The sequence below is a fragment of the Thermobia domestica genome, chromosome 5, assembly GCF_964235325.1.
Source record: "Thermobia domestica chromosome 5, izTheDome1.hap1.1, whole genome shotgun sequence".
NCBI classification, from domain to species: Eukaryota; Metazoa; Arthropoda; class Insecta; order Zygentoma; family Lepismatidae; genus Thermobia; species Thermobia domestica.
Genome location: NC_137458.1, coordinates 19,111,117 through 19,250,869, shown reverse-complemented (window position 1 = coordinate 19,250,869; position 139,753 = coordinate 19,111,117). Strand labels below are relative to the sequence as shown.

Sequence of the window (139,753 nt, the reverse complement as noted above, 5' to 3'; positions counted from 1 at the left end):
TAAAAGGTATTTTCAAATTAAACAAAGGCTATAAGTATTTACTAACGATTATTGATGTGTTCTCGAAATATGCGTTTGCTGTTCCTGTTAAAGATAAGAGCGGTAAGAATGTTACAGAAGCCTTTAAATCAGTATTAAAAACTAGAAAACCTAGTAACTTACAAACTGATGAGAGAAAATAATTTTATAACAAAGACTTTAAAGAGTTGATAAAGGAATATAATATTAATCATTACTCAACTTATAATGGTAAAAAGTCTTCCATCGTAGAACGCTTCAACAGAACTCTTAAACAAAACATGTGGAAGAAGTTTACTATGCAAGGAAATTATAAATGGATAAAGATATTACCAACGTTAGTTAGCGAGTATAATAATAAAGTACATAGAGCAATTGATATAAAGCCTGTAGAAGTTAATAAAAAGAATGAGCAAATACTATAAGAGAAAGTATATAGGAAAGAATATAAGCGTGTTAAACCCAAATATAAAATTAATGATTACGTTCGTATAAGTAAATCTAAAGGGTTGTTTGAGAAAGGATATACTCCTAACTGGTCAACAAAAGTATTTGCTATAAAGAGGTTATTCCATTCAATCCACCAACATACAGAATAAAAGATTTAGATAACGGGGATTACAAGAAAGGTTCTATGAGCAGGAATTATTAAGAACTAAATATAAAGATGAGTACCTTGTTGAAAAAGCATTGCGTAAGAAAGGTAATAAAATATATGTCAAATGACTAGGGTTTGATGATTCCCATAATAGTTGTTAGAGATAATGTTGTAGTTTAAGTTTAGTATCGAACATAAGAATCTATAAATGGAGGAAATGTTATCGGACATAAGAATCTATGAATGGAGTAAAGACTCTGAAATGGTTAAGAATGTGTCGAGAATTATCCGCCTCAATTCATTGACAACAGTAAAGGGTGACAGAATTAAGAGCCTTACTCAAATTGATCGCTGAATTATGAAACGGAATATTTATGTTTCATTAAATATCAGTATTTATAGCGCGGATAGTTGTATCAGAAACCAATTTCAACATAGAGTAGTATTCTCACGATGAATTTCGAGAATGTTATCCAACGGATGAATATAAACAAAAACGCCTGCAATTAGCTCATGTACTATTGAGATAATATGGAGAAAAGAAGTTTTTTACAACATATCGTCACCAGAGATGGCCATTTTGCATTTGCTTGCTAATCTCAATGAGACCCCCATGCATCCGGCTTGGGTTCAGTACCCTAAATTGGGTTTGCAGTCTTTGTACAGCAGAAAAGGAAAAATGGCTTCATTCTTTTGACATATCAGTGGAGTTCTACACATTGATTTCCTAACAGATCAACGAGATATAAATGCAGAGCACTGGTCATACTTCTGATGGACTCAATAGAAACCGCCATCGGTCGAATACAAGCGTTTAAAAGAAGACTTCTCTATTTCTTTCAGAATAATATGCGTTCGCGTGTCTTCCTCTCGTATCACAATTTCAAAAGTAAAAAAAAGAGCTGTACACTATAGGATAAATCCCAGGAAATATCTTACAATTTTTCCTAGAGTCAAAATCTCAACGTGTATGGCATCAGATCGCATGTCATTTCCTATGTTCTAAACGATCCTATGAGATTTCTCTTGTTTAGAGCACGCTCTACTTCGGAAAGAAAATTCGTAAGATTTCGATTTAAACCACATCAGGTGAGAGAAATTGGAAACAAATTTGTTTTTCCCAGCCAGCAAAGATTCTATTTGCGCACATATTAGTGCATACGAGAAACATGTGTTTTTATATAATACAAGTTAACACTCTATCACAACGGATATGTAAGGCAGAATGCACTGGAAAACATTGCTGGCCAAGTATGCTTTGTGAAACCTGGCACCTCTTCAGAGGATATGAAACAGAAAAAATCTTCACCTGTATGGCACAAAGAGGTAGGATTTCCTACGAGATACGTGGTAACTTTGTCCTAAGATATTCCCTAGAATTCATCTTATAGTGTATAGCGGGCCTCACTTGCTGTGACATATATTTAATTTAATGGCGATTCGTGACTAGCATGACTCGCTGATGCTAAGTAAAGTGGGAATTTTCTTGAAGACTTTAGGTGTTTCTGTGATAGACTGTATAATTAATAGTATATTTTTATGTATTGGGTTGCTGCAAAATCAATACAAGCTTTCGCTTTGACATATGGTTTTGGCTATATAACATAATGTATGTATAGCCTGTTGTGTATTATTGGAGACCGTATTATGAAAGGCACACATTGCCAGGTTCTTTGTATATCTATATTTAAATTAGTATTTATATTAATTGATTTGCATATAAATGGATTACTGGTATACTGTAGTGTATTTGTCTTTCATTTAATAGTTATTTGTTTTCATGCTTTACCGCCATTATCATATTCATTTACATAATTACATATCAGCTAACTTTAATTATTGATATTCAGATAATCTGTCCCCCTAATTAGTCCCTTTTTAATGTTTAGGACAATTCTCTCCCTGTCCTACATAGTATGAATAAATAGTAAATTAAAAGTTACATTTGAACGCTCCTTTTTTGTATTGTTACCTCTCGTATGAACTTTCTTGAATAGTTTTCGTCACACCAAACAATGTAGGTCACTTGCGACTCAATAGACAGTGATAAACTGTTCGTATTATTAGTCAGCTGTACAGATGATATGAAGACATCTCTGGCACTTAGATATTTACTCATTTGTGCTATCGCTGGAATTTGGGTCCAACCTGAAAAAGGAAAGAAAAAATAATTGATGACCACCTCAAAGATAAATTTCGTCACTAGACATCTTATTTTTATGCACTTAAAATTCATGAAATATGCATGCAAGTATGCTGTTAAATGTGTTAAAATATGCACTTAATATGTACTAACAATGCAGTAAAAGAGAGCGTTATCAAACATGAAGCAAAGTTGTGACAAAGTTTTGTAGTTGAAATATAACTTCGAAAGTGTACTTTAGCTTTCAGGGACTTCTCTTCAGAATTTATGACAATTACAGTTTATGTACTTGTAACCTTTTAAAACTCTCACAAATTATGAGATTAAAATAAACATACTGATATGAAAACATGGTCAAGTGCACTGAGAAAAATCGGTTCTCCGGACAGCGGTATATCGTACAAATATGCGGAATCCTCTTGCTTACTACAGAAATCAGTATGGAGCATACGTTATCCGTATACTACGTAGGCACTGCCCTTAGATGTTAGATCATACCGTTGCAGGATGTCTGAAATCTAACAGTCTTCCTTATTTATATACATATACGTATGTATGTTACCTTCGTCAGCTATGTGTTATATACGTCCATTTGTATGTATAGGCGTCCTGACCGCCTGTATTGTTTCATACGAAAAGTACGTATAGATGGAACACATACGGAAAGTATTATAAAACATGCGTTTTCAGTTATACGTTTGCTGTACGTTAAGTCGAAAAACTACAGGATTTAGAAATGTAACATATGCTTTTACGTACGCCTTATACATTTTTTTCTCAGTATGCTTCTTTTTTCTATCACATTTGAATTTTAGAGTACTTTTTGTTTACACTAAATAATACGAGACTGACTTTTCTACACGATTACACTATAAATTTTAAAAAAAAATAAAAAATAAAAAATGAAGGATTTACTCCTTCCTGTAAATAGTCTTACATATATCACAAGATGCTTCTCTACATTTTTGGTGTTAGTTTGTGAAATTTGTAGCCAGAAAATAACCTTTTAACATTGATAGATGTTACTAACTATATTTATAAACAGGAGTAAGTTTAGTATCTATATTTTCTGGTAAGTTGAAAGTTAACCCTTGAAGGTATTTCCATTGCTTCAATTGTTTTGTAGTCGGAGTTTCTGGCAATAATATCCATCCATTCCTTTTCCACAGAGCGCCCGAATTTACAAGAACTGGCTGGAGCTCATTCTGAGCTTCATCAATTAAAGCTAAACATATACTGAGCTGCGAATTGACGTACACACAATATTACAATTTTTTTTATCAGTATCTGATTTATCTTAACGCCTTGCCAATTATAAAAGCCTTTGCTCTGCTATTCGATTGCTAACATTATTGGTCTTCCATAAACTACGCATTCTTCAATCTTTCCATTTGAAAAAACCGTTCTGTTGCATAGACATGTAAATGCTATGAAAATACAAACTAAAACTGGAGTTATTTCATACTATAAGCATACATCTGAAATAAGAACTTGCTAATACTGAAATAATAACTGCAAACACTGAAATAATAAATACAATATGCTCAATATACTCTTAAGCATTAATACATGCTTTAACTTTCGAAATATGGATTTATATGCAATATAAAACTTCAAATTAATATTTATTGAGATATGCAGTTTCTTGAATATTTCTCGATGCACTATAGTATTTTATTTGGAACTCTTCAGCTGTTAATATATATTTTACGATGTTTGAAGTTAGCTTATAAAACATCTCTTGAAGTGAAATGAATAAAAAACAAGGAATGAGGAGAGAAGGAAACAGCCTGGGACCTGTATATTAGGTACCATCCCGACATTTGCCTGGTGTGAATGAGGAAAACTCAGAGAAAACTTCACTCAGGAAAGCTGACCTGAAAAAGCTGTTACACCTTTTCGACCGAGTGACCCCTCTGGGAATCGAACCCTTAATGAGATACACTTTTAACTATTAAAGGGACACTGTTGGCAGTATTCAAGTAGATGTCATTTGAAAATCATTTCATGTCTCTGTTAATAATCGAAAATTACTTATATTACTTTTCTATCATGAAACAGTCAATATAATGTTTAAAAGCTATGAAATCCTACACAACATATTCCTTCTTCAAAGAAGTTTCCTTAAAAACAACCTCTTTTATAATTCATTCAACCAGTACTGAAAGATTTAAAACATGGATGTTTAAATAAAACTCATACTTCTTCCTTTGTAATTCCTTCGATCCTTTGTAGTAAGTCCTATAGTTTTCAATCTAAGAAGTATTAACGTGTGACTTTTTTTCCATTTTCAGCATAACAGTAAAACTAAAAAAAGAGGCATTTTTTGGCTCACGTTTATTGTGACATTTTTTTAGGGTACTGCGAACATTTAGAGGATTAGATGGTTAGTAACTGTGATCCCAAATAATTTTACTTTTCCCGATTTGCTGTGGGTATGTGCTCATTTATTTTAATGTCTTGACTTTGTTAATTTAAAAATCACTTTTATTTACATACAACGTGTTCATAGTTGTAGAACTTTTTTACTTTTGGTTTATATGACACGATTTTTTGACGATTGTAAAGGACAAGGTTCCCTTTTGGAAGCTGCATCTTTTATTTTAAAGTTTCATATTTTCCACCAAATGTATCTATCTCTGAACATACATTATTCCACGATTCATCATTCCTTAGTGAACTAAGCTTCTTATTTTATTGCATCAATCGCTGAATAAACTATTCTATAATCAATTGTTGTGTCTTGAAGATAAATCGTCACAGAGTTAAGAACTTTAAATATCTTATTAGATATACATTGGAACAACAATTTCATAATAAGTTGTTTGAGCAAACCTTTACAGGTAGCTAAAGTATCGCCATATGAATCTTTGTCTATACTCAGTTCATAAAGAATTTGTTTGATCACATCAAAACAGGACAAGACAGTTCTTAGAGCATCGTTTCTATTTATCCATCTAGTTGTATCCACTCTTTTTAATCTCGTTCCTCCCTCTGTATGTCTTTTCTTCAGACTTCTCTAAGTTGTCTGTAAGTTTGGATTGTCGGAGATGACTAGAAAAGGAAACGCACAGCTCCTCTATTAAGGAAAACATATTCTTCATTTCAGCACAAATATGTATGCATTTTTTAATAACTAATGCAAACCTGTGACGGTAACACCAAACTTAAGACTTCAACTCATGTACCACTTCTGTCCATGCTTTGAGCAATCATGTCTTGGAGATTGATGGTAAGATGTTTTTAAGAGTTAATTTCATGACTAAATGTTATATTTCCACCAGTTGTGTCTCCACTTGTGGAAACCGATAAAAAATACTCCACCGGTTTTGCTTCTAAATTTGCATCGCAAGAGTGTTGCACGTAGCGAACTAAGACTGCCGTAGCTTTTTTTTTACTCGTGTCATATGTAAAGTCTACAATGATAGAGTAGTATTTTGAGGAAAAAATACATTGTGCAATAGTAGAGACAACAAGCTTGCTCATAACGTCTATGAGGTCAAAAATGTTTCGGTGGCTTGATAGGTTGGAGCCCATCTTCCTAGCTTTTCGTCTAGACTCATGTATCTTTTCGCATTAGACTCGAGTGTCTGGATTATGTTTTGCCAAGAATAGAAATAGTTTCATTAATTTTCTCGTCATACAGTCTTTCTTACAAATACTCCTCGCTTCACTATTTGGAGCAGTCAAGAATAGCCTTCATTACTTCTCGATGATGATTTACAAGTTCAATATTTTGCACCATAAGACTTGAATCAATTCGATTTCCTGCTAACCATTGTATTCTTGCAATTTGACATTTCAAATATAGTTTTGATATTTCGTGGAGCTCTATATCTCTAGAAGCAATTTTTAATCCATCCTTTGCATCCTGTTATAGTCAATAGAGTCTGATTTCTTAGTGATGCAAATCGCATATAACGCACGCAGAAAGCCGCATCTTTAGATTTGCTGTAGGTTAACCATTTTCGCTTTTTGGTATAATAATGTAGTAATTGACTTAGTAACTAGTTTTTTACATTCTTTGTCTTTGCGTAAAATGAGTCAATTTTAAATTTAAAATGACCCCCAAAATTTTTAACGATACTATTGGGGTCATGTTCTCCCCTTGTGGACACCCCTGACTGTAGATATTTTTGTTAATTTCCATTAAATCTTTTGACACAAAGCAGCCAGAAAAGGTATCTACATATTAAAATGCTACAATAGCAATTAAAAGCGCCTGAGCTCCAACCTATAACTTTGGCTTTCAAATCTTTCATTTACGGTTATGTGTGATTTCACGTTTAACAGAGACAAACATTTTGAGTATTTGTACTTTAAATAGTCTAAATTAGATAACTATATCTTTTTCATAAAGTTTATGATATAAAATTATTGTTCAAAGCCTTTGCATGTTAATAAGCCTTCTCTAAAATCAATGCATGTGAATTGTGCTTCTATCTTCCGAGTTCTTTTAAACTATGTTTATGTGTTTGTGGTCAATACTTTCGACAGTGAGATCTCGGAAACTACAGGCTCTAGAAAGATGACGTTTTCACTGATCGATTGCAAATTTTGCTTAGATTGTCCAGTTCTAATTGAATATTTAAAAAAGACATGGACACTATTTCTTTATTACATTTTTACGGGTACATTGGAAGTGTTGAAATTTAAGAAAACTAAAGCACTACATCCTACGCATTATACATTCCACCACCACATTGTTGTATATAGGGGTTGTATATGTCTGAGGCGTTTGTTTCATGGCCAAATAATAAAAGAAAAGGAAGGATAACCATTTCTCCAGTCTAAGATGAACCTTTATTTTTGAAGTGTTTTACCCAATGAACACCATATATAACTGACATCATAATTAATTGTGTATGTAATGTATTTGCTTATTACATACTGAATGCAAGAAGAAAGAAAATACTGGTCATACATGAATTAAAAACTCCAACCGGAATTAGGCTCAAATCTTGCAAACGATGCGAGATATTGAGAAAAAATAATCGAAAAAACTCTCCCCTTTATGATACCCCTTGGCTTTTTTAAATCAATACGTCTTTCACTTGTGTCTGTAAAGGGGCATGTACAGATGTTGTGAGGAATGAGAAGAAGATTTATGCTCATATGCGAATGATGTGCTGTGTAGAGAGCGCAGGTTCAGCTGCTATTTATTTAAAACAGCTTAAATATTTAAAGATTTTGAACAATCATAATAATTTTAACGTATAACTGCGACATTGTATATACCCATCTTTATACTAAGTTTGGTTTAGTTAATAACTAACAGAATACTCGTTCTTCACATGGGGGAATACGTTTCATTTTGGACATAAAGGGCACCAAAATTATCACCAATCAACTTATGACCCCTAAAACGATTAATTTGACACTAATATCGATAATTTTCGATGATTTTTACCATTCACCATCCCCCTTAGGAATAGTAATTGGGGATGAATTTGAATTTAAACGGGCATTGGAATTGTCACTGCTCATCTCAGAGACCTCGAAAACTATGAATTCGTCACTAATATCAATCATTTTTATATATTCCCAAGTTGCACATTCGAAGTAAAATGATAAAAACCATCCCAGGCCCGAACCTCATTTATGTTGAAAATTTGATCGAGATCAGCCGGGTGGTTCAAGACTCATTAAGTTACAAACATAGTCACTTTAATTTTTATATAGATTGCGTAATAGATTAATAATTGCGAAAATTTACGAATTTTTGAAAAGTTCCAATTTCCGCCATTTTGAAATTTATCATACGATCTTGCTGGCTAACAAACATTTTCTAGAGGATGACGAACAGAAAAATTACATAGATTTTTTTACTAAATTTCTGATATGAGGGTTTCTGCATTAAAATAGCATTGTAAAGAAATATTCCTTACATAAAATGCACTTTAAAAAGTCGATTTCTTTTATAGTTAGACGCTATATTTAAGAAATGGCTTTTCTACAGAAGTTCTTTTCTCATGTATTCTCTAAGAAATGAACTGAAAATGTAACTTATCTGTACATTTCTGTACCATTTTTTTTTTCGGGTTCACCCTTTCATCTACTGTACAATTTTTTAGGTGCTGGGAGAAATATTTGTTTATTTTATTAAATTGTTATTTGAAGCAAGATTAAGTTAAAAATTATGAATAATAATAATATTTTTCTGGCTAGTCCACTACAATTAATAGAATTAGTCCCAGAAGCGACAGGAACTGTTATCTGTCCTATGAGCGACCGATTCATTTACATTGAGATGATGGAAGATGATATGATTCCCTCTCGTGAAATATGTTTGCCTCTGGCGTTATTAGCGCCCGAACAACCTTGCTACGAAAAATGTAATACAGTTCATCAAATATATTTTCCCTCTACAGTGAGTGCAAATAAAACTTATTTTAATTTTGAGTTAGATTTGACATAAAACATATCAAATAACTTAGCGAGACAACAGGTACATTTCCATGAAAAGTATATTCCTATGTAATTATTGAAAATCCAGTTGTAATATCCCCTTTCTTCAAAAGCTCTGTTTTCTGTACTTAATTTGATTCAAATCTAATTACTCACTAAGCACAGTAATATATTTTATTTTGAAAAACTTAAACGTGCAACAGTTTCGCCAACTATCTACTTTTTAGACTTCCAAAGACACTGAATAAAATTAAAAAAAAAAAGTTAATGATAAAAGACAGCTTTTGAGATCCTTTACATCTGATTGGCTATTCTCAACCAATCTCACCAATTACAATGCAGTTCACTCTAAACAATCCAAAAGGTTAGCAAACTCTTTAAACTACCTTCCTCCCTATTGTAAACTACTAAAATGTAAACTAATTGCTTAATTTGCCTTCCTTTCTTGTTTTGACTTTAACATAAAAGCTTGTCGTATAGCAATCTGAAATAATCCCTTATAACTAGACGAAGTGTTAAGTCCTGCGAGAGATTTGTAACTTGTGTAATAATTTCTTCGAATACTTTTTTTTTTTTTTTTTACATTTCTTTGATATCCTCAAGTGGTGAACACCCTCTTTCCATGGGCGCCCGATGGGAAGGCAGGAATCACCCCCTGGCTCACGAAAATGTATACGTAATATAGCAAACCACGTATATTAAATACCAGATATACCAGACATGGTACAGCAACCATGAAGATGTTTCTCCCTAGAAAATTTTCTTCGGGCGCCCCTATCTCTTTCTGATTTCTTTCTTATGCCATAAACATATTCAATCTAAACTTATGCTCCGCATCATTTTATCATTAAATTTTTAATTATATTAGAATCATAGACAAAGGCGGAGCTACTCTAAATATTTAGTTAGTTTTCCCCTTGATATAGTCAGTGTATTCATAGAAAGTAATTCAAAAATATAATATTAGGAAAAACGTATAAAATATTGTTAGTGTAATGAGAGTAGTCTCACGTATTAAATTCAGGTAGAGCGAAATTTTTCATAGTACATTTTGTTAGTTCTAAATCACATTAGCATGAAACAAGTTAAAGAAGAGAGAACTTTGTCTTCTTCCATTATCTTAGTATGAACGAATCGGTGACTCACAGAGCAGTTAACAGATTGAATCGGTCGCTCATAGGACAGTTAACAGTTCCTGTCGCTAATAGGAATGTCGCAAGTGGGACGACGCCCAATTAATATTATGGATTAGAAAAAATACATTTCATTCTTCTGAGATTAATTTCGTACCCTTGCAGAACCTTGAAAGCTCAATTCTCGTGACCGCCAATCATAAGAATATTTTTAACAACACAATCTTTTTATCTTATCCAGGAAGTACCGAAATTATATCGAATAATAAACTCAATGTTGGTTCTCTCTCTTCTCTGGCCGTCTTAAATAGTTAATAAGGAATAACAAATAATCAAAAGTTCTTACCTTTAATTTAAAATTTTGTAGGAAATAAAATAAAATATTTTTTACGCTTAGTACTGAATAACTAGTTTTAGGCAAATAGGATTCGGCCAAACAGAAATTCCTGCTTCGCCGAACATGGCCGCGTGCCCACATGTTCGATAATTTAGTAGCCAAAGCATTCGGCGGAATAGGAATCGGGGAAACAGGAAGATACGGTGTGTGGTACTTTATTTCTCTGTAACTACTGGCCGAATCTAAATCAAATTTGATGGGCAAATACCGCATGGCAGGGCCGGCCCTAGGCAATTTGACACCCCGTGCAATGGGATCCTTTCCCGTCCCCTTTTCTCCAGAAAGAACAAATCTTAAAAGCCACGATTTTAAGTATGCTACGCCACCATGAACAACGAAGGAAAGGGAATGTGCACTCGCACTCAGAAAGACCTAAACACTACAAATACAACCTCGTGTCAGTTTTTTTCTTTCTCTAAATAATAATGTTTGTGAAAGGTAAAGCAAACACATCTGCAGAGGAAAGATGGTAATCCTTTTTCTAGAATTTAATATCGAGCTTCTACTTGAATATATTAATTTGAAGTTCTAGAGCAATTAACTCTTTTGTCTTTATTTCTTGATTTTCCTTCTAAAACTGTTAACTTCTTTATATATATATATATATATATATATATATATATATATATATATATATATATATATATATATATATATATATAACTTGTTTCCACCTTCAATGATAAGGATCTTGTTTGTGACAAAGACAAGACTAGTTTTCGTATCAAAACTGTGATAACCAACTAAATGGAAAAGGTGTTCGCTACTGTTCGAGAATTGAGTTCTTGTATTTGACAACATTCAAGCAATTCATGCTGGGATTTGTTTGACCATTGCTTTAGCACTGTCCATGTGACCTTAAACTATTAACCTAATGCGACCTAAACATGATTAACGACAGTGTAATATTCATATAGGTCAGCTTAGTAAATTTAACTACCATCATCATGAAGTGTGTTTCCAATAAGAAATATTTGTTTTAAATAATATAGCTAGTCATAACAGATTTTGCCGTTCCGTGCAAAATGCACGTGTTGTACACATGGTATAGCCGGCCCTGGCTGGGGTCATCTGAATTCGGCTCACCTCAGCTTGTATAAAAATTGGTTGAAACAAGTAACGTACCCTGTTCATCGAACGATGTAGATATGAAAACTGTTCTTCTTAGTGGCCGATCGTGTTGCAGCTCTTCCACAGTTTTTATTATTTTTAAACCAATAGGAACATCTTTAAAAGAGTGCACTACATAGTTCCAGTTCCAAGTAATAATGTAAAAGGTAAAGAAATAATTTATGAAAGACACTAAACCATTCATGTCACTGTTCACTATACAGAATCAACTAGTTGAGAAATTTATAACTGGTATTTTCCACAGCGTTATTGCTATGACTAACCCTTTTCCACTGCCTAGAAGTAATACTGGCTGGCTTTTGTGTTCTAGGAAAGTCATTGTATCATTCATTGATCAATTGAAATATAATCCCTACTTAAACCATTACTTCCTTTGGTATTCTTTTCTGTATGTTTTTGTTCTCTATTCCATTAACTGCAACCATTAAATCACTGAGTAGTCTGTGTATTTTGCTTTTGTTACAGGCGTTATTCATAGGTGCTGCTACATCTAAAGCTAAAAGGTGTTTGTTACAGATTTTTATCAGCAAACACGCTAATGGAAATAGTACATTAAAGGAATGCGATATTTTCAGGAAATTGTTTCAAATGACCTGATTCTTTGACCATGGCCTGCAATAGCTTACACAAATATTGAGTTTAACAAACTACAAGAAAATAATAATAATAAAAATCCTGACACAAAAAATCTATCAACTCCTTCAAACCTTGTAAGAAAGAGGTTGCATAACATAAAGGTGCTCATCCTTCCACGCCCAAAACGTACTTCCCCAAATTTTCTTTGGGGGGACACGGTGGCTTAGTGGTAAAGTGCTTACCTCTGGTGCGTAGCTCTCTGGTTAAATCCCCGGCCAAGTAAGTCTGTGGTGGACGGCATCGTGTCAGTGGGTTTTCTCCGAGTACCCCCGTTTCCTCCCACTTTATCATTCCACCAATTCCTCCATCATCATTCACTTGCCTTAATCATTGTCTCCCTTAGCCTAAAGGGCATAATCTTATGACGTTTCATTTCATTTTTCCCAAATTTTCCTACTAACATAACCTCTCTTTCACCACTCCTCATTGATATAGTGGGCAGTGCTTGCGTATTTGATTCACACGGTTCCGAGTTCGATTCCCGGTGAGAAAGTATTAACCAAATTTGGACGCATTACGGTGGTTCGGAGATCCATGTCTCATATAGCCTCGGAGCTGCAAAGGAACGTTAAATTTCAATAAACCTCCAAAAAATTAATGCTACTTTTAACTTACATACTGGTTCTGAGTTCTGACCTCTCTGAGAGCAGCCTAAAACATACTTTACTCCTTTAAATTATACATAAATTTTCATAACAAGTGCAGTAAACCAATATACCCTAACCTATATCTGAACCAAAATAAAATTAACTATACAACACACTGTTCGTTTTTAGGTCTTACTATAGATCATAACCTGACCTGGGAATTTCATATAGAGTCAGTTATTAATAAATTAAATAGAATATGTTATGCACTAAGGATTATTAGAAAGAAGGTAAATTTAAAATTAGCTAAAACCTTGTACCATTCGTGTTTTAACTCTATCTTGCAATATGGTATCATGTTCTGGGGAAATTCAAGTCAGAGATTTAATGTTTTCAAAATTCAGAAGAAAGCCATAAGAATACTTTGTGATAAGAAGCCGAATTTTTCTTGTAGACATTTGTTTAAGGAGGTCAATATACTATCTCTGGATAGTTTATATTTGTATCGTCTCTTTTTGTATTTGAAAGAACACTCATCGGCATTCGTAACAAATAAGGATGTACATAATCATAATACGCGAAATAAGAATGATTTTCATTTGTGTAATCACCGGTCAGCAATGTATCAAAAAAGTGTAAGTTATGGTGGTGTTAAGTTGTACAACATGTTGCCTATTGATATAAAGTATGAAGCAAATATGAAAAGGTTCAGACAAAAGTTAAAATTATTTCTATTAGAAAATTCTTGTTATACGATTGAGGAGTACGTAAATATCATGACAAGGTAATATTACTTTATTTTACTCATGTAAATTTTTTGTACATATGACGCATGTTACACTTACTTGAGGACATTCCTCGTACTTGTAAGTTCATACAAAAGAAATAAATACAATACAATACAATACATTTCAAAGGAGTTAGGTTTACCAAAACTCCTTTAAGGTATAATATTTATTCTTGTGTATAAATCCGTCCGTCTCTATGGTATATTTACCTTCGTGTATAAGTCCGTCCCTCTCTATGGTATATTTACCATCGTGTATAACTCTGTCCGTATCTATGGTATATTTACCCTCGTGTGTAAGTCCGTCCCTCTCTATGGTATATTTACCATCGTGTATAACTCTGTCCGTATCTATGGTATATTTACCCTCGTGTATAAGTCCGTCCTTCTCTATGGTATATTTACCATCGTGTATAACTCTGTCCGTATCTATGGTATATTTACCCTCGTGTATAAGTCCGTCCCTCTCTATGGTATATTTACCTTCGTGTATAAGTCTGTCCGTCTTTATGATATATTTACCCTAGTGTGTCTGTGTGTCTTTATGGTATATTTACCCTCGCGTGTAAGTCCGTCCGTCTGTCTGGGAACAAAAAAATCTCGAAAACTACTTGCGGGACCATTTGAATTCTGACCAGTGTCGAAGGTAAAAAAGTTAGGAATCTAATTCTTTGATTGTGATACTCAAACCGGAAGTGGTAGAAATAAACAATTTCCGGTTTTAAAGTTGACCACTATAGAGCAAAAAAACGATAACAGATAGCGAGAAATTGGTTTCTTGCAATTGATTAAACTCCCCGAAACGTATTTCATCTCGATCCTTGACTCCTCCCTGCTAAAACCGTAAGTGGTAGTGATCTTCAATATTACTTGAGAAAAGATCCCGTCGCATAAACCAAATTCCTTAACGTGGTGTAACTTCAGTAATTTGAGTTTATAAATTACGTCTATAGTTCGTTGCTTTCCTTCAAAATAAATTTTAGTTTTACTGTATATAAATTTAATAAGTTGATTAATAAGTATTAAAATTTGATAAAACAAAATTTGATTTTTACAAAGGAACATTTAGCTAGATTTGAAGACAAAATTAGGAAAATTAAACTTTAAAATCCCTGCTAATTTCAAGGAAAACAAAAAAAAAATAATAATTCCGCACATACGTTATTCAATGATTTAAAAAACAACAATAAACTAAATGTTCAAATAAAATTGCATTGAAGGTCATTTCGTAAGAACCTGACCTGATCACAAGCCTTTTGTATATCATTTGTTTGGTCTCGGTAACTGTTTCAAATTGAAAAGATTTTCATATTACATTTCTTTTTCCTGTAGGGTTATCAATACTGTAATTTATCAGGATATTGTAGGCAGTGATGTAAAGACAGTGATGTAAATTTTCCGGAAAATTTTGAAACGGAAAATTTTCCAGAAAATTTTCTGGAAAATTTTCCGATTCATAAAAGCATACTCCACTTATTCCTACATCTTTGTTTAGCCGTAAAATTTATTTGTAATAAGTATTGTCTGAAAAAAGTTTCATGAAGTGAAAATCTAACGATTCTTCATTTCTTCAAAACTGTTTCAAAAACTTCAATGTATTCTTCCCTCAAAATTCACATTTGATCTCACATAGTCATAATTCATTAATTTAATGCGCGTAAGACGATGTTTTGTCATAGCTTTAAACACAATAAAATCAAAGCATTTTTTTTTCTTATTTCTGTTACAAAAATAACCTTCATAAGGAACTGGGACTTTTATGTAGTTATTTCATTACAAGGCAGGCGTATATGTGAAGAAATAGTGGAATTTTCTGTCTTTGAAATAATTGATAAATTCACAAAGGTTTCTTTTCGCTTTCTCGTTACATTTTAAGCAATGGGATGGGATATTTGTACTCTACGAACTTGATTTATGTTCCCTGCACTTTACAAACACACACAGAGAGAGGGATACACTATGTAAATTTTAATTTGCCAACTAGAAATATTAGAAAATTTTCCGATTCCGGAAAGCTAATTGGAATATTATAATTTGTTGGTGTCTAACTTTCCTCTAAAGGAATCCAATTTTGTAGCTCAATGTGCAATTAAATATTGTGGAAAATTTTTCATCTAACATTCACTATAGATAATATTCAAAATTGTCCGGTTTATGAAAAGATTTCCAGTTGTTTCTACATCATTATGAAAATTTTCCGATCCATGAAAATTCCCTTCACTTGTTTCTATAGAGGAAAAAAACTATCAAATTCAGAAAAAGTTTTACTTTTTTTGCTTCAAAATGAAAATTTTCCTAGTTATAAAAAGTTTTTCAATTTTTCTATACACGAGAGAAAATTTTGTGATTCTTAAAAAATTGTTTCATTTGTTCCTACACAGTACCGGAAATATTCTGAGCCATGAAAATTTTCAGATTCTTTAAACGATCTTCCACTTTTTAACATTTCTATACATGAAGTCAATCAATTTCATGATTAATGAGGAATTGGTACTTGATCACTGATATTTATTTAGAACGGAAAATTTTCCGGAAAATTTTCTGAAATGAAAAATTTCCCACCTCACATCACTAATTGTAGGTTACCCCTTGAACACCCTGCATATGATAGATTCCTTACTAGTGGTGATACGTTCATTGATTAGCACTGCATGTGTAGAATAGGGGTATTGAGTAATGTTGATGTCGTATGACACGCAACCCATGTAAGTGGATATTACAAAAAAGAATGTTTATCTGAGAGTTCTGACCGAACATGTCTACGAATTTTTCACAGTTTTGAAACTAAAACAGTTTCCCGAACTGCTTCAGTGTTCTTAATGACAAACAATTTGTAAAATTTTGCTTATGCAGGTATAGATAGACATACGTAGAGCAGGAGCGGGTCCAGGGCGGACTTCTGGGAGACGGTGGGTTGTAATACTGCTATTTGGGGCTACTCCTGAGAGTTCCAAACTCCGGATGGGTTTTATTTATATATAAAATAAGAAAGTTTCCTGTTCAGCGGGGACCATCACCGCTGGATCCACCCCTGACGTAGTGCAAATTATAATTTGGAACTGTTTTTTATTACTAAGTTTTATTACAATTTTTAAATATAAACAGTATAATTACTATGATGTAATTTATTTAATACTTGGGTAAAATATGGTGTTTCAAGGCCCCAACAGAGATTTGAGCAAACTAGGTGGAGTAGATTCAGGATCCCCAATGCCTCATGCAAGCAGAATGCCACAAAGCTTTACTCAAATATTACAATATCCAATTTACCAATCTAATCAGAAGTGTCTCTCCTTGTGTAAAATATAAATAGTACTTTTGCATTGGTACTTTAAGCCACTTGCTACGCGAACTAGTCTTTCACTTGTTTAGCTCCCTCCCTCGCTCCCTCTCCCCCCTCCCCTCTCTCTCTCTCTCTCACACACACACACGCACACACACAACATTGAACCTCAATAAATTCCAATACCATAATCAAAGTTTTTTCATGCTACTTCATTTCACATCCCCGTTTGATCATAATCATCTTCCCAGTGACCTCCCGTATCTTCCTATTTATAATAAGCTTCTCAAAATGAAATGAAATAAAATATTTTAGTTTAACGTCCCACGATTATACCTTTTAGGCAAAAGAAGGAAGATGATTTTGGCAAGTGAATGATGATGGAAGAACTAATGGAATGATAATGCGGGAGGAAATTGCAGTACCCCTGAGAAACCCCACGGACACAATGTTGTTCATCACAAATTTGCTCAGTTGGGGATTGAACCAGGAATTTCATACACCAGAGGTAAACGCTCTATCACTGAGCTACCGTTCCCCCTACGCTTTTCAAATACTGTTGCTTATTGCCTGTGGAACACAGTGAAATCACACCAAACTCAGCTTTGACACTAGCCTTCAGTTTGAATATTGTATTTTAATATACAATTTGTTGTATTTCTATTTTTCACGTATTTCAATCTGCATTTTTTTTAATCGTTTTCATTCCTCTTTAATTCCAATTGCTTTTCTCTAACAAATCATTATCTGTTCCAAATTTTGTTTAATATTTTTCCTCTGTTTCCTGTATGGAAATAAAAATAAGTCTATCACAATAAGAAATTTAAAATAATATTTTAAAAAAAAACTTCCCCCTAGTATTTCACAATTAGATTTATCTTTCTCACTTATCTTTGCGATCCTGCTGGGGGGTCCAGACTGAGAAATTCCGTCATAATCGAAACTCATGTTTAATAATGTCTTTCTCCATCATACACATAGGTACCTTAATAGCAGAAAAACTTAGGGTTTGTGCAAGAGCGCCTATCCTGGGAGCTGGGATTCCCGGGCAACCCAAAGCTCATGTGGTCCCTCTCATTATATTTATGAATATACAATCTTTGGCATAATTTGAATGCAATTTGTTTTAAATCCTCATATACTGTATATGCCTTCTGCAACTGAATGTCCCCCAAATTTACAGAGAAATCCAGACCAAACACGAAATTTGCACACGCACTCCGAGTTTCGGTATAAAAAGTTTTACTTTGCACCATAAATTAGCTTTTAAATGAAACAACGTTACATAGGTTTTCAACCACATTAAAATAAATAATGTAGACCACAGAAACATGTTACATTCGTCATGGGCTTCGAAAGTTTTAAGAATAATTTCGTGAATATGAATTAGTTAAAAAAATAAGAAAGAAATATAAAATAAAATAGAAAATGTTTGCAATAGTTTGCAATTATCATTTAAAAAAACTTTAGTAGTAACCACACCCACACGATCTCATTACAATATATTCTATGAGTCGCCCTCTTGTACATAATGTTTGTATAGTCATTATACGTATTTGTATTTGTATTCTACGGGAAAGAAGCCTGCAAGGATATCCTCGTGGAATGACTATCCTATAGACAAGGAAAAACGTAGTATATATATATATATATATATATATATATATATATATATATATATATATATATATATATATAATATTATATTATATTATTAACGTTCGCCAGATTTACATTAAATTAATTATTCATTATCTGCTTTAAATAATGAATTTGAATGAAAACTGTACCAGTATTATATATATATATATATATATATATATATATATATATATATATATATATATTACTCTATTAGGCGCCCCTTCAACTAAGGCACGTGCCTCGCTCGCTCATCCTTACTTGTGGCCCTGACTGTTAATACTTTAGGTATAAATTGACAGAGTTCTAGAACACTTGCCAGCATCCCAATTCAGCTGCGGTCCCGGGTACAAACCCTGCTCCCGCCAAGTGAACTTTGTGGTGGACAAACACCGTGTGCGTGGGTTTTCTCCGGGTTCTTCCGTTTCCTCCCACTTTCTTCATTCCACCATTTCATTCATTTCTCACAATCACCGTCTCTTTTAGCCTAACCGGCATAACCGTGGGACGTAAAACTCAAAGATTTCCTTTCATTTCCAGTTGAGCCCCAACGAAAGCAATCAACCTGGCTACTAACTGGCCTTCGCTCGCTCGGCATTAATATGTGAACTGAGAATTTGGCCTTGATAAATTAAGGAAACAGCCTAGCTAGGCAACTACCTGTACAGTATAAGCACACCAGCATTCCTGAAACTTCCCGTGTAAACTAGATTGAAAAATGTCATAAAGAATATTACAGTTGAGTGCAGTAAAATTATGAAATTTTCTGTTAGCCATTCTATAAATTCTGTGAACTTATGCCGCCTTATGCAGAGTCGTTTGGACATATCATTTGCATCATACTGAAAACCTGACTACTACAGAAACATATATGAGTCGATTTCTTTAGTATTTTACTAATCAAGCATGAGAACGACACTGCATAAGGCCCATTTAGTTTAAATGTTTTTAGCAAGATTCTGTGTCATTTAGTTATTTTCTGAAGCCACCTGTTGGCAACACTGACTGAGACCAGTCGTCCAAAATGTCGACAAGTATATGACTGTTTCCGGTACGTGATGAAAAAATGTAAACATTAAGTATTCTGCCTAAATGGATAAAGATAGGAAGTTGATTATTATTTAATCAATAAAGGTATGTATAAAATATCTAAATTTGGAATACAGCACTTTACTTCTTTAAATTCTTCATGTTCTTATTAGTTGTAGTAGGGTTCCTGTAGGTTTACGTAAGTTATTGTAATTATGTACGTGTAGATTTTTTCGTGAAGTGTAATTGCAGTAATTACTAAACTTGCAAGAACCACATAAAATTATATAGCAACATTTTAAGGTGTACGTTTAAGTATATTAGTAAGTCCATCCTATATTTTAGTACTTCATAACGTACGAGAGCTTTAAAGTACAAGGATTGAACGGGTCAGAAATCTTAATGAAGGAATTGATTTCTCTCTTGTATTCGTATTTTAAACATACAAATTTGAAGCACCCTTCCTGTGCAGATTAAAAATATGGGACCCACTTTATAAAATTCTGTAGAATTTTTACCATAATACATTTCAGTGTTATCGCATACTCAAGTAATTGCCTACAAATTAATAATACGTTTGTAAGCTGGTATGCGATAAAAATGATTAGGTGATGCCCCTATTTGGGTTAAATTCCAAAGTTGGGCGTCCGTTTCCAGCAAAATTTTTAAAATTTACAGAAAAGATATGGATACTTTGATCATTTGTGTGCTTGATAATATGGCATATATTCCGAAGTTGGGCGTCCGCTTTCGCCACGTTTTTTCGCTGTTATCTCCTTTCCACACTTTCTGCAATTTGTTATTAGGTTCATTAATCCAACTTCGGAATATATGCCCCTATTTTAGTCATGCGTAGATTTGTAAATTTTACAGAAAAAATATTGTCCGATGTGTGGTTGGGGGGAATTTTTTATTATTATTATTATTAAACTTTTGCTAATTTTTAATATTAGGTAAGATGTGGCCCCCTTCTAAACATTAACGGAGATATTTTACTTCATTTCATAATACGGATGTATAAGTAATGCAACTAGGCCTATGTCAGGATCTTACCTCTAACGTGTATAATAAGGTAGAAATACCAATGCGTAATGCAAAGTTTATGCTCTGTACCATGTAATACTCCGTAAGGAACCCATAAACAACACAGGAAATTATGCGAATTGGTTCACTCGAGCAGACAATTCTACCAAAAAGAAACTTAATAGGTAAAATACGATGTGAAACATTTTTAGTGAAGGAATGAGTGAGTGTGTGAATGTAAGTAATTATCTGATACCTACAAGGAGAAACTGGAGCGCGTATTATAAAGTTTATCCCCCGGGGTTAAAGTTTATAAAACCCGCTTCAGCTCTGAGCCAATGCTCTAGATAACATCCTTTTATAAAGTTTGTCCCCCAGGGCTAAAGTTTTCAAAACACACTCCAGCTATAACCCAGTTAATAAATGGGGGCAAAGCCTCCCAAACCCCCCAAATAATTTACATAAAAAACGCTGTTACACATTCATGTAAGGCAACACCTCTCTTGCCCCAAAATTGGGTAATTGTTTAGAAATGGGGGGCCAAAATTAGTTTAAAATAAATAAAAGCAGAATGATTTACAGAAGAAATAAGTTGATAGTGTTGAGAAAATGTACACATTTTTTTAAAGGCAGTAGGTAAAGGTAAGTGGAAGTGTTGTAATACACTAAAATAAGACTACTTACCATAGTATTAAAATGAAGAATCAGGGAAAGTGAAGAAGGAAGAAAGTGGCTTCGGATCTTTATGTTAGGTACCGTCCTGACATTTGCCCGATGAGAAACCCCACCCAGGATAGCTTGCCTGAGAAGGCTTCTACCTCTTTTCGACCCAGTGTTTCCTGTGGTTTGCTCCTAAGTTTCCTGTGCATTGCTCCTAAGTTTCTTGTGGATTGCTCCTAAGTTTCCTGTGGATTGCTCCTAAGTTTCTTGTGGATTGCTCCTAAGTTTCCTGTGGATTGCTTATAAGTTTCCTGTGGATTGCTTCTAAGTTTCTTGTGGATTGCTCCTAAGTTTCCTGTGGATTGCTCCTAAGTTTCCTGTGGATTGCTTATAAGTTTCCTGTGGATTGCTCCTAAGTTTCTTGTGGATTGCTCCTAAGTTTCCTGTGGATTGCTCCTAAGTTTCCTGTGGATTGCTTCCAAGTTTCTTGTGGATTGCTTCTAAGTTTCCTGTGGATTGCTCCTAAGTTTCCTGTGGATTGCTTCCAAGTTTCTTGTGGATTGCTTCTAAGTTTCCTGGGGATTGCTTCCAAGTTTCCTGTGGATTGTTCACACCGAAATCGAACCTGGGACTGCTCGCACTGGATGTTAGCAACTACGCTACGTGAGGCACTGGATGATTAATCAAAGTAAATAATTGTAAAATTAAAATGTTCGTGTTCGCTGGGAATCGAACCCGGAACCCAGGTGCACGATAGACACGCGCTAGCCGCTAGATCAACAGGGAGGCTTCTAGATGAAGAAAATGTAAGTTTAAAAATGGCATCAATGAAATAAATTCAATTTTGCGAACTTACTCTTGCAACCTGTCACTGACATTCTGCACACTGGAATGGGCCGTATGGTGAGAACATAAGCGAGGTAGTCATGGCATGTTACCTCATTGAAAAGTGAGATGTCCAGGTAACGTTTGTTTGAAAAGATACCTTTGATGTTTGAGCAGTCTGGGAAGTCCTGACAAGAGAAAATCTCTCCATAATTAAAAAAAATATTCACTAAATGCCCATCTTCTTCAAACACACTACGCCGAAATTGACTTTACCACACCATATGATGATGTTTATAAGTCTTTTTTTTTTTGTTTGTTTGTTTTGTTTTGTAGATTCAAAAACAGCAGATTTTCGTCGGACCCTGTATTACTCTACGCGTCACCCGAATTAGCGTATGCCATCAGCCAATAAGCTCGTAGTGTGCTGTTACTAAACCTTCAGGGAAAAATCTAATCGTTCAAAATTGATTTTGTTCGTATTTGTGGAGAGTTATGAATGATTAGATTCCTCCCTGAAGGTTTAGTAACAGCACACTGCGAGCTTATTGCCTAATGCCATACGCCAATTCGGGTGACGCGGAGTATAACAACATTTACGTGATCTTTTCATGATAGACGTCAGTAGTAAAGGGACGAAATTGAACTTATTACTCTTGAGTAAAAGTTGCGAGTATCTTTAAGATAATGCATAATTTTTAAGAAATGAGTCCGTTTACAAATCCTAAAAGATCGTCGGTTTCGTCATAGTACACATGTGAACAAATTGATTGCGTTTGTAGGCTGCACTTACTGGCACAGGAAAAGAAAATTTAACCTTGTCATTATTTCTTTTAGGCATAATTAGCTTGACATTGGGCTACTACCCGGAGTCCAAAACCAAAAAGAAAGGAAAAGAAAATGTCTTGGATCACAGGTCTTGCGGGAAAAGCAGAAGATTTACTGAATCGACTTGACCAAAATGCAGCCCTTGCACTTCAGAAGGAAAAGAAAGATGCATATCCAAATGATAGCTTTCTGACAGAAGTAACTTGGGATAGCCAAGCTAAACAAAGGTAATAGTATTGTGTAATTAAAGCGGCAGATTACTAAATATTTTTGAAAAAGTAATATTTTTTCTTTCGCCCGTTTTTCGTAAGTGGAAGGAGGTAATAAAATGTAACTTACCACAGTAATAGATAATGTTATTCTAAACCCGAAAATATGAATCGGAAGAATTTTCAGTGTTGCAATCCATAGAAATTACAGTGTGACCAGAATTTGAATTACTCAAAAATCTAGGAATTTGAATTACTCAAAAATTTATTTTATAAACCTTACATAAATTATTACAAAATAAATAGAAACATTTTTTAAAAAGTAGTAAACAAGGAACATAGACAGCATGATAAGTCATCAATTACCGTTGAGTTCATTTTTCTAGTCGCTGCCTTTACCTAGATTTTTGAGTAATTCAAATTCTGGGCACACTGTAATTTCTATGGATGGCAACATTGAAAAATTCTTTCGATTCATATTTTCGGGTGTAGAATAACATTGTCTATTACTGTGGTAAGTTACATTTTATTACGTTTTCCCACTTACGAAAAACGGGCAAAAGAAAAATTATTAGTTTTTCAAAAATATTTAGTAGTCTGCCCCCTTACTGTTATGGTTATTACTAATCAACTGTTAAGAGATTAAGGTTTTTATGTTTACGCAAATTATGTATCTACGTGCCTTCGTCTTGTATTTGATTCCCAATATTTCACTCACTCACTTGCGCAATGTAGTCTTCATAAGGCTGTTTCTTCCGACGATGCTCGCAGATGTGAGTGAGTGAAATATTTTAAGAATGAAAAACAAGTACAGAACGCAAGGTATGCGAAAACATTTATTTTCTTTTAGTTCTTGGGTTTGTAATCGTTGTTCTACGTCGTGGTTCGGAACAGCTTTTATTTCTCATATACCCCCTTTTCTTAATTGTGATTCCCAGTTACACCATGACGTACACGATCACTTGCCCATGCTTACGGTTTTCAACTCACGATGACTGGGAACATCGCGGATGAAAGCATAAGCAACGTAAATAAGACATTGGTTAAGTTACACATATGATATTACAACAAATGACAAAATAATCTTTTGGTAAAACGAGTGTAATGTTACTATATAAACACAGATATTACAAGCATATATGTTTTAAATGCATCTATTGTTAACAACTCAGTATCAGTAACACAACGGTGTGGTGGCTTGAATAGCAGATAATATGGTGGCTTAATATGAAAGATAACTCACGTGTTTCTTCGGCTAGCCTGTTGGCGTCGCACCTCCTCTGTCCTGTACTCAAATATATGCGTAGTTGTTGAAGTTGAAGTCCAACGTTGAAATGTTAACTGCTACTTCCTCGGTGAGAATTCCGAGTTGTCGCCGTATGATTAGACGAGTACACTTACGTAAAATTTTTTTATGTGAAGAACAACGAACTATCACTTCCACATATAGATAAAGAAACTTTATCACTTTAAGTTTTAATATAGAATGTTTACGTGCACATCGTTGACTACTAGTAAGAGCGAGTATAGGCAGCCTAAATGCTGCTTTCGGAAGCGCGTTGGAATGAACGTCGACGACTGTCTCGTCGATCAGGTGCAGAGCAACTGCCCCTTTGTTCAGTCAGCTATTGTGTACAAGTTCTTGGTGCTAGAGCACCCAGATGATGACGTATACTACCAAGTTCGCACTCTTTGGCTGAAGAAGTGCGGGCATTTTAACTAGTCAAATCAGTGTTAAGCAATGACAAGAGGTATAGTGTTTTTGCAACTTTCCCGTTTCTTTCGGGACTGAGAGCGTTCACAAAGGAAACCACTGTCTCTGCAACGCATGTCCATATAAGGTTACGAAATCTAACGGAAGTCTACTAACACAGATGAAAAGGCACACCAAAGCGATGACAAAGAGTTTCTAGAACATTTGGGTTTATACGAGGGTTAGTTAATAAAGTTCATAATAAATCTATTTTCTCAATGTCTCTTTTAAATCGCAAAAATGAACTGTAGGACGGTGACATCCTATTGGGGCCCGAGCAGTGTCCGAGCAAATTGCTTCAATTTGTGAAGAGAACCCTGGCCATTGAAGGGTTAATAGTCCATACTGGAATGTCACTTGAGGGTCACTGTATTTTGGAACATCCTGTATATGAATCAACTGTCACTGGAAATTCTCCATAAAAATTCAGTATATCGGGACTACACTGTATATAAGTCACTCCACTAGTGTACTAAAGTGTTATTAAAAGATCACTATATTATGGGACACACTGTGTAAGAATTGAAAATCATTGGGGTCTCACTATGATAATTCGAAGTATTGGGACTGCACTGTATTGCACTTCACTAAGTAACTGTGTGGTTATTCATCCTGTATGACAACAAGCCACCTTTGCTAAAGCCACCTTTGATTCATATGAAGCCACCTGTAAGTCCGAATTAAGCCACTTTTAAGTTCTAATTAAGCCACCTTTTGTTTGAATAAAGCCACCTTTATGCCACCATTAATAAATTGTTCATTTTTAATTTATTTATATTTTCAGTTTACAGTTCCTGTTATTTGTTTATTCATTTTTTTTTTTTTTTTAAACATTGGTTTCTCACTATAATTCAATGTACTTTAATATACCTTTCAATTATTTTTCACTAAACACATAATATATTCAAATAAACAAAAACCAAATAGATGTACAAGTAAACATTAATATTGAAAATGCTTAACTACTAAACAATAATAAAGTATGTATACCGATTTCGAAAGTGTAGCCTCACAACGTAACGAACGGTAATATCGAAATTCCTAATATGTAGCTTGTGTAGTGTAATGTGTGTATATATGCACCTTTTACAACAAACTTAATCAATACTTAAATTTTCTTATTCATAGTTTTTATACCATCCAATTATCAAACATAAAAATCTAATATAACATCAAAATGGTGATATCAACTAATATATATTCATACATGTAAAATATTAATAATCCCAAAAGAAATTTCAAAACAAGAATTCACAAAATAACTATAATGTAAGTCACATATTAATTATTCAAAATACTACATTTCAACTTATTAAATATCGAAAGCACTAAAAGAATGCAAAATCAATTATACTATCAAGTCTCAGTAATCGTATTGCTCAAACAACAAACAAGAGATTCATTGATTTGTTTCAAATGAATTTAGAATTACATGTCAACTCACTTTTTTTTTTTTTTTTTTTTTTTTTTTTTTTTTTTTTTTAATATCAGCATTGCTCACAGCAAACGTAAACTTTTATTTTATTCCTTCATTTATTTATTAATTGCAAATAGTATGTAGACATCAATACTAGTACACGGAACTTATATAACATTGGCGAACATACAACCTTTTGGCTGATACAATCATTTCCTAATTTTATTTTCAACAAACATCTTATTGGCAAAGGCAAACTACAACTCAATTCTACGGGCATTAATCACAAACGCATATCACATAATAAGAGGGATATACAATCCACCTCTAAACACATTAAACACTTTCCCTACTCATCTAGGAGCAATCTAGGTATTCAGGAAGTAACATCTCTGAACGTGAGTCGCCCTCTTAATGGCCTTTGACATCACGTTAAAATGCACGTACATAGTAACAATAAATTCATATAAGAATGCCGCTCTATACAGCCTTTGGTATCTCAAAATAGCCCTAACTTATTTGTAATGCTCAATTGCCATTCGATTGAAAAACGTATACAGCTCAAAGTACTTTGCACACAATCATTTTGTTCGCTCGATGATCATTATTAACATCAACGTGACTAACAGATTTAAACTTAATTGCCTCAACATACTATAAGCAATGGAATCTATTAATTACTATTAAATTGTACAATGAACCAATTTCTTTCCATTATTTATTTTTTCAAATTCTCCATTCTCAAAATTCTCAAATTCAATCTAAATTTTCATTATAGTTGTGTGAGTTTATTGACAAGTGCTGATTCGAAACGATGTTCTCTCCTTTCGAACTTTTGAACATGAAAATAATCAGATAACCGACAAAGTAATTCGTTAATCATGATCACTATATTCCAATGAACTGTATAGCGAAAGTTCCAACTAATACTTTTCTCATATTGAAATGGATGAAACTCTAATAAAGTGAATTAAATGAAATTTTTCACCTGTATGAATTATTTAAAACAAACGAAACATAATTAGGTATTCTCTCCTTTGTGTGAGTCGTTGAGCAATAGATAAACTTGTAAAAAATTGTGCAAGCAAACTTTTTTTTTTTTAAATATGTTTTCCACATTAAAACTACTTCTTCATTTTTAAATGTCTGTTTTCCAGAATCATGATTCGAACATATGAACGTAATATATGAAAGTAATACAATATGTAAATGAAATTCAAATTCTGATTACATTTTTTCACTAAATATGCAAAATCTATTCATAAACTAATAAAGTTCAAAACTAAACAAGACCTACCTATACGCTAACATTTTTACGGATTATATCATAATATGCAAAATAGTTAAAATATCAATCTATATACTTGCATTACATAACATAACTAATAAACTTTAAAACATTTTAATATATACACAAGTTAAACGGCGGTTAGGCCTTACATAGTGCCACCCTGAGTGTCATTGGTTGACAGCACAGGTTGTAAGTCGTTAATTAAACAAAAATATAGGTTAATGAATTGGTCCCGAAGACCAAAAAGGCACCGACTCACAATTTTTCCCATAACTGGAGTGTGCGGGGTCGTTGAGCTCCCCGACGATTTAAATAAATCGCTCCTGCACGAAAACCTTATTCCACCCAGCTGAATGCTTTGCGCATTACAGCTATGTCATAACCGGGTAAAATTTTCCAACCCCGATTGGACTGTCAGTATCTAGACCTGAAGAAGGTGTTTCAAGAAAATAAATATATGAAAAGGACAATAAGAATACCCTGGGGGGAGGGGAGTTTGATACTACAGCCCCGTATCTTAGTACCATTAATCACTCATTAATTATTAATAATTTTCGGCCCGCTCATACCTACAAAATTAGTAGGTTTACAAAGTATTCTATCAGAGGGCGCCAGCCGGTACAATAGAATTGTGCGGCTTTACTAGCAAATTGCACTTATCAAATCCGGGTTATATAGTCACATTCGAGAGTAACGTCACAATCAAGTAAATCGTCCACCAATCTAACACCACAATTATCTACAACTCAGAATGACAATTTTCCAGCAGACTAATAGAATTATGCGTGCGTAAGGGAACGCTAATCGGCATCCAGCACAAACATGTCATGCTTATCTTTCTTTCATATGAACAATGAAAAATAAATAACAGAGTTGTAATGACCTTAACGAAACAAGATAATAAGGTCAATACTACGAGTCCGACCATGATAATCAGTGGGTTGAAAATTATACAATGTTCACTTAAGAACCGACAAACTCTTTTCATACAAGAGAAGTTAAAAGAACTGAAATTGGAAAATTTTCACATCCTGAATTACTCATTACATCCGACAAATATCATTCTTGATTAATTACTCGCATGTTCTATTTCCAAAATGGATTTATTTCAAAATTTAAAACAATATTTATCAACTTTTATCTAAAATCAGACCAATAATGTTAATGAATTCAAAACTAATGATAAATTTAATTATCAATTTCCATAATATTTGTAACTTGTTGATTGAACATCAGTACAGTTTAGCATCTACTGTTACATAATAAAGTTGATGTATTCTCATAACACAAATTTAATTCTGAAAAAAACATTGCTTGAAATCCCAACTTAACATACAAAACTAATTTCGAAAACATTTCACTAAGCTGAAACAAGTTTCTGATTCAAACTTACACAAATAACGAGAATACTTCAACATTGGATTCTTTACGATGCAAAATATTATTCTTTTTTTTTTTTTTTTTTTTTTTTTCGAAAATAAATTTATTTTCAAAATGAAAACAACACTTATCAAATTTTGTTCGAAATTACCGACGTTAATGAATTTTAAGGTTGATAATACTTTTGATTATTCAGTTTCCATAATGTTTTGCGACCAATCTATATATATATTATATATTTTCTCTTTTTATAAGCCAATTTTATCACAATTTCTATTTTACCATATTTATTGTAGGTAATTGCTACCTAATTAAAAGAAAACATTTTATACTCCGATACCAAATTGTGTCGGTAGTCATTGGTAGTACAATTTTCAAGAAGCATTATTATATCTATACGTAACGCTTCTCGAAAAGCGTACTACAGGAAAAAAGAAGAGAAAAGTTATTTGCCAAAATCCAAATAAACACAATTTATGATCTCTTTTTCGTCAATTAAAAATGAATATCTAATAAAATGTAAAATTTTAAGCGTCAAATTAAATGTCTTATTCTTAAATAAATAGATTTAGAATGTCATAAGCCGAAAAAGGAATTTAGAAGTGTGTGTGTGTCAGCCAAATCACACACTAGCTGAGGCCCAACCGGACGCCACACCGATTTCGTCACTGTAATTTAGAAAGAAAGTGGTGACGCCTCTAGGGTTTTGAATTATAATTTTCAACCTTTTACCTCTTCTTAACTTATAGAACAATTTTGTAATTAAATTCAATTAAGTTCAAAATTTCGTTAGTGTCGTAACAAACACCCACTGACTTTACATAACGAACATTATACGTGGATAAATTCGTAAACAAATTTCTTAAATTCAACATCATTTTCCACTACCTTCAAAATCATACTAAGTATTATTTGATTTTTTAGTGTTTCGACGCCTAACCAGTCTTATGTTACAAAACTCATTATATTTTTGCACATACTTCATGATAAAGTCAGATGAAAAAATTCGTTAACTGAAAACCACACCTTTTTTTTTTTTTTTTAAATCCAAATTTCATAATTAATTGTAACATTCATTAGTATTTCTCTAATTGAATTGTAAGTGTCTCTAATTGCCTAACATTTTTCTAAATGCCTAATAGTATGGGGACAGCTAAATGTTATATAATCATATAAGGTAAATGAACAAAAACTCAAAAGAAAATGGAATAGTAAAACTTTATTAATGGCATTTGGTTCCCAAAAGGCACCTGAAAAGAAATAAGACATACAAAACATAAACATCCTAACAAAAATTTGATACAGAAGTTCTGTATCCAAAACGGGATGACCATAGTTTTCAAAAGTGGTGGGGCCTTGTTAAAATTTTCAAAGTCCGAGATCGCGATCTAAATTGATTACCTATTTAAAATTTCCAATACTGTCCTTCCTCTGGTTTTCCTTTCATCTTTCATCTCCAAAAACTGTAAAGAAAGAATAAAACATGATATTTAAATGAACGTACCTGATTATGAATGGATACTGGTGGTTCCTCTGGCTGGGCGCGTCGGTGACAGTGTGCACACACTTGAGACTGAAAAACAAATTCCTAACTTTCGAAATTCGGTGGGGAATAATTAAAACAAAAGAAATAACAATCTTTATGTTTCCATTGGTGTCTCTAAAAGAAGAATGGCACAACTTCTTACTTTTCCATTTCACCCACAATTTTTTTTTTTTTTTTTTTTTTTTTTTTTTTTTTTTTTTTTTTTTTTTCCAGTGCCATAATTGAAGTCCACTGGAATAATTGGGCATAATCACCTTAAGACATTCACTGGTCCACTCTGGGGAACGCATACAGTAGTCAGTGAGATACAAATCACGTGTTTTGTACAAAAAATGATTTATCTTATGCATATTTTTTAATCGTACAGAACATTGTTTAAGCTGTGTTTCGTTACTGTCTTCACTCATGGGTTCTTGATGGTTATGAATTTCACACTCAGGTTGCAACAGAGGTAACGGATCATCAATTGTCTCAAGTCGATGGGGAAGGTTCTGCAATTTTCCAATTTCATCTTCAGGTAAATGTTTCTTGGCCAACAGTAGCCAAGTATTATACGTTTGTGGTGTAGGCGTCCAGATCTTGACCCTATCCATAGATTGATATCCTATGCTTTCACCACTCAAAGGGTCCCGTAACTCAACTGCCCTGTTGTTACTTGACACACTAGTGCATATATATGGCCCACGGAAAAGTTCAAAAAACTTTGCGATTTGTTTCTTTATAAGGCTGCTCACATTATGCTGTCGCACAAATACAAAGTCTCCCACGCGCACTAGACGTCTGTGCGTTTGGGTTTCATTCCACCTTTTATTCCTCTTTTTGATTTTTTCAGTTCGTTTCATATTGGCCAAAACTAATTTATTACTCCAATTTATCCCATCCTCGTCAGATACCTCTTCCTTAACATTAACACCAAAATGCACAAATATGGGACGTGAAGAATCTATGTTCAGGTGTAAACTAGCTGGAGAAACTCCTAGGTTTTGTGAAATAGAGTAATTATACAAAAGTACAGCCTGTGTCAAATTTTCAGCCCATTCCGTATGTGATTGTGAGCATAAAGTTCTTAATGTTTGAACCAGTTCTTTATTCACTCTCTCTACCAAAGAACTTTGAGCATGATAGACAGTACAATACTTCACGACCACATTGTATTTTTTCATAGCTTGAACGAAACATTTAGAATGGAAAACTGGCGCATTATCTGATAAAATAAAACGAGGCAGTCCGAGCATGGGGAAATAATATTCTTCAAAACATCTAACAATCGCTTTGGCTGTAGAACTCCTTAATGCAAATGCTGTACAATACCGTGTGTACAAATCCATAATAACAAGAGCAAAACGCTTCTGTGATTTTCCAATTGGGTACGCTCCTAACATGTCAATGGAAATGCAATCTCGCGGTCGGCGTGACGGGATGGTACTTAACAACTTAGCTGGTGGGTGTTGATCTGGTTTCATACGAGCACATGTGATACAATCTCTCACGAAATTTTTGACCGAAGTTCTTAGTCCTTTCCAATGAAATGCTTTGGAAATGAATGCAATAGTTCTATCAGTGCCTGGGTGACCTACGTCAGAATGGTACGCGGTGAGTATGTTGTGAACCAAAACTGGTGGTATACAAATTTTCCACTTATTAGGATGGTGAAAATCTCGAATTAGCAAGATATCATTTTCTAACTTGTAGTTTTGTTTCCATGACCTACTGTTTCGAAATTCAATTTCGTCCACCGTTCCTTCTAAAACACGTATGACGTTTCTGTAGTCTGGACATTCTCTTTGAAGGTCTGCTAATCGCTGAGGAGAGATGTTAAGAACTTCGTCTTGTAATACTTGAAAGGAATGTACCTTAAGCAATCTATGTTCATGCGATGGAAATAATCTACTAAGGGCATCACAAAATTTATTAGTCTCTCCCTTTACAAACTCAATGTCATGTTGGAATTCGCTAATTTCCGCACTCCAGCGTGATAGCCTATTGTTCCAAGATTTTACACGTTTAAGAAATAAAAGAGCATGGTGGTCAGTGACAATAATAATTCGTCTTCCTAACAACATGGGTCTCCATTTTCTCAAAGCGTATATAACTGCAAGGCATTCAAGTTCCGAAATCGAGTACCGACGTTCACATGAGGTCAAGGTACGGCTAATACACTGAATGATTCGTGGTTTCCCATCTTGTTCTTGCCATAATTTACATCCCAATCCGACGGTCGAAGCATCCACCTGGACGTAAAAAGGTTTTGTGAAGTCAGGATGTGACAGCAAAATATTTGCGCAAATGTCATCTTTAATTTGATTGAAAGCTTTCTCACATTCTTCAGTCCACTGCCATTTTTTACCCTTCTTTTCCAATGCATACAACGGAACGGCTTTTGTAGCATAGTCCGGTATGAAATTTTGACACCAATTAAATAATCCTAACGCAGATTGCAAACTTTTAATGTTGGTGGGTACTGGTAATTCCCTGACTGCTTTTATGGTCCTTTCATCTTTCTTTATTCCTTCGGGACTGATGATGTACCCCAAAAATGATACTTCTGGTGCACAGAACAAGCACTTGTCAATATTCAATGTTATATTATACTGTTTAAACTTGGCAAAAATCTGATCTAACAACTGTAAATGCTCCTGGAAACTGTCATTTGTGATTAAATTATCATCGATGTACCGAATGATTTTGCTGTGTAACTCTGGGCCTAATACATGAGACATCATAGCATTTAAAGCTTGCCCACCATTCCTATACCCAAAAGGTACTCGCTGATATTGATAACACTGTCCCTCAAAATTGAATGCCGTATACGGTTGAGATTTTGGATGTAAAGGACAATGATGATACGAGGAATTTAAATCCAAGACGCTAGTAAAAGGTTTTCCCTGTAATTTGGCTAACAAATCTTCTATTCGTTCTGGTTTAACTTGCCTTAAAACTGAATGTTCATTAACAGCCCTTAAATCAATGCATAATCTTTGTTTATTGTTCTTTTTCGGGACGACTAGAATGGGGTTACTATGAATAGATTGACTGTTAGTGATTATTCCCAGTTGCAACAACTTTTTAATCTCTCCTCTTACAAACGGTAAATGCTTGTATGCTATAGGATACTGTTTACGAACCAAGGGTTCATTAGTATCAATCTCCATTTCATACTGAAAACCTTTACATCTACCGGGATAATTCGTGAAAATTTCTCTATATCGAAACAATAAATCCAAGAGTTGTTCCTTTTGATGGGGGCCTAATGTACTAGCACGGTCAACAGCAGCTTTCAATTGTTGTGATGTTGCTACCCGTTTAAGAACAGTTTCTTCCTGACCACAATTAACATTATTTATACAAGGTTGTCTTCCGCTGACATCATCTTCGTCAGCTGATCCAACACACGACTCACTGTCATCGTCACGACCTGGTGATTCGATGGGCAAAAGGGAGACAACCACCCTAATGTTATCATATTCTAATGAAATGTTACCTTGACTAAGATTGATGATGCTTTGTAATTGTTCTAATGCATTCAAGCCCATTATAAATTTCTCATTTAAATCTGCCACAACAAAAACTTCCAATGTAAATGTAAGTGAATCTATTTCGACTGGTATGACAGTCCTACCCTTGCACTTTTTCTTAAACTTTCCACTATAATCTACAATGAGAACATCATCAGCTGGTTGTAATTTAGGAAATGAGATCTCTTTTGTAATTTCTTTCCACAGGTCGTAAGAGGCTAATGACGTCTCTGCTCCTGTATCGCACAATGTTTTTATTTCAATTCCATTCACACATGTATTAATATAAGCAGAATATTGCCTACCATACGCTTTGACTATCTTTTCTTCAAACTTATCGTCTTCAGTGTCACTTCTAGCATCTTGATCTAAATCTGAATCAGATTCGAATGTGAAATTTCGAACACGGAATACATTATTGGGGATTTGATTAGTGGCTGTTTCGACGGATGTCCCCCCTTGAAACCCGTCTTCATTCAGTTTTCCGATTCTTCGCGTGACTGGTCTTGGGTTCGATTCTGGTTTGACCTATTATTATTTTGGGCCCTCCAATTATGTCTATAATTTCCCCGTCCTCTATTATTCCCGCGACGTTGTCCTGGTCTTCGATTATTATTACCACGCCAATTATTGTCCCTTTCACTACGAAGTTCTTGGGTTCGATTCTGCTCGTTGTTCATTTGTGCATTTTCAGCATCCTGGCTGTTCGTATCACGCGAATTGTGTCGAGTACCGTCTCCCTGATTATTTCGCCTGTTATTCCTTTGTTGAGCATTAGATGAGTTATTTGTCGTTCGAGCTTGTTGCACGCGAAATGTACGATTATCTTTATAATTATTACTCTTATACGTATTATAATTTCTCTTCATATTACCGTTTTCAGTAAATCGTAATGATTCAATTCTGGCAATGCTTGCTAAGAACTGTTGAAAGGAAGTACACGGATGTAACGTCAGTTCTTCGCGATACCTGCGGGGCAAAGTATCAATAATACTTGCAATGATCTTCGCGGGTGAACTTTCCGGGTTCAAATCTCTCAATTGTTGGTACTGTTTGGTAGCAAAGCTGCGAACATTGTCGTGGGTCTTGGGATCAAATCTTTTGCTTCTGCACGAAGCAATTTGGCTAGCAACAATGGTGTCTGAATCAAATGTATTGATTAATGCTCTTTCGAACTGACTAAAAGTTTCAAATTCTCGAGGGTAATTTGTGACCCATTCTTTAGCAACTTGTTCAACGAGACAGGGGATGAGGTTAACTAAATCATCTTCGTATATCCCTACAACTCGGGCCTTTTCTTTCAAATCCTGAATATATGAGCGTGCAGTTGTGCCATCCGGAAGTCCGGTGTATTTTGGTAAGTACTGTAAATCTCTGACTTGAATGACACGTTTAGGCTTAGAAAATCTACGTGAGTATACTCGTTTCACACTACTATCAGATTCATCGGATTCGAATCCCTCACTTTGATAGTCTGTATCGTGGCACTCATGATCAGATTGACTTTCCTTACGTGGAGACCCGCGTGCATTAGTATGTAGTTGTTGCAGTTTGTTTTCAATGTACTCTTGTCGCGCCAACAATTCACGGTTTACTTTTTCTAACCTATGCATTTCATGCGTGAAGTCGCGATCATGTTCAGATTTTACAATGACAGCGGGTTGTTTTTCAAAATGCTCGATTATCATTTCAACAGTGGCCTTATGATGTTCTCTAAAACTCTCTAAGGTCTGTTCGATTCCATCTGATCGCTCACTATTCAATTTCAAAATTTGCCGGTGCGCATGCACTTCTTCACCTATCTCACTCGTTTTTTCCGCGAGTTCTTTAACATACCCGTTCAATTCATGTATTGTGTTTTCATGCTTGTTTACACGGAAACCCATAACCTCACATTTCCCATTCATAAGTACTTGACATTTTTCGATTTCATCCACCTGATCTTTTACCCCTTGCACTTCCTCTTTAATGACATTAATTTCGCATTGTTGTTTTTCGGCGGCTTGCCTACACTCAACCTGCACCGTTCGAACAACTTCTCGTAACTCATCAATACTTTTCTTATGTTCCGCATTGTCTGTCTCGACGCGTTTGGTTAAGTTAGCTAATGTAACGCGAACCTCTGTAATGGAATTATTGGTAGTTATAATGTCGGTACTTAGCTGATCGAATTTGCAATCAAACTTGCTTTCTAATTCTAACTTATTGTTTGTGCACTCGTTTGCCAATTCCTTTATTCGCTCGTTAGTACTATCAATTTTATGCTCTAATTTCTCAGACTGTTTCTCTAATAATGCTTGAATTTGTTCTAATGTAATACTACTCTCCATGTTTACTTAACTTACAAGTAACTAAATCACAATGTAAAACATGCAGCAACAAACACTTGAAGTAAATAACAATGTAAACAAACACTTTTCTAAAACCAGTATAATTTCAATTACACAACACTTGCTTTAAATTTCCACTAAATGAGATGTTTCACTAGAAAATTACACAAACATAAACAAATATCTTACACGAGATACGTTTTTTCATTCTTTACTCATGAAAGGTGCATATGTGACTACAACTGTGTGTGTATGTGTGTGTGTATGTGTAATCAGCTGTTCTGTGCTTCCGTACTGTGAAAAGTTAGCGGAATAAAAGTTCGCGAATGGACAAAACGTTTTAATCTCGCACAAAACAAATTATGCTACTAATATTTCTGTGGTAATTGAATTTACTTTCTGTTTTCAAACACTACCTTTTATTTTCTTTTCTCTTGCTCTTTTCTTTTCACGAGTTAAAACAATCTACGCATGATTCTGTACTGAGTAACTATCTGTGACTACGTGGTTCAAATGTTTACTATTTTCGTATTTTGGTAAATGAACGCTAAAATAATTAAATGCAGTTCTATCCGAAGATGAAAGTGCGTCTTGTCACGGTTGAGCCATTTCGGGTGTAATCGTTGTTCTACGTCGTGGTTCGGAACAGCTTTTATTTCTCATATACCCCCTTTTCTTAATTGTGATTCCCAGTTACACCATGACGTACACGATCACTTGCCCATGCTTACGGTTTTCAACTCACGATGACTGGGAACATCGCGGATGAAAGCATAAGCAACGTAAATAAGACATTGGTTAAGTTACACATATGATATTACAACAAATGACAAAATAATCTTTTGGTAAAACGAGTGTAATGTTACTATATAAACACAGATATTACAAGCATATATGTTTTAAATGCATCTATTGTTAACAACTCAGTATCAGTAACACAACGGTGTGGTGGCTTGAATAGCAGATAATATGGTGGCTTAATATGAAAGATAACTCACGTGTTTCTTCGGCTAGCCTGTTGGCGTCGCACCTCCTCTGTCCTGTACTCAAATATATGCGTAGTTGTTGAAGTTGAAGTCCAACGTTGAAATGTTAACTGCTACTTCCTCGGTGAGAATTCCGAGTTGTCGCCGTATGATTAGACGAGTACACTTACGTAAAATTTTTTTATGTGAAGAACAACGAACTATCACTTCCACATATAGATAAAGAAACTTTATCACTTTAAGTTTTAATATAGAATGTTTACGTGCACATCGTTGACTACTAGTAAGAGCGAGTATAGGCAGCCTAAATGCTGCTTTCGGAAGCGCGTTGGAATGAACGTCGACGACTGTCTCGTCGATCAGGTGCAGAGCAACTGCCCCTTTGTTCAGTCAGCTATTGTGTACAAGTTCTTGGTGCTAGAGCACCCAGATGATGACGTATACTACCAAGTTCGCACTCTTTGGCTGAAGAAGTGCGGGCATTTTAACTAGTCAAATCAGTGTTAAGCAATGACAAGAGGTATAGTGTTTTTGCAACTTTCCCGTTTCTTTCGGGACTGAGAGCGTTCACAAAGGAAACCACTGTCTCTGCAACGCATGTCCATATAAGGTTACGAAATCTAACGGAAGTCTACTAACACAGATGAAAAGGCACACCAAAGCGATGACAAAGAGTTTCTAGAACATTTGGGTTTATACGAGGGTTAGTTAATAAAGTTCATAATAAATCTATTTTCTCAATGTCTCTTTTAAATCGCAAAAATGAACTGTAGGACGGTGACAGGTTATTAAAATTTCTTAACTCTAAAAATCGTAAAATCATCACCCTATTTGTATCTAACTTGAAACCCAAATATCTTGGCAATTTTATTCAGACTCGATCACAGTTTAGTCCAATATAGAAAAGACATGTAATATATTCTAAGTCGAAAACCCTTTTTCTTAGTTTATCCAAAGTTTCTCAGATATCCATTCTTTTCGCCTAATTCAAATTTGATATCTAGTTTATTATTTATATCTTCCCTAATTGATACTAATTTATATATCTTTAGGAAAAAATGAACGATAAATTAGACTTCATCTTGTAGGAATGGGTAGATTTTTATGTATGTAAAAATCACATGCTGTTGTATGTGATTTTTACAGTACGTTTTCCGTACAGCTTTAAAACTCTGAAAAACTTTGAAAAGAACATCACACAATTGAAGAGTTATTACCCTGACCCCAATTAAAAATCGGCTATTTACGAGATAAAATGGAGCTGCCACGAGGGTTACATAGACAAAACGAAAAGAAATTTGAAAGTCCGAGTAAAGGAACACATTAGAGATTCGAAAGCGGAAAATCCGGTGTCAGTTTTTTTCGAAACATTAAAAGAAACGCAACAGAAAGTAGAAGATTCAAAAATTTTATTTAGAGCTAGAAATGAAGTACGGAGACTAGTTTTCGAAACAGTATTTATTCATAAAATAAATGAAAAAATAAATCTAGATAAAGGATGGTTGAATGACGAACGGGAGACGTTAATTACAAAATTTTCAGAGCATTGGCATGGCAGTAAAAAATAGCAACATGAGCTGGCAACCTTCCAATGAGGAACAAAAAAAGGCGCGCAAACTGACTCTGCCATATTTTTGTTCGCTTCTCCTCATTTTGAGATAAAGCTCCTTCGTCCCTAAACGGTTAGCGTACGCGCCTTTGGCTTGGGAGACCCGGGTTCGATTCCCGGCGGGAGCTCATGTGGTTCGGATTCCACATTAATCAGTAGTTCGCGTCTCATATATCCTCGTTGCTGAAAAGGACGCTAAACTCAGAATCAGTTCAATCAAATTCAAACTCATTTGGATATCATTGACTCGGTGGACGACGTGTTTTATGTACAACACAGCAGTTCCTTTGGTAAGTCCGTTCCTTTTTATTCCTTGATATTTCTTTAAAAAAAAAAAAAAATCCCTGTTTTTAACCTTCGTGACCAAGACTCCAGGCCAGAGTCGAAAGCTTGGAAATTCAGGAATCACGGCATAGAAATCTGTAAGTAGAATAATAGAATTCCTGAGTGTGGCTTTGCAATACATGCGGTTGGTTTAATACCTGCATATATTTGCAATAAATTTATTGGTCAATCTGCTAAAAGTCAAATTAGGGAGCCTCAGTGAACTTCTAAAAATTAAACTCACATACCACATTTTCCAATCGTTTTACGATTCCAGGGCTCCCGAATGTCCTTTTTTCCTATATTTTAGAAATTAGTGTTTATTTGTCCTATATTTTAATCTTGTCCTATATTTCCTATATTTTTCAGTAATTGAATTATTAAAAGTGCATACCAAGAGCTGTTCTAGTGATGATTTAAATTGGTACATATTAGCAATATGCTTAACTGTGTCTTAGCATTATTTGTCTGAGGGACAGTCACTAATCGTCACTTTTTTTTTTTTTTTAATTTGGTTTTTCCTATCCTCCCATGGCCACATTTGTTCCCATCTTTGTTTTCTATGTGCCTATTCTCCCCGGTGAAGCTTAGATGAGGAACCTTGCCATGTTCCAGTTTCTTATAACGCAAGCTGTGTTAATATTTTCTTTCAGCAGTGTGTGCAGAAGTATTGGCTATGCATTGAGGTGTGTTGGTATTCACGAACATATCCCAATGCCTTGTAATATTGCTGTACTTAATACGCGTCCTGAAAAATCTGGGAATAAAAATGGATTTTTTTTTCTTCTGAGGTAGTGCGAATATGTTCTGAATTCTAAAGATATTGGAGCTGTTTTTTGAATAACAAATAGTTGTCCATTGGGGTGAAGGGGATAGCCTTTACATACAATACATTTATTTATTTATTTATTTTCTGTTCTTGAGAGCAGAATATTACATTGTATAAACCAAACTGTCGTATATTTTTTGATGTCCTGCTGGGAGGCCTGCATTGACGTTGTTTTGCATGTAGGGAACGAATGTGACTGTCTCTTGGTGCAGGCAGGAGACCCGTATTCGATTCGAGTCCCAGTGAACTATTTAGCAGATCCTTATTCCATGTTCCTTTGTAAAAGGAGTATTGTCCTATTGTATAAGAAGAGTGTAATGGTGATTGAAAGAATGCTTTATTATGGAAATGTTCATATATATACAAGTATTTTTAATTTCCTGAAACTAATTACATAGAACTATGTGTCTTACGTATCTATTTACTTCATTTCAGAGACATTCCTTCAGCGCCACCTCCTTTAAGATACACTCCTCCAACAACATTAACACGGCCTATTCCAAACCACGCTGCTATACCTCTTGTAAAATCATCTCCAAATTTAGGGACGAACATCTCTTCGTCGAAAACGGTTGAAACTCTTGAAACCCAAAGTGATGATGATCTCATCAAATTCCTCAACAGTCCGGAGCCTGTCGAGAAAAAGAAAGATCTCGAAAAGGTATGTAAATCATATATATATACAGTATTTCACTATTTACTGTGAGATTTATTTGTTACTCACATTAATGACTATTAATTAATACAGGATGGGCCAAAAGTTATAATTGTGAATAACTTCTTTTATTTATCATTAGTTTTTATTGATATTTGCTGCTATATTCTTCGTGGTTTGTTCACATATACTTTATCCTTCAAATATGACGCATACACTTTATGACACCGGTGTAGTAAATATTGATGTTAATTAAAACATGGAATCACATTTCGCTGGATATTTTAAATACAATTGCAAAAACATGGGAGAGAGATAAAACAACACACTTTTATGATATTCATAAAAACTTGAAACCAGTTTTAATTAACATCAATATTTATTACTCTTTTGGGAAAATTCTAAGAAGAGGAAGCATTGGGTTTTAATAGGAATTGGAGTGGCTCAAGAAACATCGTTTCTGCAGTGCGAAAACTGAGTTTTACAAGCAATGTAAATTCCCAAGGCACATGCATTGAAGAAGATGATAATTGGGTACTGAAACGTTTTGCGTCAAATTATCGATTGAAGAAGATGATAATTGGGTACTGAAACGTTTTGCGTCAAATTATCGATTATCATTTGGGTGCTCACGCAAGACAGTTTTATCTCAAGTACTTGATTGCGTTGCAGAAAAAAATTAACTTTGCAATTTTGACCATTCTTGCTGCTGCCTTTTTTATAGAGTATGATCACTCACATTTAAGTCTTTTCACTTCTGAAGCTAGGTTGCCATGCTGCAAGAATCTTATAGGTGTCATTAAAGAAATAAATGAAATGAAATCTTTAAGTTTAACGTACCACGATTATGCCGGTTAGGCTAAAGGAGACGGTGATAATGAGAAGTGAGTGAAAGTGGTGGAATAAAGAAAGTGCGAGGAAACGGGAAAACTCTGAGAAAACCCACGAGCACGGTGTTTGTCCACCACAAAGTCCACACGGCGCGAGTTGGGATCGAACCAGAGACCCCAAGCACCGGAGGTGAACGCTCTACCACTGAGCCACCGCGCCCCCCTGTCATTAAAGAATCTTACAACCCATCTTACTATTTACTGTTTACACAGTACAGCTTTCTGAAAGCAAGAAAGATATCTCCACCCATGCAGCGCTGCACTGTAGTGGACAAATAGTGAACCTCTTCTTAAAAACGTTTATTTTGGTGCGTTTCCCCTCCTCTTCCGAAAGAATCCGTCGTTTCGGAAACGGCTTTTTTTATGTCAGTGGAGAGCGATGGCAGGTAGCAAGCAAGACGACCCAGAAAGTTGTACATGGTTTGACTCCCTGCAAGATGAAAAAAAAAAAATGTATGTCCCTTTCAAGAGTATGGAGAAATATATAGGGTTGCAAGATTTTTCTAATGACAGCTACAAGATTCTTGTAACATGACAACCTAACTTTATGGAGACATGTTGCATTATTAGGTCAAGGCAGGATAAAATTCAATTCAAAAAACTTAGAAATTCGTATTTCTGTTTGCTGCAAAGATATTTTTGTTTATGGAGCATTACAAACGACAGACTTTTATAGTAACGCCTTTGGCGCTAACTTCTTATATGTGATGTATTTCCTGTGGGTTAATGTCACACTTTAGTTACTAAACTATACTCTTAGGTACATAGTTCAAAACTCAGAATCTCACTTTGTTCCTTTATCATTATACTGCATCTTCAGATTAGGGGTTCAATGGGAGATTTTGAGTTTTAATCTCACACTTGTTACCAAGCAAAGAAACTTATATGAAACAATTGAAGCATTTCTGTTATAGAGATAGTGGGGGAAACGCTCAAAAGAAATGAACACGATGTTGCCTGTAAAATTTCCCGTGGCGTGAGATCGAACCAGAGGCCTTTCGCGCCCTACCCTGAGCTACTATTTCTTCCTGAAGACAGATAATAATTGAATGTAAGTAATGATAAGGGATTAACTAACTCTATGGCCTTTGAAACCGGTAAGTTTAATGCCGCGTTCACAAAAGCTCTCCACTTACTTCTATCCTTAGCCAATTGGATCCAGTTTCTACTTTATTCCTATCTCTGCGAGATACATCTTAATGTTGTCCTCCCATGTGCGTCTAGGTCTTCCTAATGGTCGTTTTCCGATTGGTCTTCCAAGTAAAACTTTGAAAATATTCCTACTTTCTTCCATCTTGGCTACATGACCTGTCCACCTGAGCCTCCTAGATTTGATTATGTTTGGTAAACCGTATAAATTATGTAGTTTCCACCATTCTCCATTCCCGTTCCTCTTGGGTCCGAATAATCGTCTCAGGATCTTGTTATCAAATATTTTCAATCTACGTTCTTTCTTCAGAGCAAGCGACCATGTTTCGCAACCATACAGAACAACAGACATGATATATTTTATTTATTTATATATTATATATTTTAAGCTTCAAATTCCTCGGCAGAATTCGTGATGACAAGAAATCTTGAACTGAATAATAACTCGAATTCCTTGCTTTTAGTCGACATATAATTTTTTCATGAATATGTTTTTCGTCTGTTAATACTGATCCTAGATGTTTGAAAGTATCCACCGTATTACGATCCCGACGAACCTTTCGTGTATTTAGTTTCTTCAGTAGACTATTATGATGAGGGACTACTGAAGAAATTAAACTGACACGTGATTTATAACTATTAAACTCAAGAATGTGTCTAAATATTCATTAATATTAAAATTTAATGGACCCCCCTACTACTATCAGTAGTTTATTTATTTATATAAACACATACTGCTATTTAATCGCATTTGTTGCCTATATATATATATAGGGTGGCCCAAAAGTAGGTATACAGTCCCGTACTGATCTTATTGTTATCCATCAGGTAGACTTAGTTTCTTTATTATTTGTTCTTAATGCATTTTTACTTATATCTTAAGCGCGGAACAGGCGAATCAAATAAACCTATAAGTTAGAATGTTATACTTGATCAATGCAGGGGTGTATGCCTACTTTTGGGCCACCCTGTATAAACATTGCAGGTATGGTTAAAACTTGGGTTCCCATTAAAAGTTTCGGCATTACTAAATATTTAGACTTATTCCTGAGTTTAGTAAATAGTAACGTTGAAGGCATTGAATGTAGAAAGGGGAAAACATTTAAGGGGAAAATCCTAAGATAACTTTAGTTAATCATAGATGTCAAGGGTTCGAACTAAAGACTCTTCGCAACAAATGAGTGCTCTAATACTGGGCCGTATCTGTCATCTTTTGCATGTAATAAATTCGCTTAGTTCTACAGATTAATGAAGGTATATATTAAAGGAAAAGACTCAATTGGTAAGGCACTTCTGCTTCCTATATTTGACTATTGTGATGTAGTATATAACGAGCTATCCACTACTCTTTTGGCTAAATTGGATCGAATGTACAGCACATGCATTGGATGTATCTTTAATATCCGTCGCTACGACCATATTACCCCGGCATTGAATAGGCTTGGCTGGCTACCGCTCCACCTTCGGAGGAAACATCATATTTTAGTTAAGAGTGTTCAGCGTCGTTGCAAACAAGTTCTCTCCATATTTAAACAATAATTATCAATTCGTTGCCCGGCACGGCCGCGTCACTAGAGCAGGTAATTCTGTGCTACTTCCTAAACATCGCACAGAGACATAAGGCAAATCATTCGTGCCTACTAGTATCCGCCTCTGGAACAATTTACCCCCCAGTGTTAGGAACTTAAAATCAAAATCAAAATTTGCCCTAGAAACAAAAAACTTGCTAGAGCAGAACCTATCCACTTAACATACCCATTCTCTTGTCATCGGCTTCCTAAGCTCATTTATTGCTTTTAAATTAAAAGGGGAAAAACATTTTTTTTTTCTTAATTGACCAAGCCATGTATATGAAAGGAGGTTCTCAGGTCTGTTCTTTCACAAGTGTGGTATGCTTGCTGTTTATACTTAAAAATGTTTATTACTGCTAATCCAACTGTTATAACTGAACCGTATATGTCTAATCCTATTAGCAACTATATTAGTCTCATTGCATGTACAATAAATACTTGAATTTTATATGAATTATTATATCGCAAACATCAACTTAAACATCCATCATAATTCTGTATCCTATTTGCACAGACTATGTCTTTTTAACTACATATAGGACATACTCATATTTGTAAGCACTTCTATCCCAATCCTAATTCCAACACTTGCTTGTGTGTTTGTGTGCTTGGTCCTTGTTTTAAGACCATATATGGTTGAAAAACAGGGTGGCTGCTCACGTGATGTCTGCATTCTTTGTGACTGTCTCTTGGATTTGGACCCTTCGCGAAACTTTCCTTCCATCCACGCTTTGCTGTATGTAGAAGCTAGTTAAACAAACGAAGTTATTCGCGCTTACACTTTTGGATGCCGGTCCTCTAGCGTCCGTGCTGTTCTAAGTTGCTTTACAAGAGAATATAAAGTGAACTCCCCTGCCTGGTTGAGTATTTAAAGACGAGACATTAATTTGAAAATCGAATATATATATATATATATATATATATTGAATACTGAAGTGGGCCTCTTTGCCTATCAATAGTGTTGTAATTAGTGAAATATCACATGTCATGTGTCGCATATTCTTTTTCATATACCATAATACTCGCCCACGCTCTTATCTACTAACTTGTAATTAACTGTGCGTCATTTGGAACCCTCACAAGTAGAAATCAGGAGTAGTGATTGTGCAACTGCAAACGCATTAGTGCGAACTAGTTTGGATCACCATTTGTGGAGCCTACAGTGGACACCTGCACCTAATTAGGACTTGATACCAGGACCACGATCACTCCGAACTGACTGACCGGTCGAAGATTGTAGTGGGTATGACAACATGTTCCAAATTGCCACCAAGTCACCAAAAGATAAAATCGAACGGCCGTAAATATTAAAAATAGGGATTTGTTTAGTTGTATGTTCGATGTTATTTTACATGTACCATAATTCATATTGAGTGTTACTATATGTGCTATACATTACAGACCGAATTTTCCTTCATTTGTTCATAAGATTGATTTTTAGCTTGTTCACGTTTGATTAAGGAACACATATGTATATATCTATATATCCATTCATTTACATTTTTACGGTACTTATATTTTTATCCGCCGCCTCCCAGCCCCGGTTATGATAGAATATAAGTATTGGATAAATCCAGTTTCGTCGTGGCACGGCTGGAAAAATGAGGGGGAAAAAAGAGACGACAAGAAAAATGAGTAATGCTTTTGTGTTTCTAACCACAACGAAAATCTCGATAACACACTGATAAACATAACACAAAAACTTTTCAATTTTTTTGTTAGTAGTTAAGTATAAGAGAGGCCCTAACCTCGTTGCTGTAGGAAAAAATGGCAATAAATAATAATTATATTTCTTTTCAGAATCAGCAGGTTTTGCCGCAAGAGACTCCGAAAATAAAACCCGGAAGTTTACATATTGAGAATGGTAAAACATCACCAGGAGCAAGGCGTGAAATAGAACCAAGAAGGGAGGAAGTGGAAATCAATAAATCAAACCCTCATTCTGGAAGAAGTACTCCCAGAAAAGAGCCATTGGAAGAGCCATCAAGAGTGCAAATGACCGAAAGCAGTATTCCAATCTCCAGTTCAACAGCAGCTACAATCCAGATACCCGAACCCAGCCCCGTGAATTCAACGTATGAAACGTCTTCTATATCAAGTACCCAACATGAAGATATGTTGAATAATGAAAATAATCTTTTGAAACACGAATTACAAAGTTTAAATCAGGAGATGTCGCTTCTGTTACAAAGAACTAAAGCATCGGAAAAAGGTATTATATAATTTTGGTCTTGTAAAAATATTTTGCAGGATATTTAGATAGAGATGTAGTTTGGAATGTGTGTGTTTCCCGGTTAAAATACCGGAATTTTTCAATACAGTTTTCTCACTTTCTATGATTTTCTTAGCGGCTAAAATGAAACCTCTGAACAACAAATACAGATAAAATACTGTCTTTTTTCGTAAATGTAGGTTATTTTATTCTCCTTTTCATAATAAGCTACCATTAGTTAATTATTGATTAATTAAACATACAAACAATTAAGCACTTGCAATAGAAACCCATGTATAGATAAAAGAAGTGCATGATGATCGCAATTAGCAAAGTGCTAGGTGGAAAATTTTGCGTCAGTTCCAAACAGTAGCTTAAACTCCTTCAGCCCAAGTTCGATTCCCGGCGGGAGCTCATGTGGTTCGGATTCCACGTTAATCAGTAGGTCCACGTCTCATATAGCCTCGCTGCTGAAAGGGACGCTAAACTAAAATCAACTCAACTCAACTCCTTCAGCCCAATATTATACTTAGCTAAGAATTGGAAATACCTGTAGACATCCTAAACCTGACATATAATATGTACACCGATAACACACCATCTCCACGACTGCAATACCATAATTTTGCAGATGCCTTTAAAGAAAGTCTAATTAGAACATCTAAAACCACCAATATCGTGACAGCTCTTTGTGGGTATGAGCAGCTCCAACGTCATCTGTTAGCGACTGTCTGAACTGCATCCAGCCTAGTAGCTCTCACTTTTGTTCACGTGACTCCAGTTTGCCTCACGGCGTTCGATAGACGCCGCAAATTAGGATGCATCGGACAGAAATCGAACCTGGGACTGTGCAGACGCTGTAACCACTAGGCTACTGAGTGCCCAGTTAGAACATCCGATACCAGAATATCTTATAGAAACTAAATTAGAGAAATCATGAAATATATTACGTGGAAATCTCTGTATATTTATTACCTAGTCTAGCCATAAATTCTGTCACACACTTTTTTGTGAATATCTGAAATACGGTTTGAGATTTTTCAATCTGCTTTTAATATGTTATAACCACATATATTCTTTACAATTGGCACCTATCAAACTTCAAAATGTCCACCATTGGCACGCGCACGGGCTTTGAGTCTCTTGGGCTAGTCATCTATTGCAGTACGGAGAGTATCAATCGGAAAATCCGCCACTGCTGCCACCAAGGAACGCTTCAAACTTTTAAGTGAAGGGTCTTTTCTTGCAGACCATGTCTTCTAACACTGCCCACAGTTTGTAGTCCAGAGGGTTTAAATCGGGGCTACCAGAAGGCCACTCAGCACTGAAGATGAAATCTGATACATTGGCCTCCAACCATTGTTGTGTCATCCTTGCCTTATGAGCTGGCGCAGAATCCTGCTGGAAGGTCCAGTGATCATTGTTAAACATGGTGTCACTCAAGTCCTTCACAATAGGCTCCAGAACAGTTTCCAAATATACCCTGGCACTTGTTTTTACACCTTGCTCACAAAAGTGAAGTCTGGTGTGGTCTTCATAGCTCACCCCCCACCAAACCATGACTGAGGAGGGCTGATGACCTCTCTGAACCTTAGGAACTCTCCCACGAGCTTCTCGAGAGCTTGCTGCATATATCCTATCATTTTGGCTGTTAAAGCTCTCTTCAATGGTAAAGATTTTCTCCTCGGCAAAGAGGATTTGCCGATGTCCATTGTTGGCGTACCGCTGTAGGAGCTGTCTTGCTTCAGTTTCCTCTGCTGCTTCAGCTGTGGTGTGAAGAAATGCTCCGTGCTCCGCCGATAAGCTCTGACCTTCAGGTCTTCAGAAAGTAACCTGAACATTGATCTTGGGGCCATGTTGAGCTCCCGTGCCATGACCTTCTGCTTCCGGAGTGGATTTCGCCGCACACGAGCAGCCACTGCTTTAACAGCTGCTACTGTTCTCACACTACGAGGACGACCATCCCTTCGCCGGCCACGTACACTGCCGGTCTCAGTAAACCACTGGATTGTGCGGTAAACAAATCTCTTGCTGATTTTCAGAAGTTTCAGCAGTTTGAAAATCTCACTTGGTGAATTTCCACCCTTATGCAAGGTAAACACTGCATTTCTATTTTTGAACTCACTCTATTCCATGCTTAAGCGAAGCAGATCCACCCTTCTCTTTCCCTGTTCGACACACACTGGCCAGGGCTGACCTTGAGCTAAATTGTACCTTGCCACCTGCACAACAGGTTCTACAGTCAAAGCCAAAAGTTTGTGACAATATTTATGGCTAGACTAGGTATAAAGCAAAAACATATTAATCTGTGTGTAAGTTACATGTACTTCATAACATTTAAAAAGTTACAAGTGTCGCTAACGGGCAGACAATTTGCATGCGAAGATGACTTGGAGGGAACAGCTAGTAATGGTAATTAATATTTAATCTGAGAATTCTATGCGATGGTCCGTACCGTTAACGTATCTTTGCTAGGTGAGGAGGTTGGTAAGCCAGTAGAAGAGCAAGGGGAAGGGGGGACACTCTTTCTTATATTTAAAAAATAAGGTTTTCATATTGCTTATACCCACTTATAATTATATTAATTTATAATAAGATGGAAATTGTAATTGCCTTTTTATGTATTGGACATAATTTTCATTTTTACACTGATATGTCGATATTATAAACTGCTTATACTATCGTCTAGGCGAATTAAATCCAAAGATAAACCCGAGTTGCTGAGTAGAATCACATTTCTGTTTTCTTATTCCTACCTATATTGTGTGTCTGTAACTGTTATAAAATACATTACTCTTTTTCATGGCCTATTACTGTGAAATGAAACATAAACTGTGAAAAATAAACATTAAATATTACGAAATATATCTGGTAAACCACCAAAAACAATCTTCAGAGCTGTCCACAATACTGTTTCAATGTTGCAGATTCTTGAGTCTGCCTATTCCTTTATTGAATGAAAAATTCCGTAGAATAATTGTAGCAGTCGAATTAAAAACCCAAAAATGTAATCTTCAGAGCTGTCCACAATACTGTTTCAATGTTGCAAATTCTTGAGTCTGGCTATTCCTTTATTGAATGAAAAATTCCGTAGAATAATTGTAGCAGTCGAATTAAAAACCCAAAAATGTATATAATCAGTCATGTTTATTCTTTTTCCAAAATTTTATAATACAATCCCATTCTTTTTCCAATGTTTAGCTATCCTGGTTAAATTTTGGTTTCCTTGTAATTCGAAAAGGTGTAATGAAGATCGTAATTACTCAACCTAAGTAAGTACTGAAATCACCAATTAAAATTTAACAGTGTCCTGTGTGTGGCTTCCTTTTTCATTTGAGCTTGCTAGCTAGGAATAGATTAGGGTATTATTCCACTGTAGCAATATTTATTGGTTTTAGTGTTAAGAAGCAAAATTCTTGATTGATGTATTCAACTTGTAACTGGTAGTAATTCTTTGTACAACTAGAGGCAGCCGATATGAAGCAACAGCTCAGTATTCAAGAGGAAAAGTATATAGCTCAGGAGCAGGCCTTTCAGAAGCTTCTGTCCCAAGTGACGTCACTGGAGAACTTGTTACAAGATAAAGATAAGCAGATGAGCCAAATCCAGCATCAGCTGCAAGAAGCTTGGCAGCAAATTGCGGCAGCGCAGGAAAAAGTTCAGAGTCTTCATGCTGAAAACGAGAGGTAAATAGTTCAGTATCTATTTTCCAATAGCTATCCTTAAGTTAGACATTGGAGGGATCGAAGTGTTTTAGCTATGCTCATATCAAGAATTTTTATCATCATTACCATAGCGAATAGGAATATAAAATGCGCGCACACCACTCGTTTAATACGCTGAAGGTAGGCCAAACTTCGTTCCTGCGGCAAACTGGAAAACTGCAGCGCTGCTGTCACACACATTCCAGTCTTATCTACAAAAGCGCTTTAAAGGAACAGATGATTTATTGTACTACTTTGCGGTGACATGGTTAACTTTCATACATTTGTGGTTGGTATAATATTTTGTACCCAGGATAAGATCCTCTTAAATCCCCTACATATTTTCCCTGCAACAGTTATTTGTTTTTCTGAAATTATAAGGGGAATTTAATGTAAGTAACAGCTCGTTCAGAACTCCATTCTGCTTGTGTTAATGTATAATTCAAGAAGATACCTTTTTGTTCTGTTCCATATTCTGTTAAAAGTAACCACTTTTTGAAACAACTGTTTTTTTTTTTTTTTTTTTCCGCAGAATGGGAATAAGCATTTCCTCGAAAAGACAGAAAGCTTTGCGTAAAATTTATGTTCATTTTGGTGGATTTTTTTTTTTAATTTATTTTTTGTAAGTTATAAACGGCAAGAAAGTAGAAATTACAAGAAACAAATTAAATTCCGTAACAGATCCTGTACCCCATTCATTTTTTAATTTATCGTCACATCTCACATTTCTTATAGAAACATAAATTGCCTGTGAAAAGGCCAAATCTTACTGGAACCGAATCTAAAAGAAGACGTGTAGCACAGGTTGAGGTTAATGAATTTACTGCTCCCTTTACTGTAAATTTGGTCAAATAGCAATCATAAGAGAAACTATCAAAATTTCTAGCACGACAAAAAATAAAATATGGTCTTGAAACAAGGTAAATATTACGTGAATTAGGAAATAGATTTCATGAAACGTAGATGCGTGAATTATTGTATGATCGTCAGGTTGACAGATATGCAAGGAAGCACATTAGAGCGTTGGGCTGGATGCAACACCAACGCCACGTTGCGCCAGAACTCGTGAATTAAAAGAACTGCTGGTAGTTTTTGCCTCTATTCGCTATGCTGTTGCAAATCATCAAATTACGAGTGTAATGATGCACCCAGGTCTCATCGCAGATGATTTCTGTGCAAACAAGCTCTCGCTTTCTCTCTAAAATCGTTGCAGATGCTGATACAAGACGTTTTCCCTACACTCAGGGTTCCCACTCGTCCTGGAAATCCTGGAAAACGTGGAAATATCCTTGAATTGATTTTGTCCTGGAAACATCCTGGAAATGTCCTTGAAATTTACAGCAATACTGAATGTCATATTTTTCATAATTATAATGAAGATTTTTAATTGATTGGTATTTTTGTTTGCTATTCCTGTTTTTGTGTTGAATAATAACTTGACATGATCCTACATGTGTGGGTAGTTGGTGGGTTTTCTTTCTCCAAACAGTGTGGTTGACTCCTTTTCTTCTTTCATCCACTAGTCTATTAACCCATTCTTGAATGCTGTCTTCCCTAACAGTATCCTCCAGAAACTGTGCTTTGTACCAGCATCAATCCTCCATAATCAATCTATTTTCTCAACAATACTTACTCTTCAGTAAAATTTCATACGAATGCTATTTGTGACAAGATCATATCTAGGTGAAACTCGATTCCTTGCTATACCTAAGAAACTTCAGATTTTACTGAGTTGTTTACGTTGTTTAAATTACGATTTCATTAGAAGGTAGGGGCCGTGGTGGCTAAGTGGTAGAGCGTTCACCTCTGGTGCTTGGTGTCCCGGGTTCGATCCCAGCCCCCGCCAAGTGAACTTTGTGGTGGACAAACACCGTGTGCGTCGGTTTCCTCCCACTTTCTTCATTTCATCATCACCGTCTCCTTTAGCCTAACCGGCATAACCGTGGGACGTAAAACTCAAAGGTTTTTTTTTTCATTAGAAGGTAATGAGTTTTCTCATATTTATTTGTGTGTTGGACCCTGAGAGGCTGATTTTTTTTTTTTTTTTTTTTTTTTTTTTACACAAAACTGTTTGGATGGTTCGGAAGAATTTAAATTTGTTGTTAACCATAAAAAAGTTTCTGGTTTTGTCTCATGGACAGCATAAATAAAGATCTGCTTGTTGAAAATATGAAGGAGAAATCATTGATCGGTGTGAGATTGGTGTATGAACATTTCCCATAAATACCGTCCTTCAATCACCATCACGAGAGAAATGCTGCAACGTACTTTCCATGCAAGGCAGCGCTATATAGTAGAGCTGGAGAAAATAAGGACTGTTGAAAGAGAAAGTCAAGTGCAGAACAAGAGGAAAGAAATAAGTAAAAATGTACAGCAGCTGCAGAAAAAGAAAAGGAAATTGATGGAAACAAGTGAAGCTTTGGAGACTAAAGCAAACCAGCTTACACATGAAGCAGAGCAGAAATTTTGCTTTACTTTATTGACAAAATCAAATGCTATTCGTAGAGCAGCTTCGCTAAAGAAGAGAGGTTATGTCCATAGATGAGGAAATCAGACAACTCCATACTCAGTTGAAAAACTTGTAATATTATTCCTTTTTTTTTTTTTCCTAATTATATGTCACACTGTCTCGCAATGAAGATACCATGCACGAAAAACATATTTTTGTTGTTTGTAATTTGTTCGTTGCACAATTAAAAGTCATGTAGAAAGAATGAAAATACATGTGCTGGATGTGAGTGGATCGGGTGGCTATAAGGGGAGTTGGGAGGACAGGTCAGAAAAAAAGCACATTACGCTTCGCTTTGTGTATTTAATTATTGTGTATTAAACGGCGTGACAAACATTTGAAGGCGGCGCTCCAAGTTCCCTTTAAATGCTGCTAGCAAATGAGAGGCCAGCGGAATTGCCACGTTTATTTTGTACACATCCACGTCTATCCTCTGCCACCTGATCGCGCTGTAGTTCGTCTGCTTAGCTATAGCCACACCCCTTAGCACTCGGCAACGTCGCGTCAGAGCTTGCGTTTTATTCGTTTAGCTGAAATGCCAAGATGTTTGTCACAGGCTTTAATACTGTACTTGCATTAATATTCACTGCATAAGCTACCGTACTTTTTATTTCACTGTTCTGAGTTTTGAACCTACAGTTGCAATCCTGTTATACTTTCTTATGTGGAAGTCCTGGAAATTTGGTCATTTGTCCTGGAAATTCTTTTGGGAAAGAGAGTGGGAACCCTACTGCTTCTGGTCGAACGTTTTTGAAACCCATCTGGTTGTGATTTTCCGGAAGTATACGTGTTCCTGGATTATCGTTTTCACACTTCCCACGCTAATGTTTGTTTCCGCACTTAAATCTCACATTGATACGTCGCTTACTCAGAATGAGCTGCTCCACCTGACGAATGTTAGTTTTATTGACTGAAGTAGCTAGGCATGGAGTACGGGCCACATTGAGAACGGATTCTCTTCCTACCTTGAATTTTGAACATAACTCATACACTTACGACTGAAAGAGAGATTCTTCGTCATATTACCCACTTAATCTTCTGAAGATTTCGGAAAGTTTCACGCCTTCCTTCAGGAGGAACTTGATGATGCAGCGTTGCTTCACTCTGCTAGGCTTGTTACTATCGTCCATCAACGCTTTCTGAGACGCTATCTCAACTGCCGTTATCGTAGAAAAATATCAGGACTATCCTATCACAAGATGAGATATGGACGCCAAACTGCGCACAGCAATACCTAGAGAAGAAGGAATCCCGGTTATAAATTGAACGCCTTTCGTAATATTTACTTAAACAAACAAACAAACAAAAAAAAAAAAAAAAAAAACGCATTTTTATTAAAACTTGGGAAATGTCAAGTATCGAGAAGTTACCTTGATTTCGACGAGAAGAATTTGTGTCTAAACTGTTTCGACAAATTTATACTATTGCCTTTATCAACAGTATCAACAATATTGAGCCACTTGCAAGCACGTGGTTACACTTCTTGAAATGACGTCGCGGATTTTGCAATTACTTTTTGAAACAAAAGAACCAGTTGGCTAGTTATTTTATAAATTCAATTTTACTGACCATTGCATTACAAAAATGCAAGATGTTGTGTTAAGAAGCGTAATGATGTGCTTGTGAATGGCTGAATGCTGCCGATAAAGATAGTAGCATAAATTTGTCGAAATAGTTCAGATACAATTCCCCTAGATACAATCGTAGTTAAGTTATCTATACCCGCCCTTTTCCAATTTTTATCATTAGAGGAGAACTGAACTTAAATAGTGAATTGTGTAATTTTACTTATTCTGTTAACATTTTACTTTAGTTCTCTCTATTATGATTATTATTTAAGTAGTTACATTTTTAGAAAAAAATGCAGAGGTCTTATTACACGCTTGTAGGGACATGGGTTTAAAACTAAATGCAGAGAAAACTAAATACATGGAAGTTCATCGGGATCATAATAATATGGCAAATTATGAATGTGTTAAAATATCAAATAATATTTTTGATACAGTGAATATTTTCATATATCTAGAATTAATATTAACAGACGAAAACCATCATTTCGAAAAAATTAACAGGGAATTCGTGTTGTTATTCAGTTCAAAATCTCTTGTCGTCGCGAATTCTGTCGCGGAATTTGAAGCTTAAAATACATAAAACTATAATCATGCCTGTTGTTCTGTATGGTTGCGAAACATGATCGCTTACTGTAAGGGAAGAACTTGTGTGTGGGATTGAAAGTGTTTGAGAAGAAGATTCTGAGACAAATATTCGGATCCAAGAGGAGCGGGAATAAGTAATGGCGGAAACTTTATAACGAGGAACTACTTAATTTATACCGTTACCGTTTACCAAACATTGTTAGAGTCATCAAATCTAGGAGACTCAGGTGGGCAGGTCATGTAGCCAGGATGGAAGAAAGTAGGAACGCTTTCAAAATCTTAACTGGAAGACCAATCGGGAAACGACCATTAGAAAGACCTAGGCGCAGATGCGAGGACAATATTAAAGATGAATCTCGCAGAAATAGGAATACAAAGTAGAAACTGGATCCATTTGGCTAAAGATAGAAGTCAGTGGAGAGCTTTTGTGATGGCGACATTGAACCTTCCAAATTCGTTTTCTTTTATCAATGTTTAGAGTACTAAAGGTAATTTATAATGCTTTGTTAAGTTTATCTTTCTTTCGTGTTGTAGGCTGTTACAGGACTCTGCTAATTCGAGCGGATTGCAAAGCCAAGCGTTGCAAGCCCTTCAGGAAAGGCTAACGGAAAAAGAAGGGCAGTTGGAAAGGTTACAAGCGGCCAATCGCGAAGAAGTATCGGATCTTCGAGAGAAGTTGCGAGCAGCAGAGGCCGAGAGAGTTTCTCTGTCGGAGAACCTTGTGGCCATTCAGCAGCAGATAAGTCAGCTGCAGTCTTCCCTGACGGAGCTTCAGCAACAGCTGGAGCGTTCTCGAGCGGAGACGAAGGAAGCCCGTCAAGAGTTGGATCAGTACAGAGTGAGGGCACAGAGGATTCTTCAGGACAAGGAAAAGCTGATCAGTGAGTTAAGGGGAGATTCCAGGAAGGATGAGGAAGATGACACCACGGTGGTTGAACTGGAACAACTCAGGTACGTTTTTTAAGAATGCTCCGTTTTTGAAAATACCTAGGTAATCGTGAAAATAATGGTAAATTAAAAGCAATCAAAATTCGAGGTTCATAACGGTTTAATACTTACAGTGTCTTATAAAACAAAGTGATCTTGGGAGTATTGCTCATTGTTATCTAGTTTGACCACCCGTTTGATCAGCATAGTTCACCCCAAGTGTCAGATTACATAGAAATAAGCAACACTTTATAAAGTCATTGACTAATTTTTCATAGATTAGTGCTAGGAAGTTAATGATTTTTTAGTGATTTCATTTTTTTAAAGCGGACGAATCCATGGTGACTTATTAAGGCTGAGCAATGCCGAAACCATCTTTGATCTTTAATCCATTGATTTTCGAAAGAAAGTTTGGCTTAATGATAGAACGCTTACCTTGGTACGTGCGGTCCCTGGTTCGATCCCCGGCCAGTTCGTTTGTGGTGGACAGCATTCCACCAATTCTTCCCTCATCATTCACTTGTCTTAATCATCCGTCTGCCTTAACCTAAAGAGCATAATCGTAGGACGTTAAACTGAAAGATTTCATTTCATTTCTTTCTTAATTCCCCCTTGAACATCTAGTTTATAACCTTTACTCATCCGTAGGACTTCCTGAATTGTATTACCATAGCGTAGAGACCTGCACGGGCCGAATTTTTCGGCCCGAGCCCAATCCAGCCCGAATGTACCTAGGCCCGGCCCAGCCCGGGCCCGAAAAGTTTTGGAGATTTTCGGCCCGAGTCCGGCCCGGCCCGATAAGATTTTTAAAATTATTGGCCCAAGCCCGGCCCGGGCCCGAAAAATTTTAAAAGTCTCATTTTGTAACATTTTTCACGGGCACACTTCGTTTGCCTTCATTCTAATTATTGTTTAACGAAAGTCAATAATTATTAAAGAATTGCAATTAATCGGTCCTAGCCCGGCCCGACTTGAAGAGAAATCAGTGTCGTCCCGCCCAAGCCCAGCCCGGCCCAAAGAAATAACAGAGTCGGCCCGCAGGCCGGGCCGGACCTCGGGCTGAGCCCAGCCCGTGCAGGTCTCTACCATAGCGTGATGCTTAAAACCGATAACAAAGCTAAATGTACAGTTCGTTAGTAGTACCGTATGCATGCCTTGACTTTTGCATTTCTTGCATGGACAGGCAAGACTCAGAAACTTGGCCTCTGTGGTAAAGTAATGTGTATGTTACCTATATGTCAGCTGTATTTTGGCGTGTATAATGCTCATCTTTTTGCCAGCATATTGAGGGAAAACTTAAGGATACGCATTATACACCCTTAGTGTTAATTCCATTTATATATAAAGTTTGTAATTCTAATATTTATGAATTTATTCGTTAAAATGTTACTCCTGAAAAGAATATAGACATTCTTATATAAATTACTGGTAATATCGTTCAGTACAACAGTTGGATTTCTCAGACTTATTATTGTAACAAAAAAGTAATTTTTTTTTTTTTTTTAACTTATAACTTAGGTGCACATTACACACAGTTAAATACGATGTAGTCATTTCATGCTACGGTAATTATATTTAGCGGAAAATGTAAGGAGTATTAATTACTGACTTCTCACATATATGGAAGTGATTTCCATTATTCGTTGAAACGGAATAGAGGTCTTATTATGATGATTCCGTAACTGGGAATGCTAGAAGAGGTGGCCTTGAGATGCCAAATTCTGGAGTAATTAACCAGGCTATGATAGGAACTGAAAACAAAATTGTATGGTTATACTAATGTCTGCTCATAAATATCTTCCTTTCAAAGTAAAATAATAATAATAATAATAGTAATCATGGGTGGAAATTGGACGATTATTATACAAAGAACATGCATTATACAAATAAAAAATTATACAAGCATTATACAAATACATTACATATTATTATACAAATAAATAAAAAAATAAGTAGAAACACTACTTTGGGTACAAAATTTTTACAATCGTTAGATATTCTTTTCTTCTTTCCTTAGGCAAGAGCGAGATATGTTGCGGGAGGAAGCGCTGCAAGTAACGTCTCAGCTGCAGAAAGCGAGAGAAGAGATTGAAGAAACAGAGAAGCGACTGGAAATGCTGAGAGAACAGGCGACGGAAACTCAGCAGCATTTGCAGGATGCTGTTCAGGAGGAAAGGAAAAGGAGGCAAGCAGCTGAAGAAGATTGTAAACAACAAAAGGAGGTAACGACAAATAATAATCGTTGTTGCTAATACTGGATCGGAACAAGCAGCTGAGTTTGTATCTTTGAGTAGTACAATTATTTCTTTCTTTCGCTGTCTGTCATATCAAAAGCTTGTTTTATCCGCATAGTAATACAGTATATAGTAAAACTTATAAGTTAACCATTCTTGGTAAAAACAATATATAGATGCGATCAATTGATAACAAATATTAACGAGCGTTCTTCAGTAAGTGAGGAGAAGCGGCTTATAAGACAAACTCCATTTTTAACTAATTAAAAAAATCTTAATTCAACTTTTTACGTGTATGTTACAGGTATGTTCACACATAACTTGGACATAGTTGCACCTATTTTTATTGTTATTTGTGTGTGTGTGAAAGAATATACCTTCCCGTGCACCGATTTTGATTATTATTTGTGTGTGCGAAAGAATACCTTCCCGTGCACCGATTTTGATTATTATATGTTTGTGTGCGAAATAATATCTTCCCGTGCACCGATTTTGATTATTATTTGTGTGTGCGAAAGAATACCTTCCCGTGCACCGATTTTGATTATTATATATATGTGTGTGTGAAAGAGCTTACTTTCCCTTGGTTCCATATAAATTTCTTTAGGCAGCTGATAGTAATCTTTGGAGCTAGAGTATAAAACACCGAAACGGACCATATTTTCTTTAGCATGATTATGGTCACATTCCACAGCAGCATAGGGGTTGTATTGCAAAGTTTTGGAACACTTTCATAGTACATTATATTGTCTCCTATTTGTAACATTTTAATCAAATGGATTACGTGTCTGAAGTCGGTTAAGATTTAATACACAGAGAGTGGAAAAGTGAATGACTGGACCGTAACTTGAACCCAGGAGCCTCGGCATACCGTGCCGATGCATAACTAGTACGCTACCCAGTCCACTTCCCAAAACAGCCAAACACTCTCTCACTCCTGTCGGTGCTCTCCACTCAGACCACGTGGCGTGTACCACAGCCTAACTGCTGTGCTTGGACAATTCGGTGCCCATATATTGAGAACATACTTTCTTACAGTTGTAATAGCATATATATAGGGTGGCCCAAAAGTAGTTATACAGTACTGTACTTCATTTTATGTCATTTCTTATTGTTATCCATCAGGAAGACTTGGTTTCTTTATTATTTGTTTTAGTGTGTTTTCACTTACATATTAAGTTCGGAAGAGCCGAAGCAAATAAACTCATAAACTAGAATGTTATATTTGATCAATGCACGGATGTATACCTACTTTTAGGCCACCCGTATTTATGAAAGGAGGTAACAACCGAATTTTACTCTGTAAGTACAAATTCAGTAATACACAAAGAATGAAAAACTGAATGATTGGACCGGAACTCGAACCCGGGGAGCGGACTGGGTAGCGTAGTGGTTACTTGTCGGCCGAAAATGCCGGGTTCGAGTCCCTATCCAGTTTCCTCCGTAAATGACTGTCAAGGGCGGCCATATTGGATTTAAAGTTCATTGATGAAGGTGGTCCATCCACCGAAAGTAGTAGAAATCAGCCATTTCCGGTTTTCACGATCACTGTAGACCATAAACAGTAATAGATTTTTAACTCTAGTAAAACTAGAAGAGGGGGAAATCCAGTACAATTTCGGTTTCAGTATTGATCAACATAGATCAAAAACGATAAGAGAGCGAGAAACGTTTTTTCTTATTTTTTAAAACTGATTTAACGTTCTAGGAATAGGTACTATCTTCTGTCGTAACCCTCTATTCAAAGCGACAGAATTCTTCGGCTTCATCGTTGAACAGATAGCGAGAAGCGATTTTCTGCAATCAATCAAGCATCCGAAGAGTATATTCCATCTCCACTCTAATCCCTCCTAACACAGAAAGTGATAGAAATCTTCTCCACTTTTCGTTTTAAAATTGAGAAAATATCACGGCCACAAACCAAATTTTGGGAGGCACGGTGGCCCAGTGGTCGAGCGCTTTACTTCTGGTACTTGGGACCCCTGGTTCGATCCCCGCCCAAGTAAGAGTGTGGTGGACAACTCGTGTCCGTGAGTTTTCTCGGGATACTCCCGTTTCCTCCCACTCTCATTCCACTTCATCATTCACTTGCCTTAATCATCCGTCTCCCTTAGCCTAAAGGCTAGAAAGCGCGGGACGTTAATCTGAAAGATTTCATTTCATTTCCTTTACAAGCCAAACTTTGCATGTTGTACACCTGGCATTGCTAGTTGTATGCCATTAAAAATTTTCAAGCCAATTTGTCATTGTTAGCGATCAACAGTGCCACAAAAACAGCTTATTATTGTTTTAATATTCCGTGATAAGTGCTAGATTATTATTCTAGCTTAAAACAGCGTTGTGTCTTTGCCAAGTAGGAGTAACTAGTGCCTGCTCCCAAGGTTACTTGCTAAATTTTATACGTTTTATACTGTTACCGAAAATAATAATAATAATTTTTTCCTACGTAAATTTTCATTATTTACAAAATGCCAAAATCGAAAATAATCTAAGGAACCAAGAACTCGAACATTAAAATAATAATAATAATTTACTGTGGAAAACCATGTTTAACCCCTGTTGTGTAGGCTGCTTCATTTTTTCTATATTTTGTCTTAATTTTCGTAGTTTTAATCCTTTTTTCTGTCACTTTGAAAATGCCTACCAAAAACGGACAACATATTAGTGTATATATGAAACTCACGCTCAGCACATTACTTGACCAGAATGTTCCCCAGAATTTTCCTCTTTGTTAACAGTGAGTCAACAAATCTTGTGATGCCATAGTTCACCTATAGAGAGAATATTATTTAAAAAGAACTTATTATTTTAGGTAAAAGCATTTTATAAAGCACTGACATATGAGTAAGAAAAGAATACAACAGTATCGGAATGTGAAAGAAAAGGCCGCATTAGTATGGGCATGCGGAAAGAATGTATGGGCGCCAGCTCATTTAATTAAAAAGATCATAAAGTAACATCCAAAATTAAATGAACCGGAGACCAATAGACCCTCACAACAAATGAGAATTTCACCCGTTACCAGCCAAGGTAGCACACAGCAGAAATGTTTTTCCTTGTAACTTGCCCAGAAACACAAATAAACCACCTACAAGGAAAGCTAACAACTAACGGCATGCGACAATAAACTAAGTGGATGATTCAGAACCACTGATATAAAAGTCACAAGATTTATTTTGATGAGGCTCTATAAGTATTTACACAATACCAGGAATATTACAATATAAGGATTAATTGGATATTCATCCTAAGTACGTTCCAAATACAGATAGTTATATATATCAGTCATTGCAACTCATGATCTTCCTTCTTCACGTTCGTTAAGAGCTCACTACTTGCTCCTTGTAGAGGAGAGCTCACACTGGATGAGTAGCTTCTGCTGATCGTAGGTTACAGCTCTTGGCAGACTCATTGACTGGATGGCAGCGTTGCCAGCCTGTGGTGTAACGTCACTCGGCAGGATGAGTTCTGTGAGAGAGACTATCACAGGTGGAACAAGGAAGGATCCGAAAACAAGTGTTGGAGAAAGAAGGAAAGGTCCAGGATAGGATAGGTAATGGAAAATGTGAAGAGCTGAGATGTGGATAAGGGAAACGTGACACAAGGAAAATTATGATGGAAAATTAAAGAAAACATGGAGAAGCGTGGTCTGCAACCTGACACTCAAGAAAGCGGTGGCTCAGTGGTAGAGCGTTTACCTCTGGTGCATAGGGTCCCGGATTCAAACCCTGCTCCCGCCAAGTGAACTTTGTGGTGGACAAACACCGTGTGTGTGGGTTTCCTCGGTGTTCTCCCACTTTCTTCATTCCACCATTTCATTCATTCGTAATCATCACCGTCTCCTTTAGCCTAGCCGGCATAACTGTGGGACGTAAAACTAAAAAATTTCATTTCATTTCAAGAAAGAAATAAAGAATACAGTAAATACTTTGTAAATACTAATACACCCTCCATTCCAAAAGAAACCGAACTTTTGAAAACAAATAGTACCACTAGTGCCATCTGTTGTAATATTTTACCGGTAGATGGCGTAGTCCCTCATTGACAACTGGTATAAATGTCATGACATTTAGATGCACGGCAACAAAGTTATTGCGTTTCAACTGTCAGTGTGTTGTGTACATCGGTCGGAAAATGAGTTTCAAACAACGAGCTGCAATTGAGTTTTGTGTTAAACTGGGTAAAACTTTTAGTGAAACGCACCAAATGCTACAAAATGCATATGGTGATGAGTGTCTATCCCGTACGCAAGTTTACGAGTGGTTCAGGCGATTCAAATCGGGTAGAGAGACGCTGGATGATGACGAAAGATCAGGCCGTCCCAGAACCGGATTATCGGAAGAAAACATCGAAAAAATGCGTGAATTCATCAAACATAACAAAAAATCGTCGGTGAAAGTTATTGAAATGGAATTAGGCATACCTCAAAGAACCGCTTACCGCATTTTGACCGAAGTTTTGGGCCTTAAGAAGGTTAATTCTCGGTTTGTACCACACAAACTCACCGAAGACCAAAAAGTTGATCAAATTGCGCATTGCAAAGACATCGTTAAAAGTGCTCGGCAGGATCGAAACTTCTTGAAATCGATTGTAACTGGTGACGAGACGTGGTGTTTTGAATATGAGCCCGAAACAAAGCGGCAAAGTGCTGAATGGAGAGCGCCGGATGAAGGAACACCCAAAAAAAAGTCGCTTGGTGAAGTCAAAAGTTAAGGTGATGCTGATTTGTTTTTACGATTCAAAAGGAATTATCCACAAAGAATTTGTTCAGCCCGGCCAGACAGTCACTGGCAGTGGCGGCGGTTGGACGTTAAAAGTGGGGGGGCAAGACATGATCTTAACAATTGTATATCAATGTTAGATTTCCTGGTTGTTTCTAACAATGGTTGATGAAAGGTTGCATAACTAACAGGATACTATCTTTTTCACTTAAAATGCCGTATATCGTATTTCTGTTTTATTAAGTAAATTCGTAAGAGCAAGTAAATTCGTAAGAGCAATACAGGTAGGTACCTAGCCCTTTATACTCTTAAACAACGAAAGTGCAAGAAGAGATTTGATTCCTTGCTCATGAATATCTTACAATTCTGTCTTGAAAATTGTGTGATCAGATTATTTAATAACAAATTTGCAAAACAAATAAATAGAAAGGATAATATTAATCATAGTAATGGATAATGAGGATTGTTTTATAGAAGTTATATTGAAACTGGGGTTAATGAACAACTTATACTTTTATTTCCACACGTGCCATTAAATGAATGTTTTTACTCTTAGAAAATGAAATACAGTAAGTACTGCAAGCATATGCTATGACATTTAAGGAAATATGCAATTGCAATATTAATTGCTTTGAATTGCAACTAAAACGCAATTCCTGTAGCTTTCTTAACTCCACGGAAAGACAAATATCCAATACGTACTCTCCTAACGGCAAATATCATATGGCACCATTTTTTTGTATGAACCAGTAACACATACAAAGCCTTTACCAGGGTGTCCACATTCTTGTAAATAAGTGAAAGTCAGTGAAAGGTCAGGGAAGTAAAATGTGTCAGGTGAAGTCAGGGAAAGTCAGGGAAAAATCGATTTAGGTCCGATGTTCAATTACTGAATTTATGAAATAGGGTTGACTTCTTTACTGTTACTGGATGCAAAATGTAGTGTTCTCTGATATACAGTAGTTGTTGAAACTGATTTTCTGCGAAAAACACATATCTAACTGCATCCTGGCATATTTGCTCAAAAGAGTAGATAGACGCTGTTCTAGAAGAATTGCATGGTGCCAAGAGGAAATCTGAACAAGTGGCTGAGATCGCGAAGAAATATTATCTCCAGCTTACAGTAAAAGCTCAACTGAAGAATTTAAGGAACACTCGAATGAATTCATAGCCAATGATAGAGATGGTATTGGACTTGATGAGTTTTTTACTTAGTCTTAGGAAATGGGAAGAACTTCGTTGACTTATGGTCAGTTATGAGATTGTGTTTTATCTTCTTTCACAGAAACGCATTTTTTGAAAGTGGTTTTACAATAAATAAAATTCTCATTGTTGACAACTTACAAGAAGAATCTCTGGTGGCTCAACGGATCATATACGATTCTGTGATGAGAATAGGTGGATCATCAGGATTAATAATTACAAGAGGTATGATAAATTCAGTGAGAAGTTCAATGAGACAATACCATGTGTATCTGGAAAGGGAAAGAGAAATAAATGCTGGAGACGAGAAGAGGAGAGAGAAACGGAAGATTCAGCAACAACTAAAGAAGCTGGAGGAAAAAGAAAAGAAAATTAAACTGCGGAGACAACAAGAAGGATATTCATATCAATGAAAAGAAAACTATGCGAGAAAGGATGAAAACAAATTTCTAAATGTGTTGCATTTAAAAACTGCCCCCAGCAAAAGTATGTGTGTTTGTGTGTATTTTTTTAATAATCAGTAAAATCATGTATGAACTGTTTATTACTATAGGCAATATTATAATGCTGTGTAATTGGTATTATAATGTGTAAGCATATAATGTATATTTTTTCATATCTTAAGTACTCTGTATACTGCACACTTTCGTTTGTAACTTTACATTTTGTGTAATATGTAGGCCTAATCAATATCGGGCTAATGCATATGTTTGTAAATTTACATTCCTTTGGAAAGAAATTACAAAAAAAAAAAAAAAGAAAAGAAAAAAAAGAAAAGAAAAAAAAAGAAAGAAAGAAAGAAATAGAAGCGGAAGAGAACAAGATCAACTATGGGGAGTGTGGAAGCTGGAGTTTCTATCTTTTTTCAATATTTTTAAGTTATTCAGGGATCAGGGAAATAGGGAACTTTCGTCATGGAAAATCAGGGAAAAGTCAGAGATCTTTTCTCCAAATTGTGTGGACACCCGGTTTACATTTCCAAATGAAATTATATAAATTAGGGCGTCTCTTGAAAAAAGTGGGGGGGCAACTGCCCCCTCTTGCCCCCCCTAATCGCCGCCCATGGTCACTGGAGAGTTTTACTTGGGCGTCATGAAGCGTTTGCTGGCAAGAATTCGTCGTATTCGGCCCGAATATCGCGAAATCGGCAGTTGGACTCTTTTGGACGATAATGCACCATCACATCGTTCGCGACTTGTAACTGAATTTTTGGTCAAAAATCACATTATTCGGTTGCATCATCCGCCCTATTCACCAGATCTCGCTCCGTGCGATTTCTATCTGTTCCCGAAACTGCATTTGGCGATGAAAGGAAAGTGGCACGCATCGATTGATGCCATTGAGAAGGCGACGACCGCCGTCCTAAAGACCATTCCAATAAAGGACATGGAGAAGTCGTTTGACAACTTGTTGGAGCGTGCAGATATGTGTATCGATGCAGAAGGGGAATACATTGATTAATAAAAATGATTTGTTCCAAAATGTACATTGCTTTTTTGTTTTTTTAAAACGTTCGGTTTCTTTTGGAATGGAGGGTGTAAATAACATTGAAAGATATTTTATTATTTTCCCTTATAGTGCATTAGAAAAATGTAAAATTCAACGAACTGCCCTTGAAAAAGAATCAAGATGTGTGCTGTTTCCCCTAATTTTTCTTATGTCTGGTATTTTTCCTTATTAAGCTATATAAGAATAAAGCTGTTGCTTTAAATAATTGTCCTTTTCCTCCTCCTTCGTCTCCCCAAATATCTGAACCAACATCTGTATATGACCATAACTTGATGCTTTATTTAGTTTGTAATGGTTTCTCTTCCAGGAACTAGCATGTGTGAGAGATGAATTAAGTCGCCAGCGAAGCCTTCTGGCAACACGAGTTCGTGAGCGAGAGGCAGAATTAACGAAACTGAGAGCCCAGCTGTCTACACGGCCTGCCTCTCCTTCAGGAGGTGAACTAGAATCCCGTCTTCACGCGCTGACACAGACGTTAGTACAGAAACAAAGCGCTTTAGAGACCTTGACAACAGAGAAGAACGCCCTTCGGTTACAGCTGGAAAAAACAGAGGTAAGCTTTCTCTAAAGGCTTTTTACTATTAGGGAATCGCTGCTTTAGTGATAAAGTATACTTGCAAACACGGTAAGCCGGAGTGCCGTATTCTCGGCCCACTCTCACTACTACAGAAGAATTGGTGTGATAAAAAAATCCAAACCCGAGTTTGCTTTCCTGTTTAGTCGTTTTCTTTCATTCATTCATTCTCTCTCTCTCTCTCTCTCTCTCTCACTCACTCACTCACTCACTCACTCACTCACTCTCTCTCTTTTTTTTCTTTCTTTCTTTCTTTCTTGCTTTCTTTCTTTCTTTCTTTCTTTCTTTCTTTCTTTCTTTCTTGCTTTCTTGCTTGCTTGCTTGCTTTCTTTCTTTCTTGCTTGCTTTCTTTCTTTCTTGCTTGAAATAATTTCAATGTTTAGTTTCTTAAACGTATGGAAGTCTGTGTTCAACTGGCCCTCACAACGTGAGTTGAATGCGAATGGATAAGACCATGGTCAGTTGTTGGTGTAGGTATATGCAACATACTACCTGGTTGTGGCAGCTCAGTTGCACCGTAAACTTGCGTAAGGACAGAGTGAACATGGGACCTCCACAGAGCGTCATAAGGGCGTGTTTGCTGTACAAGTTCAAAGTGGGGTCAAACGCTGCTACAGCGGGGCTGAAGATATGCCAGGCCTTTGGTGAGGGTGTCGTGACTACGCGAACAGTGCAACGGTGGTTTAACAAGTTTAAGGACGGTGACGAAACACTCAAAGACGCACCACATGCCGGAAGAACAACACATGAAAAAAATGAAGATCTTCAGGCAGCGATTGAGGCAAACAGTGGCCAGACATGTGAGGAATTGGGACTACAATTCAGTGTGAGTGGAGAAACCATTTAGCAGTACCTTAATCAACTTGGGAAGCACTACAAATTGGGTCGATGGGTCCCACATGATTTGACTCCGGGCCAGAAGGTGACGCGAGCAAACACCTGTGTTTCTTTGCCGTCTCGTCTGAGGAAGGAGCCATTTCTGGACATGGTGTTGACATGTGATGAGAAGTGGGTTCTGTACGAAGCTCCACGGCGCCGTCATCATTGGTTAGCATCCCATGAACCGGTTCCAAAACAGCCGAAAACCAGCACTGCACCAGAAGAAAGTCCTCCTGTATGTTTGGTAGACTGCTCGCGCCATCGTGCATCGGGAACTGCTACCAGCTGGTCAGAGCATCAGTGCAACTGTGTACTGTCAGCAGATGAGCAGTGTTCAAGAAAAACTCAAAACTCTGGAGCCAGCACTTCCGAATCGCATAAAGCCCCATGTGGCTAGGATGACGCGGGACACCATTCTACGCTATTGCACCTGCCATACTCCCCAGATATTGCACCATCCGATTATCACCTGCACAATTCCTTGAAAAATTACCTTAGAGGACGCCAGTTCAGATCCTAATAGAGGTGCAAAATGCACTTGATACCTTCTTCGCTTCACGACCCACCAAGTTCTATCGGGATGGAATCTATGGCCTTCCAGAACGTTGGCAGAAGATCGTAAATGGTGATGGGCACTATGTTTGATCTTCCAGGTACGTCTTAGGTGGCATATCGATATTCGAAAGTGGTGGGTGAAAAAGCGATAGAACTTCCTTGGTTACCGTTATTTTATGACTATCATTTTTCTCATATCTGCCTAACTTACTGTGTATTAAAATTTCAGATTTTTAAAATACCGTTTAAAGTGAAGAACTGGTGAGCTCCTTGCACAATTAACTTCGATAAATATAACGCACATTTGTGGGAGTTCAAGTTACAAATTATAATTAGAGATCGTTCGCATTACACACATTTAAAACTTACCCCGCCTTGAAAATTGCAACATGGCTGTAAATATTGTGTGTAGTGATTTTTTTTTAAGTCGTGAAATTATAATATTTACACTCTAAGTGTTTTTTTAGATTATTTGCTAATAGGGACTATAAGGTACGTTTCACATAAATAATTGATAAATTCATCTCTGTATTAGGTACAAATTTTTGTACATAATATCAGTTCTTTCTTGAAACTTTTTCAACATCTCGTGTTGCTTCCTTATATAATCAAGTTAAAGGAATTGTTTCCTTGGAAAATTGAAAGGAAACAGGATCATCCTGAATACAGTTGAGTTTAAATATTATTTCATATCTTGACTTTTCTCTTGCCATACCAACTTCAACTGTTTTCATTTCTTCAAAGACTCCTATAAGAATGGTGAAAAATATACTCATCACATTTAACGGTTCTCTGTAAATTTTACTTTCCCCACTAGTTGTTCCTATAGAGGACACCGTAATAGCGTTGGACTCATGTCCATGTGGTCCCGGGTTTGATTCCCAATTTTCGCCGTCCACCCACCGTCGTGAGGCAAACTGAGGAGTTACGTGAATGAAAGACGTGACGGCTACTTGGTCTAGAAGGATCCCAATTCACCTGCTAGAAACAGCTAACCATGTGGTTGCCGTTAATCTGGACGTAGTTTAGCCGATCGCTGACAGATGGCGCTGGAGCAGCTCACGCACTGAAACGGTCTGTTATGCCAAGCGGTTTGATTTTGTTTTGGTTTGATAGTTGTTCCTATAATTGTTATGTGCACATTCCTATAACTTTTTTTATGTTAACTGTTATTCTCTCATTCTTTGTGTGTGTCTTGTGAGAAAAAAAATAATAATATCACTAATTAATTTGTCGAAAATCATTCAGAATTGCAAATCACTAGTGTATTAATTTTTTCTGCTATTTATGTTCGAAATTTAAGACGGTCATATGTTTTTCGGAATTTGTAATGTAAGTTTGGTTTCTTTACAGAGGCAATACAAGGAAACGTTGTCGCTTCTTCATCAGACTCAAAATGGATTAGTTAACCTAAACGACACAGATGATGGTAAGTTCTGTTCTCTGGCTTTTGTGTCCATCGTATCTGTCTTTTAAAAAAGAAAAGAAAAAAAGTTATTGGAAGTTTATTTTGTTGTGTATACTATTCACTTAATATTACTTGAATAATATTAATAAAACAAAACTGGCCAAAGCACCAAAATATATTAATAACACTTGTGTAATAGTTAGGGCCAGCTCTATCATATGTACAACACGTGCATTTGCAGGGGGGCGGCAAAATCTGTCATAACTATATTATTTAAATATATATATTTCTTGTTGAAAACAGACTTCGTGGTGATACTAATTAAATTTACTAAGTTGACCTTTTATTTGAATACTAAATTCTTAAACCATGTTGAGGTCGCATTAATTTAAGATCATATGGACAGTGCTAAAGCAAATGGTCAAACAAATCCCAGCATGATTCTTGTCAAATACAAGAACAACTTAATTCTCGAACACATGTTCCATGTAGTTAGTTATCACAGTTTTGATATGAAAACTAACCTTGTCTTTGTCACAATCAAGTTCCTTATCATTGAATTTGGAAACAAGTTTTATATATATATATATATATTTAACAAATGTAGAAGGAAAATCAAGAAATAAAGATAACAGAACTACTTGCACTGGAATTGTAAACTAATATATTGTGTTTGAAGATCGATATTGAATTCTATAAAAAGGATTACCTTTCCTCTGCAAGTGTTTTTCCTTGATTTTTCACTAGCTTAATAGATTATTATAAAAAAGAAAAAACAGACATGACGAGATTGTATTTGTATGGTTTAGGTCTTTCTGAATGCGAGTGCACTTTTTTTCCTCCCCTTCATTATTCATGACGATGTAGCATACTTAAAATCGTCTCTCCTAAGATTTGTTCTGGTCGGCAGCACATGTTCTTTTCTGTTCTGGAGAAAGGAAGGGGCAGCAGATGATGCCATTGTACGGGGCGGCAAATTGTCTAGGGCCGACCCTGGTAATAGTTTCGGCAATGTAACATTGTCTTCATCAGGCACGGTATGCTGAAGAGAACTGACATAACGTGTCTGATGAAGGCGATGATACATTCCTGAAAGAGTTACACAAGTATTATTAATACATGTTAGTGTTGTTTTGTTAATACTGTGGAATAACGACCAAGGTAGTACTTGGAGAAATTTCGAAAGGCAATTACAGTTAAGCTTAAAACAACGTAGCATATCAAAGTTAAAAGCTTCAATATACGAGGGATGATCAGAAAGTAAGGTTACAAAGCCTGCAGTGGAACATGTATATATTATTTCATACAACCAATACAGCCAACAGATAGTACATACATTAGGTTATTTTTCTACATAGTCTCGACATCGGTTGACCAAAGTAAATCACTTAATAAATACGAGGAGTGATCAGAAAGTAAGGTTACAAAGCCTGCAGTGGAACATGTATATATTATTTCATACAACCAATACAGCCAACAGATAGTACATACATTAGGTTATTTTTCGACGTAGTCTCCATATTGGTTGAGGCACTTGTCATATCGTGGGATAAGTTTGAAGATTTCCTCCTGGTAAAAAATCCTGTCCTTGGGTGTTCAGCCACGTTGTAACGAAGTGTTTCACCTCCTTATCTGAAGAAGTGACGGCCTCCTAGGTACTCCTTCAAGTGCGGGGACAGGTAAAAGTTTATTGGAACAAGGTCCGGACTGTAGAGAGGGTGGTCGATGTTGTCCTAGCGAAACTGCTTCAACAACGTGATGGTCTTCTGAGCTGATGGTATGCGAGCGTGCGTTGTCGTTCTGCAACGAGACATTACAATCTCTCCGTAAACCTCTACAATTGCCGGTGAATTTCAGCTCAGCTTCATGTTCGTCTACAGAAGTCAAGTAACAGAGCAGACTTCTTCGCGAGACCAGTTTTCCAAGCGGGTCGCTATTTGTGTTTACCCACAAATGGCGCCGTAGATGGCAGGTGGCTGAAACTCTGCGTACTTGCCAGATCATGTATTAATATTACCGCACACCCCTCATTCCTCCATAACAGACAAAACTCCAGAAATATCGCCTTTGTAACTTTAGTTTCTGACCTTCCCTCGTAAAATCAGTAAAATCGGATCAAAATAAATAAATATTTTGAGAAAGAGTGCAAAATATTCATACATTTGTATTAGGATTGGAAAGGAATAAAACCTTATATAGCTAAATTGTCCTAGATAAGAAGTTTTGAATCTAACAAGGAGCATGTCTGACATAATATTACTAATTTGATAATAACACTGAGCTCTTTCTGTCTGTACAGAGTATCGGGAAAGGTGGGGCATTTGGTCGAAAAAGTGTAAAAAGCTTTTTCAGGCCAGCCGTCCTGAATGAGGTTTTCCTTGGTTTTCCTCATTCGCACCAGGGAAATGCCGGTGTGGTACCGAACATATAGGTCCCAGGCCACTTCCTTCCTTCCCTTTCCCCAGATAGTGTGTTCGCCGAGGGATGTCATCCGTCAAAACTAGTGGTGGGTACAAAAACCGGTTTTTCGGTTTTCTCCAAAACCAGTTCCGTTTTTTTTTTTTTTTTTTTTTTTTTTTTTTTTTTTTTTTTCAAAAAATTGTTCTATTTCTGACCAGAATAGTGTTTCGTTGTTCTCCGGAAACAGATTCCGTTTTCACAGAAATAGTTTTATGTGTTTGCCAAAAGTTTTCACCGAAACTGGTTTCGGTGAAAACCGAATCGGTTTTGAAGAAACAGTTCAAAAACCGAACCGGTTTTGGAGAAAACCGAAATGTCGGTTTTTCTAGAAACCGGTTTCCAGTTTTTATAAAAAAAAAAAAAAAAATTTTGCCCATCCTTAGTCAAACATGAGGGGCTAATGTGGCCGTAGATACCGAAAGCTCAATTCCTCGCCGCCCCTGTTTCACATCCGCTAGTACATTAATGGAATAGAGGTTCAAAGTAATTACTGTGTTCTTTATCTGATATTTTGCTGTAAGTTACGATCCTTTATTTTATCGTTCCGTCCAATTTTCGGGGGCTGTAGCTTCGAAGTAAGACATTTCTGTACCTGCGTTTCATGTATTTTTTTTTTTTTTTTTTTCATGTTTTCTTGTGAGAGTTCATTTCTCAAAATCCGGTAAAAATGTTTCAGATTTTTTGTACACGCAGATACCGGTCACGATGTACAGAAAAAAAACTAATGGTGAAAACGCACATACCTAAAAGGCAAAATTAAATGCACAGAAATAAGTGATTATACTGTATTGTCTTTTAAAGTTGTAATTTCTGTACATTTAATTTTGCCTCTTAGGTATGTGAATTTTTGTCTCATTCTTTGTACACCGTAACCAATGAAGGGAAACTGAGCAATTGAACATTTTCACAGGTTATATATAAAGGCATAACTAGTTCAGTTTTAATATTAAGCTTTGAAGTTGTTTAAAACTCTCTGTTATTCAAAAGAGTTTTCGTAGGATGCCAAAACGTTTGATGGGTACTTACCTCCTTGGGATACCTATCACTATACAACTGTATTCCGAAATTATCATATGTTCACTTTCAACTTCAGTGACTTCTTTCAGCTTTATATCAATATTACGTTTGAAATTGAAATGGAAAGCAGGTAGTACGAGCCATGAAGGTTTCTTAAATTTTTTACGTATGTTTGTGTTTTTTTGCAAAATCTATTGGCTTCAGTTATCTGTCTTCTATTTATAAGGGTATATATGTTCTATGCAAATTATTGTGTTTATTTATTGTATTAATCTGACATTAATGAGGTTTTTGTTAGTGAAATAGTGAAGTGCAAGTTGTCTCCTCTTGTTTATTTCTCTGTGTGGGAGAGTTGGGTTTGATTTCTGGCGGGAGTACGTGTGATTCAAATACCATTTCCACTGTAGGTTCACCTAGTAATACGTCAGCCCTGAAGAGAAACGTTGAACTTCAAACGAATAATCCCAGCTCGCGCCAAGTAGACTTTCTGGTGGACAAACACCATGTGTGTGAGTTTCTTCGTTCTGTCGTTTCCTTCCACTTTATTAATTCACCATTTCATTAATTTCTCATCATCACCGTCTCCTTTAGCCTAGCCGGCATAACCGTGGGAATTAAAACTTAATTTTTTTTCAAACGAATAAATCTCTGTTGGTACCTGCTTCCCACCACCTCCATTTTTTTATTTTTATTTTTTAAATTTTTTTTATTTATTTTTTTAAGTAGATTGAGAGCATATGGTTACAACGAAAATGTTGCAGATGTCTTGCTGCATCTGTTAACTTAAAGAAAACTAAAACAGACAGACTTATAGTAGGATATGGTTTGGAAAGAACATGTATTTAAGACACTAACGAACTTTCACTTTTCCCTGGATAGATGGTATTCATAGAGGCGCCTGCAGTAGGTCTCGCTCTCCCTCCGATAGACTGCAATAAGGATATGTCCACACGATTTCTAAACACTATTCGTAGTTTTGGTGTGTCACGTAGATTGCGGTTCACATGTGCCACATGCAATCGTCTTGCCATCACACATTGTGTAGGAAGGGGGGGGGGGGGGGTCTGCAGGACCATTCGGCACAACTGCGAGCTAAAGGTGAGTCACCACAGTACACAATCGCTTTGTACTTCCTGAGCGAATGAAGTGTTGGAACGTCGTGGTGTTTATGTCTGTTAATCATGTTCTTGATGGTGGTTGACCCCAATGCACACCCATTGTCCGTGCACTGTATTTGAATCTGTGTCACGGAAAACTTGGCGTGGAAAACTACTACCACGTAGCTTTCCCGAGACAGCTCCCGAAACTGATTTAGCTTGGGAATAATGATGCACGTACCACACACACGTGAACCTGGCGCGGTACTAGAGACCTTTGGCTTTCTTTTGCCGTTCGAATCATTCGGATCGGTCGATGCTGTAAGCAGAAGTGTAGGTTTGAAATCGGACACGTATAGGTTAATCTTTCTATATTATGAAACATGATTTTTCATAATGAGCTACGTAGAAACAAAAACTTGAAATGCATTGAACTATTAGGGCAGTTTAATGTGATTTTAGCAGCTTCAGAAAGCTCTTCCGACAACACTTGAATTTCTGATTTCTGATTATAAGCAGTGTCTAAATTTAACGATGGGGCCTCGGTGGCTCAGTGGGTTATTTTAAATTGGGTTCTCTGTGCCGTCCCACAATTAAACCGCAACTTTTTCTTTCTTACAACAAAATAAGCTATATTACTTTGTTGTGTGGTTATTATTTTGACCATGCATTTATCAAAACAAATATCTGAAAGTTTCAGGAGGTTGAAATTGGTCACAAGGGAGGATGAACCTCCCCTAACTCTTCATCGCTCTCTGTTAGTGCTTTGGTACAAAATGGCTGTTCTATTAAGTATACAGATATGAACAATCTGAAAATACCTTTTAAATTATCAGTGAAAACAACTAAACTTCTGGTGCAACAGCCCATAGGGACGTTAGGAGCTTCTGCCACAAATGATTTTGAGGGTAATGTATGGTCAGCACTCAGATTCCCTCGAAGTTAATGCGGCTTTGTTCACCAGAGTTCACAAGTTCCTTTCAAATAGTTCCCCAGTTGTCCTTAGGACGCAGGATGGACGCGCCAGTGCCAACACCATTTGAGGAGTATATTGTCGCCTATCTTTCCTCGGTTAAACACGACCTGCGTGACTTCGCTGATCTCAAGAAAAACAGTATTCAGTGCGGCTAGGGCATTGACTGGATTAAATTTATATAATTTTCAGTAACATGTACGTGATGTGATCAAAACTACGGTGAATAATTTTATTAGAAACAAAATATCTCACATGAATTTGATTTAATCTCCTTCAAAGTACTGTTCCTTGGCTAGCAATGCGCTGGTCCCAACGTTGAATCCATGACTGGAGGCATTTTTGGATATCTTCTTTTGGAAGGGCGTTCAGCTGCTCTGTTGTGGCCCTCTCCATGTCAGGAATGGTGTCAAAATGTTATCCTTTAAGCACGGTTTTAATGTTTGGGAAGAGCCAGAAGTCGCATGTTGCTATATCTGGAGAGTACGGTGGATGTGGACAGACAGGAATATTTTTTCGGTCAAAAACTGGCGGATCAAAAGCAAGGTGTGGCACAGCGCGATTTCGTGGTAAAGGAGGAAGCCATTTGCCCATTTAATCAGTGGTTAAAATGCTTTCCACTTACCCATACGAGATGTTCAGTTCTTCGGAAAGCTCTCGAATAATCATTCTCGTGTTTGAGCTAATTATTTGTGTCACTTTTTGCACGTTTTCTTCTGTTTGTGAGGTCGAAGGATGTCTCGATCGTTGCTCGTTTTCAACCGACTCCTTGCAGCTTTCGAGTTACTCATACTACTTATAAACAGTCTTCAATGCCATCGCTTCATCGCCATACACTGGTTTTCACATTTCGTGAGTTTCTTTGGCTTTTTTTTTTTTTTTTTTTTTTTTTTTTTTTCAGCTTAGAACAAAACTTAATGTTGGCGCGCGACAGATACTCTTAACACATTCTCACTCTTCTGCCTCTGGAAGCCAACTAACATGTCACAACTTGTTCAAACACTACACTGAATGTACCAAAAGTTTAGGCTACCGGACTTACTAGTTGAAATGGACACAACATCGATAGATGGGCACTGTGCAACCACATTCACCGTACGTTTTGCTCACACCTTGTAAGGGAAATTGTACACATGTTTAGCGTACTCCTTCTCTCGTACCACGAAGGTCACATTAAAATGATAGGTATAGAGTCTGCTATATGTATTTGAAATGGAAGTCAGTTCTTGGTAATGCAGCCTTGCTCTGCCACTGCCTAGCTTTTCCTTTTTACGTAAATTTCTTTCAGCTAAAGCGAGAGTTCCCAGTTTTCTTATCGAAACCCCATTTGACACAGGAGTTGCTCGACGAGTGAAACGTGCCTACACTTCCCTGGACGCTGTCAGCATAAGGATGGGAGTCTTTTTAAGGCGATATCCATTAGCAAGGATTTTTGTGGTCTGTTACATGGTAAGCATTCAATTATAAGCAATATTATAATAGCATTTTACATCATACAATAAGCTAAGAACGAATACAGTGAAATATTGTGTTGATTTAAATTTATTTTAACACAGAAGGAAGGAAGATGCACTTCGTTGAGAGTTTGCGTTGTCCATATTGAAAGTGGCACATTTAGAGTTATATTGTAATTCTAGTTGAATATATCCATGCTTCGCACGGGGGCTGTATTTGGAAGTCAACACCTGTGGGAGTATCACCATTGATCTCAGCAACCGCGAAAACTATGGATTTGATACTAATATCGGTCATTTTCGGCTTTTTTTTTTTTTTTTTTTTTTTTTTTACATGTCTCGGTATCCCCTCCCCCTTGCTGACTCCCCGCCCGCATCATACAATTATAACTGAATTTGCAAGTCATCGCTAATGGAAATGTCACCATTGATTTCAGCGACCACGAAAACTATGGATTTGACACTAATATCGGTCATTTTGGGTTACTTTTATGTCTCGGTATCCCCCCCCCCCCCCGGGTGACCCCCGGCCCGGAGCCGAATAGCTTGAATTTGGAAGTTAATGCGATCGGAGTTTCACCATTGATTTCAGCGACCGCGAAAACTATGAATTCGACACTAATATCAGTCATTTTCTACTTCCCGGTAAACGCCCCCCTGAGACCCCCCTGGTTCGAATTTTGACTAAAACATTTAACTCTGGTCTGGAGCCTGGACCAAGGTATTCGTGACTAAAATTTGGTAACTCTCGGTCAATTTGTCTGGTTCCCAAGCCGGTTCCGGTAAACACCCCCCCCCCCCCCCCGAGATCCTCCTTGTTCGAAATTTAAAAAAAAAAGGGGCTTCGTCTTGATCTGGGAACTGAACCAAGGATCTATTTTGTTTATATTAGATTAGATTAGATTTACTTGCAAGATGTGCCGGGATTATACTGATGATGAAGCTAATGATAGATCAGAAACGAGAACTTAATTTTAACGTCATTAGAAAGAGTTAACTTCTTTTTTGAAGTGAGTTTGCCGGGATATGAACAAAATAGTTGCTTCCCGTAGCACAGCAATTAAGGTAAAATTATGTTTTAAAAGTAATAAATGTTACTTGGTTTAAAAACAGTTACTTGGCTTATCGTGTCTATAAGAGTTTTGCTGAACTGTTTCATTCACTTGTTTTGTAGCGCTTCTTAAGAGATGAGTCACTCTCTTGAATATTGAATCACATAATGAAAAGATCTTGCATTTCTGGTACAAGGGCTCAAATTGTCTACACAACTTTGACGTAGATGTCCGCAGAAATACATTTCTTCCCCCTTTCTTTCGTATTCAGTCTTGTGTGTAGTATTGCGAGGGCACTTCGGTAATTTGGTTCGCATACTAATAGATGCGTTAACGTCGTGTGTCTATCATAATGCTTCTTTTTTTATGAATAAATAATCCGTAGTTTTAAGTTATTCTTATAGTAATTCATTCCTTAACAGTTGCTTAACAGAAACGAGTAACAGTGAGAAATTGATCAAATTTGAGTTCATGGTATGACTTTTTTTTTTTTTTTTTTTTTTTTTTTTTTTTTTTTTTTGTGGAAGCGAAAACAGCGAAAGAAATTCGTAAAAGCGTGTTATCTACATAGGATAACTCATGTCCTTTCTATGAAAGTGTTCGATTTGGGTAATTGCGTTAAGCATGCCAGAAGAAGCATTGAAGACGCACTACGTCCTCAAGCTCAGAAATCAGCTGTGACACCTGAAATCATCGATAAAGTCTAAGATTTGGTTTTAACCGACGGACGAATGAAATTGCTTGAGTCAGCAGAAGCTACAAGCATCTTAACTGAGCGGATTCACTTTATTTTGCAATAATGACTTAAATATGAAAAAAAAAAAAAAAAAAATGCACAAGATAGGTGCCACCAGAGCGGGGAAAAAGCCGTGTTGATGAGCAGAAATTGCCCAAGTTTCAATTTAAATTGCTTCCACATTCTATCTATTCACTAGATCTGGTTCCCTCAAAACTCAAAATTTTCAAGGCAGGACGAAAATTTGAGTCAAATGAAGGCATCATACAGGAAGTAAACGAGTATTTTGACAGCCTCGAAGAAACTCATTTCCGCGAAGGAATCGCGAAGCTGGAAAAACATTGGGACAAATGTGTTGAACATTAAGGGGATAGTGTTTCTTCCAGATATGTTTTTGGGGGGCAGTGTCCCCCCGGAAGAGACCAGAATAATACGCCTCAAATGTAGTAATAAATAAAATAATACCAAAAATGCCCCGCTGACTACTCAATGTGCCCCCCTGGAACATTTTTTTCTGAAAGAAACACTGCAAGGAGAGTATGTCGAAAAATAAAGTACGTTAAAAAAAATCTTTTCTGTATCAAGTAATGAAGAAATAATGCCTAAATAAAACTCACGTAGTTTGACCCTACTGAAGATCTGTTAAATTTCCAGTATTCTCGTTAAGCAATCTCTGCAGGAATTTTTCTTCAGAAATAACCAGTTATCAAGAGGTCAATATTTCAGTATTTAAAGCCCTACGCCAAAAGTGCAAGATGTTTCCTTTGAGTTATTTGATCTTGATGAGTGATCTATCTGTTAGAAACGGCAAAAACGAGTAAAACTGTTTAACAAATAAGTGCTACTACGCCTGTTATTTGTAAAGTACATATGAAAAGGTTTCAGTTACTTTCTTTAAGTGATTAAAGTGAAATTAACTAACATTCTTAAGTGTGGCGGTGAAGATTAATGTAAACAGAAAGTAAATAGAATTGTCACGTACAATGCAGTCTTATATTTTACTATGATTTCTTGTACTACGTCTGCATGTCAGTATAATGGATGTTTAACACAAACAAATTATTGAAATTAAACAGTATTCATTGAAATAAACATACGCAATAAACAATCTTAGCGTCGTCATTTCCATATACAAGGCGTTTCAAAAAACACCGACAACGTTTAGGAGGTGATTCTGACACCAAGATAAGCCAAAAAGTATAGACCAATCTGAGTGCACAAATGCTTCCTTTCGGAGTTACAGGCTCCCGAAAACATGAAAAAATGAACTTTAAGGGTCCATTTTAAAGTTCATTTAAACTGTGACCTATCCAATTATCCAAGTTTCACAATCTTGCGGTATTTCCGCAACAATTTTTATAGAGGTAGTTGGTGAGTACTTCAAATTATATGCCCGTAGCAAAACCCCCTCTATAAAAATTGTTGCGTGAGTACCTTAGGGTTCTGGAACATGGATTTTTGGATAGGACAATATTAGTTTCTAAGTGAAGTCTTGACCCAACTACGGTAGGTCCCATAATTGTGAAGCTATAAACCTTTAAAGTTCATTTTTTCATGTTTACGGGAGCCTATAACGCCGAAAGGAAGCTTTTGTGCACCCAGGTTGGTCTATACTTTTTGTGTTATCTTGGGGTCAGGAATCACCTTCCAAATGTTGTCGATGTTGTTTTGAAGCACCCTGTATTCACAATAGAATAAATACAAGCGCTTTTATTCACTTATTTTCCAGGTGGTCCTCCATTTGTGGGTGATTGTGGTGCTACTGTCGGATACCCCTGAAGTTCATTAATTTCTGATTCTATTCTCTGTGATATCCCTGCAATTGGCCAGACATTGTTTAATCTTCTGTTTTATGTTACCTCTGCGGTCTCCTTGCAGAAGCAAAGAAAGTTTCGTATGCATTTTTTGTAAGTATATCAAAGAAGTGTGTAAGTAAAATGAACAGCTTGTAAATGTTAATATATATATATATATAAATATAATAAATATACATATATATTTTTATGACTGAAATAATGAATTCTTTTTAAAACTGGAGAACATATGTAATAAACACTATTATAATTACATTATTTTTGTCTTTTATTGCACAAAATGATGCGCTAAGAGAAACTCCGTTGATTTGCAGTTTTTCCAGTTTTTAAATTAACTAAAAGACAAAGTATGATACAAAAATTTGAGCTTCATAGCGATCTGATACTGCCTAAGCACTTTTTTTTTTTTCATTTTTTAAGAAATCCCTCAATTTACTGTTTTGAGTGCTGGTTCCTTGAGATCATACTGTAACTTAAGCTGGGTTGCCATATTTCAAGAATCTTGTAACTGTCATTGAAAAAACTTTGCAACCTTACAATATTTCTCCATGTAAACATAGTCTTGAAAGGCATATGTAACTTTTTTTTTTTTTTCCCATCTTGCAAGGAATCAAACCATGTGCAACTTTCTGGGTAGTCTTGCTTCCTGCCAAGGATCTTATAAAATAGAGGATCTGCCCTTACAACAAAATATTGAAGCCATACGTCACAGTTTCGCCACTCCTAGTCTGCCCACTCCGCCCAATAGGATCGCAATGTTTTAAGCCAACAATCATGACGGAAACGAAAGTAGCCAATCAGACGATGGTAGAAACGAGAGTAACCAATCAGACGTGCCGATGCTCTGTTGCTTTTTGGCTTCTTCCTTGCTTCCTACCTATTATTGTCCTCCATTGACGTAAAGAGATAAACAGTTTCGGCGCTTCCGAAACGACGGATTCTTTTGGACGGGGAGAGGAAGCGCGCCAAAATACACGTTTTTAATGAGGAGATTCACTATTTGCCCACTAGAGTGCAGTCCTGCATGGGTGGAGATATCTTTCTTGGTTTCAGAAAATTGTAATGTGTAAATAGTAAATAGAAAGATCGGGTTGCAAGATTTTTTTTAAATGACAGTTAAAAGATTCTTGCAGCATGGCAACCTAGCTTTAGATTCAAAGTTCTTGCTTAGGCACTGTGAAGGTTAATTTTTGATACTTAGTTTACATTTCATTATTTTTTAAATTTGTTATTTCTTTATTAAGTAGTTCGTTTTGCGAAAACTCTTTTCTAAATTTATCCTGTGTACCCAGGAGACAAGAAATCGCAAGCACTATTTGATGGATCATTACCATTTTGGGCTGGATGTAGAAGATCAAAAGGTAGGGATTGAGTCGTTCGTGGTGGTGATATTCAAACTAGGGATGGCCAGAACCGGTTTTCGGGTCTGAACAGAGCCGGTTCCGGAACCGGTTTTTCGGATCCAGGTCTGGAACCGCTTCTTCGGATCTAGGTCTGGAATCGGTTCTCAAGATCCGGTTCTGGAACTGGGTTTTCGAATCCAGGTCTGGAACCGAAACTTTGTGACGATCCCTACGCTAAACCCGAGCTGCTGGAAGGCTGTGAACAGTGTGCTAGATGAAATGGTGGAAGCGATAGGCAGGCGCCCAGGCGGCGGCCGCTTGTCTCATTTGACTAAATAAACTGGGTAACTGGCAAACAATGGTTAAACAGGCAAACTGGCCAACTCATTTGGCTAAACACCCACTGGTGGACCAAAATAAAAAAAAATAAACACTGGTGGCCCAATTTTTTTTTCTGGGGGCAGAAGAGAGTCTGAGCGGAGAGGGTACAAGCGCATGGTCCTCTTTGCAGTGTTTTGAAGGTGAAATTTGTGCCTCCTTTACGGGTCTTTGGGGGCTTTCGGATCTAGGTCTGGAACCGGTTCCTAAGATCCGGTTCTGGAACCAGGTTTTCAGATCCAGATCTGGAACCGGTTCCTAAGATCCGGTCCTGGAACCGGGTTTTCGGATCCAGGTCTGGAACCAGTTCCTAACCGGGACCGGAACTTTGTGGCTATCTCTAATTCAAACCGGATTGGTAAGAAAAAAACTTCATTTCCGGTTTTAATATTGATCACTACATAGCAAAAACTGTAATAGATAGCCAGAAACGGTTTCCTGTAGTCGATTAAGCGTCCCAAGAATACATTTAATCTCCATTCTTTCTTTAGTAAAACCGGAAATGATAGGAATCCACTACAACTTCCGGTTTCAATATTGATCTACATACAGCAAAACCGATAATCGAGATAAGAAATAGCGAAAAGCAGTTTTTCAAGAATCGCTTTAGCGTTCTAAAGAGAGGTATCATCTTATTTCTTAACCTTCTCTTCAAACGGAAGTAGCAAAAATCAACCACTTCCGGTTTTAATATTGATTGCTATAGAGTAAAAATGATAAAAAGATAACGAGATGCGGTTTTCTGCAATCAGTTAAGCTTCCCGAGAATATATTACATCTCTTCTAAAGCCGGAGGTGGTAGAACTCTGCCACTTCTGATTTGAATATAAATTGAGAAAATGTCACAAACCAAACTCATTCATCTGGTATACACGTAACACTTCTACTCTCTCTTTATATATATTTTTTTCTGTCCTCAAACGTATATATATTTTTTTCTGTCCTCAAACGTGATAAATGCACAGGTATAAGCGATATTACTCAAGTGATTGTTTTCAAACGTATGATGCCTGATGATTTCACCGCTAAAGAGGAATTGCTTGGTAGGATTTCTCTGGAGGAAAAAACTACAGGTTCGGACATACTTAACATCTTCAAAAAATTCTCTCATAAGTTTAATGTGTGTTTCTCTTAAGTTTGCTATGTGTATGGAAGATGATTACTTCCAAGACATTTTTGAGTTATCATTCATCAACAGAACTAAGTAGCAAGCATTTAAACACAAAAATGTGATGGACATTACGTTCAAAATTGTCAACTCCATCTCTTAAGAGATGTCTTTTCAAAGTCCAATTAGGTGAAAAGTCAGATATATTGTTACATACGGATGGCTTAGTAGGAGTCATCTAGAAAGATTAAACGGACCATTCGAATGAGATAAAAGGCTCAGTGGTAGAGCGTTCACCTCTGGTGCTTGGGGTCCCGGGCTCGATCTTAGCCCCCGCCAAGTGAACTTTGTGGTGGACAAACACCGTGTGCGTGGGTTTCCTCGGGGTTCTCCCGTTTCCTCCCACTTTCTTCATTCCACCATTTCATTCATTACTCATCATCACCGTCTCCTTTAGGCTAACCGGCATAACCGTGGGACGTAAAACTCAAAGATTTCATTTCATTTTCGAATGAGATAAATACAGGGTGTCCCAGAAGTACTGACTCACTTGTTGTTCCGCACCCTGAATATCCCGAAGTCATCGGTTACCAGAGTTTCCAAGAATCTGAAACTGAACCCGTATCATCCTGACCTGCTGCACGCACTCAATGAGGACGATCCCGATCGCCGTATCTAGTTTGCTGAGTCGTACCTGTGAACAGTGAAGGAAAATCCCGAATTCGAGAACCACATAGCCTGGACGGACAAGGCAAAGTTCCATGTGTCAGGATCAGTGACTATGGGTTCATTTGACGGACAAGGTATATACAAGACCCATAAACAGTGCTGCGGAATTGACGGCGCGAATCACCGAAGAATTCAACAACATTCCGGTTCAGATGTGCCGAGATACGTGCAGAAATGTGCGTCTCCGTATGCATCAATGTTAATACCTTCGAGTAGACCTGCAAATGGAGAATAGGGATTAGCAGAGGCACGAGATTTTCGCAATGCGCGATAAAACGAATGCGTCAGAATTAAGTAATTTTCAGTTTCTTGACGTTTTATGATATTCTATGTGCATTTCCATTTGTTTCCGTTGCGCGATAAAACGCGAAATTTCTAACAATACGCGATATAACGCGAAATTTCTAACAATATCTTTTCATTACTTTAAAAACGCTAGTTTTCCGCTGACAGAACAATAGAACGTGGCATGAACTGTGCATTTTGGGTGATTAGAACACGACTGTAGGGAACATGTTGCCCATTAGCTTTTACCATCGCAGCTGGATGGGGAGTTCCGAAGTGACGATTATTGGAAGTTTGTTGTAAATGCACTTACATATGTGTGGCTTCCAACAAGCAATGTCTATTGTGAGAAACTCTTTTTAAGTATGGACTGATAAGTGACAAACGTACAACAATGAAGGAGGAAAATGTGGGAACATGTAACATGTTTATGTTTAATGCTTAAATGTAACTTGTGCCTATATGTTTCCAGCAAAACTTTCCTATCCATACTAAGTTTAGTTACTGATTTTCCTCAGTTTTATTTGAAAAAATATAATTTTCCATAAATGAAATTGACATTGTCAAGTGAAATATTCAATGTATTTTGGTTTTAGGTAATTAATGGTTTATTTTTATAGTGATCTATGAATAAAAGGAACAATTGTAAAAATGTCAGAGAATTCTTTTCCACAAAAGCTACAAAATGCGAAACTTTATTTGGAAAATGCAACAAAACGCGAAATATGAAAAATGAAACGCAAAATTTTCAAATTCTTAGTGCGAAAAACTCGTGCCCCTAGGGATCAAATACTGTAAAGCACTTTATTTTTACATCATTTCTCTATACCTACAATTTTGTTTTGTGTCATTCTTGTTTATAATAAAAAAGTACTGATCACTCAAAAGGTGAGTCACTGCTTCTGGTACACCCTGTATACTTTTGAAAGAAAACAGTGGCGATTAGCCAGAGTTACACGATGAAGCTTGGCTGACCGATTCGGCATCTCTGACACATTTCACTGACAAACTAAGTTATCTAAATCTACATCTCCAAAAAATAAGTAAGATAGTTTATGACATGATTCGGTTGATTAATACTTACGGAAAACAGCTTCAGTTGATGATTACTAGAGCCTTTCTATTTCAAGTGTGCCCTCGGAAAATATGTGAAACATACTTCGGCCCCACCCCGCCGTCCTCCTATGGAAGAAACCTTACCTTTGCTTTGAGAAAAGAATTCTGTCCGCATCCAACTATTGAAGGATCTCGGTCACAGCAACTTGTCTCTCCTCTTTTTAGGGAGGTACGGGGAAAAATACATCGACAGCAGCACCAGCAGGGACACACTTGAAATAGAAAAGCTCTAACCTTGAACTAACAATTAAAACTAGTTTCCAGCGATCTTATCCAAATTCACAGGCAGAAGTATCCTGATTTTCAGTTTAAAACTGAGAAATATATATATATATATATATATATACACTTGAAATCGAGAAATCTGAACAGAACTCTCAAGCCCGATTCAGTGTCTTCAAACTGTGTAACTGAAGATATTGTTGAACATCTTTCTCTTTAGTTCAGACCAGACTTAGACTTAAAACGCATTAGTAATTTTTCCCACGGATAAGGCTTCTCTTGAGGAAGAGAAAGCCTGCACTGTAACCTATCGTTGAAAGAGTGGTTATTTGAAGACTTTCGGAAGTATGTTTCATCAGGCAAGTATACTTGTTAAAGACAGGGAAATACTTTATACTTCTTTTGCTTCAACATATTTGTGGTAAGTATAATTTTCATACTTGAAATTAACGCAGTCACAACAGCGTTGTGCCTTAATAGATCAACAATTAAACGATAGCTCGCAGCTGGCCCTATCACAGAACATTCTCAGTTCGATGACATGAAACTGCAAACTTCTAGCTAGGAAAAAATGTTTCAAATGTATGATAACACTTTTAGAACATTCTCAAATTATTTGTTTTTAATGTTCCCACGTATTAAGTAAAAATACTAATGATTCTCTCCCTTTTTAGTGTAATATAATCTAAAATTTGAGAAAAGTAAATCATCCTGATTTCAGTATTAAATTAGATACAGATGGTTATCAAAACAATGGAAACATGCAGTTTGCAACACGTAAGATGTCTGAGATGGTAACACTGAGGATGTGTGTGCAGCGGCTGAACGTTTTATAATCCTCACGTTAGCGCGAAATTAATTGAATCGATAATTGTAGAAAGGGCACATATTACAGAATCCAATTTCCAAGAAATAAAAACGTTATTCTTTTATTGTGTCATTTTATTCAAATAACAAGTATCATGACTTGAGACTGATGCTTCCATGTATTTATATTCTCAATAAAAATTCTCTATAGTTGTCGTGTCCTGAACAAAATTTTAAAATATTGCACGTATCCCCTTTCTGCACTGCACGGTGAAGGAACGATATACAAGGTGTTTCAAAACATCACCGGCAACGTTCGGGAGGTGATTCCTGACACCAAAATTAGACGAAAAGTATAGACCAACCTGAGTATAGAAATCCCTCATTTCGGAATTATAGGATGTGGACAACATGAAAAAATTAACTTTAAAGGTTCATAGCTCCAAAACTATGGAACCTACCGTAGTCAAGACTTCACTTAGGAACTAATATGTGCCCTATCCAAATATTCATGTTTCAGAATGCTAAAGCTCTTCACAACAATTTTCATAGAGGTTGCTGGTGGTACTTCAAATTATATGCTCATAGCCAATCTCCTGCTATTAAAAACAAAAATTGTTGCGGAAGTACCGCAGGATTCTGAAACATGTATTTTTGGATAGTGCACATAGTAGTTCCTAAGTGAAGTCTTGACCCGTCTACGGTAGGACCCATAGCTTTAGAGCTATGGACCTTTAAACTTCACTTAAACTTTTTTTTTTTTTTTTTTTTTTTAATGTTTTCGGCAGCCTATAACTCCGAAAGGAAGCATTTGTGCATCCAGGTTGGTCTATACTTTTTGTCTTATCATGGTGTCAGGAATCACCTCTCAAACGTCGTCGTCGTTTTGAAACGCCCTGTATATTACCTCTTAGTTAATATTACCTGAAATGCCCGTTCCTCACACGGAAAGAATAGGTTTATGGAAGTTTACTTCCGTAGGATACTTCCTCCTTCTAGGCAACACAATGAAAGTATAATAAAAATCCGTACTGTCACACCTTTTCCAACTCCACCCCCTTACAACGATGGAGGATAAATTTGGACTTAGACGGCATCGAAAATCACTGTTCATCTTAGCAATGCCGAAAACTATGTAGTTTGTTATATGTGTTTTACTGGTTGCCCCAGTTCAATTTGGCAGGCAAAAAGAAAGAAAAAAAAGTGTTGGTATAAAATTTCTCTTACATCTCGGAAAACACTTTTTTTCTGAGCTTCACATACGAGATGTGATTTTAAAATAAACTGTGAATAATTTTATTAAAAATGAAGTAATAAGCTTAAATGGAATTTGATTTTATCTCTTTCAAAGTAATGTCCTTGGGTAGCAATGCACTTATCCCAACGTTGAATTCATAACTGGAAGCATTTCTGGAAGGCTTCTTTTGGAAGGGCGTTCAGTTGCTCTGCCATGGCCCTCTTAATGTTAGGATTGGTGTCAAAATATTTTCCTTTAAGCATGGTTTTAATTTTGGGGAAGATCCAGGAGTTGTATGGTGCTATATCCGGAGAATACTCTGGATGTGGACAAACGTCAATATTTTTTATCAACCAAAAGCTCTGTTCGTCTGTCAAAAGTCGGGGAACGTATATCGCACCCACTCTTTTCATTTGAAAATCGGCGATTAAAATGCTTTGCATGGACCCATACGAGATGCTAAGTTCTTCGGTAAACTCTGGAATAGTTATTCGTATGTTTGAACGAACAATTTTTGCCTTTTTTTTTTTTTTTTTTTTTTACACGTTTTCTTCTGTTTTTGAGGTTAATGGACGACCCCAAACGTTGTTCGTCTTCTAGCCACTAACTACCACTTGTAAACACACTTCAGAGTAACAGCATTATCGCCATACACCAATTTCAATATAAACACCTGCCCTGCATAGTAATGAAATTCTCATTACCACAAATCACCTTGTTTTAGGTGAAAATAATTAATGTTCCAAGTTTAAATACAGTAAACCATTTTAAAATATTCAATATTTGTGTCTAAATCAAAATTTCCTACATTTTGGTTTTCAACAAGAGAATGTAAATCTGATGATGATCAGTGGCGTCTCCTGACGTAGATATTAGGGCGTTGGTAAGAAAGGAAAAATATATTAACCCTCCCAACCATAGGCGAAATTAGAGGGGGACCCCCTCTTCCCAGGAGCAAAGATGGGCCCACTCACATTTGTTTTACTGATCGAAAATGAGGTGATAAATTTACCTCAATTTACGCATAACTATTTTAGTAGCGCTTGTATTCGACATAAGAGTATTTAATAGTGACTAAACTTTGCAATGAATATAGTCTGTGCCTGGAAGTTCTCGCAATTTTCGAAAGTAAGAAACCATGACCGTCCCTCCATAATGTATTAGTTACGCTAACCTATAAATAACAATTTTATTTTAACAATTTAGTCTGCAAATTATAAAGATGAATCGAGGAGGATGTTATTACGTAAGGAATAATTTAATTATATAAGTATATTTGAAGTTTTTATTTCAATTCCAAGTACCTAAAACATGAGATTATAGGTTTAAAAAAAAAAAAAAAACAGGCTCATTTAAATAACATGGAGAATTTCATCTTTCCTTTAGACCCCTAAAAATTTTAAAAAATATATTCACTTTTGGCTGGTGGTATGGCAATTTTCCTGTGAGTTAGTCCCGGACATCTATAATTATGCCGAATTTCAACTTTCCACGTCAACCGGAAGTACCTCTTTAATTTATGTCAGTTCATGTAGTGTAGTTAGGATATAACCTCAAAATATGAAATTGAAAATCAAAAACAAGCAATTATTTACTTACAATTACTTGAATTCCAGCTCGAGTCGTCTTTCTTTGCGTAGAAACCTCTGGATTACTGTTTTACAAACAGTAATAGGAGGCCTGAAACCGTATGTTTTGAGGATGACACACTAACTACAAAGTAAATGGAAATTAGGGAAAGGAAAAGGCAGAATGGAAAACCGTTCTGTAGTTTAACGTCCAGGCTTTTTTTTTTTTTTTCATCAACTGACCCTGCGAACGCAACTTTATTGGATCGAGAGAAAAATTATATTTCTTTTCGCCGTATTTTTTACGTTTTTTTTAAAGCAAGAAGTCGATTGCACCCTTAACTTATGAACTGAACGACATGTTTAACAATAAAAAAGTGCGTAGATTATACCCCCCCCCCCAAAAAAAATGTATTCCGCATTGCTATATATAAAAAAATAATATGTACATCCACAGATAAATCTACAGACCTGGCAAGACTTGAAACAAGCAGAAAATTCAAAATGTTGACTTTCTAAACAACGCCTTGGATCACAGAAGCACAAGGTGAGAAACACGAAGCGCATGCGCAATATGAGTCTTCTAAAGCAGTGAAAATTCAGCCAAAGCGTTGCCAATGACACGCGCAGAGGTGCCTCCTCAACACATGACGGGGATCGCACAGCACTTCCCGGTTCTTCTCTCGTTGATTCTGTCTCCTTGAAAAAAAATAAAATAAAATAAAAATCCCTAGTTCTGACGATTCGTTAAATTAAATTAAAATACTCTTCATTTTTCGTTGGGCGTTAATACACGACTTGCACACCCAGATGATGAAGTTTTTTGCCCGAAGGCAGGTCTTGACCCGAAGGTCCATGTGCAAGCTGAACTCATGGCGGTTTGCTGTTGCCTTCCATGGGATGATGATGTCCTAAGGACGTGACCTACAGTTACAAGTGGAATACAAAATACTTGTGTTCAAACCGAGAATCTAACCCAGGACCCCTTGGTTACAAGGCAACGAGTGTAACCACTCATCCACCGTGGACATAATGCATACATGTAATGCATTGTAAAAATTTAAGAACAGTTAAAATATTTCCCTAGCACTATACTATTAAATAAACTAGTAATTGTTCGAAAACTGGATGATTTTCCAATACAATTTAATTATGGATCCTATTGACCCGAACAGTATATGTGTATAGTAGATGGAAACAGAACAGCAGGGTTAATTATCTGCAGGCTACAACTCTTAAGCATATGCTACTATTTTTTATTTTTATAAATTAAATCATGAATTGTTAGTTTTACACAATACAATAAAAGTTTTGGTTGTTGAGCATTTTATTCACAACGAACAACAGTTCTAAAACTAACATGTTCGATGCTAGTTCAACCTTCAGATTTAACAACTGGTCTTTTGTTAGATTTGTGTTGTTTGCAATATCATTGATTGTCTCAGTTAATGCTTGGTTCTAATAGTTACGCTTAGTTCTAACTGTGTAAATATGAACATCGTAAATATAATTGTGTTGCTGTATTGTCCATATTGACATAATGCGTAAGTGGAGTTACAATAAAATTTCGAAAATTCATGCCCCTTCCCCCAAATAAAGAATTCAACAACTGAATTAAAGAACTGAGAAATAACAGTGAATAAACATGTTGTAAACGTTGTTAATTATATTTCAGAGCCCACAAAAACTGACTTAAGCAAACATGTCTCCTTGAAAATCAGAAAAGTCGTCTATTTTACACCATCACCACCTGCCCAGTTCATTGCACACTGAAATTCTACTGCACCTGATGTAATATGACGTTTGCGCTAACATACCACCGCCAACAATCCGAAACCGCGATCGCCGCCTGACCATTGCCAACCCAGACATCTGACATTTTTAGATTTGAGGTACAAATAGTTCAGGTACGCTACTTTTGGAGCACAACCTCGCTACCTTTTAATCTTCAGATCTGGCAACATTGATCTCTAGCCCGTTTTTACAATGACCGATTCAATTGTGCCGAGAACATGTAAGGTGAAACGACAATTATTTGAAATGTGTTATATGGTCCGATAAAGACATTTTTCACCTAATTTCCAACAACAAGCTGTGTTTATGTGTGGGCACCGTGGCTCAGTGGTAGAGCGCTTACCTCTGGTGCGTGCGGTCCCTGGTTCGATCCCCAGTCAAGTAAGTTTATAGTGGGCAACAACGTGTCCGTGGGTTTTCTCGGGGTACTCCCGTTTCCTCCCACTTTCTCATTCCATCAATTCTTCCGTAATCATTCACTTGTCTTCATCATCCTCTCCCTTACCCTAAAGCGCATAATTGTGGGACGTTAAACTGAAAGATATCGTTTTTTGTTTAAGTATCGCGGACGCCCAGTGGCGGATTAAGGTTTCTGGTGCCCCTAGGCACTCTAACATAAGACGCCCCTTCCCCAACATACACCTACGCACTTCTTATAAAACAACAGCTCAGCTTAATTCATGTTTGAAAGATATACATACAACTATACAAAAACTTCCTTCATCACATTACATAAAACATTTGTGACGCTTTGAATCTTAGACTATGTCTTTACATATTATAATATAGACGGTAATACTCTGTTTTTACCTTTAAACATCAACAGTTACTGGAAGCAGTATCATATTTGTTACAGAATAAAACCCTTCTTCCTGGCTTTAGCATCTGCAAATAAACTAACAACTGGTTCAAAATCTATCTTTCTTAACAGTTCGCTTTCAATACACATTTAACCAGGGCTGAATTAATCCATCTGTAGGCCCGGGCCTAGAAAAAATGTGTGGCCCCTGCTGAGTTCATCTAATATATTTCTGTGAAAGTATAGTAAAAGAGTTAAGAGAATATGTTTTGATATTTTTGATCATATTTTATTTAATGATGATTATTGCATCTTCAAGATTCTTTTTCGATAGCCAGTTGAGATTTTGATCAGAGCGGAGGCTCCTATCTATCTGGAAGCCTGGGGCTATAGCCCTCCTAAGCCCCTCTCTTAATCTGGCCCTGCATTTAACTTAAGAGCTGAAAGGTTTTTTGTTGTGCATTCTGGACCGTAAATAATTCTTAACGCGTTTTAACACAGAAAGAGATCTTTCTCCTGAACAGTTTGAAGTTGGAGCGCCCTCTGTTTAGTTTTTTAATCTGCTGGAGAACAGAAAGGAAGCGAATAAAATGTGCGTACACAGGTGGGCGCTTTAGCAAATGAAATCGGTGATTTATGGCCACTAAAACTGCACAGCGCTTTTAAGAAATAAAGTGCAAGGGCAACATTACATTAGTGTTTTATTCTAACATTATAAAATAAGCCTATCAAGTGATTTTTGTAAACAAATACCGATTTCTCGATAACTGATTTTTATTTTTTTTTTCTTGGGAGCCTCTTGGGAGCCCTAGGCACGTGCCTACTATGCCTGTGTGTTAATCCGCCACTGCGGACGCCCAAAGAAGCTTATGCTATGAATGGCAGTTTCCTGGTCTTCTCTGTTTTTCCTACGATTATGCTGACAGAATGCATTACTTTCCCGTGGTTACATGGAAATTTTAGGCGAGACGTGCATATCTTAGGTCCAATGTTTTTTTTTTTTTTTTTTTTTCGATCAATGACGCAGTTTTCCAATATAACATGTGCTAATTCACACTGTTGGAACAGTTGATGTGTAGGTTGAAGAACATTGAAATAAGCTACAACGCCTCTCCTGGCTCGCCCAGTCACCAGACCTAAAGATCATTGAACACTGATAGATTCTGGAGTTTGGAATCCGGAGCAGATATACTCCTCCGTCCGTATAATATAATATTACTCATGGCATAGAGACCTCCATTCCACGATGAAGCAGAGTTTTTCTACAGGCTAACGGTAGTCCCAGACCGTATTTAATCAAGTAAGTTTAATTTCAGGTGTTTGCATTATTTTGATAATTATTTGTATATATGCAATATCATCCATACCTCAATACAAATGTAATATTTAGGTATTAGTACATGTTTGTTATCTATTTAGCTATTACAGAAGAAATTAGATTCAAACATTCTATTAAGAAATGACTACTCTACATATTCCACAAAGGCTTTCATATTTGGTATTATTGTCTTATTGTATATGGAATATGGAAGGAAATTTGGTAAATCTCGACTAATCTTCTTGTAGATTGGTGGACAACTTAGAAATTTTAAAACTTCTCTCTCTCTCTTGAGAGAGCTGTTTTATACTTTGATAAGTCTCTTCTTCGTAACTGCATCTAGATATTCTATCCTTGGTCTTACTCTTCCTGGTTTTCCTTCTGCCTTTCCCTCTATCAGCACAGTGATCCAATCGGAGTGTCGAATAAGATGGCTACGCATGCTGTTTCTTCTTTTTCCTATTATCTTCACGATCTGTCGTCCTTCATTTGTTTCTTTTAGTACGTCTTCATTCCTTTTCCTTTCGGTCCATGATATGTGCAGCATTCTGCGCCAACACCACATTTCAAATGCTTCCAGCTTGGATATTTCAGCTTTTCTCAATGTCCACGTCTCTGATCCGTAAAGCGCCACGCTCCTTATCAAGGTCTTAATAAATCGTTTACGAACGTCCAGCGACACATTTTTTGATGTTAGTAGTCCTCTTTTCCTATTAAATGCTTGTTTAGCCTGCGCTATTCTGGAACTTATGTCTTTTTCACTTCTTCCGTCCAAGCCATACGTTTGCCCCTTTCTGTCCTACTCTTGTGCACTTTATCACTTTTTTTTTTTTCTAATCTTAAGAAAGAAAAAGGCGTCGAACGTACCACATGACTAGTTGGCCATCTCTGGTCTTGTGTAATTTTTATAATATGCTATATTTTCTAATTCAAAAGTATATATACGAGGGTGGATTGGAAATTTCTTGGCCTGACCTGCACAATTAGAAAATATTTGGATAAGTTACATTTTATTTTTCCACGTAATCCTCCTCAACCAAGATACATTGTGTTACACCACCTCTCCGGTGATGCATCTATACCTTAAAAAAAAAAAAAAAATCCTCGAGCCCTGCAAAATATCCCAGCACAGCACTTTTCACCTCTGCAGTCGAAGAAAATCGGTGACCTCCCAAAAACGTTTTCAGGTTTTTAAATAAGTGAGAGTCCGAGGAGGCCAGATCAAACAGTTCGAACCCACAGGAATGAATTTCTCCCATGTATGCAAGGGACGTGTGAACACGCGCATTGTCCTGGTGAAAGAATTCCGTCACTTCCACCGACTTAGCGCCTTATAAACTCCTCACCTGAAACAATAAAGAAATGAAATTTTACACAATGACTACCAACGGATATAGCTATTGTATGCAAACACAAAATAATTGCTTCCTTTCTAGTCAGGCCACGAACTTTCCAATCCCCCTTCGTGCTTAAAGAAATAAAGATAAGAAAGATTCAAGGCAATAGAAAATTTGAGTTCAGTTCATAAAAGATGACAGTAGATTAATGTCTAAATACTAAAGTGACTAACTTTCTTATTCTAAATTTTATTTATTTATTTAATATGCCCGCGTGTGACTTATGCCCCTCTGGCTCTTTAGTAGGTTCTTTTTAAGTGTGAGATGCGTATTGTACAGTAATTCGTATACAGTCAGCGACAAAAGTTCTTTGTTTGGTAAAATTTATTTTGGGAAAAACGATGGTATGGCTGCAACGTACAGAAAATTACATTTTTTGTTTAATTTACTGAAAATTGTACTCAAATTGTCCTTCCATTCTGAAGTTATGTACGAAGCTAATTTCATCAAACGGCAAGAACTTTTGTCTCTGACTGTACAACATTTAAATACAGAGCACCCACGAAGCACTGCAAATTTGCCAAGGCTAATAATGCAAGAGAATTGTGCTTTTCCTGCAAACTTAATGATATTTGGGATAAATTTCACAAAGTATGAGATATTTAAATATATTTAAAGAAACAAGCAGCAGTCACAGTGTATACCACGTGAAGAAGTTTTTTTTTTTTTTTTAAGTAAAGGCTTAAATATCGCATTTTACTTTAAATTAAGCATTCTTTAAGATGAGTAGCAAATCATTTAGTTTCATTTTAGCGATTATTCCATCGACAGATTAGTAGTTTCAATCCTGAGCATTATACTAACCCGCTAATCACAACAGCATTGCGGGCAGTATATCAAGCAAGGCTGATATCCATAATGACTTCCATAGGAATACATGGGGATCCGGTTTTGATTGTCCATATCTTGAGATCAACTGGATGGATCACCTCCATCAAGGAACATAATTCTTAACTTTTGACCTTCCTCCAAGGGCGCCCATGTTGTGGTTTCCAAGGGGGGGGGAATATAAGCGAGGTTTCAAATATAGTTTCAAATTTTGCTATAACTAATGTAAAAATTCTATTGGGCTTTCCATATTTCCAAGTACAATTTCCTCTTAGGGGGGCAAGCGCCCCACTTTGCCCCCCCTGATAGGCGCCCTTGCCGTCCTCATGCTGCCAAAATTGATGGTGACACATCAAGTCTTTTTCAGATCTTCTTCTTCTCGGATGGACACACGGACAGAAACATCTCCTTAACTAGCAAAAGTAAAACACTCAAACCTCCTGTATTTTAAAAATAGTTCCTCATACAAGGTATGATCAAAAAGTATGGTCAATGTAGTTACACAGTGCCATCTATCGATACTGTATTCATTTCAACTAGTAAGCTCGGTAGCCTAAATTTTTGGTACAGTCACTATCGAGTTTGAACGAGTTGTGAGATGTTAGTTGGCTTACAGAGGCAGAAGAGTGAGGACGTGTTAAAAAGTCTGTCGCGCGCTAACATTAAGTTTTTTCCTAAGCTGCAAAACAAAAAAAAAAAAAAAAAAAAAGAGCCAAAGCAGCTCACGAAATGTCAAAATCGGTGTATGGCGATGAAGAGATGGCATTGAAGACTATTTATAAGTGGTGTGAGCCAGTGTTCGAAGTGAAAAAAAAAAAAAAAAGAAAGAACAGAGGTGGTATGTGTTATTATGATTTTGACTCAACATACCTGTTATTTAAATATTGTCTTGATCACTGAAAAACCAGAGACGGTATGTCCTTATTACTGAAAAACCAGAGGCGGTATGGCATACCACCGCATACCGTCTCACTTCGACCACTGGTATGAGCGATTCAAAAGCAGCAATAAATCGATTGAAAACGAGCAACGATCGAAACATGTATCGGCGTCAAAAGCAGATGAAAAAGTGCAAAAAGTGGCATAAATGATTTGTTAAACCAGATGAATGACTGTTCGAGAGCTTTCCAAAGAACTAACCATCTCGTATGGGCCCGTGATAAGCATTTTAACCACTTATTAAATGGGCAAATGACTTCCTTCTTCACCATGAAAATGTGACGCGCCTCACCTTGCTTTTGATCCGCGAAAATATTCCTGTTTGTTCACATTCGCTATGCTCTCCAGACTTAGCACCACGCTACTTCCCAGAAATTAAAACCGTGCTGAAAGGAAAACGTTTTGATACCATTTTTGACATTGAGAGAGCACGACAAAGCAGCTGAACACCCTTCCAAAAGAAGCCTTCCAGAGATGATTCCAGTGCCAGTCTTGGATTTAATTTTGGATAAGTGCATTGCTAGCCAAGGACGGTCCTTTGAAGGGGATTAAATCAAATTCCATGTAAGCTTATTATTTTATTTCTAATAAAATTACGATATTCGCTGTATTTTTTGCTCATACGTTGTATAAAACGGTGGACTGAAAAATTCAACATACTCCAACTACTCAAGGGCCATATCCATAAAATACCTTGAATACTTCCATTTTGAATACCTTGAATACGTCATCCATTTTGAGTTTAGGGCGGGGGAAAGAATTCTGCTTTGAGCAGCTTGATTTCACTGATTTTTCCCCTTCAAATTTATTAAATTATCTTTGCTTTATTAAAAGCTGATTCTATATTTAAATCGTCTGGAGGAAGAAAGTAGAACCCTGGACAAACTGACGCAGACTGGAAAATGGGTTTAAAAATATATTCTTAACTTTGACAACAAAATAATCCGATCCTTATGGAGCAAATTTTGAAGACATCGAAAGAAAATGAAAAATTCTCACGTGATGTGTACATTTTGTTTGTGATTGACCGCGATGTGTAAAGAGGAAGAAAAAAAAAAGCGAAAAAAAGATAAGATTAGGGAAAGTGTTTACTTGTGTTTGCGTCATGACCTGTCGAGCGGTGATGAATGAATTGCGACATCTGACAGCACGACATCAAACACTTCCTCTCTGTTGCAAAACAAGAAAGGTTTCGTCTTTCCTGATGTAGGCAGTGACTTCAGCGAAATTAGTCTATTTTAAGAGTGTGACCAGGGAATAGAAATCTAGAATTTTACATGCGTGCTTGCATATAATAGGAGTAATGCTGATTTTTCACCAAGTAACCGTAGAGAAATGGATTATATGTTGCTGTTATAACTTGGTGAAGTTAAATCCTCCTTACACAATCGTCGTCACACTTCGGAACTTACATCACTAAATGAATTAAAATTGAAACTTAGCAATTAATAATACGTATGCTATAATGAACTATCTTAGTAGTTTGATTTATTTTTCCTATATATCCTGAATAACTTTAATTGCTGTTTTGTATATACGAGGAGGATCAAATGAAAACCTTAAAAGCGCAATACATTTTAGAATGTAACAATGAAAAGGGCTCTTATGTTTCAACGTAATCCCCTTGACATTGAATGCAAATATTCCACCGCTTTGGAAGTGCAAATGAAATGAAATATTTGAGTTTTACGTCCCACGGTTGTGCCGCTTAGGCTAAAGGAGACGGTGATCATGAGTAATGAATGAAATGGTGGAATGAAGAAAGTGGGAGGAAACGGGGGAACCCCGAGGAAACCCACGCACACGGCGTTTGTCCACCACAAAGTTCACTTGGTGGGGGCTGGGATCGAACCCGGGACCCCAGGCACCAGAGGTGAACGCTCTACCACTGAGTCACCGCGGCCTCCGCTTTGGAAGTGCATGGATACCACTTTGTAAGATTTCTTTTGGTCGAGATTGTAGCCATTCCTGCACCGCATTTTTCACCTCTTCATCACTATTGAAATGTTTGCTTCCCATCGCTTCTTTGAGTGATCCAAACACATGAAAGTCACTGGGGGCAAGGTCTGGTGAACAGGATGGGTGAAGGAGACACTCGACTTTGATGTCATCGATAGTCTCAACGGTAAAATGGGCAGTATGCGATTGGGTATTGTCATGCAGTACGTGGACACTTGAGGACAGAAGTCCTCGTCGTTTACGCCTGATTGCAAGGCGAAGTTGATTTTTCAGCATGTTTGAGTACGAGGCACTGGTTACTATCACTCCTTTTTCCATGTATTGTTCCAAAATTACTCCCTTTGCATCCCAGAAGAGAGTGAGCATGACCTTTCCTGCTGATTTTTTTTTTTTTAAATCGGCGAAGAGCTATGCCGCCATTCCTTGCTCGCTTTATTGGTTTCTGGTTGATGATAGTGAACTCAGGTCTCATCGTCTATAACAATCGTGTCAAGAAATGCATCACCCTCAGCGTTGAAACGACGCAAAAGTTCTTCACAGGCGTCGACGCGACGATCTTTCAATTCAGCAGTCAACTGATGTAGGACCCACCTTGCAGATACCTTATTGAAATGCAGAACAATATGAACAACGTGCTGAGTTGAACAAAAGGTAATATTTATGATTGTGGAAATTTCTTTCAGCGTAAATACGCCTGTTTTCCTTTACAAGCTGTTTCGCTAACGCAACGTTTTCGTCGGTCACTACGCGATGAGCCTGCCCCGGTTGAGGAACATCCTCCACAGTTGTAATGCCACTTTTAAACTTCCTGCAGCACTCGTATAATTGCTGCAGAAACAAACACGAATCGCCATACTTTTCTGCCATCTCTCGATGAATTTCAATTGGTTACACACCTTCACTACTCAAAAACCGGATCACCAAATGCTGTTCTAACGCGGTGCATGTGGACAGTGGGGTGGCCATCTTGATACTAACGCTGCTGCGTTCGTCGTTCTTCTAGCAATGCTCTGCCACCTGTCGGTCCAACTTTAACGGCATTTGATTATATTTTTAAGGTTTTCATTTGATCCTCCCTCATACTCTTGAAGAATAACGTATTAGCTTCTTTTTGTCCCCTACACCGTGGACAGCTTTAGTCGCTTTTTTCCTTGTATATCATGTATAACACTTGTTATTTATTTTCTGCTATGTATGAAGAACGACTTTAGTAATTTGTTTAGTAACTTATTTCAGTCCTACTATCGCTTCAAGAGTTTACTATATACCATGAACAATTTTAGTAATTTATTTTTGTTTCATATTGTATAATTTCTTGGGTAGAGCAATAAAATGTACTCGGGATTTGGACTTTCCCTTCCCCTTTTTATTATAAAAAGTCTTTTCTTACATACACAATTATAATAAGTAATTCCTCTAATATCTACTTAGGTAAGATTAAGATAGGAACCCTGTGATCAAGCATCGTGGGCTTTGAGGTGAGGTACTCTCGGTGACTGTGCGTCGTGAGAGGGGTCTAGATTAGGTGTCTCTTTCTCGGTGACCATGCGTCGTGAGAAAGAGGAAAGGAACCCGGTGACCAAGCGTCGTGGGTTTAAGGATGGGTACCTCTCGGTGATCAAGCGTCGTGAGAAGGGTTTTATATGTTTCGATCAATCTGGAAAGATTGATGTTGGTCGAGGCGTGCAGTTCCCTTTTATCCTGTATTGTCCGCTTCCTTCGTTGATTCTCGTCCTTTCGACTGTTGGCGATGGTGAGCGACTCCTCTTCGGGACCGTCGTCTGTTTGTTTTTATTTACTATTAACATGTCGTACGCATGGCTATTGCATAGTACGGCGACGTGGGGATCCTTACAATATACACTAAGGACGACTGTCGTAGCTTATTTTTGTTGTGTATACCATGGACTTTGGAGTTTTTTTTTTTTTTTTTTCTTTACAACATGGACGACTAAATAAGTAATTATATTTTTCCTTACTTTCTGGACCCTAGTCTGTGGAGATGTGAGTGTAAGAAATTAACTGGGAAAGTTTTCTTGCCTCAGATTGTCATCAGTTGAAAAATAGATCTCCTATGACAATCGTAAACGTTCAGAAAGTCATGGCCAAGCGTAGATAGATTATTACATTTCCTCAGTGGTTTGCAAGTTTCTTGTTCGTGTGTAACTGTTTTGGTAACCAGCTACATCTGTTGACACTGTTTGATACCATCAGTGCTGCCGTATTACGCTATAATGCTAGAAACAAGTGTTTGTTTACTATACACCTTTATCACGGTCGTGGAATGTCTACACTTTGTGTCATTGTTTCAGAACGACACATTAATACCCAGCCCACTCCATTAGTCTTCACATTTGTCCACAAATAATAATAAAAAACATCTATAACTGCCTGTAATTCCTGATTTTCCAAGTTTCGTCAAAAAATTTTCTTCGCCTTCGTATGGTTCTGGTATTCGTAAGGACAAACGTCAGACCTCCACCCCTATGGTTTATATCTCAAATATATCTAAAGGGACAGGCCTCTGGATATCTGGATGTATATATTGTGTGTGTGTGTGTGTGAACTGTAGAACTTATTTTTTTCCTTGTGTACCATAGACGACTTTAGTCACACTTTTTGTCCTATATATCACGGACAACTGTAGTAAGCTATTTTCATCATATATATCACGGGCGATTTACTACAGATTACTTTTGCCTTATATACCACAACGACTTTAGTAATATCTTATCCGTTGTGTAGCACCGTATTTCACGTTTAGCTTTCTTACCAATGCGGTTTTTGTATATGCCGATGAAGGAGTACTTTTGCCTTTATTACATTAATGAAGGCTTTTCCATCATTTTTTTCACTACCATTTACGGTCATCACCATGTTACGCTGCATGGTTCCTGATTTCGTCACACCACCTATAATCTAGAACGTTTCCTATGCCTTTTCTTGTCTCTTGGTGTTCAGTCAAGAATTGCTCTGTTTGAGGAACAAAGGAATCACGACGTGGTCATGGAAAACAAATTACTTCCCAGTAATCGTAATAAAACACAACTAAAAGCTATAAGCGCTTCCGCTAATGCTTCATCAGATGAGAACGGCAAGAAGTAAGGAGAAATATTGGAGAAAAAATATGTAACTGAGGAACATCAGTTTTGGCTTCTTGGAAGAACTCAAAAGCAATGGTGTATGTAGAAGGTGAAAACGGGGCAGCCAGAACCTAGACTATGGTAGGTATATCATGAGTTTACCATTTTTCATGAGTTCTTCAGACATGTCCAACTTAACTCTTTCCCGATGGATATTACGGTTAGGTTGAACGTTGACATTTTGGACCTGAAGTATTGTTTTACACATTGCATAACAGAAAAACTGCTACTGAAACTACATCTGATGTTTCAAAAATGTTCCAATAAAGGCTAAAAGGCAATGTTTATGTAAATTTTACAAAATACATAAATAATAACTTTAATTATTTTTGTCACTGAAAAAACTGGGAGGAGGCCAGATCCGCTACCGCTCAAAAGTAGACGCGTATGAAGAAAATATCCATACATTGAGATGCTTAAATAAAATCACAGCATCTTTTTTTTATAATGGCAGGTGTTATATATTTAATGTTAAACGTATCTCTAGGTGAGAACTATTGTTTTTATTAGATGCTATTCAACTGGATTTTTGTCGCCAATATTTGTATAATTCTTTTATCGTTCTTTTCGCAATAGTTCAATGAAAATAAATATAAACCACTCAAGCCACAAGCTTAGTTAAGATAGTTATCACTGACTGGTACCGCACAATTACGAAGTTCTGGATTCGGATTCTGAGGAAACCGTACTGTTTCAGCTTTTTCCTTTGTCTCACGAAGCGAATGCCGTGCTTGTACTTTACATATATATATATATATATATATATATATATATATATATATATATATATATATATATATATATATATATATATATATATAGTCTCTGACTGACTTCTAAACTTTCCTTTTGTCTTATTGCTAATGTTTCAGTATTAAATAGGCTTCCGGCTGTATCTAATACTTTTTTAATGAGTAAATCTTGGTTTGGTTGAAATTTCTAAGATTGTGTTTGTATTTTTTGGACAACGAAATAATGAAAATTAATAGAAATATGACATTTGGAAGAATATTGTTAAATTTATTTTCCTGAACAAAGGGTCAATGTAAATTATAATAACAACCATGTATTTGTAGTGAACAATTATAGAAAGTATTATCATTATGAAGTATTCTGTCTTTTGGCAAGTCCTGGAACTAATGAGGTTATTTTTTTTTATTATTATTATCATTATCATTTTAAGTTTAGACCGGGCAGGGGCGGATCCAGGACCGACTTCTGGGGAGGCGGTGGGTTGTCATACTGCTACTTTTAAGGGCTCCAAACTTTGGGATGGGTTTTATTTATATATAAAAAATAAGAAAATTTCCTCTTCTGGGGGAAGATCGCCCCCCCTGGATCCGCCCCTGACACCGGGAAATGTTTCTTTCACGTTTCTTGATCTTCATCTTCCTTTTATACCTGCCAATATTTTCCTCCACTTTTCAGATCATCGATCAGTTGTGTTCTAACTATTCCTTGCTTTCCTTCCATCCAGTGTTTCTTCCAGACCTGTTTTTTTTTCTGGGGGGGAGCACTGCCACCCACCCCCGGAGCAGACCAAAATAATACGTCTACAATATAATGATAAATAGAAAAGTACCAGCAGTGCCTCCCCGGAATACTAAGTTTGCCCCCCCCCCCCACCCGGAACATTTTTTCTGAAACATCGACTGCTTCCATCTATCCTTCTATAGCAGTACGAAGAAGACAATTTCTTCGCAAGATGTGACCAATCCTTTGTTCGAATATTCGAAAATAATTGTTCGAACTATTTGTTGGAGTGTACAGAGAATTGTTCAAATAACGAAAAATTATTGTTAATAGCACTAGAAACTGCTAAACACTACTGATAGATAGATAGGTGCCACATGAACAATGCTAGGTCGTGTTGACGGTACAGAAAATATCAGTCTGTCAGGACAGAAGAGAACCGCGAAGTAGTTTTCTCAGCAACTTTCTGGTTCCGTTTTGTTCCACAGGAATGGGATTACGCCATTGCGTAAGATAGCGCAGATTCATGCAAGCAGAGAATTTAACAAATAAAGAACTAGAGAAAAATAAAGTGCTAATCCACAATTTTGTCAAAATTGAGAATATTTGTAAATAGGAAAGGGAATAAAGTTTGATGGTTAACACTGATTTCATCTCTCGTACCTGCCGAGCCGAAAAAGTTATTTTTTTCGAGTGGAAACTACGATCGAATTCTGTGTGTGAGGTAACGCACAGAAAAATGACAGTGTCACAGACTAAATCCTTAAATGTCCTGGTCTTGGAAACTAAGATAACAAAAACCATTTAGCGATGACTATTACAAAAGTTTACAAGCGTTATGTTTACAAGTGTTTGACTAACGTAAGTAGAAATTGAACCAGATGTAAATCACAATTTCTTACCTTTGCACTCACAAAATTTTGTTTATTATAACCATCATGTATAACAATAACCCTGCAATCTGCTTTATTGTTAGTTACACTCCTTTTCCACAGCCAACGAAAGGTTACAGGTAGCACAGTTTCAACTGGGTAATTCGTGATCTATGAGCTCGCAACACATCTTATTTCTGATTTTTTTAGTAGGAGTTCACTCTTAATTCAGGTCGTTCTTTATTTGCCTCATTTGCTGTCTCATTGTTTAAAATTTTGCGCCCCTACTAGAAACCGAGATGGAAGTACTTAAGAACATAAGATTTTTTTCTTAAGAACATAAGAACACAGAAACACAAGAAATTTTCTTCTATAACACCACAGCTTAGATAAGCCTTCGCGTTTGTTGGAATCTGCCTCTGCTTCTTCCGGTGTGCTACATTTAGTTTCAAAACTCTCTATTTTGGCTTGCTCCATATTCCTTAACACTACACGCATGCCTCACTGTCTTCCATCCATGCCTGTTTATCGGCCTACCCCTTCTCTCTGTGCCTTCCATATCTGCTAAAAGAATGTTTCCTTTACTATTATATTCTTACATTCTGACAATATACCCTACCCAATACAAGTGACTAATCTTTGTGTGTGTGTCTTACCATATCAAGTATCTTCATACCAATTGTATAGTTCGTTTATTATATGAATGTCTGAAAACCATAACGGTGTGAACGCATAAATCTTGTTTCCAAGGAAAACGAATTTATAATTGGCTGATCCCATAAGTTTCTTAAGAAAAGTGTGATAATAAACAACTACCTTCACTAAATGATTCCATCAATATGATCCCTCGTTATTCTTCCTTGGTATACTAATCATAATACTAACTATAATTCAATGATGACGGGACGTGACCCGAGAAGGAACATACCAGGGATTGCACACTATTCAAGTAACATTAGGTCTTCGGTGGGGCATAATCTTATTTATTATTTCCTAAGTATTCTTCTTTACTTCATTCTTCTGAGCTTTCTTCCACAGTAGACTGGCACCAACAATAGAAATTGGTTCATTCTGGCCTCCCACAGGAATGATCTCTGGCAAAATACAATATTCTTCTTAGACCTCTCTATCACATAAACTTTCTTCTGTGTAGTTCTAATTTATGAATTTATCTCAATTTTGACTAAAACGTTAGTTACACCGCTATGGTTTTCAGTCATTTAGTATTATTTTCACGTTATATTTTTTTTTTAATATCTTCTTCTCAAAGCTTCCAAACTTCGTATTACAACTTTAATAGTCCCAGCCCTTCAAAATACAAGGCATGATCAAAAAAAGTTTCAAAGCCTATTATGCCTTATGTGTGAGACATAGCTGAAAGATGAACATACCTGATGATAGAGGGCACTCAACACTAGTTCTCGGTAATCAGTTTTTGTTCAACCGCTTACCACAACAGCAGATAAAGTTATATACCTTTTGCATAGAAATCCATATGAAGTTCTCGTAACCATCGTGAGGCAGAGGTTTTTACATAATTGCATGCCAGATAATGATGGCCAGGCATTTTTTCCCTTTGGAACAAGGAAAATGTTTTAGTCTCTGGGGCTAGGTCAGGGCTGTAGAGGTGGTGGATTAGTCGTTCCAATCATAGCGTCAGTGATTGAAACTTGGTCTACCGCTGTGTCCAGGGTTATCATTAACAATATTGGTCCGTCCTTTTTTGAAAGTACATCACTTCCCTACATGTTGCTTTGAAATTTAACCCTCCTCTACACTTTTACAATCTGCCTATGAAAGTTAGCAGGTGTAGGGTTTTTGGCCAACAGGAACAGCACTACTGATCTCACTTTTGCTTTTCATCAGTTTTCCACACGAATCATGATTTTTAATGTATCCTTCTCGGGTATACATGATGAGGATCCGAACTCTTCAAAAACCTGCACCAAGACAGACATGTTATTAATCTACAAATACATTTTTGTTAACTTACACTGAATAACATCAAACTTTTATGCTTCGTAACCGTTTTTTTTTTTTTTTTTCTATCATTCTTCGTACCTTAGCCCAAGTGAAACGACGAATCAATTAAGCACCAAAATTACATACTTTCTAAATCCAATTTGGTTTCGGGAGAAATTAAAAATACACAAAAAAATAAAGGAATATTTAACGTTTATTTATTTATTTTTACTTTTTTGGTCTTTTATTATATATTTTTATATAAAAATCGAAGCTGTTTGAGCACTAAATCGGAGAAAGCAGAGATAAAACAGTAGAATCACAGTAGGTGGTGAGTGAAAGAGGAAACAGATTTTCTTTTGTTTTATACATAGGTAAGTTTCTACAAAAATATTATATATATATATACTTTTTGTTTCGTTTCTTTACGAGAAAAGACAAAAAAAAATTAAGTTCATAAAAAGTTTTGTATGCGCGTGTTTATAATTATTAAATACAGTTTAGCTTTATTGTTGGCTAGCTTTTGATTTGTTGTAACCATAGGTAAGTTCATGGACTATCTCCATAGTTCCTGTAGTTGTTCTTGAGACACTTTTTTTTTAAATATATTTTTGCTTGTTGAAATTTTTACAAGCACAATAACACTAGTTGTCCCACCTTATGAGTTTTATTTTTCTTTCTTAAATAATTGAACAATGAACATAACGTAAGCAAAGAAGTATCTTCGGAGACATTGCCCATTTGATGGTTTAAGAGCCTGACATACTAAAAATAATACAAAATTTACCATTTTTCTTTTGCTTGTTTTTCATAAGTGAAAGGAGATAATGAAATGCAACTTACCACAATCATAGATAATGTTATCCTACAACAGAAAATATGAACCTGAAGAATTTTTCAGTGTTACCATCCATAGAAATTACAGTGTTGCCAGAATAATCTTTCCCCCAAAATCTACGTTAAAGCAGAGACTAGAGGAATGAACTCAACTGTATTTGATTACATATCATGTTGTCTTGGAACCCTGTGAACTTCTATTTAAATAATAGTTGTATTTAGTTTGTAATAGACAAAATAGTTTTAACATACAGTTATTAAAATTAAATAATAATAATAATAATAATAATAATAATAATAATAATAATAATAATAATAATAATAACAATAATAACAATAATAAAATTAAATAATAATAATATGTTTCTCATTTTTTTCAATTTTCGAAAACAGATTTTTCTAAGAAGCTGTTAACATTTTCAGTTCTATAAATATGCCTTTCAGAAATATTAAAACAATTGAAATTCTGAAGAACAGAAGGGATTATTCCCAAAATGAATCACTGTGATTGTTACAAGTGTCATCTGCAGTGCCGCATTTCCCATTAGGCCGACTAGGCCCGTGGCTAGGGCGCAAAATTTTTGAAAGACGAAAAATAAAAAATTAAGTAATATCTTTTAGATTTTTTCATGTGAAAGTAAAAAAAATCAAAAGCAAACATAAATTTTTTACATTTGATAGACGCACCGTCCACTTCGAATCTATTCAGTAATAAACACGTAATAGCATAAGAAATCTAAAAATAACTGAGAACATGTTTCCCATTTGTTATTTCTTGTTAGTAGCATGTAGTGAGTGCTATTTAACTATGATAAATTGTTAATTCACTAATTAAGCATAATTCAGTTCAGTTCTTTTTTTTTAAGTTAGGGATGAAGGGGTGGAAAAACACCTAATTATTGGGGGCGCTGACAGCAAAAATACCTAGGGGCGCCAAACTCCTAAATGCGACACTGGTCATCTGGATGACAACTGTATAAAACGTTACAAGCCCGTTCAAATACCTGTTAAGTATCTCGGTTATTCTGTGAGAACATTGCAACTCTATGGAAATCATCTGCAATACATGGTTGTCCATTACAATGTTTTAATGTATGAATTATCAAACTTTTAAGGAACCTTGATCATTCGCTTACTTTCGATTCGCTAACAAATGTACTCTGAACTTTGTGTGAAATCAAAATTTGGAACTAAATTGCAACTAAGAAGTTACCGGTACTTCTGCTTATTTACGTATATTCAAGTATGTTCTTTAAAAAAATGGGTGGGAAAACTAGGCGGAGTTTTGTACAGCCATAGAATTAGAAAACTGAACAAGAACACAATTGTTCGCTATTTGTATCACTTTTCATTGCTTTGTGAGCATTCCATGTTGTTGTCGTCACTACTTTCAGGTTCTGCTTTGATCATCACTCTACTCGCACTTCGATGATTATTGTCGTTGGTTGTGTCGAAGGGCGGTGTACACGTCGCGGAATTACTTGTCAAAGAGTCACAGCTTTCACTTTGTACGAAATTATCCGCTTCCACGACCGCCATGGAATCACTACAAAGTCGTAATCGTTTGTTTTCAGGATTACTTAATACTGATTTCACAAAGGCACGAGTTTCCGCTTGCAGCGACATGAGTTCACGTTGTAACTGGTGATTTCGCCGTATCAGTTCGGCTGTTTTGATTGTGATATCCAGGAGCCCGGCGCGTCGTAACAGCTCCGCCGTCTGCAGGTACCTATGTTTCCGAGCTTCCATGTCACGCTTGCGTTCACTTTCTTGTAGATTCCGTGACGAAATCCACGCTGAATTCTCTTCATTTTTGATGTTTTCTTGTTTGATTACTCTGGTGTGTCCCATGTAGCTGGATGATTCGTCGTCACTTTCTTTATCCCCGATGTGTGAACCTCCTCCGCTTTGCGACATCTGATGACGTTCTCCTGTCATAACACCCATCTGAGCCTGCAGTTCCAATAATTTATTTCTTAACGTGCGCCCATCCAGGAGCCAAATCTATAATGATAAAAACAGAACAAAGTTGACATAAGTATACTGTGTTTCAAATGAATAGAAAATTACATGATATATATATTTTGGTAGTTCGACAAAATGGCGTACGGATAAGTACTAATTTGATCTTAACTTAAGCACATTTTTACATTTTATACGATTAGAAATTGATAATATTAAGTGCATATTTAAAAATATATATATACTTAATATGAAAGACATCCTTTACCAAAACAATATTTTGATACAATTTATACTTTAATATATACTGGTTGGATTAATGTCTGCGCGATTATAGTTGAACCTTGAGGTGTAACAAAATAAAATGAAAATAGCCTACATACACATTTAAGAGTCTTCATCCCGGCGAAATTAAAATACCGTTAATTTTACAGTAATTATGTGATATCTTCAAATAGATAAAAGATAATTGAAATATGGAAAAAAAAGCGCCCTAGGCAATATTATTTTACATGAGAAATCGTTATCACGACTCACTTATCTGCTTTCGATTTCGAGCCATTTTGAAAATCGGCACTTATTTTCGCGTTTCTAAACATCTGAAACCGGAAAGCCACTAGGTGACTTGTGAAAACGGTTTCTCACGCAAAATATTATTGTCTAGGACGCTTTTGTTCCATATTTCAATTATCTTTTATCTATTTGAAGATATCACATAATTACTGTAAAATTAACGGTATTTTAATTTCGCCCTGATAGGGCTTCTTAAAGGTGTTTCGAAAAGACATATGGGGTCTTCTTACAAGCATACTGCATGCACTTTTCACGAAAGTCGTTCAATATGAAACATTAATAGTAGAGAATTTTAAAATAAACTTTAAATTCAATTGGTTATTATGTACAGCTGTAATTTTATGAAACACAATTATAAACGTTTTGAATTTTACAAGTTCAAGTTCTATATAAGTATTAAAAGGACTACGTAATTTATATTTTTTTAAAAAAAATCCTATTGATGTGTTCAATTTTTTTAATTATATGAAAGTTTTTGTAAAGCAAAACAAATTATAGAAAATACTGTTTTTTGTTCTCCAGTTGACAAAGACATCCACTTATAAGTTCTTGTGGAACGAATTCACTCTTCGCACCTGACATGGCTAATGTCGTTCGACTACGTTCAGGAGAACGTTAACGATCGATAAGACAAAAACAAGCAACTTTATCTCCTTCTTTTTACATTAATGATAAAGGCAGTCTAACTGAAAAAACACCCAAGTTTGAATAATCTCCCTTGATCAGGCGAACCAGGGAAATTTACCACCTGCTAACATTCATTATCTACGCCCTGCCTATGTAAAAGAACGTAGCGAATTATCGGTTAGCGGTGGACAACTTTCCGAACAGAGCTCATGATTGTTGCAGGATTTGGATATCGTCAGAAATTGATAAAGTTGAATGATGCATACTTCCAATGATTTATTATGACTCCTACTTTTGACAGATATCCTGTATTTATAAAGACATGACACTGTAAGTGTACGTACTCACATGGATATGTCACACCCACACATCAAGTCGCACCCACAAATATCCTTGCGATTTTACCATCAAACGAAGCATGACACAGGCATCCACATTGGGGCCGCGGTGGCTTTGTGGTAGTGCTCACCTCTGGCGCGTGCGATCCTTGGTTCCACTCTCGTCTCCGTAACGGGTTTTGTGAAGAAACATCGTGTGCGCAGATTTTCTTTGGCCTCTTCCGTTTCCTCCCATTTTCTTTATTCTATCATCATCGTCTTCCTTAACCGTAGAGTACTAACATGGGTGAAAATCCACCCGTGTTAGTATCTATAGAGTATTAAAACTTTTAAAATGTATATCGTGTCTTTATTATTTTTCTATAGCGGTATGGTTGGCAATTTTGTATTAAAGTATTTGTTTAGAAGTTGTTTTTTTAAAAAAATAAAAAGAAATGACATTCGACCGCATCAAAAAATCTTATTTGGCCAAGAAACATTTAATGCAAAATTTATTTTTTACGATCTCTCACATCTCTCATATAATTTTTATATATTATTGCACACTTATTATGTTAAAAACTTTTATATAGTATCTTTATTATGTTTTCAATAGTATTGTATGCAGTTTTGGATTAAAGTATTTATTTAGAATTTTTTTAAAATTGATATTGAAACGCATCAAAAGAAAAAAATCTTATTTTGTCAAGAAAACATTTAATGCAAAATTTACCTTTTACGATAAAAATATGTCATAAGAACTATATTATCTTACAGATTCGTTACATATTGAAAATCTTAGCTTTTTTCAAAATTATGCACCAAAAAAATTATGTGGGTGAAAATACACCCGTGTTAGTATTTATAGAGTATTAAAACATGTTAGTACACTACGATTAACCTAGGTGTGTAATCATCAAACGTTAAACTAATGAAAAAAAGGATGGTTACTGATATTTTATAAAGAACCCTTAAGTCAGTTCGATGGATTTTTGTGCTTTTCGACTCCTGAAATGACGTCTCAAATATCGTCATGTCTCGACTATTTGTGATACTCAGAAAGCTTACAAACGGGAAACAATATCAATGCACTTTTCCAACAGTCTCGTACAATGAAATTTACGCTTTCGAGCTATTGTTCGTAATGCTGATGGCCCAACTGAACTTCACCACTGGTATTGACATGGCATTTCTTTATCCGAATACCATCAAACTTGTTCACAAGTATCCGGCTGAATTTGTGATGATTTCAGGAGATGGACCGGGAAGGGAGATGGGTTACCTGTATTTTCGCAGTTCTATATTTCAACTCCCTGTCTACTGAAACTCTCTTCCGGGAGAAATCTTCTACGAGCAAAACTAAGGCCCATCTCTTCGATACGAAACGAGAAAAAAAATAATAATAATAAAAAGTAGACCTATTATATTTAACACCTTCCGTGACCTCTTACTGTGAAATTTTGCATACTTCTACTTCACATTTTGTTATCACTTGTCTAGAAGGTAACTAATTATATTCTTTTCTTAAATTTCTCAGATCCATTAATATTCAACAAAAAAACCTGATCTTCGCCAGCACCTAACAAGACATCTCATCTCGTCTTTTAAAATATCCTCACAGGAAGTTGTTATATCAATTAAAGTTTGGAGACAATGCAGACCGTGTACATTTCACACCAAATATCGTGGAACATTGTCCGAGCGAGTGACTTATCCACGTACAAGAAAAAAAAAAAAGTCATTCGTTGACTTAAGCAAATATTTATAAACTGTGGACAAACGAGACGGTGATGATGAGAATGAATGGAGAAAGTGAGAGGAAACGGGAGAATTCCGAGACAGGTAAACGCTTAGCCTCAAATTAACGTCTAATCTCAAATTGACGTTTAACGGGTTAACATTTAATATCAAATTAACGTTTAACAGGTTAATGTTTAGTCTCAAATTAACGTTTAACAGGTGAACGGATAGCCTCAAATTAACGTTTAGCCTTACATTAATGTTTAATAGGTTAGCGTTTAGCCTCAAATTGACATTTAACAGGTTGTTTAGCTTCAAAAATTAACGTTTAATCTCAAGTTGAAGTTTAACAAATTTGTATTTTCTCCTAATTTTTATGTTAACTACTACTTTTTTTTTAATTAGACCAATTCAAATTTCACTTTTGATGCCCCATAACTAGAGAACCAAAAACCTGCACAGAAAAATATTTCATGTGTGTACGAAGCAAGTCAAGGTGTGCCAGGTTTGGTCAAGTGGTTTGATCTGTGGATCGCGTTTGATTGGTCTTGTGATTTAAAAAAAAAAAAGTAAATAAAGAACGAAAATTTTCGCGAATGAAATCGATAATAGTATTGAAAGTGTGCCGAGTGGTTACTTAAATCAATCATTCATTGGTAGTGCCCTCTGACGCTACTCGTCTTCAAACATGACCTGCTGGGTGTACTGAGTTCAATCTGCCAAAACACTGAATATACATAGTTTGGTCAAGTGAGCTTGCTTGCCTTAATTTTAAGGGGAAAAGAGGGGGGAAATACATCATTCTCGAATAGTGTTTTCTTACCTTTGTATGCCTTACGAAGTGCAGAGCCTGGTCAGCTTCTCTCGGTGACTGAGGGGATTTTAGTGTATCACCTGAAACAAAGATAAAAAGGATGTATCAGTTAAGTTCATATACTGTGACATCTATTATGACATACTTAAAGCACCGATCGTCAAGATAAAAAAAAAAAAAAATAGATCCACAAGATAGACCCACAAGAAGATAAATAGTAATAAATGGTTATGAGGAAATATAGAAAATAATTATAAAATTGGAGTTTTAATGCAAGAATTGTAACCTGGTGAATCTTATGATATGATACACACGAAAGTTAACAGTGAATGTAACCTTTTATTCTATTCATAGAAGAAAAAGAAGCATCTTCTTGACTCACCTAATTTCCCTGGCTACTTATTCCCCCCTTATACTTTATAACTAAACGATGTAAATATTCCTTGCTATAACAACTAAGGTCCCGTTATGTTTATATCCGTGCAAGCTGGTGTGGAACATCAGTTTGGCTTATCAGCACCTCTTAGTTTTAATGTTACTGACGACGGCCGACTTTAGTTATTAAACTAACAACGGTCGAAAGTATGATAGGAGAAACGAATGAAAGTAACAACTAAGAAAAAGAAACAGAAGAGGAGAATGGACGAAAGAAAGAGAAAAAGAACAGTTCTTACATCGAATGAAATTTGACAAATACAGTATTATTTCAGAACAAAGAGCATACGAAAATGAAAAGTCAATGAAATTCTTAGAAATAGTAACAAGGATTATTGTTGTACGTGGAATGCCCCCTAAATACGCCACTGACTTTGTACTATTAAAAGTTACTGTTTTTAGTTATTATGTTTCCCCTGTAACTTCTTTTTAGCCTTTGGTTCGCAAGATGAGATTCATCCCTTTTTCCTTGACCCTCCGACAGGAATATATGCAGTTCTTGGATTCCGTACTTCTCTCATGTATATACCATTCATGTAGGTCTACTCAGTACAGAAGATGGCAAGGGTACCGATTTCTACTGTATATAACTTTTGGGGCGTTCGTTACAATAAATATGTGCAAATATCCAAGCAAAGATTTTCAGATACTGGAGATTTAAACAAACTTGGAGGGAAGGGTGGAGCATGGGTCCCCTCGATCCCCAGGATCGCCCTCATGGAAGAGGGACGTTAAACTGGAATCTAACAAAGACACTTTTCGTTTAAAAAATTTGATAGAAAGGTTTTGGATTAGACTATTATTATTATTATTATTATTATTATTATTATTATTATTATTATTATTATTATTATTATTATTATTATTATTATTATTATTAGTTCTGCTACACTATATGTAGTTTAGGTTCGGCTACACTATATGTAGTTCTGCAGATATAAACCTCTGGTCGAAGGTCCCCCCTCCCTCCCCTTAAAATAACTTCCTGGTTACGCCATCTTCACACATGAAGATGAACAAAGCACGAAATTCATTGTGAATGCGTGAGTACAAGTGATTTACATCACTATGAACATTGCTCGTGTGTGAACGTATTGTGAGATTTTGAAATACGTAGGTACATGTGTGTGAGAAAAGCTGTATTCAAAAACAGAAGGAAGGGGAATGACCTCCCGAGGGGGTTGAGCGTGGGTGCGGTTTCACGGATTTTTGAGAAAGAAGGTTCTTCTGCCAATGACCTCATTTCATAATCTTTTGGTATTAGTATTGTTAGCATCCCTAACATCCAATAATCGCTCGATTTTTCCTTTTTCTACGTAGTAACAGTCAATATAATATGTATTTGTTTTCAATCAGATTTATCCTATCCATCAGTCAGTTGAATTTCTTTTTTCCTTCTTCATAAGTTTAGAATTGAGGTCATTCACGTGACGAATCTAGATTTAGAGAGAGAGAGAAGAAACTCACTCGCTTGAGCGTTCCTATACTGTTAACTGAAAATCGATTCTTCTGCCATCTCGTGTCAAAGACACGACCTGGTTTTTTGGGAGGGCAATGAACTTTAATGAACAAACATGCATTTATCATGGTTCTAGTTCAGTTTCACGAAATTCGATATTTGCTCCCCATGTATACAATGGCGTCACTATGATTCTCTCCCTAATTTACAGAAAAAATTTATTTGTTAAACTAATAAGAAAATTTCTACAGTATTAGCAACACTATATATATATATATATATATATATATATATATATATATACAGTGGTGCCCACCCCCCCTTATGTCCATGACGCACCCCCCCAATTGTCTATCCGTAGGTGTTCTTCCATGAAAAAAATCTTCTTTTCGATTAATTTTACCCCCCCCCCATCAAACATATTTATATAGATTTTTAACCCCCCCTCAAAATTTCAATGACGCAGTTTGCGTCATAGCCCCCCCTTGTGGGCACCCCTGATATATATATATATATACAAGGGCGGATCTAAGGGGGGGGCTACGGGGCTATAGCCCCCCCCTTGACGCTCAGGTTTACACTGGATAAAATGGGCTTGAATTCTGCTTTACACTGGATAAAACGGCAAATTATGGTTTAGCCCCTCCCTTGATCATATCCTGGATCCGCCACTGTATATATATATATATATATATTAGTGATATATATTGCTAATATAGTGCTAATATTAGCAACACAATAGGAGCCCACATGAGCTTTGGGGGTGCCCGGGCCCCCTCGTCCCCCCAGGATCGGCGCTTATATATATATATCCAAAGATGAGACAGATGCCAAATCGATAATCTCATTGAGCAGAAAATAATTATATGGATGAATATGAATCCTCATGAGCAGTTTTCGAGAAAAGCGAACTGCTACCTATTAAAATTAAACCAATACTGAGGTATATCTCCATTACGCCTTTTATTATGATAGTATTCAGTCAGTTGCGGATCTAGCGTGGGGGCCGGTGGGACCAAGGACCCTCCTCAGTTTTTTGAGTGAAAAATAATTGAAACTATTATTTATATATTTTTGAAAATTTGTTGTAAGCATTGCCATTTTTCATTCTTTATTGGATTTTTTTAGGAACATTATACAGTTTCAGTTGTACTTTTTCTGTCGTGTAATGTGTTAAACAATACTTTGAGTCCACGTCCAACTTTGATGTCAACGTCCAACCTAGCCATACAGAAGGTAATATCAATCGAGAAAGAGTGAACTTGGAAACTTATGCAGGACCCATGAAAAATTGAAAACTCATGATATATCTAGCATAGTATGGGTTCTGACTGCCCCCCTCGAATTTTTACTTCTAGATCCGCCACTGTATTCAGTATGCTTAATGAGATATAAAAATGAAAATGAAATGAAATCTTTAAGTTCTACGTCCCACGGTTATGCCGGGTAGGCTAAAGGAGACGGTGATAATGAGAAATGAATGCCATGGTGGAGTGAAGAAAGTGAGAGGAAACGGGGAAACCCTGGGAAAACCCACGCACACGGTGTTTGTCTACCATAAAGTCCACTTGGCGCGAGCTGGGATCGAATCAGAGACCCCTACCACTGAGCCACCGCGGCCTCTTAATGAGATATAGGCCAGAATTATGAGTAATTTTAAACTTTAATTTTTCCTTAATTATATAATATTAAGTGAAGATGAGACATGTAGAGTCGATAGATCATATCGAACTGTACAAAATGACACGCTTGAGGATAAATTCCGATGCGTAGTTTTCGAAAAATCGAAACAAAATTTTATGACGCTAAAAAGCGTATGTCGTTCGTTGTCGAAAATAAATAATGATTTTAATTTTCCTGGCTCTGTGTCCGTAATTTTCCTCAATTCCTCCCAGATTCTCATTCCACTAATTATTTCATTAAACTGTCCACTGTCATTATTAATCACCCGTTTCTTTTTTAACCTACAAGGCACAATCGTGAGATTTTATTTAAGGCATAATTTGAGATGAACTGATTTTATTGGGAATATGATAAGACGTTAGGTAGAAAAAATGGGAGCTCCTTTATGTCCGAGTGGCTAACGTATGTACCTTCCGTAAGAGTGGTCCCGGATTCGATTCTGAGTGATCAGGGTACTTGCCTCGGGTACAAACTCAAGTAATGGTTTAGATCCCGTTTCAGACAGAATACTCAAAAGGGACGGTTAAACTTCAATCAATCAAAGGTAGAAAAGTAAAAGAAGAAGGGAAAGAATACGATTGATGGACTATATTATGAAATGTACTTCGTATATTTGTAAAGACAGGATATCTATGATGAGGGGCACTATCCGGTGCTCCACAAATGAAAATGAGATTAAAAGTTTCAGTTTAACGTCCCATGATTATGATCTTTAGGCTAAGGGAGACGATGATTAAGGCAAGTGAATGATAATGGAAGAATTGGTGGAATGAGAATGCGGAAGGAAACGGGAGTACTCCATGGAAATCCACGGACACGATGTTGTCTACCACACACTTATTTGGCCGCGGATGCTCTAACGGGTCGGGTCGGGTCGGGTTGAAGACCGACCCGACCCGTGACCCGAATTGACTGACCCGACAACCCGACCCGAGCAGACCCGATTGACCCGACCCGAGTAGCCTGACCCGACAACACGACCCGAGCTGACCCGACTGACCCGATCCGTTTGAGAGCACTAGCTCCAACACACCTGCAATTTTTGTGTGTGCGCTCAGCGCCCACACACAAAAGAAAAGAATAATAAAACATTAAACAGAGAAAACAAAACAAGATAAAAGAAGTAAAAAAAAAGAAAATAGAAGAAACATTTTTTTGCCGTATTTGTTATTAAAGTATAGTAGGGCCCGATTTTTTCATAGAGCGAAAGAGGAAGGGGAAGATATAAAGTTTAGATAGACTTCACCAGGAATGAAGACATGACATAACGATAGCCTAAATCTCCCCTTGTGCCTCGCCATACTTTTATTCAAGAATATTTTCCGCTGTGAAAAAAAAATCCATTTTTATTCAAAAATACCTAAAACTGCATTTTCAGGGCGGTTAATATTCAAAATTTTCCACAAGTCCCTCATGAAAAAGTTTTGAGGTTTACGTCCCACAGGTATGCCGTGTAGGCTAAAAGAGACGGTGATGAGAAATGAATGAAATGGTGGAATGAAGAAAGTGGGAGAACTCCGAGAAAAACCACACACACGGTGACTGTTTACCACAAAGTTCACTTGATGCGAGCTGTGATTGAACCAGGGTTTTTGTGCACAAGAGGTGAACGCTCTTCCATTGCGTCACGCCAGCCCTAAGTCCCTCCTGACTGTGGACTGTGAATTGCACAACCTCCACCGATTTCGAAAATCAGACGCTCCTGCTATGATGAAGATTGCTCTTTAAAATAGTCGAATTTTTCGACAATTCGAATAATATTGATTTATTTATTTATTGCAAGACAAAATATATTGAAGATCAGTGTCCATAATATTACTCGATTATTTGAATAACGGGTTATTCAAATTTTAGCGTCTCTTCATTAAATGACAAGTAAAGATACGTGAAATGAGTTTCTGTAAAGAATGTATCTATTCTTAAACATCCGGAGCGTTGTGTCTTCTTGACATAACGAATGTGGAATGAATAAGCCCACACACATTTATATATTGTTATATAACCATCGTATGTATTTCTAAGACAAAAAGGTCGGTCTTTTTTGACAAAGAAAAATACATTCCATTCCCATTTACCCATCTATTGGCATTGAAATGCTCTTCCTGTCTGGTACTTGTTTCAAGGGCTTTTAAAGAGGTAAATATGGAGTAGTCACGTGTTCAGCACGCGACAGCAAACGTGCTTCCAGTGGTAAGAACAGAAACTTATCGTAACGACCAGCAATAGAATACTCTTATATTATTATTTCTTTATATGTACGAGCAGATACAATCTTATGATTGGTCCTATATCACATGACAGGGGTGCACCCATGAGGTCCACTGGGTCCACACTCCCCCCCCCCAAAAAAAAAATCTAATTCAACATACATTTGTACACTTTGTCAATAAAACTATAATTGTTCTAACAGGGAAATGATTGGTGTAGTATGAAAATTTGAGCTTACACTTCATCAGTATTCTTTCTCTTATAAAAACAATCTAGTTCTATAATTTCTTTCTGAAAATATATTAATATTACAGTGGCTTGTAGTGTTGGATCCCCCCTAACGAAAATTCTGGATGCGTCCAAGTCCCCATGCTCTTCAGGGGGACTTTGATCCGAATGGGATTCGCCTCACGATCGTTAGCCTAACCATAGACACCGACCTGAAGAAAATATTAGGGGGTCCAAACAATGAATAAATACAATCATAATCATATTCAGCTGTTTTCTATCAATTGCTTGATGAAGCCTCCCCTCCCTCCAGATCTCGATCCCTTACTCCGTTGCAAAATTCACGCTGCATTGATCTTCAATTGTCATATCAGTGCTGCCAGAGTGTTGGTTGAAACTTTAGTCCTCTATTAAACACCGTTTTGAAAAGAAATTGCGTTTTGTATCGAATAAGGCTGTTCCTAATGTTGAATTAAAGGCGCGATGAAGTTTACGGCAGAAATTCTTGCTCCTCTTTGTTAACTCTTCCTCGACAGGATTATATTGGGGGGGTGAGGACCCCACCTTTAAATATTGCGGGGTCCAAAAGTGTCCTACCCCCTCCCCCAGTCGGCGCCTATGAGCCTAACACATTTGACTACAGTATACCGACTACCACTGAGCCACAGTGCTTGCCCGTCACTTATGATGACAGAGCACTTGGGAAACAAATGACACGTGCACGCGTTCGAAAGTTCCGGCATCAAATCCTTGCACAGGCCTTGATATAATACATGGCCAACGGCACTTTCTTTTCGAAGTCTTTCCTCATTGTCAAAACACATCAAATGAAAACTATAAAATTGGTAATAGAAATCTATGTATGTCAACAGATTCGACTTCTTTTTAAATTAAAACAACTTTCTGTATTTTTGCCTTTCGCTATAAGCAACCCGTGACTTCTCAATGTTTGTCAATGATAAATTTGGCTCAGCCTTATCTAAATAGTACATTTAGGACAACTGATAAAGATAACAGTGGACTTATTATAGCATAATACTTAATACTATTCCATCTTCGCCAGAAGTTAAGCAATATATGATATTATTATCAACGGCAGCGATAAGTTAATTGAAAATAAGTTTTATATTATTTTTGAACAAATAAAGTTGAGTGTGTTTTCTTTTCTTCTTTTGCTGTTAAGAAATATCTGTCATTCTACTGTATTTCAGTAAAAATATATATATATATATATATATATATATATATATATATATATATATATATATATATATATATATATATATATTCTACCAAAATCACTTTTATTTGTAAAAAAAAAAAATGCTTTAATTGCAAGCTTGTAGTATTTACTAAATAATTATATGTTCAAGAAGGTATAGTTTGGAAAGGATGTGTGAATGTATTACTTTGGGTAGAAATATTAAGTAAAGTGGAAACGTGAGTGGGCTCATCAGCGATTCAACTAGGCTAGTTGTCGCCCGGGGCAAGAACTCGCCTCAGCGCCCCCTCCCCCCGAACACCCAAACCAAAACGCTCCCCAACTACACCTGATATTGGCATCACACAGTAAATCCCTATTCAATTATTTCTTGAGTGGTAAAGCTTGATTTCAAAATTACAGTACATAATTTAATTTTTAGTGCAACGTAAAACACCAAAGTATAGGTAATTAGTATTTGACTGCCAAATAATCTGCGAGTAGCATGCTTGACATATTCTTATACCGTAGTCTTATCACAATAACTGCAAGTCACAATGTTTTTTGAATTATATCTGGATGTGAAAGTACGTACGTGTAGAAAGTACGTAAGTATTTTTTCGCATTTGGGTTCAGATCCTGAAGCCGGCCTGACCGGCTGAAATATTGCTCATACCTCACGCGACCCCAAATGTTATTTTGAATGGGAGTTCTTTCTGACGATCCTAAATTTTTAATAAGTGCTTGATTTTACGTGTATATTACATATCTTATCTTTCAAGTATGACTAGGTTTACCAACTCTCCCATATTTTACTGTCTTATGTCTCCCGATCTCATTTAATCCAGAAGCGTATATCACTCGTGTTAAAAATAAAATGGCAGCAAAGTAATATTTAAATCTGTCACGTATTTTTTAGAAGATATGTTTGCACAATTCTTGGACATTGAGGTATATTTTAATAATGTAACTAATGTTCTTCCATTATAATCACTTACATCCATCTTAACCTTGACATTAAAGAAGATAATCCCTGTGACGAAAGTTGTTCCCTAAGAGAAAATAAAATATCAACACAAAAATTTCCACTGATGATAATCCTGTGGAAAAATGGATATCAGTGTTGCCAGATTGGACTACAAGTAGCGGATTGGGCGATTTTTTTTTAACTGCTCTCGCTACCAAAATTTCAAATTGGGTGACACGCTACTTTTGGCCTACTTTTAATTATGTGCAGGCTATAACTCTTCAGATTTCGCTACTTTCTTATTTTCACATATGAAATCACAAACTATTATAAAAAGTTTTCTTTGCTGAATATTCTATTCACAACCAAGGGCGCCCATCAGGGGGCGCAAGGTGGGGCGCTTGCCCCCCTTTAGTGGAAATTGTGCTTCGGAAGATCGAAAACTCAATAGATATTTTAGAACCACGTTAGTTTTTGATCTTCGGATCTCGCAACAGTGATGGCAGTCTTGCCAATTTGGGGGAAAATCGCTAAATCTGGGGGATTCGACCTCCACGATAGTGACAAAAAAAATTCCGATTGAGGATTTTTTGTGTGTGTGTAATTTTTAAATGACGATTTAGCTACTTACTTACAAATTTAGCTACTTTTTAACGCAAAATTTGAGACTACATTTGAAATGTCGCTTATACTTACCCCCCCTTGAAAACCACAACATGGGAGCCCTTGTTCACAACGAACAATAGTTTTAGTAAAACTAACATGTTCGATGTTAGTTTGATTTTTGTTTTAGTACTTTTTAATCTACAGATCTGACAACACTAGACTTTTGTTGAGTTGTGCTGTTGCACTATCATTGACCGTCTTGATGTCTCAGTTAATTCATAGGCCTAATAATTCTACGGAGCTGTGTGAATGTGAATTGCAAAATTATTTTACTGTATTATCCACATTAACATGAATAAGTGGTGCTACGACAAAAACTTCCAAAATTCATGACTCCCGGATAAAGAATTTAGTGAATGAATTGAACAAGTTGGAAATAGTGAAAAATCATAGTATAAACGTTGTAAAGTGTATTTCAGAACCTACAAAACTGACTTAAGCAAACATGTATCCTTGAAAATCAAAAAGGTCCCCCATTATATACTATCACCGTCTACCCAGTGCATTCCACAATGCAGTTCTAGTACCGTACTTTTGATGTAGTACGGAGTTTTCCCGAACACACCATTAGCAACAGTTCGAAGCTGCGGTCGTCGTCTGACCGGTGCCAACCCAGACATCTGACGTATTTTTAATTCCAGGTGTTTTTATTAAATCGATATAGTAAAGATACATAGTTGCAAAATATTTCATTTTTATGTTTCGGCTAAACCACGTTATTTTATTTTATTTTATTTTATTTTATTTTTATTTATTTATTTATTTATTTATTTTATTTTATTTTTTTTTTGATCTTCGGATCTGGCAATAGTGATGGGTATCTGTAACGACACGGGCAAAACAGAAAAGAAGTGCTGCTCACACAGAATCCTTTCTTTCTTACAAGAACAAAACATGGTCAAGTAATAGGAGCCGATCTAATTTATATTTCATGAAAGTTGAATTACAAATCACTATAAATTTTCATTTCATTTGCAGAGAATTTGTAGATTATAAAAGGAAAAAAGTTTAAGTGGCTGCCAAACATGTAAACAAACGGATTTACGAGATAAGGTAACTATTTATATATACTCTGCAATCATTTTATAGCTAGCTGTATTGTGTAATAAAACGTTTTTTTAAAATCGATTTAAAAAAAAATAATAGCCATAACGTCATAATATCAAGGGTAAAAGTGAGGGAAAACGCGGGGAACGCCGTCCCCCGACCTCGTAAAAATATGTACTTCGTCTCCCCAGTTCCGAAAAAATTACAATGGGCAAAGATATGCAGGGGGAACATTGTGACGTCATGCTGCTACCTACCGTCCCTCTACCTTTTCAGATCCACTTTTACCCCTACTTAACATAGTCCCTAAACAAGAATTTTAGGAATGATCCAAAAAAATGGATCAAAGGATTGCGATCTGGGCCAATAATTAGTCTTACGGGCCACAAAATTTTGGAACGGGCTTTGAATCACAGCAAACACTGTAAATGGGCAGGACGCCTGTTGTGTTGTTGTTACAATAAATAAATAAATTACTATTATTCCGCTGACGACTAGTTCAGCTCATAAAAATGAAAAAAAAAAAAAAAAAAAAGAATCGAGATTTCGTATCTTTTACGGAATAAGCACATCATACTGAGTTAAGTGATAGTTTGGGTTTGGCTACACTATACGTATGTAGTTTTCCAGATAGCTACAAGGCGTACAAGAAAAGTTTTGCCCGAAATACTCGTATATTGGATCTTTTGATCCAAAAAGAAGTTTTGTAACCGTAAGACAAAATGGTGGAGCATTACTTTTCCCCACAAAACATCGTTTGTCTCTGATGCTACTGCCTGGCCAACTTCCTTCAAGGTAAAAGAGTTTTATGTGTTTGTAAATTTGTTAGTAAGGAAATAACTTGAAATGATAAGTCGTACACACACATACTGTAACAAGTGGAAATACTAAAACAAAATAATACCATTAAAAAAAACTGGAAGAACCTGTTTGCACAAGTGCGATGCTTCTGCAATTATTAAGGGGTAACCATGAAACAACCACAGAGCAGATAGCTAGCTACAAAGATGAGGAAAAATGAACAAACTTACTTGAACATAAATATCGGAAACAAAACAAGTGACCGCTTCTATCCAAAGCCTCTTGATAAACATTCGTTCCTTTAACGTTTGTAACAACATTTTGATTCATTAATATTCTACAACCGTCACTGGCTTTTCGGTTCTGCTCAGCATACTCTGATTTCTACACCTCACAGCTTCTCCATCAACTAACTAAACACTCAATATTAAATCACAAAGAATTTTATTATACACACGTTAACATTTATAGTTACAGTTTCTGATCACATGCTTCAAAAGTACAGTTGTTGCTTGACCTAGCCTCAACCCGCTAAGCAACAAACCATCACGATTCACTGAGATAAACAACTCAAATGCATCGTGTTGTATACGTCAGGGCTTATTAAGATTTAATACTTTGTAATTTTAGATGTTAACTCGTTCTATATAAACCATCTGTGAAACAAAGCAGTTGATTACAATAATAGACAACAATTTGATATGAATAAATTACTCTGTGTGTGTATATATATAATTATCTAATGCAGTGAAGTATGAAAACTACATTAAACTAGGATTTGAAACATGAATATGCGTCTATAACACGATTTGTCCTGAAAACGGTATAATATTATTCTTCTACCTCCAGTGACCGCTGATAAAATCAAGAAATAACTCCTGGACTACTAAAAAATTGACGTATTGCTAACGAATAAAGCAATTTTTAAAACAAGAATTTTTGGAAACCTAAAAGTACATCAAAATACTGGAATCTTGGCCTATAATTAGTTTTTGGATCAGGGGCCCCTAAATCGACTTTTCGTATTTTCAACGGAATAAGCACATTATACTAAGTTAAGGTTTGGCTACATTATATGTAGTTCTCCAGATATAAGGCCTACAAGAAAATTTTTGATTGAAATAAATAGGATCTTTTGATCCAAAAATAAACAATACACAACAGAGGAGAGAGAAAACATACATCAAAGTAAAATATACGGGACAAAAAGTAGAAAATATGTAACACAGTGAATAGAAAATATGCAACAAAGCAAAACTGGACAACAGAAGAAAATATTCAACATAAGTAATATTATAAGATAGAAAATACTTCTATTTCAATTTATCACTTTGTTACATACAAAATATGTAAGCAAAGTTACATGTATGGGACTAAAAGTAAAAAAAAATGAAAATAGAAAATATGCAACAAAGTAAATAGAAAATATGTAATGAAGTAAAATTCATATGATCAAAAAGTGAAAAAATATGCAACATAATCATAAGACACTTCCACTTGATATGGGTGTTTTAATATATTTTCATGCGTCTGATTAAAAATATCTAGCGCCAGGGACGTACGCAGGGGGTGAGTCCTGGGGGTCCGGACACCCTCCGAAATCTCGACTTTTTTGTAAATGTAGTCTACTTTTAGGGGCAATTTTAGAAATGTTCATATAATTTAGACTCAAATTGTATTTGGACCCCACCGAAACTCTTTAGATCCCTCCCTAAATAAATTCCTGCGTATGTCCCTGTCTAGTGCACTATTTTGCACGTCATATCCTTTATAAAATTACAGTTCCCCTAACTGTCAGCACGAAAGGTGAAACCGCTAAAACGAAACAATGCAAACATCAAGTGAGAGACTTCAAAGACCGCTAACCCAGTAGTTCTCAACCGTGTGTCACGACACACTGGTGTGTCGCAATGTCCAGAGTGCTCAGCAAAGTGTCAAGAAAAAAAAATCACTACGTTAACCTATCGTTCAAGTACATAATTTTATTTTGATTTAAACTACATTACTAATTTACGAGATACATGTGTATGTTGCAGCGTCTCAACAACACGTGCTGAAATGAAAGGAATGTAAAAAAAAAAAAAAAAAAAAAAAAAGTCCATCTATCATAATGATAGTTTGGAAAGGGAGAAAACATTGTTACACTCGTTCACATTTATTATTATTATTATTATTATTATTATTATTATTATTATTATTATTATTATTATTATTATTATTATTATTATTATTATTTATTGATAATATGGAATCAATGTTTTGATATAGGCTATGTTTAGGGTGGTTTACAATCTGATGGTTCCAGGCTCAAACCCTGCGGCCCACAACCCTGATTGAAGTTCATTGTAAGACGCAGTCTTACATTAGTTATTAATAAAGCTTATATAGTAGTATATTTAAATGTTATCATTAATTTGCATATCAAAATGGAAATGGGTTTCTTTATTTTCAAATATTATTTATGTTATTAATTAACTTAGAATCATATTTATTTTTATTTCCTAAGTATTGGTAATATTATAGTTTATATCGAGAATGTAACGATAGATATTGGATTTCGTATATAGAAAGATAGACTCTAGTGAGTTAGATTTTTTTTAAGGCAAACTTGTAGAAGACAACGAAGCTCCAAAAGGTCAGTCACCTATGCTTGATCAGCCTAGCCAACTATATTGTGAGTTGAAACTAAAAATTACTGTTTTATTTCTGTTAAGCAGCTATAAGAATACTATATAGAACTAAAAAACCATAAAACACTCTGAGTTGTAACACTACCGAAAAGGCGACAGAAAGTCGGATATTTGTCTATTGTCAAAATTTAACACATAGATATAAAAACAGAAGGACAATGATGTGTTAAAATCTTGGGTTGACCGCCGATTTCACAAGAATTCGAGCTGGCGTAGCGAATCTAGCAAAACAGGCTGTGAATTCGTTCCAGGTTTACCAGATGAAGCAGTTTGTAATATCAAATACTAATAATAATTAAAATATGTAGGAATTAGTGTGTTTAAGAGTCAATTATGTATTGGAAAGCTACGCGTACCCTTATTGTTTTGTTTTACCTTTTCCGTCCTTCCGTATATCGTATCATAAAACTTTCTTTCAGCCGTGAGAAAAAAATAACAAGTACTATCTGGTATTGGAGGGTGGAGTTTTGGCTTTCTGCTGGGGACAGACGGAACTGGGAATCCTTACCCTAAGAAATTGTTTCAAATAAAGTTAATAGAGGATGACAACTCCATACCACATATGTATATGGTAACAAAGATATGTATATACTTGTAAGTAAAGTAGATGTATGTTTAATTTCATTCTAGAATTAATAATTTGTAAAATTGTCACGCGGAAGCAGAAAACTCCGAACTATTATGGTTGTCCGTGACATTGTTAATTCTTTCCGCTAGAGGGCTCCAGTGACTAGACACATGTCAGGTGGTGGAAAACATATTAACCGGCCTATTTTAAATGCAAAATTTTAAGGTTATATCAGAAGGGGACTATAACATATTTGGTATCTAATTAAAGGCCAAAGAATGCAGATTTTAGTGCTTGATTCGAAATTAGGTGACAGTCTATAAGAAGTGAATTATTTACGTATAAAGTCAATGTAAATAAAAATCAGCATACTTCCTTGCAAAGTTCCGTTAGCAGGTAGATAGACAATAGAAAAGGTTATCTCTATTGAAAAGCCAGTAGCTTTGATGCGAAGCACGACTCTTGGGCGTCAAACCCCTTTTACAAAACCGAAATTCTGAAGAAGAACAAGGCAGTTGGCGTTTAGATCGGGTCTGTGAAGTTGCTGCTCGTGTGAAAATAGTTATTTTCCAGAACACTATAAATTCAACGGTGTTAGTTGCAATGGAAGATAAGTGCATATATTTATTTTAAAAGTGAACTTAATTAAGTGCGATAAGTTGCACCATTGGTGTTCAAAATAAGTTAAATAAACTGTGTCAGTTTTCTAGACTATATGCATTTAAAGATCCAATCTGACACTACTGGAAATGAATACACACATCTTACGTATGCAGCAACAAATCATTAAAATATCTATATATATAGAGAGAGATAGAAGTGCAACTAAAACCAAGTTTGAAGTAGTTACGCAAGGACTTAATCTACTGTAGGATGCTACGGAAACCGTTCTAAAATACTATCAACATGAAAGAATAGACACTAAAATTGTGATTAATGCTGTGAAGTAACGGACACACCTACCTGGAAATTAAAGAAGATGAACTGTGCAATAGATACAAATACATATTATTAACTATGAACTAGTGATAAAAAAAATCATAAGAGTTTTTTTTTATTATTTTAGTTCAACTGTGAGCATATCTTATATCGATATCAATTAAGTGTTGTGGTTTAAGTGATTAAGTGCTGTGTTTATAATAAAAGTGTTTATTAAACTACATGGAGTTATCAACTTCCCTAACGGAATTTCGGCTGGTATGGTAAGTACCAGAATAATTTGTTTGTTTCTTGCAGGTTTGCTGGATTCCATGCTCTTTAATATCAGATGTTCGAAACTAGTAAGGTAATCACACACCTAATCTTTGATAAACCAAGGTGGCAGATAACTCATGCGTAAGTCCACATATCAAAGAAAGTCCGAAAGGGGCTACAGGACTTTAAATAAGGAACTCACACTTACAGGAATGGCATTATAGAAATTATATATATATATTATTATTATTATTATTTTAATCTTAGCTCTACCGATTTTTATCTAAATTTCAGTAATTTCTATTGTTTTATTTGGCATATCTTTTATTTTTCTTTAAATTTGGATGATACAACATTCCTGTAAGTAAAGGGGTAGTAAGAGAGAGATTTACATATGAGTTTCATACAGAGATTTCTCTTTTCCTCCCCTGCACTCCACATTATTTTGGCGCCCAGCGTGGGGCAATTACTACGCGTGTGTGCATAGTTGTTTTACACATTAGTTTGGCACCTAGCGTAGTAGCAATATTATATGCTAGGATTACAGGCAAAGGCGCAGTACAATCACATAATTTTGGCGTCCATGTGTGAGAGCTAAACCACGTTGATCATTTCTTTACTTAAATGTTTTAACACCCTACGTGTTTGGCAAGAAGTGTGCAGGTTACGCACTGTTGTTCACATCCTAGCGTATAACCGAGTGTGTGATTACTTAAAGATTAGTCAAATTATCGTGTAATGAATTTATTTTGTCCCAAATGCTTTCCAAAACATAATTGATATAAAAGTAAAATGTGTGTAGAAATGTGTTTATTTATAATACTTGAGAAGTTGTAAAGTTGAAGGGGGGAGATAAATTTATTGAGATAACGTTTACATAAAATAGAGATTCTTTTCTTTTTATTAGTCAATTTATTAGATTAGTTAGGATTGATGGTCTTGACTAGGTTGAAAAGCAGAAAGATGAACGAAGAAGTTAGAGATTTAAAACAAGCACAAAGTATGTCAGTTACAGAAGTAGGAGATCAGGGAGATGAAATTCAAATGAGAGACGAAAACATAGAAGTAGGTAATGAGACAGATGGGATAGGAGACACAACTAGGAGTTCATCAGACCCAGTGTTGCAATTCTTGGTGCGAATGCAGCAAGAATTGCATAACAAAATTGATAAATCGCAACAAGAGTTACAGCGTGAACTGAAAACCGAAATTAGGAAAGAGGTTCAAGAGTTAGGCTCTAAACTAGCACAAACTCACCAGGAGTTAGATAGTAAAATTAGTGCATTGTCTAGTAAACTAGAAGATACAAATGAAGAGCTGAGAAATACAAGAAGGGATTTAGAACATTCACAGAAAGAGCTTGAATCTAGGCTGAGTAGGTCACTACAAAATACAGAGCAACAACTACATAACGATATAGAGAACACCGTACAACAATTAAATGTAACAGTAAATCAAGTTTCTGAAAATTTAGACCAGACAGCTAGAAATTTAGAAGAAGTTAGAAATGATCTAGGAAATAAGATAGGATCTTTAGAAGAGCAAGGTGATAATATTATTGGTCATGTTGAAAGAAATCGGGCAGAAGTAGAGACAAAATTAAGTGACATAATTTCTGTACACGCGAATGTAACGGATGAATTAAGAAACACTATTGAGAGTGTAGATTCGAGAATAACTGGAAAAGTAGAGGCCATAGAAGAAATGATTTCTTCCAGATTAAATATCATTGAGTCAAATCGCGTAGAAGTCTCCTCACACACTAGCATTCCACCAGAACAGGCTATGCCCTCATGTTCACGTACTATTCCTACTGAATCAATTTTGCCGAGTATAGCACTACCTGCATCCTCTGTTTCACCACTCGATAATCAGACAGCACAGTTGTCGACAGTCATCAACCCTTTTATTCATCGTGATCTAAGTCTACCAAATTATCAAGGTACAGAGGACGAACCCCAAACATATAACTTTTTGCTAGACTTAGACAATTACTTCGCATTAACAGGTGTACCGAATGAAGCACGTTTGTCATTCATTAGTAGAACGTTAAAAGGGCCAGCACTTTCGTGGTTCAAAGTCATGCGTCAGAAAATTGTTACGTATGAAGAGTTTGTGATTAAATTTAGAGAAACGTACTTAAGTCAGGAACGATTGGCTACACTAAGAGCTAATTTGTTAACAGTTCAATTCGACAATAAGGTTCATAAAAATCCTTCTGATTTTCTGTTGAACATCCTACATCAAAATTCAATATTGGATCCTCCTGTAGACGAATCTTGCTTATTGAAACTCTTACCGAGAAAACTTCCAGTATATATATTTAGGACCTTAGTGGCTTCGAAACCACAATCTCTTACAGATTTACTCGCGATTGTGAACGAAGTACAGGCAACTCATTACGACCGAGATAGATTTCCTCCTCGTAGAAATATGAATATGTTGCAAGTGTCCTCTGAGAGGGTAGACACACATCCTCGTAGGAATAATAGAAGGAATGTCCCTTACACACGAGGACAGCAACGGAGAGACAATAGAGGCAATAGTAATGAGAGCCCAAATTCAGGTCATAACGGGAGAAGGGAAGGAGGTCAATCACCCCGTAATGAGCGCTACCCTTCACCTGAAAATAGACAAAACCACAGGGGACAGCGAGGTTCGAGAAGGGGAAATAACAACAGTACACGGAATGGAAGTAGAAATCAAAACAACTACATTCCGGAGCAACAAATACAACTGCTAGAAACCTATCATAATAGCGAAGGACAAGGTTACCAAACTAACCAAAATGCACCCAGTGTGACAGGGGGTCCTCACTATAATAACTGATGCTTTCCAGCACATACAGCGGGAAAGTTGGATGTAGTACTTGTGAATAGAACATCTGATATCCAACAGACGAATAAAGCCCTGTGTGTGCTCGCAAACAATAGTTCTGACTTGGCAGACGATAATGAAACATATGTTAAAAGTATTGAAGAGAATGAAAATAAATGTGTAAAATGCGAAGAAATAAATAGTACTCAAAATTTTGAAAGTAATACTAAAGACACTATTTCATTGTTATTGAAAGATGGTAGAAAGGTAGAATTAGAGAGGGAAATATTTAATGAGGCAAATGGAATTTTTGATAATCTGTTAGATACAAAAGACGACCCAGTTGTGAGAAACAATGTAGTAGTTTTACCAGAGATAAATGTAAATATTTATGCTCAATCTGTAAATGCATTGTTAGATTCTGGAGCGAGTATATCAGCAATAAATAACAACTTATTTGAAACGATACTAGGTAGCCAAACACAACCACCATTTTTAAAAGCAAATAACATAAAAGTTACTTCAGCGTTCGGTAAGAAGATAGCCACGGTCAAAGGTCAAACTCTTCTTGAGGTTATTGTACAGGGGAAAACTTATTATACAGTTGGCATTATTGTAGAAGGATTAAATAAAGATGTGATATTAGGATCTCAATTTTTCGTAGAATCCGCCGCTATTCTAGATTATTCAAGAGCGCTGTTGATATTACAAAGACCCCACTATGTTGAAGTTAACTTTAGAGATCAAGAAATATCGAGTGATGATTTAGTTCTTAGACAATTAGAGGAATCATTGCACAGTGGCATTATTAGTGAGTTAAGTGAGAAAAGTGACATAGGAGATAATGTAGAAAGTATACAGTTTCCTAAGGTAGGATTGGGGAATTCAAAGGCGAGGCTATTTGATAGTGACCCCACACTGCAGTTGGGTAAAAGAGTATTCCCAACTCCCACAGAACTGAAAGAAAGAGTGTTGTCTCCCGAAGAATGGGAGAAAATCAACACAAAGGCCACTGAGAAAGATATTTATGAACATGTAAATAACTATAAAGATCTCACTGATGAACAAAGGGGTAAATTAGCGTCCGTGTTAATAAAACACCTAGACATCTTTGACGAAAAGCCAGGAACAATTAAAAATTATGAACATAAGATAGAACTTACAGATCCTACACCAATAAAATCAAAAATGTATCCTTTTCCTCTTAAGTACAAAAATCAGATACAAAATGAAATTCATCGGTGGCTAGCTTTTAATATTATCAAGAAAGCACCTAGTGAGTATAATCATCCGTTGGTGGTCGTTGAGAAAACGAATGGGTCTATTCGTTTATGTTTGGATGGCCGTAAATTATCAAAAGTGATAAAAAGCGAATTAGATAAACCTCTCCCAGCACTTGAGATATTACAATCATTAAGTGATAAATCTTTCTTTACTAAGCTAGATATAGTGGAGTTTTTCCTGAATGTGAAAGTCAGAGAAGAAGACCAAACACTCCTTGGCTTTGTGTATGAAGGCCTTTCATACTGTTTTATGAAATTACCTTTTGGAACTAAGACTAGTCTAGCCTCTTGCATTAGAGCATTAGATCAAATTTTGGGACAAGAAGTAAGGCCCTATTGTAATAATTACGTAGATGATACAATTATTGCTTCTACAAGCTTTGAAGAACACTTAGTACATATAGATAGAGTATTAACTTTGCTAAAAGAAGGTGGTGTAACTTTACGCCTAAAGAAATGCGAGTTTGCTAAGCCGAAAATAAAAATTTTGGGTTTTGAATTATCACATGAAGGAATTGGGAAAGATCCACAGAAAATTGAACATGTAATGCAGTTTCGAGCACCACGCAACGTAAAAGAGTTGAGAAAGTTGATTGGATACTTAGGGTTCTATAGATGTTTTAGCCACCAATATTCAGAAGTACTACACCCACTCTTTAACTTGCTTAAAAAGAATACTAAATTCAAATGGACCAAAGAACATCAAGATGCTCTTGAGAAAATTAAATTGATTTTTCAAGAAAATATAGTACTCAAGAAGCCTCTTCCTAATAAAGAGATGATTTTAGAGGTAGATGCCAGTAATGTAGCTTGTTCTAGTCATCTCTATCAAATTGATGACAATAATGACAAACGAATAATAGGCATGTCATCAAAAGTGTTCAATGCAGCACAGAGAAATTATAATACAACGGAAAAAGAATTAGCGGCACTAATAGAGGGTGTTTCAAAATTCAAGCATTATTTGATAGGAAGAAAATTTAAAATAAGGTCTGATCACTTGGCTTTGAAATTTATTTTGTATTGCAGGTTAACGAACCAACGTTTAGTTAGGTGGTCTTTATCTTTGGCAAATTTAGATTTTATTTTTGAGCATGTTCGGTCCACGGATAACTTGGCAGATTTCCATTCAAGATATCCTCCTGATGGAAATTTTACTTCTGAGATAGATGCTAAGCCTGTAATAAAAGAATCTCTAATGGGCATCATAGAGGAACTGCCAGGTGAACTGAGAAACTTCATAGCAATGTTGTCAGAGTTACAGACCTCTGACACATTCTATGGAAACATAAAACGAAAAGTCGAATCAAACGACACATCTAAATGCATCAAGGGGAAACATCACTCATACGAGTTAATAAATGGAAAACTTTGTAAACGTGATACAATAGGAGTACGTATTTGTGTCCCTGAAGTAATGGTGTATCCCTTACTCCATTATTACCACGATCAGAATGGCCATCTGTCAGCAAGTAAATTGTTGCCACAGCTAAGTGAAAACTTTGTATGGCCAAAAATGAGGCACAGTATACGAAAATATTGCGGTTCATGTGATTTATGCCAAAAGGCCAACCCACCAACATGCTATTATACAGGAAAATTACACTCTGTAGTTACAGATAGACCTGGAAAGCTGATCTGTATCGATTTTTGCGGGCCTCTTGTAAAAGGCAGTGGTGGATTCCAATATATTCTAGTATTTTTAGATGCATTTTCGAAATTAGTTGGACTTTATCCCTGCAAGCGTGCTACTACACACATTGCCATTCAGAAGTTAACAGACTTTCTGAAATTATGCCCAAATGCAGAGTTCATTTTAAGTGACAGAGGATCACAGTTCCATTCGAAACAATGGAAAAATCACCTCCAGAGTTTAGGAATAAAACACATTATGAGTAGCGTGTATTATCCTCAAGGAGAGATGGCTGAAACTGCTGTCAAAGCAACTATTCGCATGTTAAAGAAGTACACGAATAGTAATCATAAGAATTGGCCAAAATACTTAAACAAAGTGGAAAAGTGTCTAAACTCAGCAAAGCACCTCAGCTCGGGTCTAGCCCCGTACGAAGTCCATTTAGGATTGTCACAATCTAGTGATATCGCTAAATTATTTGACATCCCAGACGTGGATAAACGAAAAGATATGAAGTATTACATTGAAGTAGCACATAGAAATCTGAAGAAAAAGGCTGAATCCCGTAAAGCTTATTTTGACAAGCAGCATAAGACAATCGAGTACAATTTAGGTGATTTGGTACTCATCAGACTATTCCCTAAATCCGATGCTTTAGCGGGAATATCTAAAAAGTTGATGTTAATCTATGGAGGACCGTTCCGAATCGTAGATAAAACAGATAAAAATGTCTACACACTTTGTGATGTAGCCACAGGAAAAGAGGTAATTAAAAGAAATACATTTCTCTTAAAGAAATACCATCTAAGAGAAGACAAAGAAAAGGAAGATAACACATCCGAGCAACAGACATGAGATAGTCTTGCCTCGTATAAAAAAATGAGAAATAACAATGTCTGTGTACATATCTTAAAACTATCATATGTATCAGAATTCTGTATTGTCAGTATACTATATATGTATGTATTGTCAATGTTATTATTGAAAATAAGTTAGGAATATTAATTTGTCAAGTAGTCATTACATAGTTATTATAGTTCTTAAGTATTGTATCTGTGAGTAATATATTAATTGTCCTGTCCATTAATATATAACTCAAAGGGGGGAATGTAAGACGCAGTCTTACATTAGTTATTAATAAAGCTTATATAGTAGTATATTTAAATGTTATCATTAATTTGCATATCAAAATGGAAATGGGTTTCTTTATTTTCAAATATTATTTATGTTATTAATTAACTTAGAATCATATTTATTTTTATTTCCTAAGTATTGGTAATATTATAGTTTATATCGAGAATGTAACGATAGATATTGGATTTCGTATATAGAAAGATAGACTCTAGTGAGTTAGATTTTTTTTAAGGCAAACTTGTAGAAGACAACGAAGCTCCAAAAGGTCAGTCACCTATGCTTGATCAGCCTAGCCAACTATATTGTGAGTTGAAACTAAAAATTACTGTTTTATTTCTGTTAAGCAGCTATAAGAATACTATATAGAACTAAAAAACCATAAAACACTCTGAGTTGTAACACTACCGAAAAGGCGACAGAAAGTCGGATATTTGTCTATTGTCAAAATTTAACACATAGATATAAAAACAGAAGGACAATGATGTGTTAAAATCTTGGGTTGACCGCCGATTTCACAAGAATTCGAGCTGGCGTAGCGAATCTAGCAAAACAGGCTGTGAATTCGTTCCAGGTTTACCAGATGAAGCAGTTTGTAATATCAAATACTAATAATAATTAAAATATGTAGGAATTAGTGTGTTTAAGAGTCAATTATGTATTGGAAAGCTACGCGTACCCTTATTGTTTTGTTTTACCTTTTCCGTCCTTCCGTATATCGTATCATAAAACTTTCTTTCAGCCGTGAGAAAAAAATAACAAGTACTATCTGGTATTGGAGGGTGGAGTTTTGGCTTTCTGCTGGGGACAGACGGAACTGGGAATCCTTACCCTAAGAAATTGTTTCAAATAAAGTTAATAGAGGATGACAACTCCATACCACATATGTATATGGTAGCAAAGATATGTATATACTTGTAAGTAAAGTAGATGTATGTTTAATTTCATTCTAGAATTAATAATTTGTAAAATTGTCACGCGGAAGCAGAAAACTCCGAACTATTATGGTTGTCCGTGACATTGTTAATTCTTTCCGCTAGAGGGCTCCAGTGACTAGACACATGTCAGGTGGTGGAAAACATATTAACCGGCCTATTTTAAATGCAAAATTTTAAGGTTATATCAGAAGGGGACTATAACATATTTGGTATCTAATTAAAGGCCAAAGAATGCAGATTTTAGTGCTTGATTCGAAATTAGGTGACAGTCTATAAGAAGTGAATTATTTACGTATAAAGTCAATGTAAATAAAAATCAGCATACTTCCTTGCAAAGTTCCGTTAGCAGGTAGATAGACAATAGAAAAGGTTATCTCTATTGAAAAGCCAGTAGCTTTGATGCGAAGCACGACTCTTGGGCGTCAAACCCCTTTTACAAAACCGAAATTCTGAAGAAGAACAAGGCAGTTGGCGTTTAGATCGGGTCTGTGAAGTTGCTGCTCGTGTGAAAATAGTTATTTTCCAGAACACTATAAATTCAACGGTGTTAGTTGCAATGGAAGATAAGTGCATATATTTATTTTAAAAGTGAACTTAATTAAGTGCGATAAGTTGCACCATTGGTGTTCAAAATAAGTTAAATAAACTGTGTCAGTTTTCTAGACTATATGCATTTAAAGATCCAATCTGACACTACTGGAAATGAATACACACATCTTACGTATGCAGCAACAAATCATTAAAATATCTATATATATAGAGAGAGATAGAAGTGCAACTAAAACCAAGTTTGAAGTAGTTACGCAAGGACTTAATCTACTGTAGGATGCTACGGAAACCGTTCTAAAATACTATCAACATGAAAGAATAGACACTAAAATTGTGATTAATGCTGTGAAGTAACGGACACACCTACCTGGAAATTAAAGAAGATGAACTGTGCAATAGATACAAATACATATTATTAACTATGAACTAGTGATAAAAAAAATCATAAGAGTTTTTTTTTATTATTTTAGTTCAACTGTGAGCATATCTTATATCGATATCAATTAAGTGTTGTGGTTTAAGTGATTAAGTGCTGTGTTTATAATAAAAGTGTTTATTAAACTACATGGAGTTATCAACTTCCCTAACGGAATTTCGGCTGGTATGGTAAGTACCAGAATAATTTGTTTGTTTCTTGCAGGTTTGCTGGATTCCATGCTCTTTAATATCAGATGTTCGAAACTAGTAAGGTAATCACACACCTAATCTTTGATAAACCAAGGTGGCAGATAACTCATGCGTAAGTCCACATATCAAAGAAAGTCCGAAAGGGGCTACAGGACTTTAAATAAGGAACTCACACTTACAGGAATGGCATTATAGAAATTATATATATATATTATTATTATTATTATTTTAATCTTAGCTCTACCGATTTTTATCTAAATTTCAGTAATTTCTATTGTTTTATTTGGCATATCTTTTATTTTTCTTTAAATTTGGATGATACAACATTCCTGTAAGTAAAGGGGTAGTAAGAGAGAGATTTACATACGAGTTTCATACAGAGATTTCTCTTTTCCTCCCCTGCACTCCACATCATCCAGAATTCTTCCTCAGTTTCACCAACCGGATGTCGGGATGGTAAATTGAAATTTAGACCCTGACCATGGGCGGAGTTACGGGGAACATTGCCCCCCTCCCCCGACCTTTTTGACAAAAAGTAAAATTGTCACCTATAAAATGGCCACCTACCAAGATCTCCGAGACCGCCCCCGCCCATGACCCTGACAGACTCCATTATTGTTGATTATTAGTGATTGCAATGTAAATACGCATGACGTTTTATCCTAGTAACACATTAATCTACGTAAAATAACTATGCACTTAAATACTTCACAAGATACAGAAACATTTAAAAATACATCTAACATCATGATAGCAAATGTATCAAATTACACTCACTCGTGCATTTCATTCTAATTTATACTATAGACGCGCACGATTTGATTAATGCATTCATTACGTTCCCATATTTCTTTCTTTCAGTTTAACGTCCCCCAGTTATGTCCTTGAGACTAAAGGAGATAGATGATTAAGACAAGTGACTGATAGAGGAATCTGTGGAATCAGAATGTGGGAGGAAACGAGAGTACCCTGAGAAAACCATCAACACGACCATGGGCGCCAGAAGTAAATTTTCTATGGGGGGGAGCTCAAATCCTTGGTTGCTATATTTGGTATTATTCATTTGTATTTAGAAAATCTTAAGAAATTTAATATATTTTCGTGAGCCAGGGGCGTGGCTCGGGTGCCACCCCGCCCTCCCCTTCGGGCGCCCATGAACACGACATTGTCCATCACAAACAACTTACTTGGCCAAGGATCGAACGAGGGGACCCCATGCTCTAGATGTAAGCGCTCTACCGTATCTCTGTTTTTGGTATTTAAATGTTACGACAGTCAGAAACTGGAAGGACAGAACGACCCCTTTTCTCACAGCAAGATGTATCATATGGTAAGCTCCCTTGCAACTATATGATTAGTATAGGCTATGTCTTCTGTGCGCGATACGTTAAATTCGATTTCCGATAGGAGCCGTGGTTCAAATCTCACGTTGACCTGCAGGTCCGCAATGTATGTAGCCTCGCTGGTGAAGGGGCGTTAAACCCCGATATCTAAAATTTGATGCACCTTCTGTCGTGTATGGTGCGTCTTTACCCAACAAAATTTAGTACTTTACTTCTAACGTTGTGACTATGATTACGTGAATACAGTAATAATTAAAACTATATCATAACTAAAATATAGTTTAAGAATGCAATAAAGAAAAACAGCAAATACTCACAAAGCCACAATTATGTTAGGTTTGCACGACTGACTAACGTATTATTTAATAGAACCTTGCTTGCTGTTGTTGGTAATTAATATACTGTAACACACCGTAGCTGATGTTATCTGTTATTTACAAAGGTCTTTCTTGTAATTATCTGTCACCAAAACAACAAATCAATCACAAACTGGTTGTTCACCCTTCTATGAAAAGAAAGTTATCGGGCACAAACCTCGTGTTATTGTCCCAAGAAATACCACCTAACACACGCAATGATGATTTCTCAAAACAAGATTGAAATTATTAACGCGCATTGGGGAAAACACCAAGAGTTTGTTCACTTCACTACGACAGCAAAGTTACACGACCCTGTCACAAAGACACATCTCATACGCAGAAGAAATGAACTGAACTAAGCAAGTGAATTATCCCAGGCGCTAAGGCCTTACCCAAGTTCTACTTGCGTTGTGTGTGTTCGTTCAGTCACTCACAGATGGCGACATGCGAGACCAACGAACTTTGCCAACATGACTTACTATGTACCGCGTTGCCACATCTCAAGGAGACAAAAAAAAAAAAAAAAAAAATCTGTATTATTGAAACAAAATCATTGCATTGTACTTGAGATCAAAAATAGATTTATAAATTGGCATTATTAAAATCTTTAAGCATATGTTAGTGATAAATCTATATGTTAATGCGTTTTATTATGATGTTATTTTGGTATGTAGCTAGTTATGGTATGATCCCTCACTATTCATCAAATGATTCTTAATTTTAAAAGAAAATCACTCAATACCTACGAATTGCTGGCTACAGATAAACTATTAACATTTTGAAGCCAAGCTATTTCGAATGGAAATCAAATCTCTTCAAATGAAATAAATAAAACTAATAATTACTCCTTCCTATTTTTTTCTTTAACTATTCTAGTGCATTTTTTCTATTCTATCTACACTACACTGAAAAATGCCCACCCAAAAATTATCTATAAATCTCTTAGTTCTTAACCAGTAGCATTATTTCAGATTTTGCTTGGGGGGGGGGGAGATTATTTATTTACCAATATAGCCCTAAGCAGAGTTGTCCTTTTTATTATTATAGGCCTATTATTATACTTAGACGCGCACCCAGATTTATTGTTGGCAGGAGTTCAATACTACAATATAAGACACTACACGTTCTGGTAGCATTGGACGGCTATTATTCTGCACCCGACAAGTAATTGTTTGATACTACCACTTATATTTTCAAAGAACAAGAATTTTAGGTAAATGATCCCCCCCCCCAAAAAAAGGATCCAAAGATTTGATCTTAGCCAATAATTAGTTTTTTGATCAGCGCCCACAACATTTTTGAACGGCTCCTAAATCAAGATTTCGTATCTTTTACGGAATAAGCACATCATACTGAGTTAAGTGATAGTATGGGTTTGGCTACACTATATGTAGTTCTCCAGATATATATATGGCGTGCAAGAAAATTCTTAATTGACATATATTGGATATTTAGATCCAAAAATATACAAATCGATTGTTTTTATAAGAAGACAAAGAGTACCAATGAAGTGTAAGATCAAATCCTTATGCTAGATCAAGTATTATTCTGCTAAGCAACTGTAGTTCTACACTAAGAAAAAAATGTAGGTGGCGTACTTAAAAAGGAGGTTGCATGCGTAATTCCTGTAGTTTTTGGACTTAACGTACAGCAGACGTATAACTGAAAACGCATGTTTTATAATACTTTCTGTATAAGTGTTCCATCTATACGTACTTTCCGTATGAAACAATGTAGGTGGTCAGGATTTCACATACAAATGGACGTGTATATAACATATAGCTGACGAAGGTAATGCATGTGATATACAGAAAACTGTTAGATGTCAGACATCCTGCAGCGCCATGATGTAACATCTAAGGTCAGTGAGTATGTTGCATATGGATAACGTATGTGCCATACTGATTTTTGTAGTAAGCAAGAGGATTCCGTATACTTGTATAATATACCACTGTCCGGAGAACAGATTTTTCTCTGTGTAAGAATCTACAAATTGATGTCGAG

General features: G+C 36.2%; 2 protein-coding genes across 5 annotated transcripts in view; one reads left to right on the top strand and one right to left on the bottom strand.

Moving 5' to 3' along the window:
- Window positions 1-19,739: 19,739 nt before the first annotated feature.
- LOC145685767 (golgin subfamily A member 5-like) lies at window positions 19,740-80,033 on the top strand. Of its 2 annotated transcripts, none has more exons than XM_081758288.1 (11): window positions 19,740-19,896; window positions 23,137-23,354; window positions 40,752-40,977; window positions 46,382-46,793; window positions 50,260-50,479; window positions 55,697-56,113; window positions 58,107-58,311; window positions 66,064-66,309; window positions 69,118-69,193; window positions 76,056-76,168; window positions 79,691-80,033. In XM_081758288.1, the coding sequence occupies exons 2-11, from the start codon at window positions 23,200-23,202 to the stop codon at window positions 79,748-79,750; spliced, it is 2,130 nt and encodes a 709-aa protein (XP_081614414.1). In that variant the 5' UTR covers window positions 19,740-19,896; window positions 23,137-23,199; the 3' UTR covers window positions 79,751-80,033. The 2 variants fall into 2 exon arrangements, with proteins under 2 accessions (XP_081614414.1, XP_081614413.1); XM_081758287.1 differs by having other exon boundaries at window positions 76,008-76,168.
- A 25,215-nt stretch (window positions 80,034-105,248) lies between these two features.
- Window positions 105,249-139,753, bottom strand: part of Cipc (Clock interacting protein circadian) — a 127,620-nt gene continuing 93,115 nt past the window's right edge. For 2 of the 3 annotated variants that reach the window (XM_081758284.1, XM_081758286.1), the window contains 2 exons: window positions 111,932-112,002; window positions 105,249-107,893 (listed from right to left, as the gene is read on the bottom strand). In XM_081758284.1, the coding sequence (XP_081614410.1) occupies window positions 107,231-107,893; window positions 111,932-112,002 (734 nt within the window). In that variant the 3' untranslated portion in view covers window positions 105,249-107,230. Of the gene's footprint in view, window positions 107,894-111,931; window positions 112,003-122,847; window positions 123,029-139,753 lie in introns of those variants that run through there. The other variant, XM_081758285.1, reaches the window with a different exon arrangement.

What these genes read in the sequence shown, in the direction of transcription:
- LOC145685767 (XM_081758287.1), top strand. Translation starts at nt 23,200, where the DNA reads ATGTCTTGGATCACAGGTCTTGCGGGAAAAGCAGAAGATTTACTGAAT. An exon ending in AACTAAAGCATCGGAAAAAG is followed by an intron (nt 46,794 to 50,259) that starts GTATTATATAAT and finishes TTGTACAACTAG; the next exon opens with AGGCAGCCGATATGAAGCAA. An exon ending in CTTCATGCTGAAAACGAGAG is followed by an intron (nt 50,480 to 55,696) that starts GTAAATAGTTCA and finishes TTCGTGTTGTAG; the next exon opens with GCTGTTACAGGACTCTGCTA.